Below are 101,004 nucleotides of genomic sequence, written 5' to 3' on the forward strand. Positions count from 1 at the left end.
TGGTCCGAATATAATCAAATTTATTGGCAGTGACCCATCGGGCAATGAGGACGACTGCACCTTTCGCATTAGCGTAACAGGTGAGTCATGTATGTACTAACGCTCAGAACCAATTAGAGGAAGCAAGTTCAGGGAAAACTAAATCACGTCAATATGATTAATTGTCTGTCAAGAAAAAAATAACTTGCTTTACCCTGACACCCAAAACAGGAGACTATGATAGATACATATTCTGCCAAATTGTGCTCATAGTGTTTTGGTCAATAATGTTTCGACCTGGAAATAGTTACAAACCACTCCAGCAATATTATGCATCATTCTCTTTTCTGCTGACTTACAGATGCTGAGGCTCCGAACATCACCTGTCCAATGCCTGGTTCATTTCCCACTGACGTTGGGCAATCTTTCGCTACTGTCAGCTTTCCTGATGGATACAGTGCCGCTGATAACACCAATAGCTTCGACATCACAATCAGCGATAATCCACCGAGTTCTGGATCAGGTTTGATATGGCGAGTTGGAGACAACGCTACATTCAGCCTAATTGGCGGTGTACACACTGTGTACTACATTGCCACCGATAACGCTGCGAACACTGCTAGCTGCAACTGGACCATTGGAGTCTACGGTCAGTATTTAAAACTATTGACTTCAACATCAAAATTAACCCTCCTACTATTTAAGAGGTCACAAAGGGTCAGAATGTTCTATCTCACCTCCTGGTATACCGTGTACAAACCAATGGAGGTCTTGACCAATATTGACCCAAGTAGTAACCAGGCTGACAATAAATGTTTCCATAGGATGGTGATGATGAAAGGAATGTATACAAAGAGTATAGTTTCTACACCAATTTCATGCAGGTTTTCTTTAAATAAGTGCGTCTCCTTTACACCTTTTTTTCTACTGATTCATTTACCTGCACGTTGGAATTCATTTTTATCAGAAATTTCATCAATGTTAACAACATGAGGCATCCAGAGCGGGTAACATTCTCTTGGTTTTCCTTTCTTTGAAGATATTGAATTACCGAATGTTACCTGCCAATTTGACAACTCGAGTCCCTTTGAGGTTGACTTGATCGGAAGGTTTGCAACAATCACATTGACTGAACCAATGGCAACCGACAACTCTGGATCCTACACAATCACAATCAGCGTGTATCATCCAGTCAACGATTCCTCTGCTCAAGATGTTCGGGGTTCTTTGCGTGCTACGTCCAACGGGACGTTTGATATCGAGTTGGAGTACCTGCTGCCGAGAGAGAGGTTTCATTTCGTGGAGATGTGCGTTTATGATTCGTCTGGTAATGGCAACTGTTCATGCCAATACAATGTCTTCGTCATCGGTAAGTTTGAGAAGAAAGTTTCTACTCTTTAAGCAGTACATCTGGTTTACATTTTCGTTAATGGTAAGGTAGAAAGGTTATAAATGTAGTAGGTCTACTTTTTGTCGTTAAACAGATACCGAGGGCCCTTCAGTGAGTTGCAATCAGTTCGATATGACGGTCCCAACTGATCCACGAGTGAACTATTTTACCATTGTGTCCGAATACAGCGCGGTCGGCGTTGATAATACCCGGGACCTTGTGACTTTTAGGACTCTTCGTAATGGAGTAGCAAGAGATGTGTCGCCTGGCACCACACTTCCAGTTGGTCCGAATATAATCAAATTTATTGGCAGTGACCCATCGGGCAATGAGGACGACTGCACCTTTCGCATTAGCGTAACAGGTGAGTCATGTATGTACTAACGCTCAGAACCAATTAGAGGAAGCAAGTTCAGGGAAAACTAAATCACGTCAATATGATTAATTGTCTGTCAAGAAAATCTCGGACAAAAATAAGTTGCTGTACCCTGACACCCAAAACAAGAGACTATGATAGATACATATTCTGCCAAATTGTGCTCATAGTGTTTTGGTCAATAATGTTTCGACCCGGAAATAGTTACAAACCACTCCAACAATATTATGCATCATTCTCTTAATTCTGCTGACTTACAGATGCTGAGGCTCCGAACATCACCTGTCCAATGCCTGGTTCATTTCCCACTGACATTGGGCAATCTTTCGCTACTGTCAGCTTTCCTGATGGATACAGTGCCGCTGATAACACCAATAGCTTCGACATCACAATCAGCGATAATCCACCGAGTTCTGGATCAGGTTTGATATGGCGAGTTGGAGACAACGCTACATTCAGCCTGATTGGCGGTGTACACACTGTGTACTACATTGCCACCGATAACGCTGCGAACACTGCTAGCTGCAACTGGACCATTGAAGTCTACGGTCAGTGATATTAACAACTTCAATGTTTCAATAAACTACTCGATTATTGTGTTTTCACTGTCGGATCGATTCTTGTGCAAACTGATTCGGAAGTAATAGAGATGTTCTTCACCAGCGTCTACCTAAGTCAGCAATAAACAAAAACAGGAAAAAAATAGGAAAGAGGTCACACGTTCTAATGTGCCACTGAACATCCAATATAAATTAAGATGTGGACTAAGTCTTGACTGATTTGTTCCCTTTAGATGATGAAGCACCAATGCTGCTATGCCCCTCAGATGTGGTAGCGTACACAACCCCTGGGTTACCTGAAGGTACCGCCAACTGGACGTCGGTCGCAGTAACAGACAACTCTGGAGTAACTCCAAACGTCGGATTGTCGCATTCATCAGGTCAGAATTTTGCCTTTGGAGAGCACACTGTTGAAGCCAGTGCTAACGATTCTAGTGGAAATGTTGCAAAATGCAACTTCACTGTCACCATACTAGGTAAGTGAGGTGGATCATTTTGGTAATTTAAGGACATTGTCAAGCTTGTCTTGGGAGCAGTTTGACAGACCTTGGGAAAAGCCTAAATAGATGAGAATTTCAGATGTGGGTATGCCTGCTAGGCATTTGCCATTTTAACACTAACAACAGTTTTACAAGTTGGGGAACTGATGGACCAAGGTTCAATGTTAAAACCTCTCTAAATCGTGGTGACAATTGCGAGCAAAATACTGCTTCAGAATGTCATCATTTTTAATTCTCCTGAAAAACTGCCATTAAAATTAAAAAACTCTTTAGGATTAAATGTCTCAATTAAATAATGATGTTTGCGTCCCATGATTGGTAGAAAGATGCTTGAAGACAAATAACACAACAAAACTATTTTCCATACAGATAACGAGCCACCTGTGATATACGACTGCAATGATCAAGCTTTGTCTGCAGCCCCCGGAGAGAGTTTTGGTACCATCGACTACCTGCTTCCCAACGCCACAGACAACGTGAGAGCTGAGATCACATGCACAGGTGTAACTCAGGGAGAACAACGCCAGATCGGTGTTTATGAATTAGTGACTTGCGCAGTCAGAGATGCCGCCTCGCCTCCTAACAGCGACTCCTGTGTCTTCTACGTGTCTGTGCATGGTAAATTATTGAAGCAATTTCAGACTTTTCCATTGTTCTCGGTAGAGTTTCCTGGGCAACTTAGCACATGCATGCTCCGCATTCAGAGCAACCTTAACAATGGAAAATGAAGTATCTTTGAGATTTTCCAAAAGCCAAACTGTTGTGAGTAGCCTCGATCAACAAATCGCACCTTCGACAGAAAGACCCAAATCCCCAACCACACTTTACAACTGCCTGATGTGCGATTTGATGAAACAGTGAAATAATTTCACAGAAGACTACGTTTTTGAAACATCTGAAAGTATTGGTCAGCATAATGTCATTCCCGTATCCACCAAAGTTCAAAGCATCAAAACCACCTCAAACCGAATTTCTTTAACAGATAATCATATCAAATAAAGATTACATGAGCATACAAGAGGTGAATTGACACCTAAGTTTAGTTTTTTTTTGTTTTAATTACAGACACTGAGCCGCCAGTGATAGTCTGTCCACAGTCCAATATCTCTTTTGCTACCGACCAGGGAGTGGGATTTGCCAGTGTTGTGTATCCAGCACCTGTTGAGGCATTTGATAACAGTGGTAACCACACTGTGCGCTTGCGGATTTCAATCAACGGTTCAGTGTTCCAATCAGCCATGGGAAGCAGTGATGCATTCCCGCTGGAAGGATCGCCGCATTCAGTAACGTATATCGTAAGGGATCCTGCAGGTTTAGAAGACACATGTACATGGATGGTACAGGTATATGGTAAGTTGCAAACACTTAAACCAAGCTCACAATTGGGACTCATAGATATTAGGTCACTCGATCGACACAAGAAGAGATTGATGATTTGGTGTTCAGATTAATCACATATATTACCTTAAGGCAAAATCCATACCATTAGTAGATCATCATCATCTAGCGGTCGCAACCGAGATCTCGTTCACAACGCCACGCCAGGTGTCTTTATCCCTCATTATGTACGGGAGGTCTTCAATTTCACATTGGGTGTCTCTGCCAATCACATCAATGTAGTTGAAAGGTCTTCGTCCTCTATTAGGGTATGAAAGTCTCCAACAAATATAATACATCAGATATGACCTGGTCAATTGTAGATAACTTACATGAAAATGTACCTTTTCTAATTCCATTCTTAATGAGCATTTGAGCTGCACGTGTACCAAATGATGGAGACATTTAAAACAATTTTTTTTTTGGATCTGGCAGTGGCTTCTTCATGTCACTCGCTGGTCAGTCGGTCTGTTTGTCCCCGGAAAATTGACCAAAAGTATGGTGTTCCATATCTGCCATCGGCGTCGCGTTTTTCGGCGTCGCATTATTTTTCTCAGCTCTGGCAGCGATCATTTTGATCGATTTTATTTGAAGCTCTGGCAGGGATCCTATTGATCGATTTCATGCAAGACTGTCATGCAAGACTTCTTGCAACACGGCCAGGGCTTATCGTGCACTCGCACTTGCGCTGTACAACATCTTCCTCTAACAAGGTGGACACCATTTTGTGTAGTGGTTGGACGGTATCCAGAGGGAGAAACTGCCCCCGAAATTGACCAAAAGTATGGTGTTCCATTATGTGTCATCGGCGTCGCATTTTTCGCCAGAGCTTATTGTGCACTCGCACTTGTTTTTTTCCCCACTAAGACAGTTGACATCTAATCAGGGAAGAATATTTCCTCTTCGGAATTTACTTTTTACTTCAGATAACGAGCGTCCTTCAGTCTCTGGTTGTCCTGGCAACATCACCCGGGTTGTCCTACCAGGAACCCCTGGTCTTTCTGTCAGCTGGAACCCGCCCTCTGCCTCAGATAATGCCGGCATCCCAACCCTTACCTCTACTAAAGATAGCGGCGATACCTTCCTTGTTGCCGAGACACAGGTTACCTACACAGCAGTTGATGGCTCCGGAAACAATGACAGTTGCATCTTCTACGTCACAGTCACTGGTATGTAAGAGGTCCACCACGTGATGCTCTGATACAGCGCCCTCTTTTGATCACAATGGCGCTATATCATTAAACACAACATGAGGTGTTCCCCCAGACCATAATCTCCACGAAACGAATTACATAATAGAAAGAAAACCAGGAGGCCTGTTGGATTTGATGAAGAGGGGACATTGTCTCAGGCTGATGGGCTGGTGACTCAATTCAAGAAATTGCTTTCATAAGGTAATAGGGAACACTTATGGTTTGTTTTGATGGTAATACATTTCGGGTGTTTCCTCCTTTGACTTTTTTTTGCAGAAGATACGTTTGGACCACCGATGATTCTGAATTGTCCTGCAAACATCACGCTGTTTGTGGCTGATGGCGTTGCCAATGCTCCTGCGTCTTGGACTGAGCCGACTGTTGATCCCACGAAACCATGGCAATTGAGTTCCAATGCCGAATCTGGGGACAACTTTCCTGCCGGCGTGACTACTGAGGTCACCTATACTGCCGTAGACCAGTTCAACAGGACTGGTACATGCTCATTCCTTGTCAACATCGTAGGTAGGTGTAATGAAGTGCCTTTACTCTCACCTGTGGAGTCAACGTACAAGTAGAGCAACCACTGAACAGGGACATATAGAAATGGCAGACACTTTTTTCTTGTCCATTTTTCTTTCCAGCCGATAATGAAGCTCCAGCAATAGTCGGTTGTCCCAGGAACATCGCTGCAGTTATTCCGAGTGGAAACACTGCAGTATCGGTTTCTTGGACTCCACCAACAGCCTCAGACAACGCCGGTGACGTCACGCTGACGTCATCACACACGCCTGATATAAGTCTGACAGCAGGTGTGTCCACTGTGACGTACACTGCGGTGGATGCGTTTCGTACAACTGCGATCTGCACCTTTTCTATCACTGTCACACAAGCAGGTTTGAACGCCTTCATTAAGCTTCTTAATTTGGTTAGAATTTACGAGGTAAAGGGTTCTTTAAGAGGAAAGACATGAAAGGGCGGGAGACAGTCAGACTAGTGTGAGTCAAGACTCGGACTCGAGTCCGACTCGAGTCCAATTTTCCTTGACTCGGACTCAAGTCATGATGACAAATGACTCAGACTCGGACTCAACCCTGCGGACTTGGACTCGGAGTCAACCTGCGTGACTCGGTGCTCGGCCAAAACTACTACAGCTCTTTCCATTAGAGGGAAGCTGTGAAATAATAAAAACATTTATGTGAGGTGTTAGCAGTGCCTTAGTGTTTATTTCTATATGTATAGTAAAGGTGACTCCTGACTCGGACTCGGTCTGTATGACTCGGGACTCCAACTCAGGAGAGGTGACTAGGACTCAGACTCGGACTCGATGTTTGTTGACTCAAATACAAGTCTGGAGACAGTAGCCCTTTAGGGTTGTTGGCATTATGGTCTTGAAATGCAATTCAATCAAGCAAGAAATGAGTGAGCATGAGACATTATACTAACAGGTGTTCTTGTTTAATTAACTCATTCTTAGATGAGTGCAGCCAGCAAGATGCATCTACTTGTTCAGGGGATCTGACTTGCGTCTTTTTTCTGGGCAGCTTCAAGTGTGAATGCCCTTTTGGCACGAGCCGAAATGGAGTGTCAAACTTTTGCAATGGTAAGAATTTAGTTAATGGTTAAATTCAACTGAAATGTCCACCTGTTTTAAACAGGTGTTATTTTAGCGAACCGACATTATACCAAGACGTTTGCATGATGTAACATGAATGAACGGCCTCAGTATTTGTAAGATCCTTTAAACATGTATTATTGAATCTACCAGCGGCGAAGGAGTTTCGGGCCAACATTGTCATCGTTGAGTATGTGCGTGACACCATCGTACCAGCCGTGTTCAGTGATGCACTCTTGGACGCCACATCAACTGCGTACCAGACACTCCAAGCGGATTTAGAACAAGTGGTTAGTCCAACTTCACAACTCACTAGCGTATTTTACTAGGAACTGGACCAAGTCCATCAAAATCCATCAAACACTGTGCGTCCATTACAAAACTGTACATGACATAATGGAATCCACCGCTGACGCACAGGGTTGACATTCATGGACTTGCTACACATGGCTTTTATCACAATAGCAGTACAGGAAGCTAGGCAAAATCAATCAGATACCCCTAGCAATGCTTCAGGCCACTAGGCCCAAGTCCATCATACTCCATATTTAGTCACGCCAGGCTTTCTGGACCAAGTCCCCCCAAATCCACCAAAATGGGGGGGGGGGGGGGGGGGGGGGATTGTGATGGAGTTGGGGTGGTTAGGGTTACAATGTCTTATTGGTTTGGCATTGTCAACGACCAAAGATGCTATTGGAAAGTAGAGACTCTACTTACGCACACTATTCCTTGTCGGCAACCCTTCTTGCTTTAAAGCTTGGCGATTTCGTTACAATCTGATTGAATAATCTTTCAAGAATTTTCTTCGCTTCTGCTTATACGCATACGTGCATTGTTGCCCCGTAATTGGAACGCAGTCTTTTTTTCTCTCTCGATATTTTTGTTTTAGCTGCTATCGGTGTTGGGATCTCTTCCTGGTTTCCAGCGTGTGAGACTCTACGGGTTCTTCCCTGGAAGTGTCGGTGTCAATTTGGTCGTGACAGTCGATCAAGCATCCAGCGCGACGACAACGTCTGTTCAAAACGCGATAACCGACGCCATATCAGACGAGGATTTGTTGGCGGGGTCAGAGTACAAAGTAACTCCAAGTTTAGTACAAGTACCGGAAAGTGAGTGTAAAGCCGTAATTTTATTCTAATTCATACCAATTCAAGACGGATACATGTTACTTAAGACGAACGGTCTTCAGTGATATACACGCTGAGTTAAAAAAAAGGAAACCCAAACAAAAGGTAAGTGATATTTCAGCAAAACGAAAACAACTCACATATTAAAAAAAAAAAAAAATCAGGACCCTCTCATAACCTGGAGAATCAGGTTGGCGTAGCGGTACTTTCCTCGCTTCCACCGCTGTGACCCGGGTTCGAATCCCGCCTGGGCCAATATGTGGATTGGGTTTTCAGTCCCTATCTGATTCCGTGGGTTTTCCTCAGAATATTCCTCTGGGCTTTTTCTCCCACCTCTAAAACTGTAACTTCTTTTCATTGTCTCTCTATACAGGTTTCTTCAGGCTTTCGCGCTATAGGGCACTTTTGAGGAGTCCTTGGTTTCATTACCAGAAAGAAATAAAATAAAATAATAAAAACCTAGCTGGTACCTGGTACTTTATCATTATCTATAGTATATTTAAACATCATCTTCCAGTGTCAAAACAACATGCTTTACAATGTCTAGGGTTGAAAGTCGAGTCCTGCCCTGCCTTCTATTAGGCTAACCCGGAGACTTATGGAATTGTGATATCGTATTTATGATACGACATGGTTTCGTTTTACTGAAATATCACGTACCTTAAAATGTGATGCCGTGGGCAACATTTGAAAACTGTGTTTGTGTTCAAAATTCCGTAACTGGAAAAGTATATAAGCGATACGTAAGATTCGTTTACTGAAAGAAAGCGTATTTATTAAGCTTTTGCATCCTAGCTCTGGGGTGCGTTTTGGCCGTCATAACCAAGAATTGGTTCGGTGGTTTCTCTTTGGTTAATTGTTTTGGGGATTTGAGTACTACATGATCACGTGTAATTCTAACCCAATAAAAATTGCCGAAGAAATTCACCGAGAAGAAACCACCGAACCAATTCTTGGTTATGACCGCCAAAACGCACCCCCGAATAGTGCTACATGCAGAATTCTTTGTTAAAAAAAATAGGGGGCGCCATTTGGGTTTCCTTTGACTCACCCTGTATCTGCAAGGCTAAACCGTCAAATGAGTATAGGTACAAACGCAATTCATTCTAACTTATAAAAATATTGTTAACTTGTTTTAGTTGTGTGCGAGGATGGCTTTTGTAACAATGGCGGAACTTGCACACCAAATTCAACAACGTACACAAGCGAGTGTGTGTAAGTTAAATTACTGAAGTTATAATTGTGCTTATTAAACTAAATTGTAATGATCATGTCATGAAGGTAATGTAACGTCTGCATCAATGTTGATAAATATTTGAATTTGTGCATTGCATTGAAGTAATCTAACGTGCAGAACCGTCAACAAGGCGATCAACATTCAGAAGCGGGCTTTGTCGATACTGCCCAGTCGATCGAAATAATTACCACCTGTGATCGACAAAGCGAAATGGTAGACCAAATCGTAGTGTCTTTTATGTTGTAACCTTTATTTGACGCAGGTGTGCCGCCGGCTATCAAGGAGCGAGGTGTGACGAATCCACAGGTAAAGCTTTGCAGTTTATGGTTAAAGGAAACATGCAGTGGAAATTCAGCTCATCTTGTTTTCATGCACATTTACTATGTGTTGCAACAACACAAATAAGATCTTAATTCTTGTTTTAAAAAGAGGCGCGAAGTAATAGTGGTGTAAATTTAATGAGTTGGGGGGGGGGGGCAAAATGTCCCTGCCCCCCTCTAAAACTGAAAAATCGAGAATATGTTGAGAAATACAGGAATTCTTTTTTGGGGGGAATATGTTTTGCCCCCTCTAGAAAAAATTCTGGCGACGCCCATGAAGAGGGTGCTATTTTTCTTTTGTCACACAAGGTACTCCTTGTCAAAAGTGCATACGAACTGTCCAAAAAATTAATCCTTCAAAATAACCCACAAAAAAGTTTTGATGAAACTTTGGCCACTAGTATTGTCCAAACAAGCTGTTTAACATGATCAACAAGTAAAAAGTGGGAGTTACGTAGTCCAAGAAAATGAAGAAAAGTTTAATATACATGTAAATTGTGTACACAAAGCTATGGAGACACTACTGTTCTGCCTTGAATGACATCACGCTTTGGTTCATTAATATGAAACATTTTCATCAGCATTAAAACTAAAAATGTTGAAATTTCTACCTTTTGCTGCTACAAAAGGAGGAGGAAAGTCATAGTAACATGGAAAGAAAGCTGTTTTAAATGTATTTAAGTCATAAAAATCCTATTGCATGTTTCCTTTAACTATATTTTTAGTTTTGAAAAAAAAGAAAAGATTCTTTTCGCGAACTGATCATTGTCTGATGGGTCTGATGAGAGGTGTGGTGTTTATATCCTATACATTTTGTTTATAATGCACACTGCCGAATTGTTGGCTTTTTCTGACAATCTTTCGGTTTTTCAACATTTCACGCAGGCCTTCCGGCTGCAGCAAGTGTGCTGATTGCCTTAGCCGCCGTTGCTATAGTTGCCATTATTGTAGTGGGTCTGATATGTTTCTGGGCAGCCTCGGTTGCTAGGAGACAAAAGATGCAGATGTTCACGCAGCGTGAGGGACCGGAGGATGGTGAAGGATACTTCTATGATTTGGAGTACTTTACTGGAAGGGTGAGAGCTTTCTTTGAATTTGTATTTTCTGGAAATTCAATCACAGCCTTGAGCTCGGCACTTAAACAAGATAACGACGGTCAATACAGAGCGAGTCAAGAAACACGAAACCCAAATGTCGGGACCATTGTTTTGGGGAAGTTCTGCATGTAGCACTTTCAAAATCTAGGATATGAAAGCCCAATTGATAAGCTTTCTTTTAGTACAAGAATCATTCAAATCACTCATGTACTTTTCAAGTAACGGAGTTTTAAACACAACCGCCGTTTTAAGGTTCTGTCCACGGATCACTAAAAAGTTCAGTGTTCTTTCAGCAAAACGAAAACAAATCACATGGGGATGTGTGTGAATTGTTTTCGTTTTGCTGAAAGAACGCACACCTTTTTTTGTGATCCGTGGACAGAACTTTAACACGGTGGTTGTGTTTAAAACTCCGTAACTTGAAAAGTACATGAGTGATTTAGATGATTCTTGTACTAAAAGAAAGCTAATGAATTGGGCTTTTATATCCTAGATTTTAAAAGTGCTACATGCAGAACTTCACTAAAACAATGGTCCGGACATTTTGGGTATTTGTTTTTTTGACTCACCCTGTATATGCAAGCCAAGAATCAAAAGTGTTTGATTTTTGGGGAGGGAAAACCGGAGAGCCCGGAGAAACCCTCGTGGCACAGGAGAAAACCAACGCACAACTCTACTCACATATGGTCCGAGCCGGGAATCAAACCCAGGCCAAAGTGATGAGAGGCGATCACTTTACGCACTAGCCACCCATGCCACCCTACCAAATGCAAACATAAAACGCCCCAAATGTGGGCATAATTTATTCGCATAAAGACGGTTTAAAGTGAAAATATCTGTGGAATTATGGACAGAAAATGTTTAACTTGTTTTTACAGGTGCATGAGGAAAATGCTACTCGGTCCGAATTTAGCCTGCCATATATTGTCACCGGAAGACGCGAGGACATCATGGTAAGCCATGTAATTGGCCGTTTTGGCAAACATGCCAAAACAACCTTTGTTTTCGTTAAGATTTTTTTCTTTTTTCCTTTTTCAGTATATTTTTGCCAATAGCGTTTGTACACTTTTTTTGTTCCCGGCACTTTGGGCACTAAAAATCAATCCGATTGCCTTTATACTTGGCACACACAGACCACCCATCCATCTCATTATAATTTCGTATTCGAAACATTTTGGCTACAATTACGAGTAAAATTAAACTTCAGGATATTCTTTTGCCTCGTTTTCAGATGAAGCAGCTGCGTGACAGAAATCCCTGGGTCTACTAGGCTAGTTATTCACAAATATGGAGCAAGACTCTGCGACTATTATTTAAAATTGTAATTATCAGTTTGCATTCCAACGCGCGTAGTTGTAAAGACGTCATAGATATTCAATGCAAGAAGTAAATTTTGTGTTTAATACTTAATGGGTGCTAAGCAGATTGGTACGTTTATATTGTTATTTGTAATCAAACAAATATTTGCAATGAGGGAATTATTTAATTTCATTACTTTTCGTAAAACGTGCACAAAATAATTGTCACGAACATAAGCACAAAAAAAAATTATGGTGTATGTAATTTATGGTGTTTGTAATCAGCCGCTGTATATCTTGAATAATTTTGCATTGCCAATGGATATTTTGTTTGAAAAATTGTACACGTGGTTGAGGATTATTTATCAAATTTATAGAGTTTAAATGTGTACGCTTTATTAACTTGTGAGCAATAATTGTTCTGATTATTAAGTTGCAATTTTATTTTGAAATATTAGTTAACAACTGTTGAATGCTGTGATGTGGGATATGACGAGGGGCGCATAGCACCCAAGGCGAAGCCGAGGGTGCTATGCGCCCCGAGGGTGTTCAAAACGTCATATCCCACATTACATCGGTCAACGGTTATTTGTTATATCCCCTGTCTTGGATTATTTGGACTTTGAAACACGAAAACAAACAGCAGTAAAACACAACAATCACGACAATCGAACGTCAATCGCGTACCATGCTCGAAACAGCTGATCGTCTGCTAGTTCGCTGCTCCCATTCATGTGTGAAACATGCTGAAAATAGCGTGGGTACCAACGATACTAGCGTTTCACACCGTACGTAAAGTACGTACACATTTTTTGTGTGCATAGCACGCTCCCTGTGGGATATCCCACACAGAGTGTGCCATGACTTTTTATGAACTTAACACGTGATCGTTCTAGGCCAATGAAAATACCGTATTCAAGACAGAACTAAAGACAGAGGTATAACAATTTAAAGTGTTGTAAATTATAGGTATTATGTATATGAAGCTGTCATTATATTGCTACTTGTGCTAAATACTTTTGCTGCAATGCTTCGCTTCTCTCGTTTTGCTGGGAGGGGCATATTACTTGCCACGCAGAAATGTATTTTAAGTAGGCCTATCCTCTTTTCAAGAATATTAACCACAGAGTGTTGCAATTGCTAAGCTATTTTTAGGGCTGTTGCAATTTTTTTTTACAAGTTTTTGCAAGTAAATTGGTGAACCCAAGATCTTTGACCAAATTGTACATGACTGGTTCTAATTGACAAATGATAAATATTTAGGATAAAAAGTACTCACCGTGAAAACTCCATTGACACGTGCTTCGGTTTTCAACGCACATTCAGTCAAGCATATCGGCTGCATTATTGTGGCAGAAAAGAGATATGTTCTGATGTTTCAAAAGTTTGCGAATGGTTCATGTAAAAAACTTACTGGGGCATGAGAAACCGTTTTATTCAAGCTACAGTCGAACACTGATAAGAACAGCACTGTTAATACAACGTCACGCTTATTACATGCAGAATTAAGGTCCCAAGTCTTTGTTTTCTTTGTTTTCCAATACTGTTAATACAAGGTACCATTTACAACAAGGTAATTTGTAAAGTCCCAAGGACCTTGTTATAAAGGTGTTCGACTGTACATGCTTGAATAAAAACTACATGACTTATTTATTTATAGCTGTGCACAATACCTGGGAAATTCGTAGAAATAATTACATGGAATAAAGACAAGCCATTTCATGCTATTTTTTAATAGTTGAAACGTAGTGAAAGTACAAGACAGACTCCAGCAAAAATGCAAAAGTTTTACTGGCCAAGACAGTGGCGTAGCCAGGAATTGTTCGGGGGGGGGGGGGGCTGGAACATTTCATGGGGGGCGTCATGTAGATCAATGACAATTATAATTTCGTATTCGAAACATTTTGGCTACAATTACGAGTAAAATTAAACTTCAGGATATTCTTTTGCCTCGTTTTCAGATGAAGCAGCTGCGTGACAAAAATCCCTGGGTCTACTAGGCTAGTTATTCACAAATATGGAGCAAGACTCTGCGACTATTATTTAAAATTGTAATTATCAGTTTGCATTCCAACGCGCGTAGTTGTAAAGACGTCATAGATATTCAATGCAAGAAGTAAATTTTGTGTTTAATACTTAATGGGTGCTAAGCAGATTGGTACGTTTATATTGTTATTTGTAATCAAACAAATATTTGCAATGAGGGAATTATTTAATTTCATTACTTTTCGTAAAACGTGCACAAAATAATTGTCACGAACATAAGCACAAAAAAAAATTATGGTGTATGTAATTTATGGTGTTTGTAATCAGCCGCTGTTTATCTTGAATAATTTTGCATTGCCAATGGATATTTTGTTTGAAAAATTGTACACGTGGTTGAGGATTATTTATCAAATTTATAGAGTTTAAATGTGTACGCTTTATTAACTTGTGAGCAATAATTGTTCTGATTATTAAGTTGCAATTTTATTTTGAAATATTAGTTAACAACTGTTGAATGCTGTGATGTGGGATATGACGAGGGGCGCATAGCACCCAAGGCGAAGCCGAGGGTGCTATGCGCCCCGAGGGTGTTCAAAACGTCATATCCCACATTACATCGGTCAACGGTTATTTGTTATATCCCCTGTCTTGGATTCTTTGGACTTTGAAACACGAAAACAAACAGCAGTAAAACACAACAATCACAACAATCGAACGTCAATCGCGTACCGTGCTCGAAACAGCTGATCGTCTGCTAGTTCGCTGCTCCCATTCATGTGTGAAACATGCTGAAAATAGCGTGGGTACCAACGATACTAGCGTTTCACACCGTACGTAGAGTACGTACACATTTTTTGTGTGCATAGCACGCTCCCTGTGGGATATCCCACACAGAGTGTGCCATGACTTTTTATGAACTTAACACGTGATCGTTCTAGGCCAATGAAAATACCGTATTCAAGACAGAACTAAAGACAGAGGTATAACAATTTAAAGTGTTGTAAATTATAGGTATTATGTATATGAAGCTGTCATTATATTGCTACTTGTGCTAAATACTGTTGCTGCAATGCTTCGCTTCTCTCGTTTTGCTGGGAGGGGCATATTACTTGCCACGCAGAAATGTATTTTAAGTAGGCCTATCCTCTTTTCAAGAATATTAACCACAGAGTGTTGCAATTTCTAAGCTATTTTTAGGGCTGTTGCAATTTTTTTTTACAAGTTTTTGCAAGTAAATTGGTGAACCCAAGATCTTTGACCAAATTGTACATGACTGGTTCTAATTGACAAATGATAAATATTTAGGATAAAAAGTACTCACCGTGAAAACTCCATTGACACGTGCTTCGGTTTTCAACGCACATTCAGTCAAGCATATCGGCTGCATTATTGTGGCAGAAAAGAGATATGTTCTGATGTTTCAAAAGTTTGCGAATGGTTCATGTAAAAAACTTACTGGGGCATGAGAAACCGTTTTATTCAAGCTACAGTCGAATACTGATAAGAACAGCACTGTTAATACAAGTCACGCTTATACAATGTAACAAGCAGAATTAAGGTCCCAAGTCTTTGTTTTTCTTTGTTTTCCAATACTGTTAATACAAGGTACCATTTACAACAAGGTGATTTGTAAAGTCCCAAGGACCTTGTTATAAAGGTGTTCGACTGTACATGCATGAATAAAAACTACATGCCTAATTTATTTATAGTTGTGCACAATACCTGGGAAATTCGTAGAAATAATTACATGGAATAAAGACGAGCCATTTCATGCAATATTATTGTTTAATAGTTGAAACGTAGTAAAAGTACAAGACAGACTCCAGCAAAAATGCAAACGTTTGACTGGCCGAGACAGTGGCGTAGCCAGGAATTTTTCAGTGTCATGTAGATCAATGATAATTTTTTTAGAAACTGAAAATCTCAGTGGGGGCGACTGGGGGCAACAAGGTTTCATTGGCTGTCCCCCCCCCACGCCCCCCCCCCCCCCCGTGGCAAGGCCATTGGCCCGAGACAATGTAATAAAAGGTTTACATACGGAGACATTGTAGTGTTGTATTGTTGACAAAATGTTGTCCAATAAGGTTTGAAGGTGAACTGCACGAGCAATGGGAGTTGCGATGGTGTCACCGCAGTTACTGTTTTAACATTTGAAAAAAGACGGGCCATTTCATGCAATTTTTAAAAAGTTGAACCGTAGTGAAAGTACAAGACAGACTCCAGCAAAAAGACAAGAAAGTTTAACCGGCCGAGACAATGTAATTAAAGGTCAACAAACGGAGACTGTGTGTAGGTACCATGATTGTGCTGCATATATAATATATTCCGCGGTTTTGACATACTAAACAAAAAACCATGTTTCAATAAGAATGGGCCCTGTGCACAAGTTGGCCATTTTTTTTTTCGTGTTCCTTGAATGCATTTCATAAATTGTGAACTAGCTACAGTCGGCTCCCGTTATAGCGAAAACCACGGGACCGGCCAAAATTTTCGTTGTATCCGAATTTCGTAATATCCGATCAATGTTTCCCGTCCATTGTTCACCTTGAATTGGCCCTATTGTGCACGCTTGTGAACGTATGTAATGTACCCAATGACTTTTTCTGTTTGAAAGCAATTAAGAACATGCTCTCTGTGACGTGATTTGTCAAATAAAAAATAATGTTTAAAATATTTCATTGTGTCAAGTGAAAACAAAATGTTTAATGTACGAAACGAAAATAAAATAAACATTACGAAGCGAAGATCTGACGTTTCATTGCTTGATCATCGATGAGGAAGAAGTCAATGGCGGATGACCTGGATCAATTCGATGTTCAAAGTAAGTAATCTCTCCAGCACAAATTGTGTCATGGAGAGACATTTAAATTGTATTGTCCTTTCGTCTTGCAGATTTCAATGTGACAATGTGATAAGCGTTTTCAAGCACATGGCCGGTCCGTCCGTGATCTGAGTAGATTTTACAACTTGGTAGAGCGCCCTCATGAGTCAGTGTCCTAATGAGTGATGATCTCATAATCTTACATCGTGATTGGATATTAACGTCAGACGATTTCAACGTCACGCAAGCGGACGAGCTCATTGGCGTGCACCAGTTCATTTATTCATAGCTTTGCATATGTATGCATAATGTCCAGCGTTGATGGTGATCAGTTTCTTATCGTCCCAGCAGGTTCCTTTTTTAAAAGTTACGAAATAGCTTAACGTATTTTGTGCTGGTGCTCAAATGAATAAGTTTTTTAATAAGACAATTTTGGCAAAGTTTTGATTATAATTTAAGTAAATAATTTAAGAAATTTTTTTTTTGGGGGGGGAGGGGGGAGTAATTTACGGGAGGTCGTGAATAATTTTGAATGAAATTACGTTTTGGAGAATTTTGGGATAGTCTAGGATTGTTTATTTTGTTTTGGATTTGTAATGGGGTGCTTTGTAATTTTTGTTTAACCTTACTTTTTTTTAATATCAAATCTGTGCCGAGGAGGGAGAGGGTAAATTATGTTTTATTTAATTTACAATTTTTTAATAAGGGGTTCTATTTGGGGGAGGGGGATTATTTTTATTTGCTCCGGGTAATAGGGTAGGGTTCATTATTTTTATTTGAGTCGGGATTCAAATCTCTTTTTTGAAAATGTGATGGCTCTGAAAAGAGCCGTTTGGTTTGATTTATCTGGAAGGTGATGTTACACCTTGAAGAAGTCCGTTATCTTCCGCTGTGACATCTTGTCTTGCTGCCTACTGGAGAGGTACTGCAGGATTGCAGCGGCGTGATCGTAGACATCGTCGTCCATGTCGGGCTGGCTGCAGAGATAGTCCCGAACCTGGTGCCAAAAACCTGGTGCCGACTCGATGACAAAAGACATCGTAATTACGCTGGACCAATCTGAGCTTTTGTTTCCCTTTCATTAATGCAAGCCGACAGAATTAGGTACATATTGGAAAAGCCCATTCACAAAGGTCACGTCTTGGATGAATGTCACAATGGCGATGTGCAAGTGGTGCAGGTGACTGGCACTCGTCATCGGAACACTTTGATGATGGGCCTTTGTTGTTAACCGGCAGAATTAGGTACAAATAGGGAAAGCCCATTCACAAAGGTTGAAGTACGTTTTTGATTAATGGCACAATGGCGATGTGCAAGTGGCTCGGGTGACTGGCACGCGTCTTTGCAACACTGCGATGACAGGCCTAACCGCAGCGCGAGATTAACTTGACTGTGCGCCGGCAAACCGATTAGCACCTCCATCTGAATACATCTACGTCAGCAACATGAAACTACTCACACAAGACGGACACCTGCTGATTACTAATACATCGTACTGCTTTCAAATTGAACGAAAAAAGCCGTGGGCCAGGATTACCTTTCGTAATAAATGGGTCGCTGACAATGCATTTTTACGCAACCGGGTCGCCAAAACCTTTCGCTTTAACAGGAATTTCGTACTGTCCGTTTTCGTCTTAAGCGAAATTTTCCCCATAGACATGTGCACAATTTTGCCGGGACCGAAGGTATTTGTTTGTAATAACCGGAATTTCGTTCTAGCCGTTTTCGCTATAACGGGAGCCGACTGGGATGTATATTGAATGGGATGGTGCCAGACTATATCCTCACTTCATTTTTTTTTTTTTAAATGTGGCTTAAAACATTCGAGTACGTTTTATCACAAATTTTAAATTATCCATCAGAGCAGACTGGTATTTTATTTGTAACGTCATAGCTTTTATTTCTCTACACAAGTTCCAAAAATGAAGATTTTACATCACTCTCAATCCAATATGGCCGACTTGTGAATAAGGCCCATTGAAGGTTTACACTGTTAGGTGCATGAGCAATGAGAGCCGAGCGATGGTGTCAAAGCAATTACTATTAACATTGTCAAATAACTTAAATTACGTTACACCTTAATATCGAGCGATTATCTAAAATGAAGTTAAACACATGTATCGTACAAATGGCTTATAAAGTGGGATCGATTAAAAACTGTCTTTACAATAATATTCTTCATTGTTATCAACTCCGCTTGGTTATCATAATTCACATGAGATACAAGATATGCCAGGTATACAACTTATAATGCGTAGTCTACATCACTGCCATCAAACTATAATATAAAATGATGATAAAATAATATAATGATAAAAAGTCTAATAATCACACATTAATCAATTAATTTTTATGTTACAAATATTTACAAATCAACAAAAACGTACTTTCTAATTACGTGATTTTCATTTACACTTTTGTTCCCTTTTCATTTCCAAAATAAAATCGGATTTCCTTCTGCCTTGATTTTGAGGTTGCCAAAATATTACAATATATGGCACTGGCCGATTCACCTCAATGTTTTCAATTGTCTATTCCGTATTAAAAACACGATACAATTTTGTCGATTAATTTATATACATGCTTCAAGTAGAAATTAACTTCATTTGGCCTTCGAAGAAGGAAGTTTTGTAACTAAAAGCAAGAAAATAACTGGTAGACTAAAATGTGAGAGCATGAGTATACTTCGTCAGTGAAATACTATCAACTCATCAAAATGTACTGTTTCTTTTAGAAAGCGCCCTCTATTTCTTTTACAAAGCGCCCTCTATGTTGCATGTGAAAACAGGTAGTAACTTTATTTACAAATCTAGCATAACTATTATTGGTTCAAGCTGAAGCTTACGGTCCTTATATAATTTATAGTCTACACGGCCACTGCCTAATGTTCGTTTAGTCTACTTTCAAGTCTTGATTCAGTTCCTCACGCGCCACTCTTGGTGTAATCGAGTTGCTGTCCAGTCAAATTGCGGCCAAGATACAAACTGACGACTGCTAAGACGACCGTCAAATCGATGTCTTTATGCTCCGGGTCAAGTTCCTTGGTGAAGTGCATCAAGCGATCCCAGAATTCCTCGTGATCGCTGTTCTTCAGCCGCGAGAGGGCGTATGTGAACTGCTGCCAGATGTGGTCTATGTTGAGGCCACCGACCGCTAGGAGAGGCAGGAACAAGACCATGAATTTCTCACTGAAGATGAAGATGTTGATGATGAGATTGTCTTTGGCCAGATTCTTCTGGCATTTCTCGTGCTCGCTGTCACTGTACACATTGTAGTTCCAACTGATGTGCACAGTCAAGCCCAAGACTCCCGTAGCCACAATGAACGGCATGAGGCGTACCAAGATGCGGCGGAGCAGACTCACTTCACGGTGGATCTCAACCACTCGGCGCCGACACCAGTCTACCCTTCCTTCGTTGTTCTTGACGAACACCAATACCAGGTTCAGTTCAGCTGTAAGACCTTTCCGCATAACCAGAACGTAGTGCCAAAAGGCTGCGTAGATCGGCAGACCGATTGCCGCTATGACCATGCCCAAAAATGTCTTCACGAACACAAAAACAGCGTATTCGGCGGTCTGAGGAACTACAGTTGGACAGGTCGTATTCGAGCTCATCTTCTCAGGTTTCAAATTACCAGAATTGAGAAATTGAACCAAACTGACCACTTGAAAAGCGACATTCACGACCGCCCATAATATACTCAGAGTGAGGAACATCGACGCTGGTAACCGGAACTTACGACCAGTCAAGCATCGCAGCCGACGTGCAATGTAATCAGCGTGGAGCACGTTGTACCAGCGACAACTGTTCCCTGGCGCCCGACGGACATACTGCAGGACATTGGAAGCCGTGCACACCCAGGCGACCCCTAGCAGGATACCACCGTAGGACAGAAACGACACAAAGTGTGTGACTTGTCGAAGGTCACCCCAGAACTCGTAGAAATACCAACCAAGGGTTCCCACGCAACACACCAAGTACAGAGAAACAAACAGCAACGACAGGGAACCAACGAGACGATTGTTCACCCATCGTGGAACTGGAAAGAAACAAAAATATCCACACCTAATCAAAATCGCATGACAACAGGAAATAATTCGTCATTTCTCGGGACATAATTAATTTCCTTGACTTTTTTTCAACATCCTCCTTATTTTGCAATATAAATAACACTCAATATTTATTAAAGGAAGCTGCCTTTAAAGTTCGACTAGAAAGACAAGTTCCTTAATTTTCTTTCCCAAGGCCCGGAAACTATATCACACTATTTATTTCCGATACAAAAAATATATCAAGATCTGTCATCATGATAGCAGATTTAATGTTCAGCTATTATTTGGAAGTTTGTAAGAATAAGTTGTAAATAGCACTATTGGTACACAGTATTCTTACCATTGCACTCATAAGCATTCATAATGTGTATACTTTAGCATGCAAATAATGAATGCTTATGAGTGCAATGGTAAGAATAATTTCATGAGGTGACAGATGGAAAGCTCGCCGAGATGAATGGAACATTCCATCTGTCACCGAATGAAACTATTCTTTCCACTGCACAATGTGAAACATTCATTATTTGTTTTACACAACACCTGAATAAATCCTCGTCATCTGATTGGTCAAGCAATAGGGTGTCCGTGCAATGCAACTTAGTTTTATTTACCGTGGAACAGACTTTTGTTTGTGCGCGGTACGGCTGGGCCGTGGGTTAAGTTGAACCGGAATAATTCAATGACACGTGATCAACGACCCACCAATCAGAATGACGGAGATTTATGCAGACGGGGATTTTGGCCAGTAATAACGGTGCACAATGGTGGACACAATAGCTTGGTTATAGTTCCAGTGGGTATTTTTTTTTTTGCGTTTACCTAACTTGCCCACTCAAAATATGTCCTAGTCTGGTTCCCAGACCAAAACGATTCATCTGATGAATCTTAGGTCAGGCAGCCGCCAATATCACATGACCTAAACAGGAGAAATTCCTCCCGTTTCCGAAAATGTCCGAAGTTTACCGAATGCATTTCGTCGACACTCTCGGATAGCGCCCGGATATTTTCGGGTATAAAATAGGTTTTATTTTTGACATGCTTATTGAAAAAAAAAAGAGTTCATCATAATTGCTTGCATTTAAAAAAAAAAAACCACATTGGAATTCAATGACGACTGTGTGCATTAAGTATGCATGGATCGTATGAGGGGCGAGCTTTGCTGCGTCATGTACTATTTTGAACCTGACGACTATTGCCTAGTATTCCAAAACTCGTCTCCATTTCGGTTCGCCTGCTATTTGGCAGTGTTGGAGCAAAGGCTTTGACCCTCAAGGCCAAGGCCAAGGCTTTGACCCTCAAGGCCAAGGCCAAGGCCAAGGCTTTGACCCTCAAGCCTCGAGGCCAAGGCCAAGGCTTAACCCTCAAGGCCAAGGCCAAGGCCCTGTTTTACGAAATGACCACTGATATAGAACTAATTATAGTCACATGAGTGACACATCATCACGCAAGGGCGGATCCAGAACACAATGTGGGGGGGGGGGGGGGGCAAAGAAATGTTGGTGTCCCCCCCCCCAAAAAAAAGGTGGGTCAAAAAATTACGGCTTGGGCTTCGGGGCCCGCTTAAGGGCTCCGAATAATTTTTGGATTCGAGATGTTCTGTGGTGCGATTTGAGGCAATTTCTGACCATTTTAACTGTTGTTTTTTTAGGAAAAGATGGTGGTGTACTCATTGCCTGCCTTTATTACGACGTCACATAAAAAAAATGGTTTCGTGTTTTTTTTGGGGGGGGGGGGGGCATGGCCCCTTTTGGCCCCCCTGGATCTGCCCTTATCATCACGAATTGCTCGTTACGAAGAACAACATTTCTTTAATTGCAATCAACATGCTCGCATATGCCTACACCGTTTTATGACTGCACTGTATCTATTAAAGTATAAGTTCAGGTCTTCAATATGGTTTAACTAAACAAAATAATGATTTACTTCTATATTGACACACAATTCTCCCAAGTGTAACAAAAGGGGGATCCAAGAAACTAATTTGGGAAATTTTTATTTGCTGGCCCAGCATGCTCAGAAATATCAGTATTATCTAAAACAGATACATGCAAATCTTTAGCACTTATCAGGGAGACATACATGTAGGCCTATACAACCAATCAGATCTATTCCATAGTTATATGCAATAAAAGTGATCATCTCATTAGCCCCACAAGTGTACGGAATATTGTTGCATCAAATCTACTACAATGGTAACAAAATGTGATGCTACAAAAGTGGAAGTGTGCCCAACACACAAATCTATAGGGTGCTTCCCTCCTCCATGGTAATATGATTAAAATGGTAACAGCAAAATTTCGAACAGATTTATCTGGAAAATGCAAAAATCTATGGGCCTTAAAGAGCCTTGACTCAAAATTGCAAGGCCCTGAACCCTCAAGGCCAAGGCCAAGGCTTTTGCCCTCAAGCCTCGAGGCCAAGGCCCTAAAATCCAGCCTTAAGGCAGCCTTAAGGCCAAGGCTTAGCATCAAGGCACTACATCACTGCTATTTGGGTCCCTATCTTTGAAGATTCCAGCTCAACGTCATTCAATGTTTTCTTACAGAAATGCCAAACTGTATAATAAATGAAGCAAGTGATTGTTTTTTGGTTTTTAATTTCATCGGAACATTGTTAATGATAAAGATTTTAATGACAAGGCGAAACGGGAAACGAAACCGAACTTTGAGTAAGGCCATGATGCCTATTATTTTTTGCCGTGGCGGCGAGATACCTGACCTACAATTTATAGACGTCAGGGCGTCGGGGAACCGTCAGTCAGGGAACCAGACTAACTGTGCCCGTCAAAAAAACTAATGGAAAATATATTAAAGGCCAATTTGGGCACATGTACCAGAAACATTAAATTCACGGCTACTGGAGAAGACTACAACAATGTACCTGCGTCAGTGTAATCGCTGACCACCATTCCATCTGCATTCCACAGAAGGCTCAAGCACACAGGACATCTACTGTCTAGACTCTCTTCAGTCGTTATGTTGTCCCTAACGGGAAGGTTGGCGTTTTCATCCATTTCCTTGTCACGTTGCGCTTGCGCATCCTCATCTGAATAAAAAAAGGAGATTTTGTTTCCTTCTTAAATCCACTCGATATGGTGAACATCAGGGCGTGTATACAAAGTGTGACAAGCTTAATTTTCAGATTCTTTTGGTAGACCATAATACACATGGAGCCAAGGGGAGACAAAAAAGCGGAACCCAAAAAATTACATTTCATATTTAAAAATATACGTAGCACCAAACATAATAATGACTGGAAAGCCAATTTCATAAGCTACTTTTAGATGAAACAAATTACTGAAATTGCTCAATCCGTTCAAAGAATATCATAATTTAAACACAATGACCCTAAAACCTCTTTCGTCAAATGCGATTTCAAGAATCGTCGTCAGGAATCGTCATCACCAGCGATAAAACCTGTTTAAAGGTTTAAAAGGTTCAACAGAGTCCTTTTGAAGGCCCGTCTTTTTTTAAAGTGGATTTTATAAATGTTGTTTGCCTATCCAGGGTTGATAATAAAGATAGTGTGTACTACAGTTGTTGACAGTTGTTGAAACAAGTATTCACTGTCATTTTTTGTTGGACGAAACAGGTTTAAGGGTCATTGCGTTTAAATGGTACTATTCTTTGAACGGATTGAGCAATTTCAGTAATGTTTTTCATATAAAAGTAGCTTATGAAATTGGTTTCCCAGTCATTATGTTTGGTGCTACATATTTTTTTTAAATATGATATATTGTTGGGGGTTTGGGTTCCGCTTTTTTTTTTACTCACCCCGTAGGGTGAATTGTGAATGAAGAAAACCCATGAATGTCCATAACAGTGTTTGGTTTTAACGGCTTATATAATCAAGTATACACAGGCATGCAACTGGGAAATCCCAAAAAAAGAGGAAATTCAAATTTTTCCCAGACTTTGTACAGTGTTTTTCTATTTTCAATGGCACACATGTGAAGTAAAAAAAGAGGAAATCAGCTGATCCGAGGAAAAGTTGCATGCCTGTTATAATACAATTTTTAATAAAATCAATGATTTTTTTCTGGTCATGAAAACAAGGAATCCTAAAAAGTGCCCAAGGTAGCGCTCGCAAGCCAGAAGAAACTTGTAGAGAGAAGAAAACGAGAAGAAATCACAGTTTTAGAGGTGGGAGGAAAACCCCAGAAGAATATTCTGGGGAAACAGGTAGAGACTAAAAACCCAATCCACATATTGGCCCAGGCAGGAGTCGAACCCGGGTCACAGCGGTGGAAGGCGAGGAAAGTACCGCTGCGCCAATCCGACTCCCCAAAGGAAAACATGCGTGAAAAGACAGAGAGATGGATTTAGGATTGGTGGCAGGGGATGAGGTGTTCAAGTTGCAAAGGCCTTAAGCTGGGAGTCACGTTTTGCAAAACTGATTGAAGTTGGAATGAATAAATAAAAATGTAAAGAATTAAAACTATAATATTATAGGATGTTAATTATAACCAGGCCTATATAATTCCCATCCGGCTCCTTAATAATAATGAGCCGGATAGGAAATTTCCCGTTTTTTTCTCCCAAACGAGTTTTGCACGGGTTTTTGCCCCTCCCGTAATCAGCGAATGTATAGAAATGTATTGTACCGATGTCACAAGAAATATATTTTACCGATGTCACAAGAAATGTCCAAATTCTTCGTGTACACTTAATTCACCTCAGCGATGTCGTTTCAAACTGTACATACTTCTTTGCAATGGTGTACAATATTTATAATAGTTGCTTTACAACCATGCAGTAATCTCGAATGCTTTTATGTTATTTCATTGTGCTGTATTCCATTAATGTCAGTTGTACATGTGTGTATAGTATTTAATTTGTAGTTATGCAGTTATCTCGTATTGTATTCCATTTGTAATGTATTGTATTTGTACATGTGTGTATAGGCCTATAGTTATGCAGTAATCACGCATGCTTTATTTTATTGTGTTGTATTGTATTGTAATGTATTGTATTTGTACATGTGTGTATAATCATTTGAAGTGTATGCAGGGCCCCAATGGAAACCAGTTTTAAACTGTTTGGGCATACCCTGGGTACAGAAATGCAATAAAATGAACACTAGTCAGTCGGGATGGGTGCACGGCTAGGCACTCCATGCACCCACCCGGGCCCACCCTTGAAAAGCATGGTACACGTTATGTATCAATTAAAAACTGTTCTGTCAAAATCAGACTTTTCTGGGCAAAAGGTCAAAAATGAGATTTTTGCAAATTAATAAAATATGTTCTGTTTCCTTTTAATAGGTGGTTTAATTTTTGAAACCGGTCATTCCTGCGCAAAGTTATGCTATTTTGAATTATGCTATCTTATATTGGGTCGAAAAGTAGAAAACAGAGAAAATGGCCACGAACGTCACAAAACAGACATTTCTTTAACTGATATACATTAACAAATCATCAAAAATACTATAATTAGAGATCAAATTAGGGTTTCAAACTTTTATAGTATAATTTAGACATGCTCAGGATTACAAATATGCAAAAATGAGAAAATGGAAAAAAAATCACCCACACAGCATTTTTTGGCTCTATCTCAATTTCAACCTCTGCCCAGAAGCGTCTGCTTTTGACAGAACAGGTCAGTTGACACTTACCCAATTTGTCCCCGTTGGATCCTGCAGGGCTGCACAACATGCATGGTTTGGTGGCGTCAATCTGTCGTCCTTTGAAGACGCCGAGAAGTGTCCACGAAGCCAGCAAGGCTCTGGGCCAAGCCGGACTTTTAGCCTGCACAACCTGCCGCGAATCCTCCATGCTGACAAAGTGGCCTGATAGCTTACAACGACTTCCTTATAAACGATCGAAACAACTTGACTGCCGATCCAAACCGAAACAGTATTTTAACACATCCAGCTTGTTGGAAGGCACTTTGTTTATAATGATGTGTGTTCGAAAGAAACACTATCAGTACGGCAGAGACATGTAGTTGATGGGATTGTGCCTTTGATGATACAAGCATGGAATTTGGCACAGAGTCAGAGTTAGTCTTGTCCAAGACACTAGTGATCGATAGTGGATGGCACAACGCACAATTATGCCAGCGGGCCGACTCGCACTAACGTCTTGGCCATTTCGTATCACTATCAGCGGTTAGACTTTTTCTTTATTTTCTCCGTAAGCTTTCCCACGGTCTACGGAACCAATCAGCGACCGAGAAATGGTTGGATGGCTCGCCCGACGGTTGTAAACATTCGCGACGCAGTGATATACGGGGCGCGAACTCGGGAAACTGCCGTTTTGTTCGAATTTATACAGACGGTCCTATTTACATAAAATGGCCACGCCCCCATTGTTGCAAAATTTTTACCAAAGGATAAATCTGCGATGGCCCTTTGCTAAATATCTTTCTCATGACATACTCTGTGAGCCAAGTTCCATGCTAGTATCATCAAAGGCACAGGAGTCCCCCAAATATTTCCCCTATCTGCCCCACGGTTCACAGCAAAACTGGGAATTACTTCCGCATTTGAAGAAACTGTGTGCGCGCGTGCGTACCCCGTGTGTACGTATCCGAATGATACAAGTGGAATATTTTGTACAGGGAACTTCCTGTTATTAATTCAAGATGAGGATTTTTTTTTTTTATAACGAAAGTTTCCTTATGCCAAGAATAAACAAAACTCAAGCCAGCTGAGGTACTTTCCCGGAGTCGATTTCAGTTTGGTTTTCATTTCACGAGTTCGCTAATTTAAAAATAATAAGACCGAGACTTCCTGATAAACCATTATAAAAACAAGGCCATGTAAACGTTCAAACACGCCCACGATGCAGAGGATTTCGTTTCTCTCTTCCGTCGGTACGTGTGAAAATATGAATTTGGAGAACTTATTAATTGGTACCGGGTGGTAAATGAAACAAAGCAAGGAAAGAATGTAGTATCCAGACGCCACTTTTTTTCGGTTGTGTACAGGGCGAGTAGAAAAATTTCCCGTATGATGAGTTTTTGTCTCCCACAAAAACGGGAAAGGTTACCAGTTTTTTCTCTTCAAACCAACATTCGGTCTGGGTATTGACCACATTAGCATGATTAGGAACAAATTTTACCGATATTCATCCATGCATGAAAATGATACAGGCTTTCTTTGCGACTATGCACCCTAAAACACTACCAACAAAATGTTCAGAATAGGCCTCTTTGCCATAAACACTACCGCTATAAACACTACCGACACAATGATCTGATACACCGTGCCCTCTGGAGACATGCACACAAAAGGGAACAAAAGATTGTATACGTCTCCACAGGGCAATTTCTATAGATGAATACGTCTCCACTAGGTTATCACGAAATATATGGATTTTACTCAAAAACTAGGAATTTCCAAGGCATGTTGATCCGTCGCAAATGGAAGAGTTTTAGAAAAGGGATATTCAGTCCCAATTTTAGCCAAGGAAATTAATTCTGGTTAAAATAAGAGCATTTTGAAACTACATTTTCAAACTCGAAAACTTTACTACACGAGGACAAAGAATTGTGTCCACAAGGATACAAATTCCAGTATGGTGTATCAGAATAGGTCTCTTGCTAAAAACACAATGGCAACAATGGTCCAGGCCTCGGGACAATGAAGGAAATAAATGGAATAACAGAACAGGAAATCAATTAAGTGCAATTATATTTATTGAACTTGACACTGCATTACAGATAAGGTTCACATTTTCACTGTCCTGCTACTCGACCTTCCACATGTCCGTCATTCAGATCAATGCATAGTTAATGTGCCCATGCATGTCCCGAGTTGTCCTCATGTCTGCAATAGCTCTGCGGACCATCTGTGTTCTTCTGAGGGCTTTGATTTCACCAGTAATTTGTTGGCAAAGTTCCTGCAGGGTGTTTGGCACAATGCGATACACCCAGTCCTCGAGGTACCCCCAAAGAAAACAAATTAAAGGGGGATACGATCTGGAGATCTTGGCGTCCCTTGTTCTGGTCCTTGTTTGCGCCATTAAATTACATTAAAGGTTACACATGTTCCAACACCCGTACAGGGTGAGTAAAAAAAAAAGGAACCCAAACCCCCAAAAATATATTTCGTATTTAAAAAAAATATGTAGCACCAAACATAATAATGACTGGATAGCCAATTTCATAAGCTACTTTTAGATGAAAAAAAATACTGAAATTGCTCAATCCGTTCAAAGAATATCACCATTTAAACGCAATGACCCGAAAACCTGTTTCGTAAAAAAAAACAGTTTAGTGTGTATTCTGACTGTTTGGAACAACAAAGAATACGACACTTGTTTCAACAACTGTCAACAACTGTAGTAGACTACACAGTATCATTATTAACAATCCTGGTTAGGCAAACAAAATGATTTATAAAATCCACTTTTTTTTTTAAAAGACGGGCCTTCAAAAGGACTTTGTTGAATATTGTTAACTTTTAAACGGAGGCTTTATCGCTGGTGATGTTTGAAGACAATTGTAACGACGATTCTTGAAATCGCATTTTTGGGCGAAAGAGGTTTTCGAGTCATTGCGTTTAAATGGTGATATTCTTTGAACGGATTGAGCAATTTCAGTATTTTTTTTCATCTAAATGTAGCTAATGGAATTGGCTTTCCAGTCATTATTATGTTTGGTGCTACATAAGTTTTTAAGTATAAAATATAATTTTTGGGGTTTGGGTTCCACTTTTTTGACTCACCCTGTATGTTCCGACTGCACATATTCATATCCCTAACCCTTACCGGGAGTAGCACACTCTTATATGTGGGTTGTCGGAACATAGGGGTGTCGGAACATAGCGCAGTCACCGCATTAAATACCCCTTAAAAAATATTAGGAAACACATGGTAGCGTTTTTGGGTCGTCACAAAGAAAGGCTTGTATCATTTGCATGCATGGACGCATACCAGTGAAATTGTGGTCAATACCCAGATCGAATGTTGGCCGAAGAGAAAAAACTGGTAACCTTTCCAATTTTTGCGGGAGACAAGCAATGGACCGATCCAGTAAGCCCCGCCCACTGCGCACGTGGGCAAATTACCACGTGCTCCTCTCCAATGCCACGCTGCATTTTCCTGCCGCGCGCATCATACGCGCGTGCATGCATGTCGGACTTCTGTGCACGCACGTCGGACATAAATCACGGTGGTGATTGGTCAGTACACCATAAAGCGGTGCTTACTGGATCGGTCCATTATCCAAAGTGTGGACATTTTGTTTTTTATCTCCCTGTTCAAAGTCTATGGAGAGTGGAGTGCATTTTCAAGGTATTTCCTAACCAATTTGGAAATGTTTCTCGGTCCCAGACTCGTGTCTTTTTTATGCCCCGCGGCGAAGCCGAAGGGGCATACTGTTTCCGCCTTGTCCTTCCGTGGGTGGGTGGGTGGGTGGTTGAGTTTGTCTTACATACGCAGTGTGGACTTCCGAACAAAAGACGTCCATATAATGTAGGTAGCACCGACGTTGTGTGGACTTACCCCACGTCCACACAGTGTTTCCCCATTTCTGGAAAACAGGTTTAGAGGCATTTTTGGGTTAGGTTTATCTGTAGCAGAATGAAGAGAAACACTAAAGGGAATCATAGAAAAAAAATTGGGTTGAAAGAGTTTTCATAGTTTGAGAAAAATGAGTTTTTTCACTGGTTTTTCTTAACTACACGAAAGCAATGGAAAGTCCACACTAGTCATGTGAAACAAGTATGTGTGGGTGGGTGGGTGTGTGTGTCCGGACAAATCTTGTCAGCACGATAACTTGAGAAATACTTAACATATGAACTTCAAATTTGGTCTGTGTATTGTTCTTGGTAATCCTAAGAGGCCTATTGCATTTGGGGCCGAAAGGTCAAGGGTCAAGGTCACAGTGGCTGAAACAATAGAAATTTTGTCAGCGCGATAACTTGAGATATACTTTACATATGAACTTCAAATTTGGTTTGTGGATTGTCCTTGGCAATCCTGAGAAGCCTTCTGCATTTGGGGCCGAAAGGTCAAGGGTCAAGGTCACAGTGGCTAAAACAAAAGAAATTTTGTCAGCGTGATAACTTGAGATATACTTTACATATGAACTTCAAATTTGGTTTGTGGATTGTCCTTGGCAATCCTAAGAAGCCTATTGCATTTGGGGCCGAAAGGTCAAGGGTCAAGGTCACAGTGGCTAAAACAAAAGAAATTTTGTCAGCGCGATAACTTGAGAAATACTTTACATGTGAATTTCAAATTTGGTTTGTGTATTGTTCTTGGTAATCCTAAGAAGCCTATTGCATTTGGGGCCGAAAGGTCAAGGGTCAAGGTCACAGTGGCTGAAACAATAGAAATTTTGTCAGCGTGATAACTTGAGAAATACTTTACATATGAACTTCAAATTTGGTTTGTGGATTGTCCTTGGTAATCCTAAGAAGCCTTTTGCATTTGGGGCCAAAAGGTCAAGGGTCAAGGTCACAGTGGCTAAAACAATCGAAATCTTGTATTTATTCTGAGATCATAGGGATTAGGGATTAATTCATATAAAACCTACAGAAGACACTAATGCTGTCAATGAACATTCCATGTGACCAAGGTACATGTAAGTTGATGTTAAAAGAGTGGTGTTATGTCATGGGAACAGTCACGGTTGCGGGGCATTTGTGTTTGTAAACACACCTGACTTGTTAATTTCTGCAATGACTGACCTTCATTGTAGATGATGAAAAAAAAATTGGCGTCAGGATGCAACATTCTTTCCCAAAACAAAATTCTCAAAAAAGAAATGAGGACAGAAAATAGATTCTGACCTCAATTCCCTCATTATAACCAAATTATATATACATATTTTTGTTTTTAGTTATATCGACATGCAATTTCCGCATACTTATTTCTGTCGGCAATTGTTGGAATCGGGCCAAATAATACTACTACATTGTACTATTTTTACTTTGATAACAATTCACTATATGCGAGTACTCTTTGTTATTGTAAGAGACCGTTGGTCAATAAGTAATTTGGTCTCGAGATCGTTTGTTTATATTATGTTTAACTCGACTCCAACAAACCAAAACAGAGACTAACACAAAAGCAATGAATGCTACGAAAACGCAGTAGAAAACAAAATAAACGAAACTTCAATAACAAGGAAATTATAAATACAGCAAACCACAGACATGAGGGATGCTCTTCATAATTTATGGGTTCAACTGAAAAGTGTTTATAAAAACAGTCACAATAACATAACAAAAACCAAATTATCGACAAATACAAACGACATTGATCAGGGTTGGAAAAGGAAACTTTTGCAGGGAAGTATTTAACCCCGTAAATAATAGGAAACATTAAAACAGAAAACAAAAATGACATCAAACAAGACACAATTATTCAGGTTCTTAAAGACTACAGCAGTTTAATGGAGTCTCTTTCAGTTCTGTATTTCTGTTTTTGGTATCCTATGTTAAAAGATCTGTACAATGTCTGTCTGTCCGTCTGTGTGTCTGATGTCTGTGAGTTTGTTTCTGCATTCAATGGGGGACGTTGAAGAATAGAGGACAATAGGGTCCCCATTTCCCGAGAGGTCCTCTATTTGGATTTGTGTACAAAACATATGGGAGGTCTTCCTAAAAAGTTAGAGTACAAACAAAAGAGGACAATAGGGGGTCCCCGATTGCCTGCAAATGCACACCTACGTGTGTCACGTTTTTTTTAAGGCCTTAGGAGTGTGCTGAGGCACAAAATGCAAGGGTTAGTGGAGAGGTATCCAATGTATGCAGGTCCTAGCTACGATTTCACTCTGAAGTCACGGTTGGCACGTCAAAAAAAATTGTTTTGCTTTGCTTTTTTGGAAAATTTCTTTCTTTCAGACTTTGAATAGTGAAATATTACATTATCTCTATGAAAACTCTCCAAAACGTATCGCTACTACGCAAAATGTAAAGTTGACGATGACAAATGTGGCAAAATTGCTTCACCAAGGTTTAACCACGCCCACTTGGGGTCAACATGCTAATTGAGGTCAAAGTTATACATTAGTACACGACTCCACCCAACTAGCGCAGCATCCCGCTAGTGAGAATGACCCAAAAAAAGTAATTAATACTGAAATAATTTCAACATCTTGTTAATTATCCAGTTTTTCATTGTGAAGACAGCCGTTTGGCAACTCTTTGATGAAATGTTGAACTCATAATTCAATTCGGGCGATTCACAATGCAGTGCGCCACCAAGAGTTTGCCATGTAGAGTTCATTTTCCCCAATGCATTGTGGGAGATGGTCGACAAATTCGCAGCGCGGGACATTTGAAATTGTTCGTTTTGCCGGTCAGTAGTTTCATAAGCGTACGATTCGAGTATATGTTTGCTCTTTCTTTTCTTTTTTATTAATATGGTGTTTCTTGTGAGGCGGCAGAACGCTATGCCCCAATCTATAACAAATAAGCTCAAGTTGTCTACTGACACTCTTTCAAATGGGCCCATGTTTTGTCGACCGTAAATTTAAAAGGTTGACTCTCAATGGCAAACTCTTGGTGGCGCACTGCATTGTGAATCGCCCGAATTGTACAAAGGCAGACAATAATATAAATCTATAATATACATTTTATTTACATTATAAATTATCATACCTTTTTGAGATAGTTTTACGATTTTGGTCTGCCTTTTTTCCAGACCCTATCGTGCTGCCGCTACATATCCATCTGAAGATCCAGCAGCAGTTGGGCATTGATGTCGTCAAGATCTTTCGTATCGTCAGCCTCAAGGGCGCCCTCTACATCCAGCTCAGGATCACTACTGTGCGCGGGCTCGTCAATTTGGTTCACCTTTAAATTAAAGGAAAAATACAACATTTGCAAACATCAAAAAATAAAACTACCAAATCATTTTGAAATACCTTGCTGGACTGTTAGTGAATGACAGTGTAAAGCATCCTGTAAAATCATGGCACCTAGTATACTTTCATTTTCAACGCTGATCGGCCGATCAGCATTGGAAAAAACTGGCTTTTTTTCAAATAATGGCCCCAGTTGACCATCGCACTTGTTTGCAATCGATTACACACCTATGAACGGGTACAAGCCAGCTAGACTGGTTCCCTGACCTTACAATTCCCCAATATATGTAAACTGCTCTGTTTTTTCTCAAATGGAGTCAGGGAACCAGACTACAGGAAAATGATTGTTTTTCTTGGTTTTTATAGCATTTTCGAACCCAAAACCTCAAAAAAAGTTAGTGTAACTATATTTGCTTTATATTTCCAACCCCCCAATTCCATCCATTTCTGAAAATTACAGCAAAAGCAAATGATGTATATTCCCTTTAATAGACAGAATGTGAAGTACATATACATATGAAGCATTGTAAAATGATTCAACTCTAAAAAAAAAAAAAGTAACAAAATGATCTGTTTAGTGTTTACAAGGACACAATGTTGCATCCTGACGCCATGTTTTATCATATATATGTATCATCCAAATGGAGGTCAGTCATTGCAAAAATGTAAAAAAAAACATGAATCTGGGACTGACAGGGGTGTGAGTGACCACTGATAAAGAGCTGAAAACAGCTGAAAAACGTGTTAAAAAAGCTGAACTTTGGAAATCTCCTATCCTGTACACAGCAAGTGAGGGAAAATCTGAAAAAAAGCTGCAATCCAAAACTAAAAATAGCTGAAATCAGCTTTAAAGCGGAGATTTCACACCCCTGACTGAAAAGCAATTTCAATTTTTGTTAGAAAATACTTCAAAAATTGTCTTGACTCTCCATAGACTTTGAATGCAACCAACAAAATAGCATCTGGATACTTTCTATCCATTTACAATACTAAAGAGATACATGTATTTATTTAAAATATACTATTTAATAGTATATTTTAAATAAATATCTCTTTAGTATTAGTATTACTCCCACATTAGTAATACTCCCACAACCTTTATAGTTGGCCAGATGTTGGAGTAAGTTTACAGTTGCATTATAACAAGATTTTTTTTTGGTCAGGAACCTTCAACATCCACCACTAGGCAAGAGTTTCAGAATGCTCTAAATTCTAAGGCTATTCAAGCCAATGTAAAAACAACATTTGATAGCTCCTTTCTAAATCTTTCAAAATATCCTGATCGATTTTGAAAGGTCTACAACAGTTAAGATTATAAATTAAAGCTTTCACATTTTGGTTCAGTGTTTGTAGAGTGCCTTATGGCCAGTTGTCATTCAGGCTTGAACGTTTGAAGCCAAAGTCAACAGAACAAATGATAGTAACCGATATTCATGAGAAGAGTGACATAGAAAGTGAAACTATCTATTGATTCAGTTTTACAAGCTAGAAGTGAAGTTGTGTTTGCACAAGAAACTGAAATTTAAAAGCTGCTTTGAAAGTTTATCGACACTCACTGTTACTGTGTTCTTAAGTTCCTCCTGGGTGACGTAATGTAGTTTATCCACGGCAGTACAGTTGACCTCTACAGCAGTTTTGCCGTTGGGTAGAACGACGAAGAAGAGTTTGCTGAAAGCGGACTCGCTGGCCCGCTGAAAGGCAATTTTCTTGGCTCTGAGGAACGCAGTGATTTTACTCATGGGTTCTGGAAGGTGCCAAAAAAATAAACTTCATGTTAACAACTTACTGAATTAATCACTTGCAATTTTACACAAAAAGTACAAATTGTGAAGTTATGCGTTGCACATTTGTATGTTGCGGTTCACTGATTTATTCAACCTCGTCCCCAGTGCTTACTTTATTTCCAACCTCGTTTCCAATAGTAAGCCCTGGATAGGAAACTTTCTTCCTGTAACCTGATTCGATACCGCAATTTGCTAGTAATGGATTTATATCGTGTACTTGGTGTTGTTCTTTCCAACGTGCAGTACGAGTTATCGCGATCATTGTAATAAAAAAGTCCACGCCTTCTCAAAAATACTCCTTTCTTTTCCAATTTGCTCATATCAATATGAAATGTGATACTGCATATTGGCAGGATAAGATTGTAAATTTTTTAACTTCAAAAACAATCTTGTTTTCGTAACTCACGGCGCGACGAATTGATGCTGTTTTGATCCCAGACACCGCATACAAAAACAAACGCTAATGTAATGCACATGCAGGCACCAGACTATTCTTCATTTGCATATGTGTTCAAAATTTTGCACATGCAAATGATCCAATACCAGGGTGAGAGAGCAGGTAGTGGTTGGCGCGTACTGCTCGACACCCTGGGGACGAGGTTGTCATTTATTGAATAGATATTGATCAACTGACGTAATTTGACCTATGACCTGACCTCATCTGACCTATGACATGACCTCATTTTTTACCTTGTGTGGTGAATTCAACTTCTCCGACTCCAACTCCTTCACTGTGTAAGTTGTGTCGTCTGATGTCGATTCTTACTATGGCAATGAAGCGAGCAGTGTTAGGTTCGCAATCTTTATCCTGCTCCAACTGTTCAAAAAAAAAAAAAAAATGGAAGAAAAATTGAAAATACCGCATGACAATCAGGCACGTACATGCCGTACTCTAATATAACACTAAATTTGTGTTAGTCTCTTCTGCTTATGCCTTCAACTGAACTCAACTTTTAAACAAGGCGGTTCTTGAACCGCGCGCCTTGCCTGTTTGCGCGGTTATCTTTAAAGAGTGATTTCTGACTGTGGTGTGTCCTCAGAAAAATCAGATGGCCTTTGACCTTGCTTTGTGACCTTTGATATCATTAACATCTGAAGGTTGCCATGTTGCCTTTATGGTAGCAGACCAGTAAATAAACTTCCATAGACCCCAATGGTAAATGCTCCGACTTCAAAAATTCGGGGAAAATACTCACAACTCTCCAAGGTGTTCGAGACACACATCAAATTAAAGCTTATTTCATCATCTTTCATTTTCTTTTCAATTTTCGGGGGGGTCAACTGATGACTTTTAGGAGAAATTTCCATCTGAAGACGATCACCCCTGAAAATAGTCCTGAAGCCCATCGCCATTTTGAAAAACGATGCCTACACTCCATTGCAAAATAGAGCGCTTTTAGGGTCCAAATTACATCCAAATTACACAGAACTGCAAGCTCCCAGTCCTGTGCACAGCTTTCACCCATATTTTTTACAAACCCTCAAGTTCATGGCCCACAGCATGCTCAAATACTGAAGATTTGGAGGGCATGCGAATCGTGATTTGGCCGGCGCAGGCAATTTCGGACCGATTTACTGGTCTGCACCCTTATGACTCAAGTTTGGTTCCAATTGGACTGCAACTTTTCAAATGAGACCAATTGCACATTTTGAGCCTATTTTACAACTTGACATCAGATGACCTTTGTATGTGACCTTTGACATCAGTATCACATGAAGGTTGCCATGTTGCATCTATGACCCAAGTTTACTTCCAATTGGACTTCAACTTTTCAAATGAGACAAATTTTCCAAACTTTAACCAAAATAACCACACCTACGGACAGACATAGTGATTGCATGGTCTCTTTCCTAAACTTCGTTCAGGCGCGACAAAAGTTGAACTCACGGACACTATTGTGCTGGACCAGCCATTGAAACCCAAGTAGTGATTAGCAAGCTCACAACACCGTTGGAATTGAAGTTGGGAACTATTCTCAATTGGTTTCTGTCTGTTGGCAAACTTCACCTGAAAAAAAAAAAAATCAAAGAAAGTATGAAACATTGCATTATTGGTCTTTCGAAAAACAAATAAATAATGAAAAATTCATGTCAATGTCTATTATTCTCCAGTTTCTCTTCTTTTTTCATTCTCTACAAGCATTTTTGAAACATAGATGTAGTAGGCCTATATAACAACTTATACAACATTTGCTTTTGCTGTAATTTTCAGAAATGGATGGATTTGGGGGTTAGTTTTTAAGAGCAAATATTGTTATACTGACTTTTTTGAAGTTTTGTGTTCATAGATGCTGGAATAACCAAGAAAACAAATGCTGCTCTTGCAGTCTGGTTCCCTGACCCTATTTCAGATGAAACAGATAAATTTATAGACGTCGGGGAATTGTCAGGTCAGGGAACCAGACTAGCTGGCTTGCACCTACTCATGGATGTGTAACCAATCGCAAACAAAATCTGGACCAACTCAACTTAGTAAATTTGGGGCAGTATTTGGAAAAAAGTAACGTTTTTCCAATGATGGTCAGCCGACCATCGTTGGCACATATTTTGCACATGAGAGGGAAGTCAAGGGATTTCAAAATGGGGCTAAATACTAGACTGGTACATGTCCAACTATGGTCCAACTATTTGAAAAGACTGACCTCTTCATTCAGTGTCAATAGTCTGGTGGCTTGACTATGGAGAAATGTGTAGTAAATTGAGACTAGTTCCCGCTTCATACCACACGTTTCTTAAATTCTTTTGGCATGGTTGTTTGATGCAGTACTGAAGCTGTGTTGGACTGGTTGTTTTTAGGTGCCAGTCTATGTTCTTGTTTTGCATGTTTTCAATACCTTAAAGGGAATATACAACATTTGCAAACATCGAAAAATAAAACTACCAAGTTTTTACGAAATACCTTACTAGGATGTTGGTAAATGATAGTCTCAAGCATTTTGTAAAATTATGGCACCTGGTGTGAAGTCATTTTCAAGAAAATGGTATTTTTGTATACATTTCCAACGGTGGTCGGCCGACCAGCGTTGGAAAAACCTAACTATTTTTCAACTACTGCTCCAAATTAACCCTTTTTTCAGTCCAAATTTTGTTTGCTATTGGTTACATGTTTCATGAACGGGTGCAGGCCAGCTAGACTGGTTCCCGTGCCTTACAATTTTCCATCATCTATAAATTGATCCATTTTATCTTTTGTGGAGTCGGGGAACCAGACTACTTAAACATTTTTGTTTTTCTTGGTTTTTCCAACCTTTTCGAACACAAAACTTCAAAAATGTCAGTGTAACAATATTTGATCTATATATACTAACCCCTCAAATAGTTCATTTCTGAAAATTACATCAAAAACCAATGATGTACATTCCCTTTAAGTTTTGGGACTCTCATACACAGTATTGAGAGTCCCAAATTTTCGGACTAATCCTTACCCTGAGGAGTCGACCATCCAACATATACTTTCCGCTGATCGCTTGTAGCGCAGAGCTAGCAGCTTTGGTGGAGTAATATTTGACGAATGCATACAATCCTCCCTGACCGACATGACTAGACGCAGTCACATTGATGGTCTCTGTCTGCACGTTATCGTCAGGGGTCGGAGGTTGATGTCCAGGGCCACTGCCAAGAACTTGGACTTCGTACAGCAGACCAAACTGAGAGAATATATGGTGGAGTTTTGCCTGTGAACGAAAAATATTGGAATTCATATTTATGTAATTAGCCACGTTGAATTGTATTTGTAACCTTTTTGAAACAAATTAAACTTAATATGAATGATTTCAGAATTTGGAAAGATTTCCATATACGAAGTTCACTCAACACCCTGTGTACAAACCCTATAAGATTGGACTGAAAAATTCTAAGTGTTTTCTAAGAAAATGCTTGTATTTTCTCACTGCTCAAATTGACTTAAATGACATGAAATTGCTATCTGGGGGCTTGTTAGTCAATACAGAGGAAAATTAGTGAACTTCGTATATGGAAATCTTTCCAAGACAAAATCCTGACGTTGTATAGCTTGAGTAACTCCAGCTGACATGCTCCATATTCATTCACATGTGAATGAATATGGACTATGGAGCATGTCAGGGAAAAAATTCCGTACTCGGACGTCACTTTTTTCAATTAATTTTCTAGCGCCAAAAGTTACATCTTTTATGGTTATTCCTCCACTTTCCCTCCTCTACTCTCACCCTCTCCTTTCCTTAATTTCTATTTATTAATCAGTCAGTTACTTCATCGGGATTCGAACCTCTGACGCTTGCTTGATACACGAGACTCTTAACCGCTAGGCCGCGCACGATCGCTGTTGCAATAATCAATCTTTGGACGTATTTGAAGTATCCATTGAAATAAACTAAATATTCATGAGAAAATAAATATTCATAATGACGTATTGCACTATCATTGGCAGGCTCAATTGACGTCATGGTTGTTGATGTCACGTGTATAACGTACCGCTGTCTTTCAGCCACTACAATCAGTTTGGACCGGCTGCTTCAAGTTAGTTCTGCACGACGTATGCATCCAAAATGTGCTCTAAAAACACATTTTGAGTAATTTTTTTTTCACCTTAACACAGCTTCCTGGATTTCTCTTGGTTCAAATGACAAGGTGAGGTGACAATTAATATGTTTGGCAGCAGATAAATTGACGTCCGAGTATGGATCTTTTCCCCATGTCAGCTGGAGTTACTCAAGCTAGACGTTGTATACTATTTAGGTCTGGGAACATGGGAATGAGGCGGTTGACATAGATTCGCAATGGTATTTTTGCAACGCCGTAACGATAGCAGTTGAAAATTAGTTGAAAGTTGAAAAGCAGTTACCACTGCACTGGCGCGCACACGGTGCAGTGGCACATGGCACAGGGCATCAGTACGTAAACAGGTAGGCTAAACAGAAAATTATAAATCCGAAATGAGCTTACAATTACAGCTTCTTCGGTCAACCTATTTGAGATTCCGGTCACATACAGATTTTTATCCTTGGTATGTGGTCTGGCAAATTCGACGATATCCAGGGCGTCTGCCATTTACAAATGTAATGCCAAAAAAAGTGAAAAAAAAACAGACGAACTGTTTTAGCTGTCCTTGCGATGCTTGTTGAATTTCGCTCCAAAATTTACTAAATAAAAAGTAAAGAGAGGGCGCTATACATGTATTTCGCACCAAAAAAAAAAGCTTGTCGTCCTTTACCAATTGAGGGCGCTATTCACATAATTGTTACCATAGCGAGAAGTGGACGCTGCCGCATATGATCAAAAATACCACTAAAAACTAGCAAATTTCTTAGAGAAGTCGTTAATTTGCATGGAAAACAATCTTTTGCACCAATGCCGGGTATGTTTGCGCTACATAGAAACATGGTTTGATATGAATTGGATCCCCCTTTATCATCTTAATTTGTCGATCAAATTTACTAGCTTGACCACTAGCTTGAGTAACTCTAGCCCGACTGCGTCTGGCCGTACGGGTCCTACTAAAGCGCGTCAACAAACGTCAACAAACGTCAACAAGTTTTAGTAGTCGTTAAGTGCGCGTCAACAAATTTTGTATAGGCCTTTGGACAATAAAAACAGCTTTATATGGTAGAAAAAGCAATAATGAACATCTTCTGCATATCAATTAAAGTTAAAATTACTTAAAAAGTGGTTTCCCAGCGCGAAATCTACGACGGGTTTTTTTGGTTTAGTATTGGCCGCCATCTTGTTTGAGATCTATATACTACGCATGCGTGGAGTGTACCATTCACGCATAGGGGTTTCTTTATACGATCAATCGAAGCGCCCTCTGTTGTCGAAAATATTCAATTCTAGAAATTCGGAAAACTATGTTTTTTTCAATTATAAATTATGCAAAACTTGGTCACGGTACTTTGCTTATTATTTCAAAAATATGCCGACTGACACTGTTCACAAAGTCTGCCAAAAAATCCCAATGCAAAAACCAAACGAGGTTTCGCAAAGCGTATAGTATAAAGAAACCCCTATGCGTGAATGGTACACTCCACGCATGCGCAGTATGTTTATTTCAAACAAGATGGCGGCCAATACTAAACCGATAAACCTGTCGTAGATTTCGAGCTGGAAAACCACTTTTTAAATAATTTTAACTTAAATTGATATGCAGAAGATGTTCATTATTGCTTTTTCTACCATATAAAGCTGTTTTTATTGTTCAAAAGCCTATAAAAAATTTGTTGACGCGCACTTAACGACTACTAAAACTTGTTGACGCTTGTTGACGCTTGTTGACGCTTGTTGACGCTTGTTGACGCGCTTTAGTAGGACCGGGCCGTACAGTACTATCGCAAGCTCTGTAGTACGGCCAGACGCCCAATGCTTCCACAGAGACTGAATTTTTTTGGCCGCTGATGTAGCGATTTTGCTACAGATTTCGATCGAGATTATCTTTCCATCCAGGACAAAAATTTCCAAAGTTAAGGTTCTTAGTCGTAGAGCAACTCATACCTTTTCGAAAAAACGTGACTTTGGTTTCAATATTTTCATCCATCTGGCCAAAAGACTGGGTTACCCAATTTTTTTAGGCCTAGGTCTTATTTTTTTAAATTATTTATTTTAAACACATTTATTTCCTCGTCATGACTGAAATGGAAAATAATATAGTATTGAAACAAAATATTAAGTCCACTAGAGGTGGCAAAACCTTGAATTTAAAGCATAGCTTGTATCAGGCATGATATTACACAAAACAGACGAATAATAACAGAAAAAAAACAATTACTTACATGACATTGTATACTTCTAAGCAGTAAACAAAGTTATGAAAAACAATAATAACGGGCTACGAGTAGGATCTCCGTGCATATAAAGGCCAAGGGCAGAGACACATTACATATAAAATATATCACATTACATAAGGTACAATTTAAGTTTGCGTTTAAAATATTATATGACCTTAGACATCTAAGAGAGAATGGTATATTTTTTCCATATTTTAAAAAAATATGTTGAAATAAGATTGAGAATCAAAATGTTGATTGAACTGCTGATAGTTGAACTTGACTCAAGTTGAAGTTAATTTTGTTGTTATTTTTCCCCATCTTCAAGGTAAAACAAAGAAAGTAGAGAAGGAAGAGGAGACACCTGCTGCACCGTTAAGTGGCGTCTACATCTTCCCTAATGGAGATAAATATGGTAAAACAACCCCAGACTGGGACCTGGAGTGCTCTGAAACGTGCAAAACTAAATCAGGCCAACCTTACTCACTCTTTAGCCAGCAAAATTCTCCAAAAATTCCACTGGGCAAAGAAAAAGTCCTTTAGTATTTCACCAACCAAGTCTGAAGACTCAATTCCGCTTTTAAAGGAGAGTTTTCTTCAATATTTTGCACATGAGAGGGAAGTCAAGTGATTTCAAAATGAGGCTAAAGACTAGACTGGTACATGTCAAACCATGGTCCAACTATTTGAAAAGACGGACCTCTTCATTCAGTGTCATTAGTCTGGTGACTGACAATGGAGAAATGTGTAGTAAACAGACTAGTTCCCGGCTCGTGCCACGTTCCTTTTTTTGCACAGTTGATTGATGCACTCATGCAGTACTGAAGTGGTGTTACTGGTTGTGTCAGATGTCAGTCTATTTTATTGTATTGCGTGTTTTCAATACCTTTAGTTTTGAAACTCTCATAGTGTGAGAGTAAAACACAGTATTGAGAGTCCTAAATGTTTGGACAAAAATAATTATTATTTAATTCAATTTTTGTCTCCAAAACCTTGATCTCCTTTAGCCTACTATGAATGACTCTAACTGAGTACTAACATTTTAGAAAGAAAGGAAACGATATGCCCTTTCACTTCAGTCATAATTTGCATTTTAATTTTTATAATTCAAAATTAAATATTGATTTTCTGCCAGATTTCAAGTTTAAATGAAGGTAATTGTACCACCCAAATTCTGATGATGTTTCATCAGAAAATACACTGAATTTCATCTTTTTTCAATTGTTTAGACGGAGAGTATATTATGACCGATGACGGTGCGTTGGAACGATCAGGAAAGGGTACGCACACAACAGCAAACGGCACGGTGTACGAGGGGGATTGGGCCCAGGATAAAATGACAGGACACGGCCGTCTGACGCACCCTAACGGGAGTGTGTACGAAGGGGAGTTTGTTCAGAACCAATTCCACGGGAGGGGGAAATACACATGGCCCAATGGAGCGGTCTACCAGGGAAACTTCAATGAGAACAGGTGAGTGTATTATAGGAACCAGGTACAGCGGAACACCTTTATAACAAGGTCCTTGGGACTTAACAAAATTCCTTGTTATAACAGGTACCTTGTATTATCAGTAATGGAAAACAAAGAAAAACAGACACTTGGGACCCAACATTTTCCTTGTGATAAGCAAGATGTTGTGTTAAAGCTAGAGTCCATCATTTGCAGCTATCCAAAAAGTAACTGACGTAATTATTGTTGAAAAACACACTTGGTTGAAAGATAGTTAGGGGACTAAACTCCCTGTGAAATTATTCTTTCTGGCAAGCTGTCATTTTAAAGTAATCAACAAAAGAAGGCATTTCCAATGGTGCGTCTTAAGAAGCACCGTTGGAAATTTTCGTTAGTAGTTTTTGTTTTTTAAGCGGCGAAGCGCGCGCAAGCGTTGATACGACGCACACGCGCGCGTGGTTGCTTTAATTCGTCGGATCAGTGCGTGACATCGCGTAGATGCAATCGTCTCAGTGAGAACGTGTCTTGGACGCTGAATTCAGGCCCAATTAAAAACATGATTCAGCAACTTTTGATTTGAAATCGAGATCCTAGCATGATGTTTTTCTCCAAATATACAGCTGAAGCTGAGCTGAAACTTCATCAGGTTAGTTGTTCAGCGCCCTTCTTTAGATTTTGAGCACGATTGTTGCTTCGAACGAACAAAATGCACAAATTACAAATGATGGACTATACCTTTAACAGTGCTCTTCTTATCACGGTTCAACTGTCTTCAGTCGCACTGGCCATTCTTGCTGAATACCTTGAATATATGAGAGAATTTTTTCTTGCTCTTGATGTAGTATGGAATTGCATTAAAGGGACACTGCGTCCTGAAATACGCCCAATTGGGCTACAAAACGCATTTTGAACAAAAGGGTGTTACTTGGAAAGAACATTTAAAAGTAGGATATAAACATCCACACAACTATCCTTTAAAAAATGGGCGCTTTTATAGTACTCGTGTGTTAAAGGAAAAATACAACATTTGCAAACATCAAAAAATAAAACTACCAAATCATTTTGAAATACCTTGCTGGACTGTTAGTGAATGACAGTGTAAAGCATCCTGTAAAATCATGGCATGGTATTTTTGTATCAATTTCCAACGCTGATCGGCCGACCAGCGTTGGAAAAAACTGGCTTTTTTTCAAATACTGGCCCCAGTTGACCATCGCACTTGTTTGCAATCGATTACACACCTATGAACGGGTACAAGCCAGCTAGACTGGTTCCCTGACCTTACAATTCCCCAATGTATGTAAACTGCTCTGTTTCTTCTTAAATGGAGTCAGGGAACCAGACTACAGGAAAATGATTGTTTTTCTTGGTTTTTATAGCATTTTTGAACCCAAAACCTCAAAAAAGTCAGTGTAACTATATTTGCTATATATTTCCAACCCCCCAATTCCATCCATTTCTGAAAATTACAGCAAAAGCAAATGATGTATATTCCCTTTAATCGTGCGAGAACGACTTTCAGGGTCCACTTTTGCGACCCCAAAAAGTCGGGCTGTTCGTGCTAGTTGTGATTCCAGCCGTAAGGGTTTGCCTTTTGGGAACGTGTAAGAAATCACACTCTGTGCATTGGTGATTGGTCGTCGCTGTTCATGAGCACGGTGCTGTGTACGTGTGTAATACTAGACACACACAACGTATATCGTACATTCAATGGAAACGACACGAAACACATACCATACTCCGTCGTGTCCGATGTAAACAATCAGGGTCTTTTCGTCTTTTCTCAGGAACGGAAAGGTTGGTTTTCTTTCCACCAGATGTTAGAAATATGATAAGCAAACAATCCAAAACATTAAATTTTCTGGGATTTTAGGACGCAGTGCCCCTTTAATTGGAAGGAATTTACACAATGTTCTTGTATAGCAAAGTTGGTATATTGGCTAATCTGTGAATACATTTTGCTCATTTTTGTTTGATATTCTGGTTGATTTGATTTGATTAGAATGGAAGGAGAAGGTGATTTCACAGACACCGATCACCAAGTCTGGGTTGGAACATTCCGCTACAAGGCTGCACCAGGACTCAAGTTTAAATTAGGGGTTGCATGAGGAGATGCCTGTTGGAGGATGGGTTTGGGGGGAGGAGGGGGGGGGGGGCGGGGGAACTTCTCATTTCAAAAGTGACCCTGGCCCTCAGTATTCATGTCTGAGCAGGCTTGATCAGAAAATTTGCGAAGGAAAAACAAACGGCATTAACATGCATTAACGTAAAATAACTTGCATTTTTCTGTAAAATGGCCGATATTTCTTGGGCCAAAAAAAAAAATTATTTGGTCTCTGGTCAGACCAATGTTCCGGAATTGACGCGTTTTTTTTTTTCTTTTTCTTCAACCTTGGATTGTACAGACAAGGTGAAGTACTATTTTGCTTTTTTGGTGTCCTCATGTACATGTACATTGGTGTCCTCCATAATTTGCCTTGGTGCAATTTCCCATTCCTTGGTGCTCTTTGGTAAAAAAAATTGAGGAGGTGCAGCAATAGAGGGCGCTGTTGGAGATACCGCAGAACATTTTGAAAAAAAAAAAAAAAAAAAAGCGCATGATTAAAATCAACGCGCGCGCTGACCAGAGACCGACTTGTTTTTTTTTTGGCCTTACTTAGAGCTTTATTTTCAACACCGTTTCCAACATATACCACCAAAATCTTGTAGTTCGGAAATATCTTAAAACAATTTCAACATTTCTCTTCAATTTGGAGAAATCTGCCTCTGAAAAAGTGTAAAATTCTTTTGGACCACCCTGTAGAGTCTTATAAGGTCCTCTCTTGTAAATATTCGGTATGAATCTAGTTAGTGCTGATATTTCACAACTGTTGTAAATTTATTGATGTTTGAATAATGAGAGATACAATAAAGCAAGATCGATTCTGTCGACTGTTGTGTTTCCAAATGTATCACCAGGCCGTCATGACCTTTTGTGTATTTTTTTTTTTTTTTTTTAAATGTTTGCAGTCAATTTGAGCTCTTGCTTCCTATAAATATCAAAACATGGCAAAAAAGCTATCAATATATACATGCTTTGTTTATTCGAATGAATAGGATTTAAAAAAAAAAGTTTTTAGTTTGAGGGGTATCTACATTGTAGATGTCCGTGGGTCGAAATCGGATTCTGTGTTTCATAAGGCCAAAAAAAAGTCTCCGGTTTCTGGCATGGAGCTTACCCAAAAAGTGGTGTGGCGACGCGGCTTTTTTTTTTGTTTTACCTGATTTTTTTGCTTCAAATGTCGGCTGATGACTGCAAATGGTGCCCGACTAAACTTAGTGCAAATATATGGGAGTCCAGAGAGGCCACATCAAGCTTATTCTCGACCATAACCCCATCTAAAAACACGTTAAAATTGTGCAGCAGCAGGATTCCAGTCAAACCAGTGAGTTTGGCGGTTTTGAGACATCATCTTTCATTGAAAAATTTTTTTTTTTCATTTTGCCGACGCGCATGGCTACGGCGATGCGCGCGCATACCAGAAACCGGAGACTTTTTTTTTGGCCTAAGCTCCGTTCAAAGGTATTTTTATAATTGGGATTTTTTTTTTTTACATTTAAGAACAGATTTTACAGAAAAAAACGCTCATTTATCAAATCCTGACAAGTTGTTTATTTGATTGGTTCCACAAGTTTAAGCCAACCAGAGTTGACAAACAGCGCCCTCTATTGGTCAAAGTAGTTGACTCACTGAACAGACCGGTGGTAAATCCCCATACTTAAAAATTCTTTTTAAAATACTCGGAACTCTCACAGGTATTAAGGCTGCACAGAAAAATGATGATCAACATGTCATCTTTCTTTTTCTTTTCAATTTTGGGTAGCTTGACCATTGACTTTTTGGAGAAATTCTCACCCAAAGACTTCCCCTAAAAAAACCCAATGCTTCCAAAACTGGAAAGGTAGCCATTTTGTAAAAGGGATCCCTCCACAACATGGCTAAATAGCGCCACTTTCCGACCCAATTGCATCCAAAATGCTCAGAATTGGAAGCCCCAAGTCCAGGCCAGAGGTACAGTGCCATAATGTCTTCAATTCCCTAATTCCATGGCTAAAAAAAGAGTACATTTATTCATGAGCTCGGCGGACAGATTTTTATGCCTATTCACTGAGGTGTACCCTGAACTTCACAATGTTGCCTTACAGGGTCTGGTGTCACGTCTTCTTCATGGTTAGGATGTGTATATCCTCACTGCGATAGACTGGATCCTGCTGGTCAAGTGGCACTTCTTCCACAATGAAGTCTTCATGAACAAGCTGCTCAAAATAGAACAATAAATAAACAGTTTTGAATTTTTTTTGTCTTTTTTTTGGAAATGATATTAAAAGCTAGTTGATAAGCAGCTCAAATGTTTGTTGAAGAATTTTCGCTAATTTATTCAGGCTGGGCCACTTTAATACATCTATATAAAATGTTACGCAAAACTTGTATTGTGTGACTGAGCTTTTTTAGATATCAAAACAATTCACTTAAAAACAAAGTACAATTGTTGCTGCTCAAAATATAACAATAAATAAACAGTTTCAATTTTTTTTTGGAAATGATATTAAAAGCTAGTTGATAAGCAGCTCAAATGTTTGTTGAAGATTTTTTGCTAATTTATTCAGGCTAGGCCACACATCTATACAAAATGTTACTCAAAACTTGTATTGTGTGACTGAGTTTTTTTTAGGTATAAAAACAATTTACTTCAAAACAAAGTACAAACATGCTGCTCAAAATATAACAATAAATAAACATGTTCGAATTTTTCCTCTTTTTTTGTTTTGGAAATGATAATAGCTAGTTGATAAGCAGCTCAAATGTTTGTTGAAGAATTTTCGCTAATGTATTCAGACTAGCCCACTTTAATACATCTATACAAAATGTTACTCAAAACTTGTATTGTGTGACTGAGTTTTTTTTAGGTATCAAAACAATTTACTTCAAAACAAAGTACAAACATGCTGCTCAAAATATAACAATAAATAAACTTTTCAATTTTTTTTTTGGAAATGATATTAAAAGCTAGTTGAAAAGCAGCGCAAATATTTGTAGAAGAATTTTCGCTAATTTATTTAGGCTAGGCCACTTTAATACATCTATACAAAATGTTACTCAAAACTTGTATTGTGTGACTGAGGTTTTTGTTTAGGTATCAAAACAATTCACTTAAAAACAAAGTACAATTGTTGCTGCTCAAAATAAAACAATAAATAAACATTTTCAATTTTTTTTGTTTTTGGAAATGATATTAAAAGCTAGTTGATAAGCAGCTCAAATGTTTGTTGAAGAATTTTCGCTAAATTATTCAGGCTGGGCCACTTTAATACATCTATATAAATAGTTACTCAAAAATTGTTTGACAGAGTTTTTTTTTTAAGGTATCCAAACAATTTACTTCAAAACAAAGCACAATTTTTTTTAGGAGAGCTCAATTCTGAATTATGCAGCAAGCCAAAATTATTTTTTGTTCATTTTTGAGCAGAAAATGCAAGAATATTTCTCACCCACCTTCAAGAATCTGTCGAGAGATTTCAGATTTTGACCGATGGTTCTCTCCTCGTAGCTACAAAGAATCTCCGTCTCTGGACCACTGAGATCATTTAATGTCTTTACAAGGTCATCAACAGCCTATCATAATCAAATAAAATGACAGAAATCGAATTCAAACGAACAACATTTAAAACCTTTTACAAACAATATCGAGGGCTGATCGTGGTATTTGTGTCACGTTTTCAGGCCAAGGCTAACATAGTACAAACGCAATGTGAATCGTCAACAAAATAAATTCATCATTAAAGGGAAGATACAACATTTGCAAACATTACAAAACGAAATGATCAAATTATCACAAAATACCTTGCGGGATCGTTAGGGATTGACAGTCTAAAGCATCCTGTAAAATCGTGGCTCCTGGTGTGCTGACAGTTTCAAGAAAAATTGTATTTTTCCAACGCTGGTCGGCCGACCAGCGTTGAAGAAAACTGTTTTTTTTTTCAAAACTGCTCCTAATTTTTCATAATTAGTTATTCCGTGTTTTCTTTGCAATTGATTACACAACTGTGAAGGGGTACAAGCCTACTAGACTGACTCTCTGATCTTACAATTCCCCAAAGTCTATAAATTCTCCGTTTCATCTTAAGTGGGGTCAGGGAACCAGACTACAAGAACATGAATGGTTTTCTTGGTTTTTCCAACATCTACAAGCCCAAAACGTGAAACAAGTCATTTTAACAATATTTGCTATAACATACTAATCCTCCAAATCCATTTATTTCTGAAAATTGCAGCAAAAGCAAATGTTGTATATTCCCTTTAAAGGGAATATACAGCATTTGCTTTTGCTGTAATTTTCAGAAATGATGGATTTGGGGGATTAGTATTTTGTAGCAAATAGTGTTACACTAGCTGACTTACTTGAAGTTTTGTATTTGTAGATGCTGGGGAAAAAAAACAAGAAAAAAAATCAAGTTGTTGTAGTCTGGTTCTCTGACCCCACAGTTGTAGACATCAGGGAATTGTAAGGTCAGGGAACTAGTCTAAAAGGTTTGTATCACTTCATATATGAATTTGATTGCAAAGAAAATTCAGACTATGGTAAATTGGGGACAGTTTAAAAAAAAAAAGGCAGGTTTTTTTCCAATGCTGGTCGGCTGACAAGCGTTGGATATTGATACAAAATACCACTTTTCTTAAAAAATGTCAGCACACCAGGTGCCATGATTTTACAGGTTGCTTTAGACTGTCATTCACTAACAGTCCAGTAAGGTATTTCATAATAATTAGGTACATGTAGTTTTGTTTTTTGATGTTTGCAAATGTTGTATATATTCCCTTTAAACCTCGATTACAAAAATGATCAGCACATTTTGACTGTTGTTCCTTTGGGAAGCTGGGGGGTTTTTTTGGCAAGGGAAACGGGAGGGAATGTTTCAATGAGATGAAATTTTGAGAACGTACATCTAAATAGTAGACACAGTCTGACATCAGAATGAAATCTGGAGGAGGCATAAAGTCTGCCACCGAAGCACCCCTGCAGGTGTATAAGTGAGAAAGGCGACCAAATTTAAAAACACAAATACATGAAAACTTTAAGAGTTTTCTACAATAAATTTGGTTTAAGAGGGCCGCGAAAATTTTTAATTTCACCAAAAAACTTCATGACCCAAAACCTGTTCAAATATGACTTGTGGCAAATGTTTGACTAGGTTTGTCAATTAATTATTTTTGCATCTGAAGCAGAGCCGTGAAATTAGGCCCTGTTGACTTGTGATTGAGGACTGGGCCGGCCAATTTCTGGGCTCTGCTTATACCGTTAGCGAAAAAACCTTGCTTACTACAGCAGAAAATTCTGTGCTTACGGTAAGCATATTTCACAGATTTGCGAGGAATTTGCGCACATCCTGTAACTAAGGATTCTGTGCTTACAGGGTTAGCACAGAATTGTTCTGCTAGCACCGTTAGCACAAAAGGGTGATCGTAGCGCAGAAGAAGCGCAGAATTCTGTGGTTAGCAGGGCCATGAAATAAGCCATTTGCGAGTAACCTATACCTTTTGGGATTTACATTTGAAAAACATCTGGTACACTGACTTGCTCAGAATGCTTGGCACATTTAAACTTTGACTTATCCAGACCAAAGACACTGTTGCTAATCACATGATTCGGGGCAAGCTCTTGCATAGTTACGTAAGAGACGCTCAGCACCAATACATCACTCACAATGGGTGAGAATGGCACAAAGACACCAGACCATGCCGGAGCTGGGTGTTGCTAGCATAAGGCTTGCCCTGAATCACGTGATACACTAACAGTCTCTTTGGTCGGGAGAATGCAAAGTTAAAACGTGCAAAGCATTGCATTAATTAGTCAGCGTTCCAGATTTTATTTAAATTTAACTCGCAAAAATGGCTTATTGGGCCCTGATGTTCAGTCGAAACTTTTAAAGGGGCAAACCATTTGAGTGTCTTGGCCGTCACGGTCCCTTTAACGTGACTTTTGTTGGTATCGATGTTCAGCTGCATCAGGGGGAGGAAGTCCTCAAGATCGGTAACTGTCACATCAGCTCTGAAAATAAAAGTTCAAGAGAAAAATCAAGGAGCAAGTTGAGCAAGAACTGGGATAGATAAGACAAAATTAATGTTGGGAAAGAATGCCATACCTGGACATCACTTGACACCCTGTGCACAAACCCTATGAGACTTGTCTGAAAAATTCCAAGTGTTTTCTCAGTAAACGCTTCGAGATTTTCCCTGCTAAATTTGACTTTTTAGGACATGTTATTGCTTTCTGATGGTTGATAGGTCAGTGCAGGGCAAAATAAGTGATGGTTATGTATGGAATTCTTTCCGTACTGTGATTGGTTGGATCACATATTTTGTTCTTTGTGTCGGTTTTCAGATTTTAGAGGGGTGGTCAAGAATAGCATAGGAACAGGTTATGCTCACTTTGTCCCTCAGCATGCCACATTACATTAATATGTTTTTGTCTTCAAGTGAATAAATGTGTAAGATGTGATTTTAATTTCAGCCTTCATACTTATTTATGTTTATTATATTTAGTTTCTACTTGATGTATTTAGCAATTTTTAAGCAATCAGATTAAACTTGAACATGTTGACATGTTTTTTCATTATCCTAAATTTCAAAAGATTATTTGAAAAAAGCTTTACCCTCGTAGACTTGCTGCTAGTCCTACAGCTCCTGTCCCAGCTCCTAGTTCAATCACACGTTTCTGCTCCAAATTCCCACGGTTTGACCTGAACGAGTCTGATTCCAGGAATTTCAACAGGACAAGAGCAGCGTCCCACACAACGCATCCTACGTCTCCCTGGTAACATTGCTTGATGGTCAGTTCTTGTCCGCTGAATTCCAGGACGCGATCGAAGTATTTGGGAGGCTCAACCATTTCTATCGACGTGGGTCAATTCAGTTGATTGTCAACAGACCGACAGGATCAGTTCACGGAGCACGATGAGTTTTTATCAGAGCGGCTGCATCTCAGATGAAGAAGTTCATGGGTTCTAGACTTGGCTATGAATCTGTAACAGAATTATTTAAGCATGTTAAGTGAATCTCATGTTATCATTAAATCATGAATCACGTAACTGCCAACTTTGAAGGCTAAAACTTCATTAATCCCTAACCGCCCTGAATCCTTTAAAATCCTCTTTACCAAAGTACTGGAATTTTGAGGATTGAGGTAACATGGCAAAAGTGCGTTACTGATTTCGTAGTATGCACTTTGTCAAGTCTTGGACCGGACCTTGTGGTGTTTTTGCTCAGCCATGCATAAATATAGGCCTGGATTATGCTTGAAATCCTCCGTACTGCTCCAGAATGTCACTGGCCAAGCCTCAACATATATTGACAGTCACTGCCGCAGTATTTTGTAGGATTCAGGCAGTGGTCACCCCTTCACGGACCATATTCAAGAAATAATGGAGGAATTTGCAGGATTGAGGCAACATCCTAGCAAAAAGGCCTTGACCCCAACTCCCAAGCATAATTTACTAGGAACCATACCCATCCTGGCAAATTCCGACACCCACATGGGAAACCGTACATATTGGACTTAGTTTCTGGAGATATGCCAAACCCAATGTAAAAGACCATCTGTTAAGGGGTACTGTACCTATCTTAACAGATTTCAACAAAACCTGCTGTTGTTGGGCTTTGATATGGGCCGAGTTCGGTTAGGGTTAACAGGTTTAACCTCACATTTACGTAGTGGCTATCGTTACCATGGCTATGGCAGCCATAACAAAAGGTTCAACTAACTACTATATCTATATCAAATTAACACATTTCTACCCGTCCATCGACTCGGATGCATCAAGAACGCTTCAGTAGGTCGATTCGTTACAAGTTCATGACGTTATAGACTACCGTTCCGGGTATGCAGGTTCGAACCTGCTGCTGCGCTGCTCTTTTTTTTTGGTTTTTATAAAATAATTTTCTGTACTTTCATGTTTTTAATCAAATCGTTCGACTTTATTTTCTTCTTCGTAATCCATATGGCTTTGGAAGATTTTTTTTTAAAAAGGGAAAGAACCATTCGGTTGATAGTTTGGTTCCACTTCCAACAGCCAAAGATCCTGACGTTGAATACTATTCTTAGGTCAGTGAAATCCGTAACGATAGCTGTTCAAAATCATGTTACGGTTGTCGTAACGATGAGCCACTGCGTTAACTTAATATGTTAATTACTGGGGCAGGCCTTCATAAATTATCTTTCTTCTTTAAATATCCTTTAACAAATTAACAAAGACAAACCCTCATACAGAGAACAAGTAACACAAGCTTTGTGTTCGAAATTTCTGAAAAATTAATTGCAAAAATGGTTCAAATGGAAATATATCGCCAAATTTTGGCAAACTGCCCCAAAATTCATTGGAAAGATTCCCATATCTGGCCATCACTAATTTTTCCCTTCAGTGACTTATCAACCATCAGAAAGTGATAATAATAGGCCTATGCCCTAAACTGTAAAACTGAGCTGGGAAAATATTGAAGTATTTACTGAGAAAACACTTGACTTTAAATTTAATAGAAGTTATTTTCAGCTGTTCAGACCAGTCTCATAATACGGTTTGTGCACAGGTGCTGGCCAGAAATGTGAATCTTTCCTTTATTTACATGATTTATGATTCATGAATTACATAAATTTCGCTTGAGCTGATAATGACTCATTTTGAAGGTCAGCAAAGACGTTGGAATAATCACCACGAAATTGCATTCGAAAATTCTATACCCCGCAAGATTTGAGACCAAAAATTTTTGCACTATGTGCGTGTAGATACACTACACCCTACATCAATAAAGCGCCCTCACAAGGCAGCAGGGATGAAGCTAGATTGATCACGGACAACCTGCTTATGACGTGACATATCTTTAATATGGAAGCATGCGCATCGGTCATGAACATGTAATTCCAGAACACACAGTTCAATATCCAATCGTGTACCCTCCCTTACGGTCACATGCACACAAAAAGATATACACTGTCTACACAGTGCTAAAGAGGTCTACAGCATCTACACAGTGGTTAAGAGGTCTACAGCATCTACACAGTGGTTAAGAGGTCTACAGCATCTACACAGTGGTTAAGAGGTCTACAGCATCTACACAGTGGTTAAGAGGTCTACAGCATCTACACAGTGCTTAAGAGGTCTACAGCATATGGTATCCGGTCAACTCGGACCCAAATCAACTAAACTCATGCCAACTCAGACCCACGCCAACTCGGACCCACGCAAACTCGGACCCACTACCAATTCAGACCACTACCATTTCGGACCCACGGCCAACTTTGAACCACTACCAAATCGGAACCACTACCCTTTCGGACCCAAGCACGACCAATTCTGACGATGATTCAATCATTAGTTTCATGGATTATAGGTCATCTTACAGTGTCGGATGTATTCTGTATTATATTCGGCTTTTTTTGTTTTCTTTTGCCGTCGCTGAGCGGTACTTTATGATGTGCATGGAAGTTGTTGCTAAACGCTTATCGTTTTGAACGTCATGAAACTCAACGTGCTTAGCTTTTCGACACCGTGACTTAACCATGGCGGGAATATCTGTATATGAAGCTAAACCAAGAGATGTGTACATGTACATGTAAAGCAGGTTAGGCCCAAAGATTAGGCCTACCATATATCATTTTGTACAGGCTGGTATATATGTTTTAAGGAGCGTCCCGCCAAAGTTGAAATTAATTAGTTGATTTACTTGTCATGGGCTGTTTTTGTTGTGTGATGATTCATTGGAAAGCTCATTACTAAAAATTATCAACTTAATTTGAAAATGTTTGTTCAAGGTGCTTCACCCAACAAAACATGTATACATGTACACCAACTTTAAATCCCTTTAAAGCCTGGTTCCTTACAAAATGGTAACCTTAAGCCTGTTGAAGCAAAACATTATGTAACTGTAATCGATTAAGAGCACAAAATCATATTTTTCGTTGTGACTGTTGGTCCGCCATGTTGGGGTATTTAATTTTGACTAGGCGTTTGTAATTAAGTTCGATGTTTGAAGACACTGCCGCGCTTATGCCATGCTAACGTAATTCTAAATCAATTTTATTCGACACGGCATAAGCACATTTGAAAGAGGCCTTACCAAATTGTTTATATTTTTGATCTGTGATGAACGGTAACCTGCTCGCATCCAATTACAGATGTGCACAATGTAGACCTACATTGTACATATATCTTTGATATACGATCACTACGACGAACGGTAACCTACACATTTGTTGTTATTTTAGGATGTGAAACAAATGGCAACCAAACAGTATTATTTATGTACTACGAGGCAGTGAACATGTTTCAGTGAGGTCAGAGGATGTTTTTCATTTGAAATCACTATTTAGGCAAAAAAGTAATTGACTATTTTTTTTTATTCACATGCTTACTTTGATTGTTGTTCTTTTAACTGATTTGTTTAACTTTTTATACTTTTATATAGATTCATATGGAACCTTCGTTTTTCTTATAAAGTGTATGCAATGGTGTTGATGTATCTTTTAAATCAAACGTTTTTTTATTTTTTTCATATTTTTTTGGCACTTGGAAATGGCAAGTTTCGTTTATTCAAACTGTAAGGTAGTTTTATAGTTATTTATATTATTTGTTACCCATCTAGGCTGTTAATTTCATATTCAAAATATGCTGACTTTTGTGGGTGTTTTGAAGTTGCTTATAGTTTAGATCCGTGAATGGTTTATATCTTATATTTTATTTATTGACTTTAGTTTTATCCAGTATTATATACAAATGAATAATGTTTTGTTTGCAAGTATTTATATTTCAATGTTCATGCTTTCCGATTTTATTTTTCTATGAAGATCTGTGCTGGATGTGTTAATTTCGTTACGTATAAAGTTTGGATTGAAAATGAAATAACATGAGAAAAATGGCATGAACGATATCACTTAACATGTGTTAATTTTAAAAAAAAAATTAATAAATAATAAAATACAATTTTAGTAAAAGTTTTACTAGAGTTATCGCATTACAATTACGATGAAAAATTATACTAAACAGCATCACTGTAACACATGTAACTTGAACGGAATGGGGAATGTTTGAAAACGTGCATAATGAGTCCGAGTTGGTTGTGGGTCCGATTTGGTAGTGGGTCCGAATTGGCATGGGTCCGAGTTGGCTTGGGTCCGATACGTGCACAGTGCTAAAGAGATGTTGAAGACCCCTTTAGCATTATGTAGATAGTGTAGACCTCTTTAGCACTGTGTAGATGCTGTAGATCTATTTAGCACTGTGTAGAGAGTGTAGACCTCTTAACCACTGTGTAGATGCTGTAGACTTCTTAACCACTGTGTAGATGCTGTAGACCTCTTAACCACTGTGTAGATGCTGTAGACCTCTTAACCACTGTGTAGATGCTGTAGACTTCTTAACCACTGTGTAGATGCTGTAGGCCTCTTAACCACTGTGTAGATGCTGTAGACCTCTTAACCACTGTGTAGATGCTGTAGACCTCTTAACCACTGTGTAGATGCTGTAGACTTCTTAACCACTGTGTAGATGCTGTAGGCCTCTTAACCACTGTGTAGATGCTGTAGACCTCTTAACCACTGTGTAGATGCTGTAGACCTCTTAACCACTGTGTAGATGCTGTAGACCTCTTTAGCACTGTGTAGATGCTGTAGACTTCTTAACCACTGTGTAGATGTTGTAGACCTCTTAACCACTGTGTAGATGCTGTAGACCTCTTAACCACTGTGTAGATGATGTAGACCTCCTTAGCACTGTGTCTATGCTGTAGACCTCTTAACCACTGTGTAGATGCTGTAGACCTCTTTAGCACTGTGTAGATGCTGTAGACTTCTTAACCACTGTGTAGATGTTGTAGACCTCTTAACCACTGTGTAGATGATGTAGACCTCTTAACCACTGTGTAGATGATGTAGACCTCCTTAGCACTGTGTCTATGCTGTAGACATCAAAGCTCTGGCACTGTGGCAGAAACTAGTTCCAATCATGGAGCTGTGTTTTAAAGCTCCATGTTCCCATTAATATTATATTGAGGGGTGTTTCGCATGCTCAGTATGTGTAGCGTGTAGTGTATCTACACGACGTGCGGTCTGTGAAAAGTGTGTAGCGTGTAGTGTATCTACATGACGTACGGTCTGTGAACCTGGTCTCAAATGTTGCATCATATGTAAAATTCAATCCCATGATGAATCACATGACGTGGGTGCGGTGACCGGGCGATGACCGTACGCACACAACAAACACACACATGGCCTGATCATTTTCCCTAGACATAGAGATCACTCATAGCTTTGATTGGTTATCCCCATTCAAGGTCAAAGTTGAACAAGTTTTACATAATACATTTTCGGTGTCAAAAACACTGTAAAGGAGTTACTCCATGCGGAATGAATCCAAACAAAATTTGTTGTACAAAGTTATCAATTGTGAAAATAAATATGTGATTTGTGTTTTATTATTGTCTTATTAATTTTTTTTGAACGTTTGTTGTAACGGCTAAGTTTTGGGAGCAATTCCTGTTTTTAGTATTGAATGACAGGTTGATTATGTCTTGCCTCTCGACTTCTTGTGCATTAAACACAGCGAACTTGTGTAAAACAGTCTACTTATAATATAAAACTTGCGTTTTGCAATATTTCCGATTCGACGAACTCCACACCCCCGCGCGAGATTCCCATCAAAAACTCTGATTTGGAACATTTTGTAACTCACCAGTACTTGATTCTTCAAAGATCTGAAAGCCAGAACAAAGTTTAGGACAAATCGGGAAGAAGAAAGTAGTTACCGTGGGTTTTTCCGCAACCATTTGTGGCAGAAATGGAGGGACTGCGAGCGTTGTTGCCGTCGGTAGCCGCCTTGTTGCTGATTGCTACGCCGTTTGTGCAGGTAGGTTAATTCATTGCGTACGGCCGGGTAGGCCCCCCAAATTTGGCCTACCCGGCCGTACATTGTCATTGCATTGTAATACTGTCATAACCCCCAGTTGATTGTATTTTAGGAAAGAATGTTGCAACCTGACGCACTTAACTCAGGTTATCATCTCAATTTTAAAGCATGCATGGGGCGTAAACTAAAGAAAGACATCGCAAAAATGTTGAAAAGACTGGGCCAGCATAGGGTAGGGAGTAAAATATAAAATTTGTATTAATTATTGTCATCTGTATAAACATACATTGAAATTTAGTATGGTCTTGCGAGCATTAAAAATTAATTCTAGTATGTATAACAATTAATAAATAAAAGGAATAAATAATAAATAAATAATAAACGGCGCATAAGCATGATAAGAACAATGCTTAAGTCTTCAGAACAAACTTATGTTCATGATGTTGCCATTAATTTGAAAAAACAAGATAACGATAAGATAAGATTACCCCCCCCCCAAAAAAAAACCCAGCGAAACGACCCTTCTATTTCTAAATTTATATCTGAAACTAGAATGCATTTTTTTTAATCAACCGTTTCTGCCATTTTTGTGCATAAAATATAACATTTTAAGAAACCGTTGTCATGGTTGTGTGATTAAAAGATCCAAAATTGTATTCATGCCATTTATTACCCCCGTGAGCACCGTGATTTGGGTGTAATATTTGATGAAAATTCCGAACGATCGAAGCCATTCACTGTTCATCGGGCCATGGCGGCTCTCTCAGTTTGACGTCACAGTCATTGTGCGGATAACTCACGAGATATAACGGGGGTTCGGAAAGATAATGTCATCATCTTACCACAACGAATGGCACAAATTGCTCATTATTTTGATGTATGACACGGTATATTTTGCATGTATAAAATGGGGTTTATATGTAGATGCAAGCTTGGACTTTCAGGAGGACTAGACAGTTGGGTTTTTTTTCAAAAAATAATCTAGACTCCCTTTGAATCCCTGGACCGGTGGGCACTGTGCGGTTGCTGGTAAAATATGAAGCACCAAAAATAATAATGACTGGAAAGCCAATTTTATAAGCTACTTTAAGATGCAAAAAATACTGCAAACTCAATCCATTCAAAGAATATCACCATTTAAAGGCAATGACCCTAAAACCTGTCTCGTCCCAAAAAAGCAATTTAATGTGTGTTTTGACTGTTTGGAACAACAAAGAAAATAACACAGAATACTTGTTTCAACAACTGTCAACTGTAGTACACAATATCTTTATTAACAACCCTGGTTAGGCAAATAATATGATTGATAAAATCCACTTTTTTTTTTTAAAAGACAGGCCTTCAAAAGGACTTTGTTGAATAGTTTTCACTTTTAAACAGAGGTCTTATCGCTGGTGATGTTTGAAGACAATTGTGACGACGATTCTTGAAATCGCATTTTTTGGATGAGACAGGTTTTAGGGTCATTGTGTTTAAATGGTGATATTCTTTGAATGGATTGAGCAATTTCGGTAATTTTTTTCATCGAAAAGTAGCTTATGAAATTGGCTTTTCAGTCATTATTATTTTTGGTGCTATATCATGCATGTCATGTATATATTTCTTTAACCCTAACCATGCTAACTCCCTAGGCCTTTTTGCTAGGAGCATAAACAACACAAGGTCCGGCCCAAGACCTTGACACAGTGTGTCCTCTGAAATCAGCAACGCACTTTTGCCATTGTAACCTCAATCCTGCAAATTCCTCCAATTTGCAAAATGGATTTTGGAGGATTTGGGATGGTTAGGGGTAAGCCTGTTCGATATCCATTTATTTTTAAATCGGCAAATCGTGAAAAAATATCGGATATCGCGATATTATCGTGATGACGTCATTTTTCCATTCATGGAACAAGGGAATAAAAAAAAATTTAAAAAAATAAAAAAAACACAACCGAAGTCACGATCCAGTGCCGCGAAAAAGACCCAATATGTCCTGAACAAAATCGTCAATTTTATTTGACTAGAGTCTCATTTACTTTGCCAATTTAGGTAGAAAACAAATTCCACATTCAAACATCGAAAACAAAATTACCTTGAAATGTTGGATAAAAATGTGCAAATAGAAATCCATATCGAGGAAAGAACGAAGCACTAGCACGCAATTGCACGCCGCATTGACATGATCCCCACGTGCACTCATAGTACAGCCCACACCATTGTGGCAAGGGTGTGCTTCATTGAAAACAATTTACCAGTATTTCCATCTTTTCAGAATTACAAATAATATTTTTTTTAATGGAGTCCGAAATATTTCCTGGTTCAGAAAAAGTTCTTCATTGTTACAAACTAACAAAATATTTTTTTTTCTAAAGATTTTTTTCGAAAAACGATGTTAACTCCAAAATGAGGGTGAAGCACCCCTTTACAAAAATTAATGGATCAGTCCAATTTCTTGTGACGCATTTTCTGTTCTGTGAACGAAATACAAGGCACGACTGAACAATTGGTTTTCGATGTTTTTTGTTGCTGAAAATATGAACAGATTTCATAAGTTTGGGACAGTTTTGGCACTAAGCAAGTGTAAGTGCCCAAGCACAACCACGGAAGAGAAGGAACGAGTCAGGAAAATACGTGCAGGAAAATTTGATCATCTAGTTCGCCTGCGCGAAGTCGGCCCAGCCCAGCGGCGATTTTTTTTTCTCTCCCAAACGCGTACGACATCCGCATATACGCGCAATACGCTATGGCGTTTTGGACTATACTTTTCTAAAAACATGACAAGAAAATCAAAAATATAAATATATGAAATTCGGGCTTTATTTCCCTTTTTAATAAAATCCTCCCAAGCCTCAGGTTAGAAAATAATAATAAAAAAAAATCATATGCAATATCGTGATTCGAACTCGCAACCTCGCAGCATAAAACACAATTTACTATCGACTGAGCTGTCACATTGCTCGCTTCAAAAGTGGAAAACTAATAAATATATAGTGCCCACGTATCATAAAAGTATCATAGAGGGCGCTTAACGTGCGTATGCGGATGTTGTTTTGCTGGAAAAACAAAATTTGCGGGCTCGGCGTGGTCTCCTCTAGCCGCGTGCCAAAACGAAACATTCACTTCTCAACGTCGTAATCTACAATTCAAGCACATGTATTTGTGGTGTTTTGTCTGTACAACTTCACATTTCCGTCAAAACAAAACAGGCACTGTATTTTCTTTGCGAAATGTTGGAGACTTTGTTTCCCTTCTGTTAACTCCACGCACGTGATTACGATTTTGGCACTTGGTATGTGGGGTGAAATTGTGTTGTTTGTACTGCACTACGTGTAGCGTGGAGGACGCAAAATCCAATACACGTGACGTTAGTCAGTTGGTTCCGCCCCTGAATAGGCAAGACCTCGCGGTACATACAATGCGGCAACAGTGAATTTGTGGTTTGCGGTTTTTCATGGGAGCGCTTTAGCGACGGTTTGAAATTGTAAGGGATGGACTTTGGTTACAAAAGCGGTACTTCAAAAGAATATCGCGATATTTTTCGGCATATCGAATTTCACGATGTGCCGATTTTTTTTTATGAGATCGATACGATTTCCGATATGAAAATCTAATCGAAATATCGTGAAACATCGTCATACCGAACAGGCTTGGTTAGGGGTAAATATGAAATATCATTTTTGGGGTTTGGGACTTTGGTTCCACTTGTGTCTTTTCCAGTTTACAAAGTTATTATTTGTTCTCTAAATAGGCCTATTGCCTCATTTTGGTGCAATGTGTATGGACACATTTTGGAAGTCGAAGCCAAAAGAAAATATCAATGTTTTCTTTTTATTGTTTATTTTTAGGCCGATGCGATCCATAAAGAAGGTTACTGCATCATGTACAGGCAGTGTGGAATTCGTGATATCCCCGAGCACAAGTTGAATTGTTACTACAACCAACCAGCCCCTGAGCTGGACGACCCTGAAGGCCTTGAAATCCTGAAGCAGTTGTGTCCCCATCTTGTCAAGGAGAACAAGACCCTCGCCTGCTGCGATGTGGATCAACTGAGAACCTTCCGGAACCAGACTCTCCAGGCGAGGCAGCTGATGAGTCGTTGCCCGTCGTGCCAACGCAACTTCTTGAATCTGTACTGCGCCATGACCTGCGACTCAAGCAACAGTCTGTACGTGGACGTCACCAGTATTAAGCCTCCGTCGCTTCAAGCCGAGGCTGACGACAGTGGAGCCGTGGAAGGTGCCCCCATGAGCGACACGAATTCCCCAAATTTAAGGGACAGTGGGCCTCAGTATAAAACCAACGACAGCATTCTCAGCATTGATTACTTTGTTCAAGACGACTTTGTTTACGGCATGTACGACAGTTGCAAAAATGTGAACTTTCCGAGTTCCAACTCCAAGATCTTTTCGCTCCTCTGCGGTCAGTCCGCTAGTACCTGCACCCCTCAGAAGCTGTTAGACTACATGGGTAACATTAACAATGGACAGACACCGTTCACTATCGATTTCGAGATTGTGGCGAACGCTACAACTGTCCCTACCGACATGGAAGCATATAATACCTCCATTTATCCGTGTAATGAGGCACTGGACGAATTCTCTCAACCCTGTAGCTGTCAGGATTGCACCCCGGCCTGCCCGCCTGTTCCCCCGATCCCCACTCCTCCGCCCCCTTTCCTAATCTTTGGCATGGATGGGATTCTGTTTATCATCATCTGTTCCTATTGTGCCTTTGTGGTCCTGTTCGTTCTTTGTGTTCTGATCGCCATGCTGTTCAAACGAAGGTACCGACAACCCCAGTACAACGAGCTGCCCATCAACGGTGACGTCTACATCAACGGCCATACCCAAGTCTCGGAAAAAGACGTCGGCTGTCGGGAAAGATTCGGGGCCGCTTTCCACAGGAAGCTGTCCGGCCTCTTCCGGTGGTGGGGCACTAAATGCGCTCGCTACCCAATCCTTGTTATTTTCCTGGGTCTTCTGGCAGTCGGAGGGCTCAGCTCCGGCATAGCATTCTTGAAGATCACGACAGATCCTGTTGAGTTGTGGTCGCCTCCAGAAAGCCGCTCTCGTGAAGAGAAGAACTACTTTGATGAGCACTTCGGACCGTTTTATCGCACCGAGCAGGTCATCATTACGGCTCCATCATACAATGTCACATTTTTCCGACCGGCTGGACTGACAACCGGACATAACTACGGCCCTGTCCTGGACAAGCGTGTTCTCATTCAGGTTTGTTGGTATTCAGTAAACAGATGCTTTCACAAAACGTGTAGAATTCAACTTTTGTTGACATGGTTTCAGAGGCATTTTGGTATACGTACATGTACATGTAACAAGCTTGATCGGATCTTGGAAGCTGCGGGCCAATGAATTCATGTTCATGCATGAGTCACGTGATTGTGCCATGTAATTTCTGGAAGGAGAAGTGTTCCGAGTTTTTAACCCCAGTGACCCCATGATGACCTTTGACCCCAGTGTGGTCTTGTGACATGTTGGGGCCGGGCTACTGATACTTTTGACAAAGTTTGGTTGAAATCGGTCAAAATGTGTAGGAGCAGTAGACAATGTCAACTCTTGTTTACTAACTAACTTACAAAACGAACTAACTAACTAAGTAACTAACTACATGTAACTAACGAACGAACGAACGAATGTACGGAGAGACTTGATGATTTTTTGAGCTGCTATCCCGCAGCTAAAAATAAAATTGGTTCCAACTACCAAGCACACTGAATAAACCATTTTTTCCTCCCCATTCACTTTTAAAGGTGCTTGATCTTCAGAATCAAATCACGAACATCACAGCGTTCGACAAGGACACGAATAGAACCATTGGACTTGAAGACATCTGCTTTAAGCCAGAAGCCCCGACCAACACCAACTGTACCATCTTGAGTGTGTTGAACTACTGGCAGAACGACTTTGACAAACTCAACAGTACCATCTTAGATGAAATGGGGTACTTTGTTGCTGCCGACTACCACACGCACTTCTTGGCCTGTACAGCGTAAGTGCACTTTAAATAAAAGAACTTCACATGGTATTGTTACTTACTACATGTATGGGCAAGAACAAAAACATGTTCTCAAAAAAATATTCATAAGTACCTAAGAGAGTTTGCCCAGTCCTATTGGTGGAGAGCCTGTCACGTGGCCGGTTTTAAACGGTTGATAAAGACCGGCTGGCTGGTCTAAAACACTTTTCAGAGTCACATGGAATTTGGACTCCTATGAAATCCGGTCCCTTTTACCCTTTTATTGGATAAACATTCGCAATCTTGGGTTTAAGCATGCTCAATAATACCAATGAGTCCGTATTTCATAGTCCTAAATTCACACTACAATGGCACAGCTGCGTTCTGTGCCACATTGTGCAGTACACGCAACGTGTGTGCCAATCTTCATGTAAGGAGTTGTTTACGATTACTCGCGAGAGGCAAATACCATAGCATAGCCAAAGGAGTGTTTCAAAAATATGAAGTAAACTTGTTGAACAAAATCGTTGGAAATTTATAATTTTTGACTTGTTTTGACTGTTTGACCTTCGGCTCGGGTCATTATCAGCGTCTGGACTCCAAACCGGTCTGAAACATAGTGTTTAAAACTGACCAAGCACACATTTATTCCTTTATTAAAATTGTTTCGTTTTGTTCTCCTCGATTAAAGTGCTCCTGCCTCTATTGATGATGGAACCAAGCAACATTATCCCTGTCTTGGTACCTACGGAGGCCCAATTTTCCCCTGGACCGTTCTCGGCAACTATGACGGTAAGATACAACCTTGAACCGGACTAAACTACCAAACAAAATTGTACTTTTGTGGTATTGATGAAAACTACATGTGCCATGAGTGTATTAGCTCTCCTATGCAAACACACATTCTCTGCCAAGAGGTCCTATCAGTCAAAATCAATCAAGTTACTGTTTTCAGCAGTTAGGAATTGTACATGTAAGAAGAAACATTTCATTTTTTTTAAATTCTGCTACAACCCTAAGGGGGACATTTTTTGGGGACGCCCTGTACATGTACATTTGCAATCATGAAATAAGCCGTCGGTTGTACCACGAACCGACGTATCCCATTTTTTAGGGTGTGTTTTGAGTAAAAACGTTTTAAAGGTGGTAATATTTTTGCAGGCTCATTCCTTTTACTCCCTGTGTAAGAATTCAAACTTTTTTGCTAGTAAATTATAGATTAAACTTTATTGTATGCAATCCGTATGCATCTGAGTTTTAAGAAATTCAGCTCCCAAAATATACGTCACTTTGTGAAACAGATTTTTATCATGTTTATCGTATTTCATACATTTCTACAACGCGCGTAATATTATACATGTACATCGGTGCGTGAAATGCTAATTTCACACTTTTCATGTCGATCCTCTTAGGTGACGTCATAGCACTATGGAACTAGCGTGAAAAGCGACGTATTGCAAACAAATCACTTCGTGGTGAACGATTTCAGAGTTTTTAGAAAGACACTGAGAGTCTAATTAGTGTTTTTTTTAGGATGAGCATTTTGATGAAATAAAAACGTTTAGGACAAAAACTCAATTTGGCCAAAAATTGAGATACGCTGGTTTGTGGTGCGATCAACGCATCGTAAAGATGTACATGTACACGTATACATGTGTACATGTATTATTATTATTATTAAATGGTTTATTTTAAAAACATCATATCGCAGCCTCGCGGCCGAATTGCACAATGTTTTACATGATTTACAAATATTGTTAAAAGACAATGCTTACATACAAATAAGAAACACGAAACTATGACACATAACAGTAAAAAACACTTATTGAATATTACATTTAAGGGGAAAAAAATACATAGTCAGCCCTTGAGCTAAAATTATGCTGGGCATAATTAAATATGTGCAGCACATGCATATTGCAGGTAAAGCAGAACAGCTGAAAAAGAGTTGTTAAGAGATACGATACTTGCTGGTACTTCACCAAGGTCAAAAAGTCAAGAATCTCACATGACTACTCTAATCTATAAAAAGTCTTTAAAAATACAAAACATGTTTGTTAACGACACCAAATTGTTTTTTGAGTATTTAAAAACATAAATTCTGTTTGTCAGGATGGGGCCTTTCACAAAGTTTCAGTCATGTCACTTTTGTCAGTAGGTGTTTTGTAAAAAATAATTTTGTGACTTTGAGCTTCTTGATGAAGAAAAACAACCTTTTTGCATCGTTTTTATAAAGTTAAAAAGTTAATTCGGAAAAAAAATTTCCCTCAAAGACCTACTTCTTACCAATTAATTTTTTTCTTTGTGAAAAAAAAGGAACTGCACTTTTTTGAGGTTTTTTGTCAGTGTGGAGAATAACATTGTTTGTTTTTTAACTGGCCATATCTAATTTTTGTCCACGAGACTGCCCATAGTGCAAAGTCCCTTATTGTGACGAACCACAATTCTAGGCCAGGCCGTCCAAAAGTTATGTACGTGACTACGTGCATGATGTACATGTACAAATGTATGATTTGATAAGCATTTTATTAATAGCTCGGTCAACAAAATAAGGGGGTGAAAAGTCCAAGTCAAATCAATAATATCCATATTTGGTCATTATTAATCTCAGATGAGGCAAGTCAGATGACATGTCAGGTGCATTTTCAGTGCTCCTGAAAAACTGATACTGGTGTCTTTGGGGCTATTGCACAACACTTACACGTTGTGTTCAGTTACTGTCTCGTGAGGGGAAAAAATGGCAAAATAGGGTTACATTTTTGTCATCACACATGTATTATACATGAACATGTATTAACAGCCACTTCAATAGAATTTAATAACTAGGGAAACAAATCAAAAGTGGGTTAATGTTGTGTACATGTACTTATTCTGTCGTGTTTGCACATGTATCAATTTTGTATGTGTCTATACACATACATGTACACCCATACACACGTGTACATGTACATGTAACTGCAGTACAGTGTACATTGTACATGTATGTATGTATCTTGGTCATGTTATGGATGTTAAGTGTAGATGAGCATGCATGTATTTAAGAGCAATAACTATGACAGTAAATTGTACGATCAAGTTCAGCTAAGCTATACTTCAACACACACATGTACCGGTACATGTGTATTTCTTCTTTCTTCTTATTTCCACTTTATGACCACAATATTAACCCAACAGTACATGTACGTAAATATACAAACGCAGTTTCAGATGAGCAGACATACTGGTACAGTTTGTCGTGTGCCAAGACCTAAGGCCAAAAAAAATAATACATGTAGTTCTGCTTCCGGTTTCCCTACCTACCCTATTCTGACAGCCCCTACCCTATTTTTTTTTTTATGGGCAAAATGAGAAAAAAAACACCCAAAACCATCAATTTCTAAGTTTTACCCTTGACTTCACGCAGACGCCTCCATATGATTGTACACAAAAAAAATTGGCAAAAATAAAAAAATTCCCTACCTACCTACCCTATTTTAGAATACCATGTAATCGGAAGCAGAATTATTTATTTTTTTTGGCCTAAGCATGTTAGCAGCCCAGGCATGCAAAGAACCCTTTTGGATATTATCAAGTTGTAAGGGGTTTTTTGCCCCCATTTAAAAAAAAAAATCATGTAAGGCTGAAATTTTGACTCACAAATTTGTTAATAATCAAAATAATGTTGTGCATTTTTATTTCGAAGTATTACTTAATTTTGAAGTTATTTACATTTTTATGCTAACGACCTTTTGCCAGGAACTCCCCCTGCCTGAAATGTGCGCTTAAGCGGCATGGTAAATCATAACGGCCTTTTGCCGGAAACAAACTTGGCTTTGCGTACTCTTTTCAGTGGGACGGTAGCGCACTTGGAATGTATTTTGTTACATTATAGTATTACACACTAACGTCCTTTTGCCAGGGTAAAATACTGAAAAACCTCCTTCCGTCTTTTTCCTACTGTTAACATGGTTAATTACGTCAGAATGATGTAGCCCCTCGAGACAATAATGCATATCAAATGAAAGATATTTCCATGCTCTATCGAATAGTCAAAAAATCTGAATTTGACCTTTTGACAATTTTTTTGCCCTAATCACGCACCCCGACGAGATGTGTACATTAACAATTAAGAAATGAAACAATAGGAATTGTGTTTTGACAATTAGGCCCTACCACTTGTGGAGATTGTCTTCAAACCAGGAAGTGGATTGATAATGATAACGGTACATGTTTGCCTGGATATGGTGACAATGTCTTTCTGTTTGACTTCCTGCTTTGCCATCACATTGATAAGAAAAATTAATAAACACATGTACCTTGGAGAGTTGATATTTTCTGACTCGATCAAGTGGGGCTGTATTAACATGGGATGCATGTATAAAGACGGGCTTCAAGAACAAACAAATAAATGTAGAACGGGACGGTCCAATGGTAAGGTGTTTTACTCATGTACGAAGGTGCATGGGTTCGAACCCGGCCAGGAACATGGTGTTTGTGCCCTTGGGCAAGACACTTAAACTTCAATTGCCTCTCTCCACCCAGGAGTATGAATGGGTACCTGTGAGGGTTGAGGACCGATTGAGCGCTGATATCGGCTGCCGCGTGGTCCCATGGCCTGATGAATGGGGTAATAATTGTAAAGCGCTTTGAGATTGTTGATACGATGAAGCGCTATCTAGCACAATTATTATTTTAAATGGCCCCTGAACCAGCATTGATCCAGCATAAAGCCAAATGATTGGCCAAATTAACAACAGTCCTACATGTATGGTAGCTTGTATGTAACATAACCGTGTATGGAACACAGTTGCTGTGCGGGGCGTGTGTTACTGTTTGTACTTGGGATGTTTATGACAAAAGTGTGGATTTGCAATTTTTTTCTGTACACACGTCGCCCACGGACATATAGGAATTTGCTTTTTTTTTAAAAAACCGAGATCTTTGTAATTCTAGACACAAGGAATACATGTACATGTTGATAATAACCACATATTAAATAGACTGGGTATCATGCATTTAAGCTAAAATATGGCCCCTGAACATGCATCACAAAATGTCTGGAAATATCGCAGAAAGAAAATCGCAAATTAGGAGCATTTTAACTGTTTATTTCCTTAAAAAGAATGGGTCACTAGTCACTGTTCTTCCCTAAATGAATATCGCAGTAAATGAAAAAAAAAATGTTTTTTTATGACCTGGTTTTTGCAGGCAGGATAACTGTACAGTTGCCTACCAGCTTTTTTCCCTGGTACACATGTACTGGTACACCCACGTTTGTTTATGGTGTAAATCGAGGATTTTCTATTCTATCGAGGTCGTCCTCAATTCGACGATGATGTTGCACGCACGTGTGTCCTCGATTTACACCATAAACAAACACACCCAAACCTGTGTTCACCGTTGATCGTGGTTGTCCTATTGTCCCTTTTTTGTTTGTACTCTAACTTTTTTGGAAGACTCCCATAGGTTTTGTTCACGACCACAATCGTGGACGTACAATGTATGCTGGGAATCGTGGACGAAATTGTTCTCTTTTGTTCTCATATTTTTCATCCATGGTTTGAAAAGATGAACACATACATGTACGCACAGGCATACATGTGCATGTACATGTAAAAATATCCAAACTGATTGTGTGAACATGTACAAAACACTGGGGACTTGTACAATGTACATTTATGCACATGATTAAAAAAAAGTGTGATCAGAACAGAAACATGATCTGTTTCCATGGATAATTTATGAGTGAAAACCCATTTCCAACAATCACATTATTAATTGCAAATACATTAAGTGTGTACAGTTTTTGAAATTGTTGTATTTTTGTTGTGTTTAACCCTAACCTTCCCAAATCCTCTTTGCAAAAGGCTATATATACATGTATGGCAAAAATGTGTGGCTGATTTTGGAGGACACACTACAGTGTATGTCAAGGTCTTGGGCCAGACCTTGTGTTGTTTATGCTCAGCCGTGCCTAAATTTAGGCCTAGATTATACTTGAAATCCTCTGCACTGCTCCAGGATGTCACTGGCTCTGCCTCAACACATTGACTGTGATTGCTGTAGGATTTTGCAGGATTGAGGCAGTGGTCACCCCTCCAAGGACCCCATTCAAGAAATAACGCAGAATTTTGGAGGATTGAGGCTGTATGCAATTTTTACATTGCAGCAGTCGGAGGCTTTTGCAGGATTGAGGTTGCATCCTAGCAAAAAATCATAATCAATGCAACACTATTGTTGTGGATGGCTTCTACCGGTAAATAGAAAACAATACCATTTTTACCAAACGATCTTGAACCTGATTTTATTCTTGCATTTTGTCCCTGCTAACCCAGATACCTTTTCTCATCAGAAATTCAATTCCTATCTGTCTTTCCAATCAGGCATAGCCTACAACAATGCTACGAGTCTGTCCATTACGTTTCCCGTCAATAACTACAAGGTTGGAGACCCGCGGCTGAAACCTGCTAAACTATGGGAGAAAGAGTTCCTAGAGTTTATGAAGAATTACGACAATCCCAATCTGACCATTGCTTATCAAGCCGAGGTTAGTACGAGTACTTTCCTGTTCAAATTATTTCAAGTTATCATTTTACAAGGGACTATATTAAGGGCAAAAATGTGTCTTCGGGAGGTATTATAACACTCTGTTTAAGACCGCTATGAGTCTGGATGGGTAATTATCACCCATCCAGACTCCCACCGGTCTTAAACAGAGTGTTTAATACCAACCAAACACATATTTATTCCCATTCATAAATACCTTTTCGGTAAAAAAAAAAAATCTTTTCGGTCCAAAAATCAAAACAAGTCAAAAACTAGACGTTGCCAACCATTTTGTTCAACAATTTTACTTCATGTTTTTCGAAACACCCCTCTGACTATAATATGGAATGACCCTCCACAACCATAGATATATGTCCGCAACTCGTTACCTTTTAAGGACATTGGCGTGCGCGTCGCGCGTACTGCGCGATGTCGCGCTAAATGCAGCTGGGTTGGTGTAGTGTGAATTTTGGACCATGAAATACTGATTCACTGGTAGTATTGCGCATGCATACGTGAGGAATGTGAACGTTTAACCAATGAAACGTAAAAGGCACCGGATTTTATGGGAGTCCAAATTTCATGTGACACTGGAAAAGTGTTGAAGACCAGCTAGCCATGTCTTTATCATCCGTTTAAGACCGGCCACTTGACGGGCTCTCGACCAATAGGAATGCGTAAACTGTCTTAGGTATTTATGAATCTTGGTTTAAATAATGAAAATTGAGTGGAGCAAGATTTTAACCTCTGCCCGATGAAATACCATTTCAGTGCACTTCCAACTGAGCTCATCAGCCCGTGTAAAATGCATGTACTTTGTATATGTACTACAGATCGTGTCAAAACAACATGTCCTACTTTTGATCCTTAATAACTCTGTTGTTTACCAATGGAATTAAACCAAAATTTCAGATCATGTAAACAAGGCATGACAAATTTAAATGGAGCAAGTTTCATCAGTTTTGTGCAAGAGGGTGAGATTTAAACGTCATACAAACAAAATACTTACTTTCAGAATGCCGATACAATGCCGAAGACGATGATGGAAGGAGCATGCTGCGGCCGAAGGCTTTTGAAGGAATGCAGGATCACCCCTGATGTCATTGCACTTCTCCTCGCTCGTGCGTTGCGTAAAACGACCGAGGAGGTGTGCAATGACATCATGGGTGATCCTGCATTCCTTCAGAAGCTTTCAGCATCAGCACGCGCCTTCCGCCATCGTCTCCAGCGCTGTATCGACATTGGAGGACGCCAAGTCGAAAGTGGCAGATTCTGAAAGTAAGTATTTTTATCCTATGACGTTTAAATCTCACCCTCTTGCACAAAGCTGATGAAACTCACTCCATGAAATTTGTCATGCCTTGTTTACGTGATCTGAAATTTTGGTTTAATTCCATTGGTAAACAACAGAGTTACTTAGGATAAAAAGTAGGTCATGTTTTTTTTACATGTACTATGTTGGTGGTCACTCAACATGATTTTCAGTTTGATACGGAACAATTTTGAAGAGCTACTTACGTTATTTAGTGGGGAATTTTGACTTTGTTGCAGTTGATACAAATTTGTGCAAAAGGGTGAGGAAATAGGAAACCAGGGATTGGGTGAATTGACGAGTCTTTTAACCACACTTGATTACTTTTTGTTTCCTTGATTACCTTTTGTCATGTTTTCTCCTGTTGTACAGAGGTCCATAGAAGATGAGATTGAACGCGAGAGCTTTTCAGATGTCTTCACGATCGCTGGCAGTTATCTGCTTATGTTTGGATACGTGGCGATTGTTCTCGGCAAATTCCCTTACTACAACATCAAGAGAATCTTTGTAAGTGTGCTTTTACATTTTTTACATATATATGTGAAGCCAGGCCTGCCTGGCTGCACCACAGATCCTACGTTCTATCAGAATCTCTGCTAACTTTGCGTCTTTTCTTCTCAGAGGATTGCAAAACCCGTACTTGTCCAAGTACATGTGGGGCGCTGTGGTCCAATGGTTACAGTGTTCGACTCGTGTGCCGTGGTGCATGGGTTCGAATCCTGACCGTGGGAACATGGTGCTTGTGCTCTTGAGCAAGGCACTTTACCATTATTGCTTCGTCCTTCGGATGGGATGTAAAGCCGTAGGTCCCGTGTGTTGTGTAATGCACGTTAAAGAACCCAGTAACACTTATCGCTAAGAGAAGGGGTTTGCCCCGGTGTTTCTGGCAGTGGCTGCAATGTGCACCGCAGCACCTTGTAAACCATTATAAGGTGCTACATAATGTGTCTCATATTTCTCATAAATTTTATTTACCTTTCTTTAATAATTGACATAATTTCCAGCGCCTTGAGTACTTAATTGTTGGTAGATACGTGCGCTATATAAGACTCCGTTATTATTATTATTATTATGTATGCACGTATCGGTACGTACGTTGTATGGGCATTCATTAACCAAACTGTCGCAAAAACACACGCATAACTAGGTTTCGCTGGCTTCCAAACTCACTTAGTAGCGGGACGCTCCTAATTCAAAAGTTGAAATTAATCAATTCGTTACATATCGTGGGCCAATTTTTTTGTTTGATGTCTCATTGGAAAGCTCATAACCAATCTAATGCTTGAAATTTATCAATTTCATTTGAAATCTATATTCATTTGAAAATCCTTACCCAAAAAATAATGTATTTGCCAACTTCAGTGTCGAATCAAAAAAGGTTCATCTCTGATACAGATTTGCTGAGGTTAAATTCACCTGCGACTATGGTCAGAGAGCTGTGCTGTTATTGTTTACCGATGCCATCCACTCTGTTGTTCTGTTGCAGATTGAATCAAAGATAGTTCTTGGTCTTTGCGGTGTCTTGATTGTCCTGGGCTCCGTCTCATCATCCATCGGTCTGCTGGGTTACCTTCAAGTCAAGGCAACTCTCATCGTCATGGAGGTCGTTCCCTTCCTTGTCCTAGCCGTCGGCGTGGATAATATCTTCATCCTGGTACAGAAATATCAGGTGAGTGGTGGGTCACGTGATTGGAATGGATCCTGTGATTGCTCATGTGACTGATACTGTTCATGCGATTGCAGTTCGGGTGATTCACAATGCAGTGCGCCACCAAGAGTTTGCCACAGATAGTTAAATTTTCCCAGTGCATTGTGGGAGATGGTCGACAAATTCGCACCACGGAACATTTGAAATTGTTAGTTTTTTTTCTGGCCAGTAGTTTCCCAAGCGTATTATTCAAGTATTGTGTTTGCCCTTTTCTTTTCTTATTATTATGGTGTTTTTTGTAAGGCGGCAGAACGCTTTGCCCCAATCCATAACAAACTAGCTCAAGTTGTCTACTGACACTCGTTCAAATGGGCCATGATTTGTCGACTGTAAACTTGAAAACTGAACTCTCCATGGCGAACTCTTGGTGGCGCACTGCATTGTGAATCGCTCAAATTCAGCATGTAATTACAATGGATGATTTGAATACAGTTGGTCGTGTGATGGAAATCTATCATGTGACTGAAACGTGCGATTTAAATTGATTTTTCATTTCCCGTGGATTCTTGTTTTTTTAACCCTAACCACCCAACCCTTCAAAATCCAACTGTATGTTTTGTTGGAATCTGTTGGAATGAGGACTGCACTAGTAAACTGATTATGCTTTACATGGGGTCAGGCATATACCACCATAATCAGAGTCCAACAGTTTGGGTGTAGAGTTTACCATATGGTGTTGGGTTTTGCAAGAGTGAGGACGGTTTGGAGTAAACCACTCAAGGGGTTACGGTTAATGACAAATTTCCTTGTATTTCCTTTCCTACAGAGAGATGTTCGTTTCCCTCATGAGGAGAAGTACGAGCAAGTGGGACGCGTCTTGGGTGAGGTTGCTCCTAGCATGCTGCTGACCAGCCTGTCCGAGTCCGTTGCATTCTTCCTAGGTATGTATCCTTGAACACTCTCAAGTAGGTGTTTGTGAGTTTGAATCGAACAGAAGAAGTTGGGTCATTTTGAATATTATGGAGGTAAAGTTTGATTGTTCTTAGGTTTTTTTTTAACATGGCATAAAAATGTTAGTCTGAGTATCACCCGTTATCCACGGAGCCCAGACTCCTGTCTAACGTCTGATATATCAAAGCATGCAGATTTATGCGATCTCGCGCCTCAGCCAATCGGAGTCCACTTTACTAAATCAGGACGTCATTTCATTCCCAAATCAGGACTAAACGTTTGGTTGGTCAATTCGAATGCAGTGTTTTGTAATGCAACAACAGCCGGGCACGTAATCGTGTAACATGATATACAGAGCGCGTGACGCAGGGCTTTTTTAATCCATTGTCTATAACGCGCAACGGGTGAATGACCGAAGACCCGATATAGAAAGCGCCCGCTGATTGGTCAAAATCTAGAGGTCAAGAGGCGGGCTGCTCACATATCATAGACCCATGGCATTTGCCATGGGTCTATTACATAGACTATAAAAATGTCTGATCACATCACACAACTTAATATATGACTTGAAGCTTTGCATGGCGGATAAGATAAAGTAGAAAGATTGCGGGTAACACCATGTGGAAAGTAATCTCTTCTTGGAAGAAGTGTGGTTCTGAAAAGAACCGGTTGGTTGAGTGAAGAACTCGACGTTTCGGACAGTGTGCTCTGTCCGTCCTCACCCTCCTGAGGACGGACAGAGCACACCGTCCGAAACGTCGGGTTCTTCAGTCAAACAACCGGTTCTTTTCAGAACCACACTTCTTCCAAGGTAGTTACAATGTATGTCAATTTGTTTCTCTATAGTGTCGTGAAAGTTATTGTTTTGTAAGTGTAGGATCAGTCATCAATCTCAACCAAAATTGATATGTGGTCCGTGGAGAGAAGGCCGATGTCAAAAAAATCCTTTCCAATATAGATATTTACGAGGTCTCTGGAGAGCTCCAGTAGTAATACTAATTATGACTTGAACATATGTCAGTAGTGGGTCTACTATTAATGACTCTACATGCTGTAGTGGTAAGGGGAACGCACCAAGATTGACATACATTAGGCCGCACGGAATCCGGTGTCTCACCCGAACTCCCCGTTCAACCCAAACTCCCCATTCAACTGAGAACTGGTACCTGCCGGGTGGACAATCAAGGCTGTCACTGATAATTGTCCTTACTAACTGCCTGTACGTGTATACAAACTGCCAGGATGCCAGGGGGATCGCGCAAGTTTTACGTGCAGTATTTTTGTCTTTATGTATGGCAGGTGCGTTGTCCATCATGCCTGCTGTCAAGGCCTTCTCTCTCTACGCTGCGGTGGCTGTCTGGATTGACTTCCTCCTTCAGATCACCTGCTTTGTGGCCCTGCTGTCTCTGGATGCTGCCCGAGAAGAGGTGGGTTTGCATTTGTCATTCTTAAAGAATCATTATCCCCCTGGCTTTCAAGGGGATATTGCGATTGCGTATTTCTTCTGTGTGTCCGTGTGTGTGTGTTTCAGTTCACTGTAAAGTTCAGTCATCAATCTCAACCAAACTTGAAAGGTGGTCTGTGGAGAGAAGGCCGACGTTAACAAATCCTTTCCAATATGGATATTTACGAGGTCTCTGGAGAGATACTAATGACTCTAACATATGTCAGTCCTGTGTCTCGCCCAAACTTTCCATTCAACCTAAACTCCCCATTCAACTGAGAACTGGTACCTGCCGGGTGGACAATCAAGGCCGTCACTGAAAATTCCTAACTGCTTGTACATGTACATTGTACATGCAAAACCAAAATCCACCTAAATCTCATCAACCCTAACCTTCCCAAATCCTCCAAAATCCTCCTTGCATAAATGGAGGATTTAGAAGGATTAAGGCTATATGGATATGGCAAAAAAATGTGTGGCTGATTTTGGAGGATGCACTGTGCCCAGAGTTTGTGTTTATGCCCAGCTGTGCATAAATTCAGGCCTAGATAATACTTGAAATCCTCCGCACTGCTCCAGGATGTCACTGGCTCTGCCTCAACATATTGACAGTGATTGCTGGAGTATTTTGCAGGATTGAGGCAGTGTTTCACCCGTCCAAGGACCACATTTTAGAAATAATTGAGGATCTTGCAGGATTGCGGCTGTAGGAAATTTTTACATGGAGGAAGTTGGAGGATTTTGCAGGATTGAGATAACATCTTAGCAAAAATTCCAGGGAGGAGGGTTAAATTTCGCACATCTTGAAAATAGAGATTATTTCATCTCTCCCACTTCCGCCCTCCCTTATGCAATTTACCAATTTTGGGGCAACAAATTCCTTTCAAAAGAGTACACAATCAGCTGATCTGATTCATGTAACCAACTCGTGATTGCATTGTTTATGTCACGTCATCGTATTTTCTCATAGAATAATCGCCTGGATATGTTGTGTTGTGCGAAACTGAAGAGCGCTGAAAAGTCGGACAAACGTCCCGGTGTGTTGTACCTGCTATTTGAGAAGTTCTACTCTCCATTGTTGATGCTCACACCTATCAGAGTCATTGTGGTAAGAAACATTGGTTCGAAGTCGGGGAATATTTCACAGCTGTATTGAGAGTGTGAAATTTACAAAATGCATTTTGCTGCATATTTGCACTTTCAATTTTGCTGGAGCTTGTGATGAATTGTCTTCATTATGTAAAACACTCCAAACCTATTGTTGGAGAAGACTCAACAACCTGCGCCCGATTTCACGAAGTGCTGCGACACGCCGCAACACGAGTTGCGACACGTAACATGAGCTTGCAATATGTCGTATGATCCATTTCACAAAACTCACGATGTCTTGAAAGTGTCGAAAGTTCCTTGACAATGGCTTAAAAATCACGTTGCAAGTTACGACCTGTGGTCGTCGCAAAATAAGTAGTGTCGTTTTTTAGCCAGTTTTATACCATGAAAATTACATAAGAGAGACTAATAATACCGAGACAATGTGTCCGATGTTGTGAATGGAATATGAAGTAGCTTGGAATAATGCAGTTGAAATTTCAAAGTAGCTATACAGTCCACCACGAGCTTGTTTTTTCTTTAAAACTACATCATACGTCGGCCATTTTGTTTTACATTTTAAAAGTTTTTGAGAGGAGATCCGACGACTCTTTGTTTAATATCAGACGACTATTTACTGTACGTTGAATAAATACATAAAACAGTCATCGTGTTGTGCTATAAATACACCTACGATGGTCGCACTTACGACATGTTTTGTGCAGCTGCGATGTGTTGTAGGGATACAACGCGTCGCAGCGCTGCAATGCATCGTAAGTTACATGAGTTTCATGAAATCGGGTGCTGGTGTTGTGAGATTGTGATAAAGTATCCTGCACAAGGACACTAACACTGAGTCTCGCAATCTGAATGATATCCATGTCAGTGACGCCACACAGGAATTCAGATCAGTCTTCCAAATGATATCACAGCAGCATTTAGCTTGAAATGATTTAATGATTGATTGTTTTCTTTGCAGGTTCTGTGGTTCGCCTTCATGGCTTGTGCTAGCGGCGTTTTGATGGGCCGTATCCAGATAGGTCTGGACCAGAAACTGTCAATGCCTCATGTAAGTTGGCAAGTCTCTTTTCTTACCCAACGTCTCAGGCTTTTAAATCCCCTTTTAAAGGGTTTGTTTCATGGAAGTCCAAGGCCTGATTAAGTGTTCTGTAGGCCCTAGGCACCAGTGTTCCTTAGGACCTACTCTGCCTGAGGCAATGGCACCAATTTCATGTTGATGCTAAGCTGTACTAAGTAAGCCATGCCAAACTGGTAATTCTGAAAGCTGATTGGCGCTGTGCTTCAAAACGACAAAATTTACACGTAAATTCTATGCGTACGTGTACATGCAGCTACGTCAGCGTCAGTTGGTGAAATCAAAAAGTCTGAGAGAGACGCTAAAACTTTACAAAAAAAATGTTCTTGTGTGTGCGTGGGTGTTGGTGCGGGTAGGCGGGTTGTCACTACGTTATGGGGAAGTTTTTTTTTATTGTTAGGCAAAATGGGACTAAGTTATGGGGACTTTCTGCTGTCCCCATAGGGTCTTCAGTCCCCATAGTACCAAGGGAAAAATTTGGGTGTAGTCCCCACAGTTATGGAACAAGTATACCTGTGTGCATGTTTATGGTGTGAATTGAGGACACGTACGTGCAACATCATCGATGAATCGAGGACAGAAACTGAATCGAGGACTCTTCCTTTGGAAAATGTGTGCAAAACCAATGAGAGCTGTTTTTAAAAAGTTCAAGTTCAAACAAAGGAAAAGGGAAGAGGAACAAAAGAAAATCCTCAATTTACACCATAAACAAACGTGTGCTTACATTTGTGTGTTTCATGGCACACTGCGGTATTTTTGTAGGCCCTCAGAGATTTTGTACACATTTTCCATAGGCCCTTGGCACAGCGCCTACTGTGCCTATTGGATAATCCGGGCCCGTGTCAACCATGATACTATTGCCTGGTTTTTCTACTTCAGGATTCCTACATGCTGTCGTATTTCGGAAACCTTTCCGAACATTTCAACAGCGGTCCCCCAGTCTACTTTGTGGTTCGGGACGGCTTCAATTACACCGATGCGGAGAGTCAAAATCAGATTTGTGGAGGGTCCGGGTGCAACCCAGACTCCTTGACTTCTCAGGTTTACTCCGATGCACAAATATCCAACACGTAAGTCATTTGTGACCTGTTCTGTCAAAAGCAGACGCTTCTGGGCAGAGGTTGAAATTAAGATAGGGCCAAAAAATGCTGTGAGGGTGATTTTTTTGGATTTTCTAATTCTTGCATATTTGTAATCCTGAACATGTCTAAAATATACTACAAAAGTTTGAAACCCTAATTTGAACTCTTAATATAGTATTTTTGATGATTTGTTGAGGTATATTAGTTAAAGAAATGTCTGTTTTGTGACGTTCGTGGCCATTTTCTACGTCTTCTACTTTTCGACACAATGAACTTCAAAATAGCATAACTTTGCCCTGGAATTACAGGTTTCAAAAATTAAACCACCAATTAAAAGGAAAATGTACATATTTTAACAATATGCAAAAGTCTCATTTTCGACCTTATGTTCAGAAAAGTCTGATTTTGACAGAACAGGTCACATTTTTAAGGATTCTTGGCAAATCTTTACTCAGTGGTCACAAAAGATATGACAGACACTTAACGGTAGGTTAGATCAGGGTTCGACTTTAGCGGTAGCCCGCTAGCCAAATGCTAGTCAAAACAGCGGCGGGCTAGTCAAACTATTCCTTAAGTAGCCCGGCTGGCGAGTCAAGAATTATTGGGCTACGGCAAAGATGAAAGGACAGGAAGAAATATATCATTAAATTCAGAAAGCAAACCTGTATCAATATTTGTGTCTAATTTTATTAACTGTTTAGGGTTAAATTATTAGATCAGGTTATTAAAAACACTGACAACATGTTTGCACAATGTTGTTTATGAAAAACTCTATAAAAGAAAACATGTGGGCTAGTGAAAATGCCCGCGGGCCAGTTAAAAGTCTGTTTCAGTAGCCTGGCGAACCCAGGTCGAACCCTGGGTTAGATCATTCGTCATTTGTGCAATTTGTTTCTTTGAAACAACAAATGTGCTCAGAAGCTAAAAACGGGTGCTAAACAACTAACCTGATGATGTTTTAGCTTTTAGTGAATGCTGTATATTCCGAGAAAACAATACTCTAGGATCTTAATTTCATGGACACAGAAAAAGTGTTTAAAACCATGCAGCCGGTGTTTTATCAACTGTTTTAAGACTGGCCACATGACGGCTCTCGACTAATAGGGATGGCTTTCTTAGGTATTCATGAATGTTGCTTCACAGTCTTGCGAGAGTCCACTGAGCACACCTCATTGTTGTCAATATCTCTTATAATTGTTGGTCTCTTTGGTGAATTGTCTTTGCAGTACCTACATCGCTGTCCCGGCGACATCTTGGATTGACGACTTCTTCTCCTGGATGGAGCCGTCCAAAGGCGGCTCCCCGTGCTGCATGTACAACCCCAAAAATGGCAAATTCTGCCCCTCAACAGGTGGGCTTGGCAAATGACTCTATCTAAGGCCAAAAAAAAAAGTCTCCGGTTTCTAGTCTGCGCGCGCGTCGCCGTGGCCATGCGCGTCGGCAAAATGAAAAAGTTTTTTTTTCAATGAAAGATGATGTCTCAAAACCGCCAAACTCACTGGTTTGACTGGAATCCTGCTTCTGCACAATTTTAACGTGTTTTTAGATGGGGTTATGATCGAGAATAAGATTTATGTGGCCTCTCTGGACTCCCATATATTTGCACTAAGTTTAGTCGGGCACCATTTGCAGTCATCAGCCGACATTTGAAGCAAAAAAGTCAGGTAAAAAAAAAAAAAAGCCCCGTCGTCGCACCACTTTTTGGGCAAGCTCCATACCAGAAACCGGAGACTTTTTTTTTTTGGCCTTAGCCAGCAGTTTTCTCCAAGACTTTCATTTGGGCAAAGAAAAGGTCCTCAGTATTTCACCAACCAAGTTTGAAGACTCAATTCAATATTTAAAGGAGACTTTTCTTCAATATTTGGCAGTGGTTTGCACATGAGAGGGAAGTCAAGTTATTTTTTCGAAATAAGGCTAAAGACTAGGCTTGTACATGTCCATCCATGGTCCAACTGTTTGACAAGACTGACTTCTTTATTTATTGTCATTAGTCTGGTGCCTGACTATGGAGAAATGTGTGAAAATAGTGACCTAGTATCCGACATTGAAGATGTTTATGTTGGCACAATCAGCTGACAGTTGATTGATGTAGTACTGAAGAGTTGTTGGACTGGTTGTTTCAAATGCCAGTCTATTTTCTTGTATTGCATGTTTTCAGTACCTTAACCCTAACTCCCTAGGCCTTTTTGCTAGGATGTAGCCTCAGTCCTGCAAAATCTTCCAATTGGCCTCATGGAAAAATAGCGTATAGCCTCAATCCTGCAAATTCCTCCATTATTTCTTAAATATGGTCCATGGAGGGGTGACCACTGCCTGAATCCTGCAAAATCCTGCGGCAGTGAATGTAAATATGTTGAGACTTGGCCAGTGACATCCTGGAGCAGTGCGGAGGATTTCAAGAATAATCCAGGCCTATATTTATGCACGGCTGAGCAAAAACAACACAAGGTCCGGCCCAAGACCTTGACAAAGTGCATCCTACGAAATCAGTACTGCACTTTTGCCATGTCATCTCAATCCTCCAAATTCCTCCACTTTTGGCAAAGAGGATTTTGAAGGATTCCGGGCGGTTAGGGTTAATTGGGCTTTCACATCCTAGATCTTGGACGTGCTTCATGCAGAACTTCTTTATAAAATAGGGGGCGCCATTTGGGTTTCCCGTTTTTTTTTTACTCCCCTTTTACTATCCAAAAAGAAATCCTTTTTCTGAGCTGGTGTGTTATCTTACTTCTGAGATAGCAGTTGTAATTATTTGTATCTTGACCTTTGACCTTAGGACCGAGAGAAGGGTGTGTGGCATGTCGTACCTCAAGCCATCAGTTTGAACGTCCTACTCCTGAGGAATTTGACAAGTTCCTTCCGTTTTTCTTGGTAGATGATCCTGGGTTTAAGTGTAGCAAAGGGTGAGTTGTACCGATTTACTGAATAAAAATCACCATTGTACTCAGAGGAAAAAGTATTAACGCTTACCTGGCCCCCTAGGCTGTTTTTTTTTTGCCAGGATGCAACCTCAATCCTGCAAAATCCTGCAACTTCCTCCATGTAGAAATTGCATACAGCCTCAATCCTGCAAAATCCTCCGTTATTTCTTGAATGTGGTCCTTGGAGGGGTGACCACTGCCTCAATCCTGCAAAATCCTTCAGCGATCACTGTCAACATGTTGATAGGCAGAGCCAACGACATCCTGGAGCAGTGTGGAGGATTTCAAGTATAATCTAGGCTTAAATTTATGCACGGGTGAGCATAAACACCAAAAGGCCTGGCCCAAGACCTTGACACAGTGCATTCTCCAAAATCAGCTGTACATTTTTGCCATATAGCCTCAATCCTGCAAAATCCTTCATTTATGCGAAGAGGAGTTTTGGTGTGTTCCAGTTCACCATAAGTTCAGTCATCAATCTCAACCAAACTTGAAAGGTGGTCTGTGGAGAGAAGGCCGACGTCAAAAAAAAATCCTTTCCAATATGGATATTTACGAGGTCTCTGGAGAGCTCAGCTCAGTATTACTTATGACTCTAACATGTGGGCCTTTCCACACTAAAGGGGTACAAAAGTGTGATATGGGATTGGGAAATGAAGCAGGATAATAATATCAAGTTCTTTGTCTATTTTCCACTTGTACATTCCACACCATTGTTGAGAATTGTGTTGTTAAAGAATTTAAGACTTTCCAGGCAAATTTGACAAGATATTTATGGTCACAGTGCTACGTACATGTACATAACATGGACAGAAACTTTGCCGGGGGAAGGCACCAGTTTTACTTGCATTATTTTTTTATTTTTCAGAGGTCATGCGGCATATGGGTCGGGAGTGAAGTTCACCAATAATAAAACCAAGGACCAAGTGCAAGGTATGGATGCATCATTATTGTGTTTGTGTTCTTGGGCAAGACAGTTTACCCCAATGTCTTCCCTCTTCACCAGTTGCTCCAAAATTAGGGCTAAGCCAAGTAAAAGATTGCTGACAATGTGTGCACAAGAACGTCTGTCAAATAGAACACACATAAATAATTTATAAATAATTAATTTCCTTGGCTGAAATTCGGACTTAATATCCCTTTTCTAAAACTCTTCCATTTGCGACAAATCAACCCACCTTGGAAATTCTTAGTTTTTGAGTAAATCCATATATCTATTTCGTGAAAACCTTGTGGAGACGTATTCATCTATAGAAATTGCCCGGTGGAGACGTATACAATCTTTTGTTCCCTATTGTGTGCATGTCTCCAGAGGGCACGGTGTATCAGATCACACAGTGTCTGTCTAATAACCACTGCAAAAAAGAAAGTCCGCACTCATTGGAGGGGTCATAATTTTGATTCTGATCGTCTTATGATAACGTCATTTATATAGACATGTGGAAAATGTTGCTAGCTACATGATAATACCGGAGTCTTATATAGCCCACGTATCTACCAACAATTAGGTACTCAAGGCGCTGGAAATTATGTCTACATTTAGATTCCCCGTTTGCTACCAAAGACTGTAAATCCTCCCAACATTGACAACGGTTTGTGAGAAATGATTCAATTTGGAAATTTGCAAATTTGAAGAGTACGCGAGTGGAAATTGCTACATGACAATTTTACACTGCCTGAGACGAACGGCAGGGAATACCGATCGCACAGTGCTTGCATGCATGGGAGCACACAAAACTGAATTACCCGCGCTTTGTTCTGGCATTGTGCAGTCGATAGGGGCCAATAAGGGTCATGTGTGTTTGCGCTTAGCAAATCTCATCGTGCAATCTCATCTTAGCATAAAAACCACAAAGGCAGCAAAATACCCTTGAAAACGGCAAAACGTATATTGAAAATAAGGTTAAATGGGACACAAAGGTGCATTTTCAATGTTTTGCATTAAACACACATGGGCCCTTTAAAATTAACTGGTTCTGCACCGCTGCGCTTTTCAAGACATAAAACTCGCAGAAAGTAAGAAGTTGTCATCCAACCTCTTTTTTTCGCCGACAGCATCCTATTTCCAGAGTTACCACACCGTTCTCAGAGATTCTGATGACTTCACTAATGCGCTGATCCAGGCTCGTCAGTCGGCTGCTAACGTCACGGCCATGATGAACATCTCGGAGGCTGTCAATCCTGACTTCGATGTCTATCCTTACAGGTACATTTCCATGGTTTACGTTTGGAATATGTTCTGATGACGGAGACAACAAATATGTAATTCATGAGTTAGCTTGTAGTCCCGGGTAAAAATAGTTCAGATTCATGAAGTGTGGGAATTCAGTTAACAGTTGTTGATGCTGTGATGTGGGATATGACGTTTTGAACACACGAGGGGCGAATAGCACCCGAGGCCGAAAGCCGAGGGTGCTATGCGCCTTAATGTCCTAATATCCCTTACATAAAATACTTCAATTAGCGACGGATCAACAAACCTTGGAAATTCCTAGTTTTTGAGTAAAATCCATATATCTATTTCGTGATAACCTTGTGGAGACTAATCACCTATAGAAATTGCTCTGTGGAGACGTATTCAATCTTTTGTTCCCTATTATTCACATGTCTCCACACGGCACCGTGTACCAGATCAGTGTACCTGATGCTGTTAATCATCTTTTGTTTTTGTAAACTGTTGTTATTGTTTTGTTTATATTTTCTTGTTTTCTAGTGTTTTCTATGTGTTTTATGAGCAATACGTCACCATGGCCCATGATTCTGCCGTCAGTCTCGCCATTGTGCTCGGCTCCATCTTCGTGATCACCTTCGTTCTCCTCGGTTTCGATTTCTTCTCTGCTTGCATCGTTGCCTTGACGATTGCTATGATAACCGTCGATATGGTTGGCTTCATGGTTCTGTGGAACATCGATCTGAATGCAATCTCCTTAGTCAATCTCATCATGGTAAGTTAATCAGATTTTCGTTGTATGTTCTAGTACAGGGTGAGTCCAAAACTGAAAACCCATATGGCGCCCTCTATTTTTAAAGAAGTTCTGCATGTAGTATTTTTTAGATTCAAAACGCTGTGTGCCACCAAGAGTTTGCCACAGAGAGTCCATTTTTCAAGTTTATGGTCGACAAAACATGGCCCATTTGAATGAGTGTCAGTAGACAACTTGAGCTAATTTGTCATAGATTGGGGCATAGCGTTCTGCCGCCTTACAACAACACCATACTGATAAAATGAAACTACTGACCGGAAAAACGAGCAGTTTCAAATGTCCCGCGCTACGAAATTAACGATCATCTCCCACAATGCACTGGGAAAAATTATCTCTCCGTGGCAAACTCTTGGTGGCGCACCGCATTGTGAATCGCCCGAATTGTGATGTGATCAAGCTAGATGAGTCGTTTGTCGACCTTGGTCAATTTTTTTTGGTACAGATTTGAAAAGAGCACAATCTCAGCATGACTGCTGTGAAAACCACATGCTGATACCATCTTTAGTTCAAAACTTATGGAAGTCAGAATACCAAGAGATGTGATGAAGTGATGTGATGAAGTGGCCCCATTTTGGCCTGAATCTCCAAATGAAAACTCCAGACAAACGACTCATTTAGCTTGATCGCATCACAATTAATTAGCTTTCTTTTAGTCAGAGAAGCATTCAAATCACTCGTGTACTTTTCCAGTCACAGATTTTTAAACACAAACAAGTTTTAAAGTTTTGTCCACGGATCACCTTTAGAGTACGTGATATTTCAGTAAAGTGAAACCATGTATCGTGAAAATGATATCAGAATACATGTATTCCCATTAGTCGTTTCTTGCAATATTCAATTACATCTTACCTTGAAGCATTTTGTTTTAACATTAGAAGCAGTTTGGTAATTAAAAAAGGTACACTATTGAGCCAGTTGTCATGGTTATGAGAGTGTTCTGATGTGTTGTCATGTGATTTGTTTTCGATGTGCTGAAATATCACTTACCTTATTGTGACCTGTGCCTTTTTGTTTGAACGTCCATAACTGAAAAATACATGAATGATTTGAATGATTCTTTTGCTATAAGAAAGCTTATTAATCGGGCTTTCACATTGTAGATCTAAAAAGTGCTACATGCACAACTTCTGTAAGAAATAGCTGCTTGGGTTTGGAACCAAATTCAGCATGATTAATTGAATCTCGGTCAAATTTATTTGTCCTTCATTTTCCAATTGTTCTTTTCATGTTCAGCCTTGTTTTTCTAATTTACGTTTCAATTTTAAAATGCATCTCTGCTCAAGGTTGAAACCCACTTGAGCACGATTGATTTTTATCGAGTTGATATATTTTTCTTCTTTTTCCATCTGTGTTTTGTCCACTTCAGCGTTTTTCATTAATTTTTTTAAATTTTTTTTGATAACAGTCTGTGGGTATCTCTGTGGAGTTCTGTTCTCATATCGTCCGTGCCTTCGCCATAAGCACCAGGGAGAATCGTGTTGAGAGAGCCAAGGACGCATTGACTCACATGGGAAGCTCGGTAAGTCAGCATTTCATCTTCTGTCCTTGATTTTAGCCTCTGTTGCCGTTAGCAACTTCTGACCTATTGACTTTGACTCCCTTATACACAGATGAAACGTCAACTTTTCCAACAAAATTTCCGATTTTTTTTTACAATTTGTCCCCGTAATACTAGATTTCTTAACAATTTTTCCACAATATGTGATTTTATTTAATTGTAATTTTGAGGAAAAGTCGATGAACAAGTCGATGAAAACGGCACTTAAAAATTATCGCGAGCATAGTTTAGATCTCTTTCACCAGTCGTAAATGGAGTATTTGTTAACTTTGACATGTGGTTAACCTTTGACCTGTGATATGCATGGAGAAATTACCGCATCACACAGTACTACAGTTTGTTGTTTTAGTTTTTCGATCTGTCTTGAATATTTCTTGTATATTTGTACTGTTGAGGTCATAATAATAAAAAGGATGTTTTTATTTTTAACGACTTAACCATTTGGCGTAATATATTCACCAATGTCTCCAGCTAAACCCCTCCTCGTAGTCTCATTCACGATTGTCTTTTGATCTCAATACCTCATATGACATTTGACCTTTGACATTTGACCCTACCAATCCTTGATCTCATTCTTGTCCTTGTCCTTAGTAGTACAATGCTCACCAAGAACTGTAGTAATTTTTGTTTGGGAACGTTGTCAAGTCTTTTGCACTGCAATATCATTGGATTGTGTTGACCTCACCTGACCTTTGACCTCACTGAACTCATGACCTTTGACCCTTGCAGGTTCTGAGTGGGATAACCTTCACCAAGATCTGTGGCATCTTCGTGCTGGCCTTCTCCAAGTCGCAGCTCTTTGAGATCTTCTACTTCCGCATGTACCTTGGCATCGTTATATTTGGAGCTAGCCACGGTCTGATCTTCCTTCCAGTCCTGCTCAGCTTTATGGGTAAGTATTAAGGTCATCTAAAGGTCAAACGAAGGTCACCAAAAGGTCGGACATAATGGCGGTGCAGTACCTTTTATTATATTTGGAGCTAGCCACGGTCTGATCTTCCTTCCAGTCCTGCTCAGCTTTGTGGGTAAGTATTAAGGTCATCTAGAGGTCAAACAAAGGTCACCAAAAGGTCGGACATAAGGGCAGTGCGGTACCTTCGTTCCCAGATGTACCGGTCCGATTTGTACTTTAAAGGGAATATACAACATTTGCTTTTGCTGTAGTTTTCAGAAATGGATGGATTTAGGGGGTTAGTATTTTGTAGCAAATATTGTGACACTGACTTGTTTGAAGTTTTGTTTTTGTAGATTCTGGAAAAACCAAGAAAAAAACAATCATGTTCCTGTAGTCTGGTTCCCTGATTTAAGGTCAGGGAACCAGTCTAGCTGGCTTGTACCCGTTCATATATAGGTGTGTTATCGATTGCTAATAACATGCTGGTAATTTGGGGGCAGTATTTGAAAAAAAGCCATTTTTGTTCAAACACTGGTCGGCCAACTAGCATTGGAAAATGATACCACTTTTCTTGAAAATGTCAGCACACCAGGTGCCATGATTGTACAGGATGTTTTAGACTGTCATTCACTAACAGTCCAGTTAGGTATTTCATAATAATTTGGTAGTTTTTTTTGTGTGGATGTTTGCAAATGTTGTATATTGCCTTTAAGCTGGGAATTACACTTGCATTTTGTAATTGGTGAAAATTAAAGTTCAAACTAACAATTAGCTTAGAACTTTTTGATGTAGAACTTTGTTGGTCGAACTGTTCCTTTTTCTGTGATTGACAGGCCCTGGGCTTAACAAAGCCAAGCTTCTAGAGGAGCAAGAGTGTGCTCCGATCCCCCCTCCTGCTGAACCGCATCACGGTCCCAAGTTTGAACAGTCGGGAGACCCAAAGCATCATCATCAAGTCAATCCTTCGCAGGAAGTGAAACAGCCTTCTAAGAGGCAAGCGGATCAAGCGCCACTGATACGTAGCGCTGATAGCCACGGGTATTACTATGCTTAGATGCAACCTCATTTAACCCTAATCTTCCCAAATTCTCCAAAATGCTCTCCAGAGACCTCGTAAATATCCATATTGGAAAGGCCTTTTTTGACGTCGGCCTTCTCGTCGGGTATTACTATGCTTAGATGCAACCTCAATTAACCCTAACCTTCCAAAATTCTCCAAAATGCTCTCCAGAGACCTCGTAAATATCTGTATTGGAAAGGCTTTTTTTGACGTCGGCCTTCTCTCCACAGACAATCGTTCAAGTTTGGTTGAGAATTGATGACTGAACTTACAGTGATTTGGAACACACCAAAAATCCTCTTCACATAAATGGAGGATTTTGCAGGATTGAGGCTATATTGCAAAAATGTGCGGCTGAATTTTTTGGATGCGCTGTGTCAAAGTCTTGGGCTGGACCTTGCGTTGTATATGCTCAGCCCTGCAAAATTTAGGCCTAGATTATACATGAAATCCTCCGTACTGCTCCAGGATGTCACTGGCTCTGCCTCAACATATTGACAGTGATTGCCAGAGGATTTTGCAGGATTGAGGCAGTGGTCTCCCCTCCAAGGACCACATTCAAGAAATGTGATTTTGGAGGATTGAGGCTGTATGCAATTTTTACATGGAGGCAGTTGGAGGGTTTTGCAGAATTGAGGTTGCATCCTAGCAAAAATGCCTAGGGAGTTAGGGTTCAGGTATATCATCTTGTAATGAGTCATGTGGATAAGTCTAGCAGATCGAGTGTGACGTGTGTATTTAAATTTAGAATTTTTATTCCCAACTGAATGGTCTCTTTCGGGAATAATACATGTAGTAGTCATATTTCTCATTTGAATGTGCGCAAATGTGTTTGTGTGGAAGCATGGCGTGTTGAACCATTGCTGTTATCCTGATATTCGGCTGACGTTTTAACTTTGACCTTTTTTCAGCATTTTTTATTTCTGCTGGTAATCTTGATTGTTCTGTACTTGTTGCCTTAAGTTTGAAAATCTATTGAAAATTGTCAGCAATTATTATTTACAAAGGTATGGGTAGAAGACTTTTTTTTTTCAATGTACATGTACCGATATGAAGTATTATTCCAAGCAAATTACCTTTAAAACTACTGCCAAAAAAAAAAAAAAATTCAGTGAGGAAAACATTCACATGATTCACTGTTCTTCCCAACATACAGGGTGATTAAAAATCAGATAGAGATGCGTGTGAATTGTTTGAATTTCTTTTTTGTGATCTGTGGACAGAACTTTAAAACGGTGGTTGTGTTAAAAATTCTGTAACTTGAAAAGTACATGAGTGATAGAATGATTCTTGTACTAAAAGAAAGCTTATGAATTGGGCTTTCATATCCTAGATTTTGAAAGTGCTACATGCAGAACTTCACTAAAACAATGGTCCCGACATTTGGGTTTCTTTTTTTCTACTCGCCCTGTACAGCATGACTTTCAACAATTAATTGTCGCATTTGACAGAACTAAGAAAATAATGAGCATAGAGCAATTGATTGGTAGTAATCCAATATTTTCTATGAAACAGGTTATTCTTTGCGATTAAGAGTGTATAGAAGTGGTCTTTGTTTAAAATGAATGAAGTTATGTATTATGATTTAAAGTGTTTTTAGAAAGAAATTATTTGTTGTTTTAATTAAATTGATGTTTGTAAAACTGAAATTTGATACAACTTTAGATCAGTAGAAACAGTTTAGAATATTTTTACTCTGTCATCGCACACATTTGGTTAAAATTACTTTGAATAAAGGCAATAGTGTATACCAAATGATACAGAGACGTTAGAAATCGCTACAAGTATGCTGTATAAATTTGTATTCTGTATAAATTTGTGTGTATAAGTAGAAATCACCCTTTTTTAACGATCGGTAGTTTTGTGCAAATTATCAAGGTTTTAAATGCAGAATGTTACTTGAAGATGATTTTTTTTTTAAATATCTTTTTTTTTTACACGGAATTACTTTAAGCTTTGATTTTATATGAAAGCAGCACTTTCAATGTGTAAGTATATATAATTTTAACTAACAACGAAATCATGTTTCGTCTGTGATAAGTAAGCGTTATGTTTATAGGTATTGCGCATTCTCTTTGAGTTTACTTTTATTAACAATAACCCTCCTATGCAAACATACATCTGTGCCAAGTAGTCCTTTCAGTCAAAATCAATTAAGTGACTGTTTTCAACAGTTAAGAATTCCCAGCTTACACAAAGCAGGATTGACTAGCTGGGACTGTTTAAGTAACTAGCTATGCTTTGACTCCGGGTGAGTGATAAAACAGCTGTGATCACAACTTGCCTGCTTTGTCTGGCCAAGTTCGCGCAAGGACTATTGTTGACCAATGGTTAACTAACGTTTGTCCGAACTCTGTCTAGTCGACGATGGTTGACTACGCTAGTCGACTATTTGGAACCAGCCTACTGGGGTTGGTTGCTTCGCTGGTAACCAATAGCCGCGCGGATTCATAACGCTAGCAGAGAGCCAGGATCCAGAAGTTTTGCAATGACATTTTGACCAGCGTTTGACTAGAGACGTTCGCACGTTGCTATCAGTGCGCAGGCGTAGGGTACATCACAAATCAACCACTAGTCGACTAATGGTCCTTGCCCGAACTTGGCCTCTGTTGACCCAGTTTGACTAGTCACAGTGCTTGCTTGACATGATGATCTGACTGCTGGTGACTAGCCTCTGTTAAAGTATAGCAGGGAAAGTGAATTTTGACTGTCTGTGACTGTTTAAATAGCAGGAGGGTTGATATGTTTCACTTGATGCAGCCAATGCAACCAACTGTCATTAATGCTACCTCAATGAATATTAGGAATTTGCAATGAGTAATAGTGGATGCACCTTTGCAATGGACCGATCCAGTAAGCCCCGCCCACTGCGCACGTGGGCAAATTACCACGTGCTCCTCTCCAATGCCACGCTGCATTTTCCTGCCGCGCGCATCATACGCGCGTGCACGCATGTCGGACTTCTGTGCACGCACGTCGGACATAAATCACGGCTGTGATTGGTCAGTACACCATGGGGCGATGCTTACTGGATCGGTCCATTGCGGCCAATGTTGGCAGTCATGGCTAGTACCCTTGACCACTAGGCATGTAAATTTTCTCGCATAATGAACTGGACTTTATATTATGCAAGACACAAGAATAAAGCACATGTACTGTCAACTCTTTAATACAAACTCGGCCCGACCAAGCTAAAAAGTTTGTTATATCGGAATTTTGTGTTAAAAGGAATGTACAACATTTGCCTTTTCTGTAATTTTCAGAAATGGATGGATTTTAGGGGTCAGTATTTTACAGAAAATATTGTTATACTGACTTGTTTGAAGTTTTGTGTTCGTAGATGCTAGAAAAAAAAATCATTTTTGTAGTCTGGTTCCCTGATCCAACTTAGGATGAAACGGAGCAATTTATAGACTTTGAGGAAATGTAAGGTCAGGGAACCCAATCTAGCTGGCGTGTACCCGTTCATAGGTGTGTAATCAATTGCAAACAAAATGCAGACTAACCAAATATGTTAAATTTGGGGCAGTATTTGAAAAAAAGCCAGTTTTTTCCAACGCTGGTTGGCCGACCAGCATAGGAAATTGATACAAAAATACCACTTTTCCAGAAAATGACAGCACACCAGGTGCCTTGATTTTATAGGATGCTTTAGACTGTCATTCACTAACAGTCCAGTGAGGTATTTCATAATAATTTGGTATTTTTTTATGTTAGTAAATGTTGTATATTCCCTTTAAGTTTAAGGGGAGAGTCGGTCCCATTCACTGTGCACATAAATGCACAGTTGGGACCGGCCAAGGCTTATTTGCTATATTAAAAACCAGAATTCGTATTATAGTGTTGGTATTAACGAGAGTCGACTGTACATGTAATATTATCCCTCAGTGGCAAATTATGGTTAGTTGTCCATATTCAGGACAATTTCAAGCTTTTATCTTGAATGATTCGCTTACTCACCTCGCATGAATTGAAAGACTGCCTACCGAGCATGCGCACAAAAGATGTTTTTCTGCCACACTGTAGATGTATTGATTTATTTACGCAGATACAGGTGCGTTAGACCTTTAAATTATTTTTAAAAAAATTGGTGTTTTTTTTGACATTTTAGAAGTACTGTATGAATCAGAATGTTTCGTGTATGTACTGAGCAATGATGTGTCGTTTTAAATAAATATGAACTGATTCAGATCAGCAGTCGAGAAGTTATAGCTTTTACCTTCGCCAAAGGGTTTATGTTTTAGGTGGATTTAGGTGGTTGGTTGGTTGGTTTGTTTAACAAGATAACTCAAACAGTTATGGACGGATTTGCATGAACTTTTTTTGAGGGGCGGTCTTTGGTAAATCGATAAGGTTTTGGAAGTGATCTGGGTCTGGATCCAGGATTTGTTTAACCCTAAAAGAGCCGGGTTATTTTGACCATCTCACAGCCGGGGGGGGGGGATCTTGGCCATCAAGTGACGAAAAACTATAAAACTCGGTACATGCATAGAACAACTTATCATGAACATGCCCAAGAAATGTCATGACTATTATTGGAATTATGGCTAATTAATCATTCATATGCACGAATGGTAATTCTGCTTCGTGTGTACACTACGTAATGGGGAAATTCAGTTTTCACGCTGCCTAGCGCCGGAAAATTGTTCGCTGCGCGGCAACCCGTGGCCCGAATTTCATGTTTTTGGTCTCGAAAGATGCGCAAGTCTCGAGGCTAAAAAGTCAGAACAGCTCGGGTTGCAAAACCTTTTTTTTTTCAAGGCTATCGCGGAAAAAGTTGAGAGGGGGGGGGGGGTGCGGATTCCGCCCCGGCCCTTTTAGGGTTAAGGATTCGGGGGGGAAAATGCAACCTGACGCCACTTCCGTGATTGTGTACAAAGTCTATGGCGAGTCAGGAAAAAAATCTTAGTAGTTCCTGACAAAATTGGAAATGTTTCTCAGTCCCGGATTCATGTCTTACTCATTTTTGCAATGAACGACCTTCATTGAGATGATATATTATGAAGAAAAAAGTGGCGCGAGGTTGCAACATTTTTTTCCCAAGGATTCTTCATCATTTATGCGAGTATTCTTGTGAGTAATGAGAATATGGCGGGGAATTTTTTTTAGCCTTGGGTGAGGTTTGCGCTCTGCGCTTTAGTTCTAGTTTATTCTGTGTGCCTTCGATTTTTTTTCTCCCCATGACGAATTTTCGATGCGCTTAATTAACCATCATAGTTCCAACAAAAAGGCTAAGTCCTGAACATTAATTGAAGAAGGTTTAGTGGCGATTGTGTCGAGGGTATGCCAAGGGTAGTTCGCGCCGGAAGCGATTTTTTCCCCCAAACGAGATCGGACAACATCAAAGAGGGCGCTCTCTCTGCGTTATGCATATTCATGATGTCCAGGGCTTTAGAAAATAAGTTATACTACAAGGAGTAATTTACATCACTGAAGATTGGCAGCTGATTCTTCGACTGGTCGGAAGTAGTCCTGATTTCTAATCAGGTGATCCGAGTTCGAATAGTGAGCGTTTTTGACTTCTCATTTTCGTTTTAAAACTGAAATGAGGACGGACGTTTCTCACAAGACGTAAAGCCTATCTTGGGTTTGTGTTGTGGAGAACAAGGCATTAGAATGCATGTAATGGACCAATCAGAAGATGGGAAGTGGATGTCGTTTGGGGAAAAATGATTCGCCTCCAGGAAGGTCATTTGGTTCCGATGTTTGTAAGTTATTGCGCACGGGAGTAATTACATTTTGCAGAGCATCACATCCGTCGATTTGCATGGGTAGAACAGCGATCATTACATCACTGTCCATCGTAACGATGCAAACTCATCACTCATGTCGCCGTATAACCACCTGCCCCGATACATGACGTAGAAGTTATCCTTGTGAAATCCAAGATGTTTCTATGATTTGTGACATTTTTCAAATGATTGTAACGGGAAATCGTCAGATTGTCTGATTCACGTTGTTATGAATAATTATGAGTGGAATCATTGTGCGAAGACCTTCAATGGAGGATTATACAATATGTCAAAAACAGATTAAAATGACGCCCATGCACATTTTAATATCTTCGATTAGATTGTTGTTTTGTTTTCAATCGAGATGAATTTCAAGTAATCTGCAGCCGTGTCGAATGAGAGAATTTAAGGTCGCCGTCTGTGTGTACATGTACACATGTACAGGGTGAGTTAAAAAGAAAGTGACTGATTTTTATTTTTTTATTTTTTTATATATATTTGGCTTGCTCCATTTCATAAAAAAGTAAGGATAAATAAAGTATACCTTCTTGATTGTAACTGTGAAAAAAATGTCACGTAATTTTTATTTGGTTCCTAAGTTATGTCTATCTCAGTAAAAGATCGCAAAACTCGGCTGTCCACCACTGATCATTTACCGTTCTACGAATTGATGAATACCCATTGAGTGCAATGAAACATGGACGTTTTCCCACCTCGATGAATAAACGAGAACTTGCAAGGGAAAACATAAAAAAAATTGCCATTAATTTTTCAGGCAAAAAAGTGGACTTGTTGCTCATATTCAAAACATAAAATCTGACAGTAAAATAATGTTTCATGAACCATATTACTGCGGTACCCGATTGACGTTTTTGTCCCCGAGGCAACGGAATTTTGCACCCATACTGGAATTTGTGTCCTTGTGGAGTCATTTCTTTGTTCTCGTGTACTAAAGTTTTCGAGTTTGAAAGCGTACTTTCAAAATGCTCCTATTTTAACCAGAATTAATTTCCTGGGCTGAAATTCGGACTTAATATTCCTTACATAAAATGCATCAATTTGCGACGGATTAACACACCTTGGAAATTCCTAGTTTTTGAGTAAAATCCATTATATCTATTTCGTGATAACCTTGTGTTCACCTATAGAAATTGCTCTGTGGAGACGTATAAAATCTTTTGTTCCCTATTGTGCACATGCATCCACAGGGTACCGTGTACCAGATCATCACAGCGGAAACGTTACGATATAAAGACACACAACACAGATTTAAAACCGACTGAACGGTTTATTTTTCTGTTTCACTTCTTTATGTTTATTCAAAGTTTCTCTGAGCTATATTGTGTCCTTCATTGTTCACACAATTGCAGCTCTGCCCTCTACTTGGCAACCCTGCAAGGCAATGCATGTCTCAGCTCTAGCCTCATGGAAAGAACGGCTCTGGGGGACACAATTTGTGCTCTTATGCAATTTTTAGACACCTCGTGGACAAAAACGTAAATCGGGTATACCGCAGTAAAACGGTTCACAGAAGACATACGGTAAATGCAATCAAATTCATTTTTTTCACACGAGTTTACTAACGAATATGTCATTCTTGCAACGTTTACAAAGTTCAAACTTCAACTTGGTTTTGAAAAAAAAAAAGATGGCTCCTCTGTATCATAGCAGCTTTTGACTCGCCCTGTATATATACCTCTAAATGTTGTTTATGATACGACACAAGTTTCTCGGTGCCAGTGCGCACTCGCCCGTCCGTTGTCTGTCATTCGCGATAAATTACATCTCCTCGAATTGATCACCCGAACTGCATTTTTTTCTGACTCCTTATACTCTTGACAGTCTGAGAAATAGGATACCAGACTGCAAATTGAGAACGAAGACCATTGTAAGTGCTAAAAGCTAAAAGGTATTTTTGATGGTGGGCTTGATCGTTTATCTTCATCACTCGTGTACGCAATGAGCTCAAATGGAGGTCAGGACAAAAGAAGTGGAGAAAACTAAACCACAAGAGAAAAAAAATAATAAAAACGGAATGAACGGTTAAGCAAGGGCAGCAGCTGAAAATACGCCAAAGATCATTTTCAATTTGTTCTGCCATTTGCATTTGTGACAAAAGAGATCATCTAGCGTAATGGGGCTAGGCCTTGGGTGGTCTGGAATCTTGCGAAATACAATAACATATCAATTTAGAAGATTGTAAGGATTGGAGAAAGAAGTTGTGAGCAGCTGTATTCAATCGATACATTTGCCACCCACAACGACTGGCGGCTGCTTGTATATCATCTCTAAACTACACTCTAAAAAGAAGGAAATTGAAGTCAGATGAGATAATTGCGCATAAAAGCGGAAAGTCGCGATAAGGAGATAGGCCTCCTTACGTATACACTTGGAATATAGATGGAGAATAAAGCAAAGTCAATATTTATAATAAAAAAATTCTTGTTGCGAACTGCTTACTCACTGCGCTGAACTGAAATATACAAATGGTATAAAAGTGAAAGACCCCGACTTTTCGAGCTTAGCGGGATTTTTCTCTTAGACAAAAAGTCTTCTCAGAGAAAGAGAAGGGAGGACGCGAAGTAAAGCATTCAGGGTGAGTAAAAAAAAAGAAGAAAAAAGGAAGTATCATTTTTGTAATGAAGTTCTGCATTTAGCACTTTCAAAATCTAAAGGATATGAAAGCCCAATTCATAAGCTTTCTTTTAGTACAAGAATCATTCAAATCACTCGTGTACTTTTCAAGTTACGTAATTTTGAACACAACCACCGTTTTAAAGTTCTGTCCACGGATCACAAAAAAGGTAAGTGTTCTTTCAGCAAAACGAAAACAATTCACATGCATCCCCGTGTCACCGTGTGAATTACAAGAAACAACTGATGGGATTATTCTGATGTCATTTTCATGATACGACATGGTTTCATTTTACTAAAATATCACGTACTTTAAATGTGATGCCGTGGACAAAATTTTAAAACTGCGTTTGTGTACAAAATTTCGAAATTACTTTGAAAAGAACATGAGTGATTTGAATGATTCTTGTACTAAACGAAAGCTTATGATTTGGGCTTTCATATCCTAGATTTTGAAAGTGCTACATGCAGAACTTCATTAAATAATTGGTCCTGCCATATGGGCTTCCTTTTTTTAGGGGGGGGGGACTCGCCCTGTTTTGCTACAAAACAGCATTAATTTGATGCAAAAACGTCGGATCGTGACGCACAACTGCACGCGGTTTTGTTTTACTTCAGCAGATTTGAGTGCCCGGTTTTGTTTGCATTAATCTAATAAGGTGATCTCTCGTCTTCCCTACAAAATGGCGACCTGCTAATTGCGGATATGAAATGGAATCGAAATTTGATTGTCTGTTATTCAGGTTGAGGTCGTACTCGTGGGGTTTAGAGAACAATGCAATAAATGACGGAAAATGGAATTTCATGCGGAATTGCGGATACACTGTAATTATCATTGGCCATGTACGTCATAGACCTATTGTGAAATCGGGTCATTTCGTTGTTTTGTTTATTAGTTAAATGGACTTTCTATTCACAAATTCACTGGTTTAAATCCGAAACTAAAAGAACATATGCATAATGGTTAGGATTTGATGCAATGTAAGAACTTATCGTTTACTTTTTAGACGTTGAGGGGCTATAATGGAAGAGTTTGATTGCTTCCAAAGAAAACTTAAATGTTTCTTTTTTCATTGTTTTTTTTGTGTTTTTGTTTTGGTTACTTTATAATCACGCCTACAAAAGTTATATCAACGCGAATCAGACGTAACAAAAAAACCTTCAAATTTATAATCAATTGAACAATTGAGGTCACGCTAAAAGCAAACGTCCCACACTCTCATCACGTTATTACGGAAGAGGCGCACGAGTAAATCAAATTTTTGTCAATCTTCCCGTTGGCGGTAAATGTTTTCCCCCGATGTGTATAGACACCCAACATTTATATATAACATCTGAGCCCAGTACTACAAACTCACGAAATACCGACCGCGTTGACTCAATTAAATAAAATCACTTTGATAATAAACTTTTTTTTCAATTCAATTGATTTCACCCATATTCCATATCACTTTGTATACGAAGGACTGAAATTGACGACCTTCTGGTTGAACAAAAATTAAATATAAATTTCTGAAAGCAGACGTGCTGAATGGTACACTAAATGACTTAAAGAAAATAAGTAGGTTTAAAAACTGCAATGCCAGTCAAAAAACAAAACCTATACACTTTTACAATTGCCCATTGTTTTATTGTGTAGCATTAGATATTTTCATATAGAGTAACTCATTGTGCTTCTTTTGGTGCCAGTTTTGCTGGATGTCTTCAGTCTTTAGTCTTCAGTGGTTGACTTCCTAAAGCAGATCTTTGACCTGAACTGAAAGGGTGACTGTGACCTTAGTGGCGTCAATCGCTTCTCAAAAGTGGGGGGGGGGGGGGGAACATACCTTGATCAGAACTGATGCGAGCGCGAAGCCCTTACGGCGTGGGGTTTGGGGCCCGCTTAAGGGCCCCGAAAAAAAATGGATTCTAGATGCTCTGTGGTGTGATCTGAAGCAATTTCTTACCATGCTTTAACTAATATTTTCTTAGCAAAAGATAATTATTTGAGCATCGTTTTCGAGGTTGGAGTCATTGAATCAGCTATCGGTATTCTGAGCTATGGGGTTCGGGGCCCGCTTAAGGGCCCCGAAAAAAATTTGGATTCTAAATGCTCTGTGGTGCTATCTGAGGCAATTTCTGACCACTTTAACCAATATTTTCTAAGCAAAAGATACATTGTAGTACATAATAGGGCCCTGTAAATGAGACAGGAGCTCAAAAATCTGGGGGGACATTTGATATTGTGTCCCCCACCCTTCAAAAAGTGGGGTGGGGGGGGGACATGTCCCCCTGTCCCCCCAGGATTGACGCCCATGTGTGACCTCACAGTCGGTGCGGTGCAAACAAAATGTGGTGCTGTACATCAAAACTTAGGTGCGAGTAAAAATCATGCAGACTGGTTTAGAGGGTCCTCATGCTGGCCGGTGGCGACATAGCACTGATGGTGTTTAGTGCTATGGGCTTGAAGGCACAGGTGGACGGTGCACACACGGCTGCTTCTGGAAGTCTGTTTCATATCCTGATGGTTCTTGGATAGAAAGAGTAGGCGTAGGCATCGACATTGGAAGTTGGTTGTTGGTAGCATAGGGAATGGTTACGACGGGTGGAGGATGATATGTACTGGAAGTGTGGTGGAAAGGTGACTAGTTGATGCTGGAGTTTGTACAACCTTTATTATTTAGTGCTATGGGCTTGAAGGCGCAGATGGAGGGTGCACACACGGCTGCTTCTGGAAGTCTGTTCCATATCCTGATGGTTCTTGGATAGAAAGAGTAGGCGTATATGCATCGCTTCAAACACGCCTATAAAAGAACTCTCATCTCTCAATATGTAACATAGCTTGCTTCTCATTTGGTTTTTTAGCATTTTTTTTGTCTTAATACACTTACGTTCTATTCTAGTTTATAATTTTCATGCTTAGGTTCTGTCTCGGTGCAGTCCCACTGTCCGTGTGTATTTTTTTTCGTTTCTGTTTTGTGTTTGTCCGTTCAAGGCATCTCGCCACAAGCCCAGGCTTCCAGAATCGAAGATGCCTCCATACCTGTTTATATTTTCACCTTTTAGACAAACTCTATTTGTTGATTTATGTACTCGTGTATTCTATGCTTGTATTGATCATTTTGGTATGGAATTAAATGTGAGTTTTGGAGAGAAAAAACCCGAACTGACTGGTTGAGAAGACGTTTTCGTGCATGACTGCACATGAGACAATGAAAGGGGGTCAGGTGAAATCTGACTTGCGGCAACTGGTCAGGGCTGAATAAGAAAGAGACCAAAAAAAAAAAAAAAAAGGCCCTTTGCTGGGGCGTGAACTGTGGACGCAACATGCATCAACAGTACCAAGTTAGGCTTACTGAGACCCTTGCAAACAAAATCTACAGATCTGAATTGATTATGCAATCCATGACCAGAACCATGACAATAATGGCCGTGTTCTTCTTAATTGTCTCTTTCTTATCCAGCCCTGACCAGTTGGCGCCAGTCAGATTTAACCCGACCCCTTTAATTGTCTCCTGTGCAGTCATGCATGAAAACTAAT

At 39.7% G+C, this 101,004-nt stretch overlaps 5 protein-coding genes across 6 annotated transcripts; 2 read left to right on the forward strand and 3 right to left on the reverse strand.

Moving 5' to 3' along the window:
* Positions 1 to 18,750: 18,750 nt before the first annotated feature.
* On the reverse strand, positions 18,751 to 27,258 carry LOC119724427. Its single transcript, XM_038195480.1, has 3 exons — positions 26,544 to 27,258; positions 23,811 to 23,975; positions 18,751 to 20,917 (listed from the first exon to the last, which is right to left on the reverse strand). Exons 1-3 carry the CDS (start codon positions 26,701 to 26,703, stop codon positions 19,800 to 19,802), a joined length of 1,443 nt encoding a protein of 480 aa, XP_038051408.1. The 5' UTR covers positions 26,704 to 27,258; the 3' UTR covers positions 18,751 to 19,799.
* Positions 27,259 to 33,342: 6,084 nt separating this feature from the next.
* Positions 33,343 to 40,594, reverse strand: LOC119724428 (RAD52 motif-containing protein 1-like). Its single transcript, XM_038195482.1, has 6 exons — positions 40,399 to 40,594; positions 38,901 to 39,149; positions 37,364 to 37,483; positions 36,166 to 36,292; positions 35,248 to 35,435; positions 33,343 to 33,680 (listed from the first exon to the last, which is right to left on the reverse strand). The coding sequence occupies exons 1-6, from the start codon at positions 40,501 to 40,503 to the stop codon at positions 33,546 to 33,548; spliced, it is 924 nt and encodes a 307-aa protein (XP_038051410.1). The 5' UTR covers positions 40,504 to 40,594; the 3' UTR covers positions 33,343 to 33,545.
* Positions 40,595 to 40,685: 91 nt separating this feature from the next.
* Positions 40,686 to 45,989, forward strand: LOC119724429 (MORN repeat-containing protein 2-like). Its single transcript, XM_038195483.1, has 4 exons — positions 40,686 to 40,810; positions 42,541 to 42,627; positions 43,442 to 43,685; positions 45,667 to 45,989. Exons 1-4 carry the CDS (start codon positions 40,804 to 40,806, stop codon positions 45,770 to 45,772), a joined length of 444 nt encoding a protein of 147 aa, XP_038051411.1. The 5' UTR covers positions 40,686 to 40,803; the 3' UTR covers positions 45,773 to 45,989.
* Positions 45,990 to 47,510: 1,521 nt separating this feature from the next.
* LOC119724430 (protein-lysine methyltransferase METTL21D-like) lies at positions 47,511 to 54,429 on the reverse strand. Its single transcript, XM_038195484.1, has 6 exons — positions 54,345 to 54,429; positions 52,356 to 52,724; positions 51,641 to 51,751; positions 50,647 to 50,719; positions 49,198 to 49,317; positions 47,511 to 47,960 (listed from the first exon to the last, which is right to left on the reverse strand). The coding sequence occupies exons 2-6, from the start codon at positions 52,589 to 52,591 to the stop codon at positions 47,859 to 47,861; spliced, it is 642 nt and encodes a 213-aa protein (XP_038051412.1). The 5' UTR covers positions 52,592 to 52,724; positions 54,345 to 54,429; the 3' UTR covers positions 47,511 to 47,858.
* A 3,883-nt stretch (positions 54,430 to 58,312) lies between these two features.
* On the forward strand, positions 58,313 to 89,589 carry LOC119724431 (NPC intracellular cholesterol transporter 1-like). Of its 2 annotated transcripts, XM_038195486.1 has the most exons (21): positions 58,313 to 58,595; positions 62,423 to 63,808; positions 64,348 to 64,586; positions 65,245 to 65,345; positions 70,916 to 71,079; positions 72,763 to 72,897; positions 73,877 to 74,059; positions 74,865 to 74,979; positions 76,289 to 76,416; positions 77,404 to 77,541; positions 78,502 to 78,591; positions 79,498 to 79,688; positions 80,927 to 81,051; positions 82,477 to 82,603; positions 83,490 to 83,554; positions 84,677 to 84,827; positions 85,335 to 85,566; positions 87,011 to 87,124; positions 87,893 to 88,055; positions 88,892 to 89,112; positions 89,238 to 89,589. In XM_038195486.1, the coding sequence occupies exons 1-20, from the start codon at positions 58,527 to 58,529 to the stop codon at positions 89,110 to 89,112; spliced, it is 4,137 nt and encodes a 1,378-aa protein (XP_038051414.1). In that variant the 5' UTR covers positions 58,313 to 58,526; the 3' UTR covers positions 89,238 to 89,589. The 2 variants fall into 2 exon arrangements, with proteins under 2 accessions (XP_038051414.1, XP_038051413.1); XM_038195485.1 differs by having other exon boundaries at positions 88,892 to 89,589.
* Positions 89,590 to 101,004: the final 11,415 nt, after the last annotated feature.

This window comes from Patiria miniata, unplaced genomic scaffold (genome assembly GCF_015706575.1).
Source record: "Patiria miniata isolate m_02_andy unplaced genomic scaffold, ASM1570657v1 HiC_scaffold_18, whole genome shotgun sequence".
In the NCBI taxonomy this organism is placed as follows: domain Eukaryota; kingdom Metazoa; phylum Echinodermata; class Asteroidea; order Valvatida; family Asterinidae; genus Patiria; species Patiria miniata.

What these genes read in the sequence shown, in the direction of transcription:
- LOC119724431 (XM_038195485.1), top strand. Translation starts at nt 58,527, where the DNA reads ATGGAGGGACTGCGAGCGTTGTTGCCGTCGGTAGCCGCCTTGTTGCTG. An exon ending in CACTTCTTGGCCTGTACAGC is followed by an intron (nt 64,587 to 65,244) that starts GTAAGTGCACTT and finishes CCTCGATTAAAG; the next exon opens with TGCTCCTGCCTCTATTGATG. An exon ending in CCATTGCTTATCAAGCCGAG is followed by an intron (nt 71,080 to 72,762) that starts GTTAGTACGAGT and finishes CCTGTTGTACAG; the next exon opens with AGGTCCATAGAAGATGAGAT.
- LOC119724428 (XM_038195482.1), bottom strand. Translation starts at nt 40,503, where the DNA reads ATGGCAGACGCCCTGGATATCGTCGAATTTGCCAGACCACATACCAAG. An exon ending in TGGATGGTCGACTCCTCAGG is followed by an intron (nt 37,484 to 38,900) that starts GTAAGGATTAGT and finishes TTTTTTTTTCAG; the next exon opens with GTGAAGTTTGCCAACAGACA. An exon ending in GGTCCAGCACAATAGTGTCC is followed by an intron (nt 36,293 to 37,363) that starts GTGAGTTCAACT and finishes TTTTTTGAACAG; the next exon opens with TTGGAGCAGGATAAAGATTG.
- LOC119724427 (XM_038195480.1), bottom strand. Translation starts at nt 26,703, where the DNA reads ATGGAGGATTCGCGGCAGGTTGTGCAGGCTAAAAGTCCGGCTTGGCCC. An exon ending in ATCCAACGGGGACAAATTGG is followed by an intron (nt 23,976 to 26,543) that starts GTAAGTGTCAAC and finishes TTTTTTATTCAG; the next exon opens with ATGAGGATGCGCAAGCGCAA. An exon ending in CAGCGATTACACTGACGCAG is followed by an intron (nt 20,918 to 23,810) that starts GTACATTGTTGT and finishes GTTTCTTTCCAG; the next exon opens with TTCCACGATGGGTGAACAAT.
- LOC119724429 (XM_038195483.1), top strand. An exon ending in CCCTAATGGAGATAAATATG is followed by an intron (nt 42,628 to 43,441) that starts GTAAAACAACCC and finishes TCAATTGTTTAG; the next exon opens with ACGGAGAGTATATTATGACC. An exon ending in GGAAACTTCAATGAGAACAG is followed by an intron (nt 43,686 to 45,666) that starts GTGAGTGTATTA and finishes TGATTTGATTAG; the next exon opens with AATGGAAGGAGAAGGTGATT.
- LOC119724430 (XM_038195484.1), bottom strand. Translation starts at nt 52,591, where the DNA reads ATGGTTGAGCCTCCCAAATACTTCGATCGCGTCCTGGAATTCAGCGGA. An exon ending in CTAGCAGCAAGTCTACGAGG is followed by an intron (nt 51,752 to 52,355) that starts GTAAAGCTTTTT and finishes TTTTATTTTCAG; the next exon opens with AGCTGATGTGACAGTTACCG. An exon ending in ACTGTGTCTACTATTTAGAT is followed by an intron (nt 49,318 to 50,646) that starts GTACGTTCTCAA and finishes TGATTATGATAG; the next exon opens with GCTGTTGATGACCTTGTAAA.